The sequence below is a fragment of the Bos grunniens genome, chromosome 18, assembly GCF_055505025.1.
Source record: "Bos grunniens cultivar Pamir isolate PY7600 chromosome 18, Bosgru_T2T1.0, whole genome shotgun sequence".
In the NCBI taxonomy this organism is placed as follows: Eukaryota; Metazoa; Chordata; class Mammalia; order Artiodactyla; family Bovidae; genus Bos; species Bos grunniens.
In genome coordinates, this window is record NC_141182.1 from 54,226,458 (window position 1) to 54,368,495 (window position 142,038).

Here is a 142,038-nt window from a genome sequence, read left to right on the forward strand (position 1 = left end):
GACCTGATGCCATGATCTTAGTTTTTTGAATGTTGAGTTTCAAGCCAGCTTTTTCCACTCTCCTCTTTTTCACTTTCATCAAGAGACTCTTCAGTTCCTCTTCGCTTTCTGCCATAAGGGTGGTATCATCTGAATATCTGAGGTTATTGGTATTTCTCCTGCCAATCCTAATTCCAGCTTGTGCTTCATCCAGCCAGCATTTTGCATGATGTAGTCTGCATATAAGTTAAATAAGCAGGGTGACAATATACAACCTTGACTACTCCTTTCCCAATTTGGAAACAGCCTGTGGGAGGGCCTCTTGGAAGAGGGGACATCTGAACTAGTATCTGAAAGAGGATTAGAGTTAGTTATAAAACAAGGATTGTGTCTTGGCTACCATGCCCTCAATGCCAGCCATCACTCCCTTTGTTCACCATTGGATTAATTCATTTATTCATTAGCAAGTATTTAGTGTGGGTCATCTTTCAGACTGAGGATCTAGCCAGAGTTCCTGGCTTCGAAGGGTTCCCACATAATATGGTGATGCCAGTACAGAACTTTAACCCCTGATGGAGTGCTATGAAAAAGAACAAAGTGTGTGACTATCTGACCCCTGTTGTCTGGGTTTAAATCTCACATTTGCCACTCACTAGCTGTGTAACCTCTCTGTGCCTTAGTTTAGTAGAATAATAACAACCCCAACCTACTTGTAAGGTGTGAGGATTAAGTGAGTTAATATGTTTGAAGTGCTTTGGAATGTTGCCTAGCATAAAGTGCCCATTTTTATAAAGTATGAGGGGTCAGGTCAAATCTGGGAGGCCACCCAGAGGAAGTGACCTCAAACAAGACTTGAATAAGGCAGAGTTGATAGGCTCCAAAAGAAGGGGAGAGGGGCATCTGGATCCAGAGTGAGCCCAGGCTTTTCTCTTCTCTAGGTGCTGCCAGTTCAAAAATTTCCCAATATTCAAAGGACCTAGAACACTGCATTGGAGTTATAAGCACATATTAATTTGAGGTAGGGGAATCCGATGTCCCTTCTCCCCAGGTTTTTCTGGTTTTCTCAAGTGATAGATTTCAAAATCGCTTACAAATTAGGGCTTGCAGTGACATGTAGAGAAAATCTGGCCCAGGCACTGGATTTGTTTCGCCCACAATGCTACAAAACAAACTTCCAATAATCAGAAAATCTTTATTTAGTGGGATGCTTTAAAATTTGAGCGCATCTAGCACAACATTGTAAATTAACTATACTTAAATTTTTAAAAAGCAATAAGACCTCCAAAAAAAAAAAAAAAAAAAACCCACCAAAAAACAAAATTTGAGCGCATGTAATTTTCAATGTTTATAGGGCAAGGCATGATTTTCAGCGCTTTACAAGTATAATTCATTTAATTCTCCCAACAAATCTTACTAAGAGATAAGATTATCATTCCACTTTTAAGATGAAGAGACTGAGCAAAGAAAACGAAAAATGCAATAAGAAACATAGCTTTTCTTCATGCATTCCTTAAATATTGACTGGGTTCCCAGAACACTCATCTTCCACGATCCGTACTTCCGGAGGGCTCCCAGAGGAACCCCTCTTCAGTTCAGAGGAAGGAACTCAGGGGTTACAGCGGTGCCCCTTCCCATCACTACTATTTCCCCTCTGGGCGCCCAAACTGACATTTGATTTGCAGTCATTGGCACAATGCTGACTTGGAGGCCAGGGATGTATGCGGGACCAGGCCCTCTCCCGTCTCCCGAGATTTGGCGATCACGGAACCCAAAGCAATTTGTAATAATGCGCGCGTTGCCTGCAAATTTTCTTCGCTGCCAGGGAATAGAGCACGCGCTTCGCAGCCCCGCCCCTTCTTCCGGAACGACGAATTTCGAGGCTCCTATTGGGCTGGGGCGGGCCACGCCTCCCCGTGTCCCCCAATCAACTCCCCACTGGGTGCACTCCCTCCTCCTCAGCCCCGCCCCACCGCCCCACGTTACGTCGATCCTTCTCTCCTCCTCCGTTATCCCGGGGGCTGCGCTCGCGCGGCAAACCCACCTCCCCTTGCCTCTTATTGGCTGGTCAGGTCCCGCGCGAGCGGGATCGCGCCCTTCGCCCCCGCCCCCAAAGCCCAGCCATGCCTCTCCCCTCCCGCTTTCTCCGAGAGCCGACGCGAGAAAGGTTTTAGTTGCTTCTTGTGCGCGCAAGGGTGCGCGCGCCTCTCGAGGACCACTCCCTCCGCCTCGCGCGAGTAGCCGCAGAGGCTGGCAGCCCTTCCCGCGCACGCGCTCTTGTTCACCCCAGCCCTCTGCCCAGTCGCAGGTCTCCTCGCGCTCTGTCTGGCGCTGCAGCCACCGCAGTAGCGGCATTTTGTGTGTCTGTGTGTGTGTGTTTCTGTGTGTGTGTGTGTGTGTGTGTGTGTGTGTGGTGGGGGGGGGTGGGTGGGGGGAGAGCGCACGCGCACTGCGCCCTCCGCGCCCGTTCCCTGGACGCGGCCGCTGTGGTGGCAGTGAGTCCCTCGGGCGCGCACGCGCTCTCGCTTCTCCCCGCCACGCGCCGGTTATACCCTCGCGGCGCGCGCTTCAGGGGCCGTTATCCCCCTGCAACGGTCCCCGCGCCACGCACGCGCGGTAGCGAGGGTGAGCGCGCGCGGGAGCGGCGGCCGCAGGAAGGAGGCGCCGCCGCCGCCATTGCGAGGGAGGGAGGGAGGGAGCGAGCGAGCGAGAGAGGCTGGTCCGCCCTCCCCCTGGTTCCCGCCCCTCCCCCCTTCCCCTCCCCGCCCCCCCGCCCCGAGGGAGAGCAGCGGAGCGGCGGGAGGAGGAGGTGGAGGAGGCGGAGGAGGGAGCCCGCGAGGGAGGGTCCGCCCGGCCCCCCGCCGCCGGAGCTGCCGCCGCCGCCGCCGCCTCAGCCGCCGCTGGACGAGGAGCAGCAGAACATGGCGCCGGGGCCGCCGTCGCCGCTGCCGGGATCCCGAAGGCCAGGGCCGCGCTGAGGGCGCCCAGCTGGTGAGTGCGCGAGCTCGCGGGCCCGGGCGGCGAGGCCGGGCGCCGCCCCGCTGCGGGGTCCAGGGGGAGGCGGGGACGGCGGGGCCCGGAGCCCGCGAACAATGGAGGAGCCGGAGGGGGAGGGGAGGGAGCGGCCCCCCAGCCCCCCGGGCTCAGCCGGCCCCGCCGCCTCGCGCTGCGGCCCGGCCCGCCGGGGCCCGCCTGCCCTTCGGACTTGCCCCTGCCGGCCGCAGCCCTGCTGTCGCCGCGTCTGCCCCCACCCTCCAGTCCGTTGAGATCTCCGTGTCTGCCTCGGCTCCCCCCACCCCCCGGCTTCAAGCCACTCTGCTCCCAATTCTGCGCCTCCGCCTTCTCTCTTCCGCCCCTCAGTAATGCCCTTCGCCCCACCCCCCACCCCCCACCCCTAGACTCTGCAGTGCTCTTGGGACCCTTCCGCATCCCTGAATTCGGGACCCCCACGTTCAGATTCGTGACCCTTCTGCCTTCTCCGATTCCGCTCTCACCACCCTGGGTCCGTCCCCTTCTTTGACCATGTCCTGTTCCCCTCCGCTGCTGCACCCCCAGGAGCTGTCCGTCTAGGACCTGCGGTTCCACCTCCTCGGTGATTCATTCGAGACCCTGTTCGTCTTGGCACTACTGCCCCCAGGTCTTCTCCTTGGGCTTAATTCCACGTCCCTCTTGGGCCCTACTGCCCACTGACAAAACCTGCCGCCTCCCCCCGGCCCGCTCCCCACGGGATACCCCTGGACTCTGACCCCTGCCGATCTCGATGCAGTCCCCTGCCCCCTCTTGGACTCCGACGCGCCATGCTCGCCTCCTCCCCTCCGATCTTACTCCATTTTTTGCCATTCAGATCCTTGCCTCTCTTCCAGACCTTTTTGCCTCCCCACTCTGCCCCTCGTCCAGTTTCCGATCTTGCGGTGCCCTCCAGCCTGCTTGCTTTCTGACTTGGCCTTGATTGAAGCAGCCTCCACCCCCTTCTCTGACCCTGCAGCTCTCTCGTTCCTGCCGTTCAGTTCTCTGACCTTTCTCCCTAACTCAGCCTCGCCGCAGCCTGACGCCCTGCAGTCCCCGGTTGAGGTTTCTTCTCTCCCCCACCGCCTTATTGGCCCTCTTCTGAGCCGTTGCATTCATTTGTTCCCGCTTCCTTTGCCCTGTCTCCCCTTCATTTCTTCTTTGCTGAAGACTTGCTTCCAGCCTGTTTCTCCAAGGCCGGTCCTTTCCATTTTGGCCCTTACTGGAAGACTGGGAATTTCTCTCTGATCCATCACCCCCCTTCCCTTCCCATTCTGCACCCCAGACCTGCCCCAGATCCTTTTTGCATCTGCTCTTGGCACTTGTTCAATTCCACCCCATCCTCTCTAATGTTTTCCTCCCAGCTCTGCCCCTTTGGGAGCTGTCCACAGTTGTCCACCTATGTTTTGGACCCATTTTAATTTTCCTACTGCTGTCTCCTCTTGGAGTGGTCCTCTTTAACTCTGGTCATCTTATGACTGCCTCGCCTCTCTGTTGCCTCTCAATTCTAAGTTTTCCCCCTGTTCTTCTCCCCCCACCCCATTTTTATTCAACCCTCAATCACAGCTCTCTCCTTTCTTGAATGGGTCCTCCCCCTTTTGCCTTGCTTCTTACCTCCTTTTTTGAGTCTCCTTTCTCTGGGTCTGCTCAGTATAGAGATGTTTCCCCAAGCCTTCCTACATGTCACTCCCCCCAGCCCAGCTTCCTCTTGAAGCTGTCTCAGTTCTTGTCTAGAGTCTCCGTCCCTTTTGTGATCCCTTTCGCAGTTCTGGTCTTCATTGCCTGGTTTTCTCCCTCATCTTTTCTTTCCTGTTGTATCTTGCTAGACTGCTTCTCTTCCCTTGTAGTTCCTATCAGATTTGCTTCTCCCAGCTCCCCTCTTGACCTGCCTATTCCCCACCGGGTTACTTCACCTCTTCAGGTATGCCTTTCTCTAGTCTCCATCTCACAGCTTTGGGGAGGAAGGGACTGGGTTGGGCCTAGGATGCTTATGTTCACATTTAGACTTAAGATTCGCTCAGCACTCTGAGGGTTTTATCTCCAGGGATCCTGTGAGATCTGGGTAAATAGCTGGGGTTGGTTGATTAACTACTGCTCTCTCGAGTCGCGGAGTGTCGCCCCTATTTCCCCCACTTTTACCAAGCGTAGTGATGGTGGAGGTAGTTCTCTTTCCATTGCCCCGCTTTTCTTTCCCACTCCCATTTTGCTTCCCCGCCCCTTTGAGTCCTGAGGCTTTGCAGTTTTGTGTCCTTTGGAAAAGGAGAATGCAGCTGCTCACAGGTCTGTCTTCTCTCTCTCACTTTCCCTCCCTCCTCCTCTCAGCTATCATAAAGAGGCAGTTGTACCCTCTCCCCCTTTCACCTCCAAGCCAGCATCTTTGGGGAGAAATTAGGGGTGTGTTTTTTTGTTTGTTTGTGTTTTCCAGCTGACAAGTCCTATTTTTGTTTCGCCTTTAGCTGGAGAAATGCCAGTTCTCAACTTCTCCCCAGCCCCACAGGGGTTATGGCCACGCTTGGTGTTTACTGTTCTGGGTCTGCAGAAGCTGCCAGTCTTGCTTGGCTTCCTTGATGGCCTTTGGTTTGCTGTGTGACCTTTGGGAAGGGTTGAAGGAAGGTGGGCTTGTTTCTTTTTCACCTCTGCCCCAGGAAGGATTCAGCTTCCTAGTCTTCAAAATGGTGAGGGCCTGGCTTTGGAAAGCTCTTTGCGGTTGTTTGTTGAAACAAAGAGTGCCAAGTGTCACTCAGATTTCTGCCCTCTGGTATTGCAGGCGCTTCCAACTGCAGAAGCTGAATTTCTCTAGGTAGCTCCATGCTTGGGGAGAAGGAGGGAACTCATTGGTGAACCAGGAGTATGTGGGTGGGCCCTGACACTCCCAGGCCTTTTGACTGCCCTGATTTGATAGAGAAATGAGTGCCAGGAACGGGCTGATATGATTGGGTTTTTGGTTTATTACCTGAAAAATGTGCCTTTGCTGCCTTTCCCTGAGCTGTTTTCTCCAGTGATCTTCTGTTGGAGGTGGAATATAGGAAATTCATCCAGAGGAAGAGGTGGTTTCACAGAAAACCGTCCAAGCATTCTCCTTCCTTAACTTGGGAGAGGGAACCTTTTGCATGTTCTAGGTTTATTTATTTTATTCCTTAAGTAGATCAAAAGCCGGATTATTTTTTCCCCCCTGTGGCCTAGGGCAATTGCATATTAAAGCAGCCATCCAGCTGTGAAGGAGCATTTACTGGAAAGACTTTCTTAACTGAGCTATGATCAAACTTTGTTTACTTCACCACTTAAATTTAGAAATAGTTCTGTATGAATACATGTGAAATAAAAACCATTCGTTGTCATCTACAGAATTAGACCACTGACTCATCAAACATTAGGGCATTTGTATATGAGACAGTGAGAGGGAATGAACAGAAGATCCTTATGGCTCCTTTCGCCTAAGTTCTCAGGACTTTAAATTTTGTGACAAGCAGAATCTGGTAAATTATCTTTGACATTTGTTTTCACCATTATTGACTTTAAGGTTTTGGTTCCTTTTTGTTCATTTCTGTTCATTTGATGAAAAGAATTCTGATGAATTCTCTGAATTTATTTGAGTTTTTATGTTGCCTGCTGCTGCCGCTGCTGCTGGTAAGTCGCTTCAGTCGTGTCCGACTGTGTGCGACCCCATAGACAGCAGCCCACCAGGCTCCCCCGTCCCTGGGATTCTCCAGGCAAGAACACTGGAGTGGGTTGCCATTTCCTTCTCCAATGCAGGAAAGTGAAAAGTGAAAGTGAAGTTACTCAGTCGTGTCTGACTCTGTGCGACCCCATAGATGGCAGCCCACCAGGCTTCTCCGTCCATGGGATTTTCCAGGCAAGAGTACTGGAGTGGGGTGCCATCGCCTTCTCTGTTTATGTTGCCTACGTTGGTATAAATAGTTGTTTTGGTTTTTATTCCTAATGTGCAAGTGACAGCTAATTAAGAATAAAAACAACTGTGTATTCAGTACTGCTTAAATTTGTGTTCCAGGTTTTTCACATCACTGGCAGCATAGGAAGTTTCTGCGTGCCCAAAGCCTAAGTTTACATAATAGGAGGAGAGGAGACAGAAGAACAAAGAGCTGTTTTTCTTCTGAGACTGGGAACTGATGTTCCAGAGATTGTCAGATTTCTCTGATGGTGACAGAGGCTCCAACCCCTGTATCAACATTTGTTTTCATGATGGAATTGGGTGCTGCAGAAATCTGAGGTGACAGCCTTGGCCTTCTGGAGCATTTAATGTGCCAGTTGGGGGTGGGGTGTGGAGTAGGGGAAGGCAGTAGATGACTGTTTTCAACCTAGTAATGTGTCTTCAAGGGTTCTTGCCCTGGTTAGAAAATCTTTATTACTGGCCTGATTAGAATTCTGTCTTCATTTTTTATACTAGCCTTTACTTTTGGCTACGTCCGCCCTCCCTTATATGTTGCCCCTTTTTTCTTGCCATGATGAAGGCCAAAGATTTAGGACAATAAAAGGATCAGAAAATAGTCATTCCTGGGATTCCCTGGCAGTCCAGGGGTTGGGATTTGACACTTCCACTGCAGAGGGGTGCAGACCCCTGGTGGGGGTCTAAGATTTCATATGCTGTAAGGCATGTGGCCACATACCAAAAAATAGTCATTTTTCTTGATACTGGACACATGGAAGGAGTTATCCTTGTGCATATCCATGGACCTGAAGGTGACTTTCTGACAAAGGACAGTCTGGGGAGAGTGAGGGTTGTATAGGTGACTGTGACCTACAGCCTCATAGGTGTGGTCAGTCTGTATATAAGGAGGAAATGCATTGGGCCAATACAGTTGGAGATCGAAAAGGTGAGCTTGGTTGTTTCCCTCTAGTCTTGCCTGCTTTCCCCTCCTCCATCTGCTGTGCTGTTCTGAGAGGGGTTGGGCCTCTTGTAGGCCTTTTGGTGGTAATGTGCTCTAACTATTGTCATTCATCCACTGACAGTCTAAACAGTGTGTTAATATACCCAGTCCCTGTGATAGTTCATTGACCATCTAGTTCAGTCACTGAAAATTTCTTTTTCACACTATATGAAATAAACTTGGAGAGTCTCCGTTTGAAGAGGGAAAGTGACCAGCAGAAATCCCTTGGCTTTGAAACAGCAGTTTGAAGATCAGTGCCTAGTCTAGCCTCCTCCGTTATAGTTGGGGGAATGGAAAGCTTGCAAGGGGCATAATGACAAGGCTTCCTGTCGTAGCTGAAAGAGTGTTGGACATACAGGTAGGAGACCTGGTCTAGGCTCTAACCTAATTAGATGGACTCTTGGACAAAATGCTTTACCTCTCTGGGCTTCTCATTCCCAGCCTGAAGTCTTGTGTGCCATCAAGCTCTAATTGTAGATTCTTGTTCTGGATCACAGATGACAGGACACTTGAGATTAGCCACTTGGTACTACTCTTAACCCCCCCCACCACCCACCCCGTCCTCCCCCCATCAAATCCTGTGACCCAGAATGGGCCAGGCAGTGGTGGGACAGGGGCCTCTTTCCCCAGGGGATGCAGTAAAATGAATTGCATTACCTCTGTTGTATGCTTTTTCTTTTCTTTTTTTTAAAATATTTATTTGTTTTTGTTTATTTATTTGGGTGCATTGGGTCTTAGTCACGACATATGGGATCTAGTTCCCTGACCAGGAATTGAACCTCTGGCCCCCTGCATTCAGAGCTTGGAATCTTAGCCACTGGACCACCAGAGAAGTCCCCTGTTGTATGTTTTTTCAAGTATAAAATAAACACTTGCCTCTTTTTCAGCCATTCACATGAAGATAGTTTATAATTTCGGGAGAAAGGAGCATCCAGATTGTATTAACTACATAACTAAAACCATATACCTCCTAAAAAACAGTATGAAATTTTTCAAGCTGAGTCATTGTTGACCTAGGCTCTCAAATAGCAGTGGTTTGAATAGCACTTGAATTGCTGGTATTAAGAAATGCAAACAAATCTTTCATGTTCATCTTCCCCCAAATTTATTTCTATTTAATTTTTGATACAACACTTTATCAGACTTCGTCTATGAAGAGTTCTTGAAAATAGTATTTGGCATCTGTCAGCCTCACCTTCATTGCTTTGCTTTGCTAATGTTAAGAGACACCATTACTTTGATGTACTAGCAGAGAACCAGCCATGAAGCATCCTCACAGGAAAGTAATATTTGTTTTAGTCAAAAGTGGCCAGACTTGCCTGTCTGCTTTATCTTCCTTTGTTGAAATGGACACATTGTCATCTTATGAAATTTGCAGCAGCTGTGATGTTGCATCTGCATCTATAGGTACTTCAGACTGTTTCTGCTTTCTTAGTGTCTGCATTCTTTTTTGGAAACTGTTCTCTTGCTGGTCACTATTGTAATACTTGTGCTTGGTAATCAAACTTGAATAATTGAGAGACAGCTTCCTATGGTAAAGAATGTTGACTTCATCATGAAGAAACTTGGGTCCTAGCCCTGGCTCTGCTGCTTACCAGCTGTGTGATTGTGGCCAAGTCATTTCACTTCTGGGCTGCAGTTTCTTCATGAGAAAAATGAAGGGATTATATCAGTTGGTTTCCATTATTTCCAGTCATACCTAAATACTTTATGTGTAGTAGGCCCTCACTACTGCTAACTGAAACCACGCTGGTGCCAAAGACTTTTTCCTTTTTTGGGGGGCATGTCTGCTGCTTAAGAGTTTCAAGCCTAAAAGTGGCCGTTATGGTTAGTGCACACATCTCCCCGACGTTTTTGACATGCCCTCCTGCTCAGCATTTAATCCCTATACATACACACACAGCCACACACATGCACACATATCATAAATGTCTTGACCAGGGCTACGCAACTAATATATGAGCTAATTTATGGTAAGCTCATGTTACGAATCCATATCTGTCTGACTGTAAAATCTGTCTTTATTTTATTAGACTGCCTTGCCTCTCTGGGCTATAAGAATAAGCTGTAGTTTAATTCCTTAAGGAATTGTAGTCAGTTATAAACAATTAACTATATATGTAATATGGGGTGTGGTGAGGGAAGTAAATGTTGAATAGACTATTCTTACTAATTTCTGCTGTTCCGGAGGCAGTCCCATAGTAAACTGAAAGATTCTCATATTCAGAGACTCAGCACACATCAGGTTCCATATTCCAGTATTTTAAAAGGAATCCACAGCCACGTGTACCAGCTTATCTTTGTAGTCAGTATTGAAGAAGTTGAGCATTTTATTTCTGACCTGGATTCAAACCTGAGGTAGCAAAACTATAAGTAAATTTATCTAACAGAAATAAGGTAGAAATGTTTGGTTATGGAGTGGCCTTAAATCTGTCTTTTCTTTGGCAAGTAGAAAAGTGTCTGAATAGCTCCTAACTGAGAGATTTTATTCTGAGAAAACTCTCTGTGCAGCTAGAAATGTATAAATAAAAATATACTTTGCCCCTTGACTTATTTGTATGGAGCTCCCTATAATATATTTTTTTAAAAATCGCAGTTCAAAAAGTTCTTAAACAATGTTGGGGTGCAAGAATGTTTCCCAGCTACAGCTAGTAGCCTCCTGAAGTGTAAAATACTATTGTTGTGTGGTACTTCTTCCTATCTCCATTTAGAGATAGAAAGGTCAAAACCAAGGCTTCTGTATTTCGGCCTGCTCTACTTGAGAGTAAGATAAAGGAAAATGATTACTGTTAATTGCCACGGGCAATTAAAAAGGATTCTTTGTTCAGTACCAAATTGATTGTGTACAAATGAAAGTCAGCACTGCATTAATACAAGATTATTAGATTCTTGAAATCAACATCTTCAGCCAGAATGGCTTTCACTTCAAGGGAATTGTTTCACTGGGAATAGTGTACCTAAATGCTTGGTGATTAAAAGTATCACTAGGTCTTTAGTTTTCAAAAATGCTTATTAAGTTTGTAGGTGGAAGACTGGTGGGTGCCTCTTTTGTAATACTATTTTAAATGGACTGATAACATTGAATACTTTAATGCTGCTGACATATAGGGAATTTATTCCACTTTGGTCAGCCAGTTGAAGAATGCAGATAAAACCTTTGGTAAATGAGGAAAAGGGCCTCAGCGCTGCGGGAGTGGGCTGCTGGCGTCTGCCTGGTGTCGGTCAGTAGACACAAAGGCTTAAAAATGGCCACTTTAGCTAAAGTAGTTATAGTTTGATGTGTATACAAGGAAGATGTATTTTCTTACATACATGTTATACAGATTCCTTTTTCATACGCTGGGGCATAATTTTCTTTTTCACATATGTTTTTTTCCCCCTATTCAGTTCTTCTTTTTTAATTTTATTTTCTCCCACACAGTTCTTAATAAATTGAAAACTGGTAATAAATTTGAGAGTCTCTATCTATAAGGTACTTCTCAGGATTTCACAAATGTGAATGTGTGGGATCATATTTTTAACTTTTACAAGTTTGTTCAAAGTCACATACCTGATGATGAATGGGTTAATAGTGATCTCATACAAATTACAAGTGTCAGAAGCATCTTATACTTACAGATATTTTCTATTTGTGTTATAATTGCAGATTTTTGGGGTCTCTGTTTACTTGGAATTAAAATAGGTATGGTCACTGCTCTGACTTCATGATGGGACTGTCAGGCAGACTGGGGCAAACTTTCTGGAAAACAGTTTGGCAAGAGATACAGTCCTTGGTCTGGTTATAGGTATCTGTATGGACCAAGAACTGGAGATGAGGACCAGAATTTGATATGAATATGTTAATTATAGTGGTGTGTATTGGGGAAAAAAAGAAACAATCTAAATGTTTTAACTTTATGGGAATGGTCACTTTATGGAAAAGTCTGGAGTCATAAAAAAAGATGATTTTGGAGAATTCTTGACATGGGAAAGTACACACAAAATGAAGTTAAGTATGAGAAAAAAGCAGAATATAGAACTATAAACAGTATGATTCCAGTTATTTTAAAATATATATGGGAAAAAGTGGAAGAAATATGCCTACGTGCTATTAGTATTTGTCTCTGTTGCAGAAATTTGAGTGATTGATTTTTTTCTGAGTTTTCCCAACTTTTCTAAAATGATTTGCTATTTTTGATTCAGAGAAAAAATATTAAAAATATTTTTTTGCAGTGTGGTTGTATTATGTTTGGTTTTTTCTTGAAAACATGAAGGAAAAATTGAGCTGAAAAGCAGGAACTTAGTAATCATGAGATCTGTTGGAGTTTAGTGCCTTTGAAGGTAAAGGCAGTCACACTTCTTAGAGCAGTAGTTGAATTAATGACAGCAGTGTAGCCTTCCTGGGTGGCACTGGTGTTGAAGAACCCACCTGCCAAGGCAAGAGATGCGGGTTTGATCCCCAGGTCAGGAGGATCCCCTGGAGGAGAAAATGGCAACCCACGCCAGTATTCTTGCCTGGGAAATCCTGTGAACAGAGGAGCCTGGCGGACTACGGTCCATAGGGTCACAAAGAGTTGGACATGACTGAAGCAACTCAGCACACATGCATGCATGGCAGTATTACCACGCAATAGCAGCAGTTGCTTCTTGAGTGCCAGGAGATTCCAGTGTGTTCCCTCACATCCTCCTCACCATAATCCTTGCCCTGAGGTGGGTGGTACAGCAGTGCGGGGACTGAGGCTCCCTAAGGGCGCTTAAGGCCACCAGGCTGACAGGTCAGCAGTCTGGTTCAGAGCCTTTGCTTGGAGCCTTTACATTCTAGCACTTTCTCTGGTGTGCCATATACTTTACAGAACTGATTTCACCCCAGAGATGAGAAGAATAAAAGTCTTACTTCCTTACTGATAGCTGTACCCTAGTCACTCAGTCGTGTCCACCTCTTTGCAACCCCATGAACTATAGCCTGCCAGGCTTCTCTGTCCATGGAATTCCCCAGGTAAGAATACTGGAGTGGGTTGCCATTTCCTCCTCCAAGAGATCTTCTTGACCCAAGGAGCTAATCAAGGTCTCCAGCGTTGCAGGCAGACTCTTTACCATCTGAGCCACCAGGGAAGCTCTGTTCTCTTCAGCATGATATCCCCCTGCCCTCAACCGTGCTTATTTTAAAGGAGCCATAGTGTATCGCTTTTTTCTTTCTTGGTCACAATCAGGAATGGACATGGAGCTAGTTATGTCTTCCCTTTTATGGGCCAAAAATCTTTAAGAGTTAAATTATTTCACATTTGATTAACTTTACTATTAAAATAAATTAAGGACTGTACAGCAGAAAAGGAAAAGAAGGGAAACATACTAATTCTTTGTAGCTCCAGAGGATAGAGGTGTAGGGAGAGAAGTGTTTTTCCTTTTTCCTCCACGTTCAGCCAGCGTTCAGGGGAGGATCTATGCCATGTAGAGTACCAGCTGTACAGAACAAGCCTTCTCTCTGAGAGTTGACACACCGTTTATAAAACAAAAGCAGTTTTTCCCTTAGAGGTAACACAAGGAACACCCTGTTTCTGTACCAGAAAGTAAAAAATTTAGAAGACCAGTGGCCTGATTTTTTTTTTTTTGATCTTGCCTTAAGGAATTAAGTGTGACTGAACATTCAAACACAAGAATGTGTTGACCAGGGAGGTAGATGTCATCTTATTATGAGAAAGAAAGTGGTCTGAGTTCATGTTTTGTTTTGAATAAGGAATAATTCGGAAATTTAAGTTTTCACCTTCTTTGTATTGTTGTTACCAACAAGACATTTGCACACATGTGTACCTGTTCTTTTACTCGCCCTTCTTTGTTTCACCGGGGAGAGCGCTGAAGACCTGATGTGCGTTTGTAGTAGGGGGTTGACAGGTATCAGGAAGAAATTGGAAAACGGCTCAGAAGCGCCACAGGACTTTTCGTTTTGTTCTCCCATTTATCCTGTGAACCCATCGCTTTTATCCTAGAACAAACACGTCAATAGGAGCACGGTATTTGTTGAATTAAAGATAGGACTAATGAGAGAAACCAGGAGAAATAAAGCCTCTGAAGCCTTTCAGTGCTTAGACTCTTGGGTTTCCTCTAGTGACGTAAAGAACCCTTTCTTTGCGTTTTGCTTCTTAGCAGCTTTTGACCTTGGACGTCATTTATCTCGAGTTCTTATGTGTAAAATGGGCCTCAGTACTGTTCTGCCTGCTGCAGAGGCTTTTTGTGTCCAGATTTTTTCTTTTTTTTTTTTTGAGTGCTAAATGACAGCAGTGGATGTGGACATTCTGTCACATTGGACAGCCTTTCAGTTTTCTGGGAGGATGAAAAGGAGCAGTGTGATTAATGAAGCTGCTTAGGTAAGCCAGCACGTTAGATGCCTCACGAGAGCCTGGAGACGTTTTTGGATTCGTGGAGCAGCAGTGCTGTTGATTGGGCATCTTGTCGTTAACGACGGCAGCAGCCGGTTTTCGGGTCTTCCCAGGGTCTCACCCATCCCGGTGCTGTAGGTCACAGGCTGCAGAGCAGTGTTAGGACTGAAGCTGCGGTTGCTCCCCCCGTGCTGACCCCAGTCCCGCCCCTGCGCCCCAGTCTTGCACCCTACACCCCAGTCCCGCCCCCTGGCAGCTCTGCCCCCTCACGTTGTTGCCTTCAGGCGCCTTGTCCGTAAGAAGGGGGAGCAGTGTCTGCTCACAGGCTCACTGTGCAAGTGAAACAGCGCCTGGCCACGGTAGATGCTTGTAATGTCATTATTTGTGCCGTGCTCTTAACTTTTACAGGTCAGTTGACAATATGGTGGTGGGGCAGAAAAAGTGTTAATTTACCAATTTTTAGTTTCGCCAAGGAGGATATTTTAAAAACGGGGCAGAGGGGAACTACTCACTATATTCTGTTAAAATAAAAGGGTCCACTATCAGAGTAAAAGATTGCCATTTTCCTTTTTTGTCGGGAGGCGCACTTCTGGCTTGCAGGATCTTAGTTCCCCGACCAGGGATCAAACCCTGGTCTCCCTGCAGTGGAAGCGTGGACCTCTATCCACTGGACCACCAAGAATTCCCAAAAGGTAGCCTTTTTCAAGGAAGTTGGCAGCTTTACGCGGACATACATAAGTGTATGTTTCTAATTCTCATTTTTACATAGACTGGGGAAAACTACCACAGGCCAGCACCAGTTGTATGTAGACAGGCATTGAGTAGATTCCTGTCCTAGTTTGTCCATTTATTGTCACCTTAAATAAGCTCTTTGACTTCTCTGAGCCTTCTTTTTCTTGTGTAAAATAAAGATGCTAATTGCTATCTCACAGGGTTGTGAGAAACCAGGGGAACTTAAGAAGAATGTTTGGCATGTAGTAAGTGTTCAGTTGATAGAGACCATCACTCTCAGATGGTTGGTTAAGTATTAAGCCAGGTAAGCGAAATCCCTTGTGCTTTGTGCCACTGGGAATTCCAAGAAGTAGGGTGTCAGGCTCGATTGCAGAAATGTCCTACGGAGGTGTCCGTCTCTCCATTCTTCCCTCGTTTATTCTCAGCAAGCCGCTGGAGACACTAAGCAGAACCTGACTGTCGCTCCCCCTCTTTAAAACTCGAGTGCTTTTCCGTGGCCTGTAAGGTTAAGTCCAGATCACTGGTGTGGTCTTGTGTATTCCTCTATGGTTTGGCCCATCCTGCCTTCCCAGCCTGGTCACTCCTGGTCTCCAGAACACGCTCTGTTCTTTCTCTGCCTCTGATTTTGGTGAAGCTGGTTCCTCTTGAGAGTTCCTTTACCTTTACTCCGATTGGTGAATTTCCTGCTCACCCTTCCACATCCTCTCAAGTGTCCACTATTCTGAGGCCTTTCTTCCAGGGGTTTTCCTCAGCTCTGTTCCTTTAGCACTTTGCTGGTGACGTTAGACACATCCCTTGCTTCGTGTAGTGATATGTTTGTGCAGTTCTGAGTCAGCAGCCACAGAACACCTCTGTTTCCTTATCCCTGCGCCACCCCCCAGCCCAGCCATACAGTTGTTATCTTTGGAGACATCAGTTTTCTACCAGGGTTTTTTTTTCCTTCCAGAGTTGCTTTTTGCACACATAAACAAGCAAATAGAAATGATATATGCATTCCAACAGAAGCATACTGTAATTACTGTTCTGCGTCTTTCTTTTTTTCACTTAATATTTTGGGAGATGGTCAGTGTTAACACAAAGGAAGCTTCCTTGTTCTTTTTCAACAGCTCATGGTACTCCACCATACAGATACACTGTAATTAGCTAATCTCCTAGTGATGGACATTGGATTTGTTTCCAGTTCTTTGTTTTGCAATCAGTGCCGTAGGGGAAACTTGAAAATAATTTGCACAAGTGAGATTATTCCTGGAGGTGAAATTCCTAGAAGTAGAAAAGTTCTTCTTTTTTGGCTGAATGGCTTGTGGGATCTTAGTTCCCTGACCAGTGATTGAACCCGGGCCACCGCAGTGAAAGCGCTGAGTCTTAAACACTAGACCGCCTGGGAATTCCCGTCTCCTACTTCTTCTTTTTTTAAAAAACATCTATTCTTGGCGGTGTCGGGTCCTCGTTGCTGTTGCTGCGCGGGCTTCTCTAGTCGCGGTGAGTGGGGGCTTCTCATTGCGGTTGCTTCTCTTGTTGTGCAGCACGGTCTCTAGGGTAGTTGCTGGTAAGCCAAGATGGGTTTTTGAAAAACATTTTGATACCCTGAGTCCTGATATCAGGGGTCCGTGGCTAGATCCTAAAGCTTGCTGAAGTTCTGGCAGCAGTCCCCCATGGCTTTGGGTATTTTGATGGCCCATAGGACATGGTTGGAAGATGTCTGTGTAGCTCACTCAGCTTGGGACAGATTGGACTTTTCAAAAGCCCCCACCTGACATGACAGTCAGTACAAAATCCCTTTCCCCTGTGAGCTCACTCCTGGGGAAATCCTTTTACCCTTCACCAAGTGAACTAGGTCCTCAGAGACTCCTGCACTAATAATAGCCGTACTTCCTTAGTCTTCTGTATCCTAAGCACTGTCTTATGCATTTTACATGTGTTAACTCAAGGAATCCACCTAACAACTCTCAGAAATAGGTGCTGGTACTATCCCTGTGCCCATTTTACCGATGAGGGAACTGAGGCATCTTGTGTTTAGGTAATGCAGGTAGATTCAGAGAGAAGAGAGGAAAATGCCTGCCTTTTAGAAAGTGCCCAGTTGCACTTCAGTTTTGCTGGACTGGTTTTGTGTGTGTGCTGTTTCCTCTGTCTCTGCAGTTTCACCTTAATTGTTGACCTTGATTATTGGGAAATGTTTCTCCCACTGAAGGGTATTTGGATGAGCATAGTGCGTTCTTTTGTTTGTCCCCTTGATCCCTAGTTTAGCTTACCTGTTAAAGATTTCCAGAATGATCTAGCAGTTAATTTCATTTCTGTTTCCCACTCCTTTTTAGTGAGGTCCTAATTGGACTTTATAATCCAGTTTTTTCACCAAAGCTTCTCTTAGCAAACTACAGCCAAAGCTTGTTATTACTCAATTCTTTCCGTAATGCCGTCTTGAAACACTTTGCTTTTGGTTTTGGGGGAATAGCCCTGGAGATTCTGATATTGCGCGATGCTCAAGGGCAGGGCCAGTGGCATGTGTTGTGTGTCATCAGCCAGCCTGGAGTGCTCACTTCAGTAGCCACGTCAGATGCCTGTCTCCCCAGAAACCTTCCCCGGTCCTTCTCTGCTTCCAAGGTCTGAATTCGCGTCAGGTTGTCGTTTAGATCAGCCCCGTCTAGTCAGCTCAGTCCTTTACAACAGCTACTAGCCCCATGTGTCTACTTGACGTGTAACCAGGGGGACCAGGAAACTGAATTTTTAATTTCACTTAATTTTGATTAAACTTTAAATAGAAAAGTATCAGGGAGTGCAGATGTAGACAGTAGCCTCCACAAGGGAGAGGGTTTTCTTTTTCTACTTTTAATTCTGACACAGGGCCATCCATGCTTATGTGTTTGACGAACGTTTGATCAATAGCCCTCAGTGGCTGAAATACACAAGGGAAGTTAAAATATTCCTTAAATACTACTTCCTAGGGATAGCCATTTTTACAAATTGTGTTTTAGTTGTATAAAAAATTGCCAGTTTTCATTGACATTTCAGTGATTTTTGCACAGGATTCATCCTTCTATGAATTGACATTAATCAGGGTTGTTGTAGGTTTAGGAATTTTAGGAGATGCAGGCTTAGAATAAATGTAATAGAATGGGTCATAAGTTTAATAGAAGTATGACTAACATTGGTCAGGTAGCTTTATGAAGATTATTGTGACATAATGGAATTCTGTCCTCAGAATTCTGTGATTCAGGTCCTTAGTGAAAGTCATAAGAGGATAAATCATCATTCATCTTTCCACTTCCACTTTCCACATGATTTTGCTGGCATTTTGTTTTAAGGATAAATTGGATGTTTAGGTGTTTTGGCTTGGCTACTTGGGGTGGTTGGGCTCTTTAGAGAAAGAGGTTAAAGGATTCATGACTTGGTAGCAAGACTAAAGAAGCAGAAGTGGATCTGCTAGAATTTCTTTGGTCTTTCATAGTGGAAGCAGCACCGTAGGCCAAGTTCTGTTTGTAAAGGCGAGGATGGGATGTGCTTCTTGCCCATGTAAAGCTGTCACTGATTTAGTTTTCATTACATTTCTTTGAATTCCTAATAGTTTTCTCTAAATCATTTGTTTTTGAGAACTTCTGTTCTGAAACGATGTTGTATTTACATTCTAAGTGGGCTGGTGATGTTCTGGCATAGGGAGGCATAGATAAGAGAGAGTGATGAAAAATGGCAAACTGTGGTGCTCAGAAGGAAAGGAAGGAATTTTACAAAAGTCTTTGAATTAATGGAATATGGCATTGAATCCTGGAACAGAAAAGAGAATTAATGGAAAACTGAAATCCAAATAAAGTCTGCAATTTAATTTTTTTGTACCAAAGATGATTTCTTTGTTTTGACACGTGTACCTTGGTTATATTAACATTAGGGGAAGCTGGGCAAGGGCATATGAGAACTCTGTAATATCTGAAGCTTTTCTGTAAGTCTAAAATTATTCCAGACTAAGTTTTTTTGTTTTTTTTTTTAAGAAGCCTGGAAGAGCATGAGCATTTAGGGCTGTGACTTCATTAAGGGGGTGGGGTCTGTATAAATTTAGATTATATAAGGGCCCTCTGGGAGCTCTGCTTCTCTCCCACTTCCCTCCTTAAACTCAGTGTTGCAGCCATGTCGGATGACTGCAGCTCTCCCAGAGATCCTTGCTTCTGACTCTTTATGTACTGTTTTCTCTTTTATGGTATGTTTTCCTGCTACCCCCAACCCAACCAAAAATAAAATAATAAAAACAACTCCTAAAAACAACCCCCCCCCAAAAACAACCCACATAACTAATTCCTGTTAATTCTTTAGATCTGCCTTAGATTTTACTTTTCTCAGAAAGCTGCCCCTGACCTGCAGTGGTCAGCCTCTTGCTTGAATTTATTCCTAATGTGGTACTTACCATTCTGTATTCTAATTGCCTCTTTTCTTTTCTCTTTATCCAGCTACATTTTAAACACCTTAAAAAGACAGGGGCTGGTATGACCCAGGAATATAGGCATCATTGATGTTCAGGAAATATTTCTTGAATAAATATCTTTACAGCGAGAAGCAAGACACCTGCCCACACCCCCTCAGACCTCTTCAGTGAGGCAGTTTCCCTCGCTCCCTTAGGGAATGGTGGCTATAGTTGGCTGTATGCTGGCATGTATACCATAGATGGCTAGATCCCTGCCAGAAAGAAAAATCAGGACTATGGAGATGAGAAAGTCCTTGTTTAACAAACTTAGTCTTTTATTTCAAGCTCCCAGGAGTCCAATTTAGGAAAATATTTTGTTCTAAAATCTGCTAGTTATGTACCAAGTTATCTTTTCCTGTAGTACATTAATTTATATCTCACTTTACGATAAATAACGTGTAGGTTATTTTAAATCTGTTCTTTAAGTAAACCATTATCTAGATAGTTAAGACTGTCAGATACGGACCCTGCTCTTGAATTTCTTACATTCTATTTGGAGGAGAATAGCGTGCTTATCTCACAGTTTATTGCTGTGGCGTAATAACGTGACTCGGGTAGTGAGATGAGCAGGGCCCTCCGTCGTGATGGGCAGTGAGACAGTGCCAGTGTAAGCTGTTGCCTCTGTCTTCAGTTGCCTTTATGTTGGTATGACATCTAACGAACAAAAGGTTGATGAATTTAGGTTGCCTCTAGCACAACTTCCCTGGTGGCTTCCCTGGTGGCTCAGACAGTGAAGCGTCTGCCTGCAATTCTGGAGACCTTGGTTTGATCCCTGGGTTGGGAAGATCCCCTGGAGGAGGAAATGGCAACCCACTCCAGTACTCTTGCCTGGAAAATCCCTTGGATGGAGGAGTCTGGTAGGCTACAGTCCATGGGGTCACAAAGAGTCAGACACGACTGAGCAACTTCATTTTTCTAGCACAACAGGGATTAGACATGCAGATTCTAAGGAAAAGTTATGAACTCAAGGGTCTGTGGACCCTTAAGTGATTGAAATGGGGGAGTGGCCATGATAATGTCAAGAGTATGTGCTGAATTTGGTTCTGTTTATTTTCTGTGGAGAGAGGATCTGTAGCTTTCATTTAATTCTCAAAGGAATCCATGACCCAAAAAAGATTAAAACCCTCACTAGTTTAGAGTAACACTGAGACCCATGACCTCATTTTGTCTCTCTTTTGTTTGACCATTTTAGTTGGAGCACTGCATTTTGTTTTTCCCTGATAGTTATTTGGAGGAGTCAACTGTTGAACATCTAAGGGAGGTGTGTGTCAATTTTCTTTTTGGAAGCTTGGCTTATGGCTCTTAAGCCTTCATCTGTTCTCTCATTGTTTAGTAAAAATGGCTTTGTATTTGAAATATGAGCACTACTTTCCCGGGTCTGAGTAGCTGAGCAGTGGTCATATAAAGATGAAAATGATTAGGCTCTGACCTTAACTAGGCTTTCAGAGATACACAGTGTAAGAGCTCTGAAATGGGAGCTGAGAGTCTCAAGGGAACAACTATCACGCAGTGTCAAGGCCACAGTCTTGGAAGATGTGCAGGGTAGAATGGGAACATGGGGAAAGGTTATCTTGGCTTTGTTTCATTGAAATTTCACTGTTGATTTATTTCATTACCTCACTGGTATTTTGCAAACCTTTGCATGCGAGGCTGTAACATAGCTGAGGTGCACAGGCTCATTGACAAGCCGAAGAGGCCCAGCTGGAAATAAAACAGTGACTGAGGTCCATGCTGTAACACACGCATTCATGTGGGACTCAAGTCTGTTGACACCATTTCCCCTTCTGTGGACAGGGTTCTCACTGCCCTTAGTCACTCAGCAGGTGTTTATTGGCCAGCCATAGGGTGTGTAGTACTGGACTGGAGCCTTGGGCTGGGCTATTTACTTACGAGGAGAGGGCAGTGTCTTCCGGTTGCTCCCCATAATCAACATGGTGACAAGGCCCTTTTTGCTGGGAAGCAATATAGATGGACTTTGGAAGTCAAAATGCCAGAGTTCTAAGCCCGATTTTGCCATTTTTCAGTTAAGTAGCCTTGAATCGGGTCAGTTGACCCCTCTGCGCTTCTGTTTCCTCATGTGTATACAGAGATAACTATTATATAGGATTTTTTATTATATACTGCATATCAACTGTTATACAGAAGACCTGTCATATATCTGGGCCCAATAAGTGGAAGATATATTGTTGGCTGATGGGCATTGTAAAACTGGAGAAATTCTCTCATTTTATTTAGTCAGTAAGGAAAATTACTATGTCATTCGAAAGAAAGATTCTGCATATGTGAATAGGGAGAATTGGATACTCCTGGTTAGTATTAGAAACAGTGGTGATGTCCTTTTTTTTTTTTTTTTTTTTGGTTGGTCTTGTTTATTCTGTTATTTTTACTAGGGAAAGGTTCTGGATTTGGGTTCCTGAATTTTTTTGTGTTAAGTGCAATTTTCTGAGAAAGGGTCCATATTTTCATCAGATTGTCAAAGAGATCCTTAACTGTCAAATGATTAAGAATTAGTTAATTGACCTAAGTCACAGTTAATACCCTTGATCTGAAATTATCCATTAAAGTAAGAACTGAGAACTTTTCCACATAAAAAGAATGTAATGAGGCTATATAGTGAATATGCAAAAGCTTTTATGTGCTGCTCTTTTTTATTTTTTAGGCTGGGAGGAAGTGGGACAAGTAGGGAGGGAAGAGAGGTGTCAGAGGGAGTAGTGAGGAACCCCCTGAGTAATTAAATGCCAGCTTCTTGCCCGCATATTCCCCAGATTGATTCTAGGTTATCGCTCAGCCTCCTCTCCCTGTACTCTAACTTCCGATCAGACTGGATCACTTGTTTTCTTCTGAACAGGCTTTAAAGTTTTATTATTTTATGCTGGTCCCTCTGTCTAGACTCTCCCTTCTCCTATAATTCGCTGGTCCAGTTCTCTGGGCTTCAGAGCCTCTTTCTGATGCTGCCTTTCTTAATTGTCATCAGCTTATAAATCCCTTAAAAGCACTCACTCACTCATCTTTTGTCCGTCTGAGGCACAGTTCTTTGCCTAGAGTTAGGCACTTAATAAAAGGTTGTGGAACTAAAATGAAGAATGATGCCTAAGATGCAACTAAGTTTGTGACTCCACGGCCTGTAGCCGTGATAGGCTCCTCTGTCCATGGGATTCTCCAGGCAAAAATACTGGAGTGGGTTGCCACTTCCTTCTCCAGGGGATCTTCCCGACACAGGGATCAAACCCGGGTCTCCTGAGATTCTTTACCATCTGAGCCACCAGGGAAGCCCATAGGTTAAAATGATTGAAAACAAACAAACAAAAAATGATCAGATGCCAGTGTGAGTTCTGAGTTCTGGGAGAGAGTTTGGGGAACCTTTTTATAGTTTCAGTGACAGTCTGGCTACCTTGAATTAGGAAGCAGGAGTGTGGGGAACTAGTAGCCAGCATTGTAGCTTGGCCAGGTGGTATTTTTGTACTGGGGTTATCTTCCTGGAAGGTGGGTTGGACTTTTTGAGTATGTAATAGCGATGGTATTGATGAGCATCTGCTGTGTGCCAGGTGCTGTGAGAGTGTCGTAGGGAACAACCAGGCAAGACCCCTGCTTCTATTCCAGTAGGGGATATTGGGTAGGCTATTCCTTCATCAGCCTTTAAATTCTGTGATCTGGAGAATGGGGCACCAGTCCCTGTTTGGGATTGTTGTGAGGATTAAACGAGAAAGTGCTTTGAAGATTATATAAAGTGCTCTTATTTATTTTGAGTACCCTCCACCCCCCCATCTTTGAGTTATAACTTAAACAGATTAAAAATGTTTAAAATGTGTATGAAGGTCACTGGCAGCATTTTTGCATTCGCCAATCCCCAGTGAGGTTTTCATGCCATATTGTAAGCACATTAGCATAGGAAGATTGGTAGAAGCTTCTTGCACCAGTAGGAGTATGAACTAATGATCCCAGGGTTTAAGTAGATTCAGGCACTTAATTCTTTCCGTTATAAGTGAATCCCTTAACAGGATTGGGGCATAGATTTGTAATACCATCTTCCCCCAACTCTGAGGAGTACATTTATTTATGAATGTTTTTGGCTGTCTCTTAAATTCTTAAATGCAGTTTCATGCTGGTGAAGGCTGCATGTTGGGGAAAACCGAACTTCTTTACTGATTTGGGGCTTTTTTTGACCATAAATGGGAGATACAGTTATTCTGCTTCCATTTTGTGATTAGGATGAAAATTTTAAAATACACCTCCCTTGTCCCCAGAACCCTTATAACAAAGAGCAAATGATGCAATTAGGATGCAATCCATTGCCTGTGGATTTCAAGGGAAATTATTTTTCTACATAACTCGGAAGCTCATGGGTAAAGTCACGCTTCCTTTTAGATCTGGTGAGTTTTGTCAAAACTGACCTGATAAGGTGAGATTCCTACCTTGAGGTTAGAGTTTTTGAGTGTTAAGCAGTGCTGTGAAATTCCTAAGGTAGCTTTGATTTATGAATAAAGTGTCACTTCTGATTCCTTCTTTGAATTATTTTTATTCTTTTTTCCTTGAAACTATAAATGGAATTGACTTTGTTCACACTGTATTCTGGTGTTTTTCGTTTTCGGTAAAAGCAAAGACTTCGCTCCCTTCTGCCTGTCTCCTGTGTTAGGTCTACTCTGCTGTTCTGTGAGTTCTTGGGATTGAGATAAAAGATGAATTTTTACCTACCCACTCATTTTTAGTACAGGTATTTTAATTTCTTTAAATTTGAGACTGACTTTCTTTCCATAGAATTTAATTTGATGATTGTCTCTATTTGTGGCCAAACCCCTCAGGATCCATATGAACACTCCTCTCTGATCAGTAAGAGATACTTTTTCCAGAGTCTTGAAGGAGTATTTCTGTAATAGTGGAGTCACAATATTACTTTTTTTGGTGATTTTTCAGGTGTATTTTCTGTATGAGTAGAATTGAATTTTTGCAGTGGGTTGAGGGAAAAAATGAGGTTAAATTTAAGGGCAGAAACTTAAAGCATCTTCTTCCTTCTATTGTTTGAGAACTGGAGAAAGGTAGAAGTTTGTGTTTTTTCACAATTTAATACTCAGTTTACTGAAGTCATAGTAATTCTTAATTGCAAATTACTTAAGTTTTAAAGACAACCATTTTCCATCAAATTTCATTTTGGAAATGGTCTTTGTGGTTAAAACCAAAGGAGACACTCTGTTTCTGCTGTGTCTTGGGTGACATCTATGTGCCCTTTAAGGAGACAGCATATTGAATCCTGACCTACTTCCCCTTCCCAGGTGGGTTTGAAAAGCTTCAAGACAAGATATGTAATAGTACTTTGAGCAGCATAAGGCACACACACATTTTTATGGGGAGTGTATTATTAAAGTTTTGCCTTTAGGCAAATAAGTGACTGCCCCCCTTACAATGGCGAGCTCTGCTGAAAGAGGCCTGGGATTATAGGGCGAGTCGCTTCTGTTTTCTCCAGAAAACCCATGCTGCACCACTGGTTTTGTTCATTCTGTCTTTGCTGAGGGCAGAATTGGGGTTAAGCCATGGGCTTAGGTTTTAGAAGCAGGCAGCTAGGGCCACATGAAGCCTGGGTGATCTAGAATGAGTCACTTGGCCTCTCAGAGCCTGTTTTTTTCCTTATCTATAAAATGAGGATTATAATAATACCTGACTTGGGTTATTGTGAAAAATGAAATGAAATCACATATGCATATTGTTTATTTGGTACCGTGCCTGACTCATGAATATTTGCTATTATTACTTACATAAAAGAGATGACTAAATGGGAAAACAGCTAGTGTAGGCGTGTGTGTGTGTGTGTGTGTGTGTTTAAAGCCAGTTCTAGGGCATCTTCTGTCCGGTCATTTACTTACTGTGCGGTGGGAAGACTTTACGTTGGCATGGAACTCCTGCTCTGATGGTCCTCTCATTTCTCATCTGGCCCCAAGAAGGCCTTCAGTAAATGTTAAATAAGGGATATACTTGAAGCCCTTCATTGAAAAGTGCTGGCTTATTTATCAGAGAAAGGTGTGGTTTTCTATGCTAAGTGCTAGATATATTTTTGTTTATTCCGGTTTGTTGAGAGTTGATTATCTATGAAGCATTCAGCAAACCCCATCTTACCAGACCTTTTCATTTTGCAGTCTCTGAATTTATTGTGCCTGACACTTGGAAATGCTTCTCTTGGGTTGTACAGCATGGTTTCCTGTGGTAGCGTTGTGAGAAGTAGGAATGGACTAGCTAACAGTGTTCAAGCACTTACCTGTGAGGTATGTTGGCAGATGCAGAATGAAAATGACAACAGCTGGATGGCCCAGTTGCATCAGGCAGCCTGGAAATCAGTGAGAATCAAGCTTCTCTGTGCTCTGGTTGGAGGTTATATCTTCTCTAAGGTTTCCATTTCATGGAACATTTTTTTGTTGTTGTTAATGGAAATCTGGGTCCCCAGATGATGTGATGAAGCGCCATAGGTATGGTTTTCGTAATTGTTAACCTCTGGAGTTACTGGGTTTTTCTTTAGCCTTTTAAAAAGTTTATACTCTCCAGCCCTTCTTAGCCTTATTTAGGTTTAAAATAATACCTGAATTTGAATTTAAGAGAAGACTTAGAGATGTTTAAGTGATCTCTGAGCAGGTTGGAAACACACACACTTTCAGGAGCCAGAGATTTGCATCTGTTCTAGATTGATTCAGTTCTTCTTCTTTCAAAGAAAGGTGTTTTCAGGATAGATGTTTAACCAAAAAAAAAAATAGAGACCCTCATCAGAAATATAGGTTCAAGGGTGGCTTCAGCAAGGAAGAGGTGAAAAATCCTGCCTCATCTGCTAGTTGAATTCCTCACCTCCCCTCCTTAGTGGCTACATTTCAGGACTTGAAAGAGCTTTGGAATCCTTTGTTGAGTGCTTCAGATGAGATTTGCATTCAAGTTGCTTCTTAGAACTAGGCTGACTGTTTGCTTGGCCTTCATCCCCAGTCTCTATGAATTCCAACACTACATAACAGACATCAGTTTTAGACACCAGATACCTAATAAGTACCTCCTGTGTGCGAGGTTCTGGGAAAACAGAAGCAAACACACAGAATAATTCTATTCCCTAGAAACTCAATGAGTCAAAGAGAAGCAATACTGACTTCCTTTAAAAAAAAAAAAAGGCACAGCTAAACTACACTATAAATATACACCTGAATAAACTAGCATGTTAATCTTGAGAACTCAAAAATGATGTTGTGTAATACCCCTTAGGACACATTTTCTAGGGTTTCATTTTATGAAATTAAAAAAAAATGGTGGTCTTCATTCTTCTGCTGTTTTATACTTTGATTTTTGTTTAGTTGCTATTACCATTATTATTTCCTCATTATCTGCTGTTGTATCAGCTGTTGTCCAGTCAGGTGCACAGTAATTGGTGGTCCAAGCAGAAATCACTCTAGATACTTCAAGGAGAGAGGGATTTAAATGCAAGAGATTTGTGCAGAAATAGAGACACAGACAAACGTATGGATACCAAGGGGGAAAGGAGGGGTGGAAGGAATTGGAAGATTGGGATTGACATATATACACTATTGATACTGTGTATAAAATAGATAATTAATGAGAGCCTGTTGTATAGCATGGGAAATTCTGTGGTTCTCGGTTCTCTGTGGTGACCTAAATAGGAAGGAGATCCAAAAAAGAGGGGATGTATGTATATGTATGCTGCTGCTACTGCTGCTAAGTCGCTTCAGTCGTGTCCGACTCTGTGTGAGCCCATGGACTGCAGGCCACCAGGCTCCCCCGTCCCTGGGATTCTCTAGGCAAGAACACTGCAGTGGGTCGCCATTTCCTTCTCCAATGCATGAAAGTGGAAAGTGAAAGTGAAGTCGCTCAGTCGTGTCGGACTCTTAGCGACCCCATGGACTGCAGCCTACCAGGCTCCTCCATCCATGGGATTTTCCAGGCAATAGTACCGGAGTGGGTTGCCATTGCCTTCTCCGATGTATATGTATAGCTAATACATATACTTCACTTTGCTGAGCGGTTGAAACTAACACAACATTGTAAAGCAACTGTATGCCAATAAAATTTTTTTAAAAATTAAAAAAATGCAAGGGATATGTTATAGAGGTGGTAGGAGGGCTGAAGGAGCGAAAAGAGGAAAGGAGCTATGTGTGGAGGAGCACAAGGGAGCAGGGGGTTCCTAGCCAGAGATCAGAAAGCTGCCTTGGGGCTGAGTCCAGGCGTCTGCGCTCACAGATGCGCTGGGAGCCATGTTGCCACAGCTCAGCAGGAACCCGGAGGCTGTGCTCCACCAGTGCCGCCAGGGCCTGTGGCGTGTGCAGTTGCCTGCAGTCCTCTGCAGTTGCTGACAGCTGCTGCAGATATGCCAGAAGCAGGAAAAACAATGTTGCATCCCTCTTCCAGCAGTCCAGCCTCGGGCAGAATCTTACCTGGAAGCTAGCTAGCAAAGGAGTGTGGGAAATGTATTTTGCAGGCTTTCAGTTCTGGTGATACAGAGAACAGTATAGGAAGTGCCAGGTGTGGCCAGTGAGTAGGGATGCACTGCTTGGGGATGATGAATGTCATGTGGGCCTGAGCGGAGAAGGCATTATTTTAATTAAACTGATGACATTCAGACAGATGGAGAAGTGGAATGGCATTCCATTTAATGGGTATAGCCTGGGTAGAGGTGTGAAAGCGGGAATGCATACGACATGTTCAGGGAACAGTTTCTCTGGAGCTTGAAATTCTTATTGAAGGACAGTTGGAAACAAGGTTGGAAAGGTCGGTTAGAGTCAAATTGGGGAGGAAGTATTCTGACAGAATTGTCTTAAAATTAACATGGAGCAATGATTTAGCCTCGGAGAGACCACTGAGGAAACGCACGGGATAGTTCCAAGCTTTGTGATGAAAAGGATACAACTAAGGCCACAGTAGTGGTGTTGGAGAGGAAAATGCAGTCCAAGGTAGGTAAACTTTTAACTGGTATATATATCAGGGGATTGGAGTCAGCCATGGGAGTAAAAAATGAATTCTGATTGTCTCTGAGTTTTTCCACATAAATTGACGGTGTTAATTACTTCATGATCATTGAAGGTCTCTGTTCTCTACTTTATATGCTTTTCCCTCTGGGATGATCCTTTAGTGAGTAAGGTTCTCCATAACTTGTATCAGTTCAGTTCAGTTCAGTCGCTTAGTTGTGTCTGACTCTTTGCGACCTCATGAATTGCAGCACGCCAGGCCTCCCTGTCCATCACCAACTCCCGGAGTTCACTCAGACTCACGTCCATTGACTCAGTGATGCCATCCAGCCATCTCATCCTCTGTCATCCCCTTCTCCTCCTGCCCCGAATCCCTCCCAACATCAGAGTCTTTTCCAATGAGTCAACTCTTTGCATGAGGTGGCCAAAGTACTGGAGTTTCAGCTTTAGCATCATTCCTTCCAAAGAAATCCCAGGGCTGATCTCCTTCAGAATGGACTGGTTGGATCTCCTTGCAGTCCAAGGGACTCTCAAGAGTCTTCTCCACCACCACAGTTCAAAAGCATCAATTCTTCAGTGCTCAGCTTTCTTCACAGTCCAACTCTCACATCCATACATGACCACTGGAAAAACCATAGCCTTGACTAGACGGACCTTTGTTGGCAAAGTAATGTCTCTGCTTTTCAGTATGCTATCTAGGTTGGTCTGGATCTCTGTCAAAGTGGCACTTCATTAATCATGATCAAAAACTGTATTAGTAAATCTGCAACCTGTGTAACCTCTGCAGGGGCCTGGATAACTTGAGGTGACACTTTTTGGCCTTTTCTTTAGACAGGAATTCACTTATCCCATTTAGCCAGTAATTATTGAACCCTCTACTATATGCGGTGCTGAAATTGAATGAGGAGTGGGATGGATAGGACGCTGGTCCCCCTCTTCTTGGAGTTAACAATTTTAACACACACTTTAAAGGGAAAATATTGCTCAGCCTTAGAGGCTTTGCGTTTCCTGTTCACTCTGCCTGGAGCCCTCTCCTCTCAGCCTCCCACCTTATTAACTCCCTCACTTTTTTGTTCTGTGATCTTTTTTCCCTTAGTTAGAATATGAACTCCATGAGGGCAAGGATCTTCGGCTCTTTTGTTCATTGCTATATCCCTAGTGCCTAGTGTAGTGCCTGGCACAATAGTAGGTAATTGACAAAGGCTCAGTATTTTTTTTTTAATTTATTTATTTTAATTGGAGGCTAATTACTTTACAATATTGTGGTGGTTTTTGCCATACATTCACATGAATCAGCCATGGGTGTACATGTGTTCCCCATCCTGAACCCCCCTCCCACCTCCTTTCCCATCCCATCCCTCAGGGTCATCCCAGTACACCAGCCCTGAGTGCCCTGTCTCATGCATCAAATCTGGACAAGGCTCAGTATTTTTTGTTGAGTGGTTGAAGAAGTAAATAGGGGCATCTCGGGAACTAAATAAAGGCCACAGTAGAGTCTAGTGAGAAAGAACTAGAATGGTGGGGATGAGATCCCACAGGGATGGGTAAGACTGGGGTTTTATTAGAAGGGGGGAGGGACGTTCTGAGGGGTTGTAAGCAGGAGGTCAGCAGGGACAGATCTGTACTCTTAAAAAGGTAATCTGCCCCTCTACAGAGTACTGGGTTGCAGAGAGCAGAGTGGGAAGGGCACTTGAGGCTGTGGGGATCTAGCTTCCCTGCCCGCGGGTATGTTTTCTTTCTCAGCTGTTGAATTCGAGTGTCTGTTCCAAGGGTAGGAATTGATTGTTATCAGTCTGATTATAATTGCATGCACTCAGGTTATCATTTGCCCCAAGAGACCTACCTGTCTCCTTGAAGAACATCACTGTCCAGTGAGCCTGCTGACAGACAAAAGCTGTCAAGATAGCTTGGTTGTGAGATGCCATTTAACTAGTTTGTATCTGCGTGCGCCTCCCCTCCCTTCTGTGAGATTTAATGACCTAGTTGGGGAGAAAGTCCAGGCCTCTTGGCTACTCTCCAAGTGTTCTACCACTAAAATGTTGATATTACCTTTCTCAGATTTCTTCTGAATCATTTGTAGGCATGGTAAGTGGTTTTCTAAACTGATTTTGCCACTTTAAAGACTGTGTGTACTAGTACTTCTCAGTGTAGGAATTTGAGTTTCTTTGGTTACTGGAAGAAGGCCTTTTCACTTGCCTCTGCTGTTTAGAATGGAGTTGAGTAGCCCGTGATAGGTAGGAATGTTTCTGCCTCCTGACATGGTAGTTGGCAAAGTAGGAGAGGCAGCTCTTTATAAAGGTCACTTTGGAAGAGTATTATTTAGGTACTTAGCATTCCTGGCATTCTTGTGGAATGATATAGGTTTATGGCCTTTTTATTAAGTTCTTAAAATTGAATGATCTTTAATTAGAAGCAAGCACATATAAAACTTTGTGACTCCAGACAACACTGGCCTTACTGTATTAGCTTATAGAGTGAGGTTTGCGCCTGTAGAAATACAGGCTTTGGAGGAGGAATCAGAAGGGGTGTGAGAAGGCTGTATTGAACACATCCTAGCCCTGTCCAGGCCATCAGCTCACTACAGCCTTGACTGTGTGGAATGTGGAACATACGCCTTTATAGCTCAATTGCCTTTTGATTGCTTCTGACTAGACTGTTAGTGCTCATGATTCAGCTGGTTGAGTTGAGCTTTTGTTAATACTATGGAAAATGGCATTCAGTAGCTTAAAAAATTTTTCTTTTAAACTCGTTACTATAAGACTTAACAAACCATGATACATAGATTTGAATCATCATCTTTGAAATGGTCTGCTCTTATGTTTTAAATAAGACATTGGAGGAATATATAAATTCAAGGACTAAGTTATTACAACCCCCTTCCCACTGCCAGCGCCCCCCTCCCCCCGCCCCCCCAAAAAAGGGAGACAACAGCAAGAGAAGTCCCACCATACTCTTGTATACGATTCTTCACTGGACAAAAGGGACTCAGAAAAGTGTGTATCATCGCTTCATCTGAGTGTAACTCAGGATGGTCCTTACTGAGGAAAACTGACCGGTCAGTGTATTTGGCAGAGCATTTTGGTATAAACAAGCTGTATATAAGTTTACCTACTGATTCCTGTGTTCTTTAGGGGAGTTGGTAGTCAGAGGGATCATCCTGTTGTGGACAACAAAATTAAGCCTTTGATAGGCTCTTTTAATGGTGGGTTTTCTGAGCAGAAAGTCGTAATAACAGTTGGATTGCAGGAGCAAGTGAGTGGTCTTGAGGATTTGGGAAGAAAGCCCCCTGAATGCTGAAAGCGAAGGAGCTGAGCTGAGTCACATCTATTCACCACCACACCCTCTCTTCTTTCTACCGATTGTAGTAGTCACATAGCCATGTCATAAACGTTTTCATTTAAACATAGCTGGTGCTGTAGATAGTTAAAGTCAGTCTACTGATAGGATTGTAAAATGTTGCTATATTTTTCTATTTGTTTTTTTCAAGTGTGAGTTAAAAATCAGTAACTATTTGTTGTACATCGATTTTAAGACTTTTCCAAAGAAAGTAGCTGTGCTGTGTTCCCAGGGCCACGTGTAACCTGGGGAGTGGGAGGTGAAGTCAGGGAGAGGGGCACTCAGCAGGTTTACATTGGGATGGAGCAATGTGAGCTTTCTGTGCACAGGCAACTGAGAAGGGTATAGTGTCACCTAATGTGAGTATAGTTTTGATAATTTGAACTCAGAGACATGGTTTTCTGAGTAGCAGGTGATTTCCTCTTGTAGGTAAGACAGCCGTCATGGAAGAGTAGGCAGGACCTGTTTTCCTTCTGAAGTCCGAAGGCTGCAGCGCTGGTTAGAGATGACTCATTGGCTCTCATGAAAGTTACTGGCCAAAGGCTTTCAAGGAATGGTGGTTGATAAGGAGGAACTAGGTACTCTTCTGGTGTGTTATCTAAGGGGAACTCACGAAGCTAGCATTTTATAGAAAATGCCGTTTATTAAACTCCTCACATGACCACAGTGTTTTCTTAGTTATTTTTGAACTCCCCACAGGACATGTTACTTTGAGAGTTTGACGTTTATCTTGAAGTAATAGGTGCCATGTGGAACGTCCAGCAGAAGCTCATGAAAATAGAGCTACGGTGAGGGACAAAGGTTGTAGCTGTGATAAGCGGTGCTGACTAGAGGACGCTCCTTTTTGTCCCCTTCCTGATCATCTTGATTCTAGGATTTGATTAACCCGCCCCTGGCAGACAGCAGAGTGTAGAAACAGCCCTGGGCTGGGGGTGAGGTCCGGGAGGCCTCGCCTGGAGCTGGGCTGACCGCAGCCTCTGCGGCTTCTCTTTTCTTCTTCAGCTTCTGCGTCTTACCTGAAGGAGTCAGCTGCCAGCTGTCCGCAGCTCTGCGCAGATCAGTTCATCTAGACGAACTCTTAGTTGTTAATCCCAAGAAGAATCTTAGGAATTTTTTTTGGCCAGTTTTCTTCAGATTTTGCTTCTTATTTATCTGCCCTTTCCCCTTGGCCAGCTTCCTTGACAGTGAGACACAGGGTCATCGGCTTAAGTATGGGAAGGAAATTATGGCCTTGAGCACAGTCAGAAAGAATCTGGCTCTCAGGCACTTCCTGTGAGCCACCACTAAATTACAAAGACTGGGCCCTGACAAGGTTTTTCAAAGGGGCGTCTTACACCGCCACTGTGTCAGCAATTCCATCGTGAGCAGTTGTTTTTCATGGTGCTTATTACGACCAGGTTTGAAGTGGCCTTTACACGGAAAGCATTTACCCAGTAGGGTGAGTGACGGTAAAATAGCAGAGGGAGATATGGAGGGAGGCGGAGAGTACAAAGATTGCTTTCAGAATTCCCTCTTTCAACCTGCACTGACTGTGCCATTCTTGCTCAGAATCCTGGGGCTTCCTCAGAGGATGAAGTCCAGACTCTCCTTATTGTGACAGGGCCTACCACACAGGTTTGCCCCCCACCTCTCCCACCATCCATGCCTTATGCTCTCCGTTCCAGTTCTTCGGCCAGGACAGTGTGGTGGAGTGGGGAGACAGGCCTGGGCGTAGGGATTTAGGGGTGGGGGAGGTGGCAGACCTGGGCCTGTCAGATGAGGCTGCATCCCTTACTAGCCACGTTATTTCCTTTCTCTGTGTGTCGGTAGTCGTTCCTCTGCCTAAGTTTCCTGAATGAGTTTCACAAAAGGAGCCTTTGGGGACAGGCAAGAGACTCTTTTTGACCCTTGTTCCTTTGGTAGAATCTTGGGAATTAGACCACCAAATGTCTGATCATTAGATTGGTTTTTGAACCATGAAGTTTTTTGAGCTTTAAAAATGTTTTTTGAACTTTTTTTTTTTTTTTAATAACTATGGAAGTTGAAATTTTTTTTTCTTTTTATGTGGAATCTTAGCATATAAAGTAGATCAAATTGAGCTGCTCTGCTTAAATGCTGGGAGGTCTGATGTTCCACCTGTTCAGCCTTCTCCATGGCCCTGAAGAACTGCCAGTTGCATCTGGGGCCCTCCAGGGCACTGCTCCTCAACCCTTCTTCTCACTGATGCGTGAGGATTAGAGTCACCTGTTTGACAGGACCCCAGGAGAGGCCTAGTATAGATGGGGGAGGATGCATCCTGGTGGTGGAGAGAAGGCCGGGTTCACGTTCCAGCTCTACTTGCTAGCTCTGTGAACCTGTGTTTCTTCATTTCTCCAAACTATATCCTTTTGTAAAAAAAACTGTGAAGAAAACTATATAAAGCACGTGCACTTTGAACAGTTATGAAGTGAATGCCCTACCCATGCAACCAACCCAGGTCAGGAAATAGAGGCTCCATTCGTGTCCTTTTTCTCTCACACCTCCTTTCCTAGCCTCAAATAGTTAGGTGAAAAATATTCAGATAAGAAATAATGTTTTTCATAATGCCTGTTTGTTAATAGTGCCTACATGTAACATTTTTTCATTCAAAAAATCATTTTGTGTTATATTAATTCGTAAGTCCATCACCTCTAGAAGATTGGGATAAACACCTCAATTTAGAAGATTTTCAAAAATGATGAATTTAAGCCTAAGGCATGATTTTTGTGCTAATTCCAGGCTCCTTCCCATGTTCTGTCTTGTAACTATTCATTTTCCATTTCTCTCAGACCTCTTCTTTTAACTGTGTTTTGAAACAAGGCAAGTATAGAAGTAACTGAAGCTTCTAGAAAATTGGAAGGAGAAATATAAGTACTGGTTTTGTTAGTGTGAGTCCTAAATAAGTTTTTTTAAGCTGTGAATTCTGATTGTTCTCTACTAAAATTTAGTGGATTTAGAAGTTCTTTTCTGTTTCTGTATGACCATTGTTCTTCAGTACAGAAGATAAATAACAATAATAAAACCAACTGTTCTTATTTAAAAAGTTTATACACGTGCATAACTTATTACTAGCAGTGGTCTGTTTTAGGACTGGCAGTTTATAGAAGCATGCAAATAAGTAGCGAGGAATAATTAGGAATAATGGGCTGAAATCCTCCTGTCATCTTAAACTGCCACCAGGGGTATTGAATAGTGAGGCTTACTGTTGGGCTTGGATAATTCGACCTATTTTCCCCAAATGAAGAAATGCCTGTTTCTCCCTCAGCAAGACACATTTGGCTGGACGGTGCCCCAACTCTTGTATATTCAGATAAGTTTTTATGGAGAATGTTCCTTCAAAAAACTTTTCTTTTTTCCTGCTGAGTTTTTTTTTTTTTTTTAACTGAATAGATCAGAAGCAACTGCTGAGATAAATTTATAGCTTTACCGTTTCAAAATCTAAATGTAAAATTGACCTGAATGCCAGGGGATTCAAAGGTAAGACATGGCTGTGTTTTTGTGTCTTGGTTTGGTAAGAATCTCAGCTCACTCTATTATGGTAGATAGGCTGTCATACCAAGGCAGATTTGAGTGACCTCAGTTTCCATTTGGTCTCGGTGTTACATTTCCTTCGGCATGGAGTATATTTGCAGGTTATTAGAAGTTGTATGTTGTTGTTTGTGTAGGTAACTGGGAGAAACTGTGCTGCATCAGAGAGAAGGGTTTCTCAGCCTTTGGTTTTGTCTTTGTTTATAGTGGCTTTGATCAGAGCCTGATCAGAACTCCAGAATTACCTGAGAAAAAGCTGCTGAGGATAAAGTTTAAGGAAGTGCTTTTGCTGAAAGCAACTCCCTTCATTCATCAGGGGAATTTGATTTCATCCTGTGAATAACTTGGCTTAGAAATTTTGTTTCTTTGGGGACCGGCTTGTAGAGTTCTGCATGAGAACTGTGTCATGGTGGAAAATGGGCTATTTGCTTTATTCTATGTGGGCCGGCTCTGATGGTAAGATAGCATACCCTAGAACGTGGAGGTATCTTTACCAGGGTTTGTGGGGGGAAATGAGTCAAGAGGAGCATTAAGGCACATTGGTAAAAAATTATGTATGTAACATCAGAGAATCTTTCATAGCTGTTCTTTTAAAAAATTAACTTTGGGCCAGATTATTTTCAAAACAGACATCTGAATCATCAGTCCTTGAAAACTGTTTTTGATCCCTTTGTTTTCTGCATTGTGCTCTCTGGAGGGTGCTGTCCGTTGCGTTTGCGGGGGGCATAGTAAGAGCTAAGCCCCTGTGCATACCCAGTTTCCAAGAATAGCCCATCTTTTGTATGAGATTACATGTTTCAAGACCAGATTGTTGAGACACTTAGTCTTTCCAAAGACGCAGATGACCCATTTCAGAGATTGCCTGTACCCGGAGCCCTGGGGTAGGTGGGTTGTGGTGGCCGTGAGGAAACCCCTCACTGACCAGGTGCAGCGCCTGTCGCCAGTGCGGCCCGAGGCCTGTGGAGCACTGTAGGGTGGGAGCACCACTGAGCTGTTCTGGGCTAATGTGTGCTCTCTGCTTCCTTTGTAAATCTGGCTTTCTGCGCCTTCCCCATCATACTATTTTAATTTGCATTGGCCTGAACGGTAGAAATATAATGCTGAATTCAAATGGTGTTTTCTTTCATGTATTGATAAGATGATCAGTTCCTTAGACTGTGTTGATTTGTTGGGTGAGGAGTCGAGGTAACAGTGTTACCAACAATAAATCACACTGGTGGAATAAAAGATTATTTTCACGTGAGAGGCTCACAGGTGAAAATACAGTCTGTCGTTGTCTGAGCCCTGCTGCCCTCTTCTACTTTCCGTGCTTGGAGACCTCTTTGCCAAACGGTATGTCCATTTTGGTCACCATCATTCATGCCTTTCACGTCTGTAGAACACCTGGGCCGTCTCTCCAAGCCCGGCCAGTCTTTTCTCTACCAGTTCAGATTTTACTTCTGCTCTGACACCATTCCCAGTCTACCCCAGATCTGAATGATTTCTTCTTTTTCTGGAGCCGCAGAAGTGCTCTATGCCATTTATTGTCTGTGGTCTAGTTATTTAAGTTTAAAATATTGTGTCTCTAATAAATTATTAGATTCCCACCAGCAAGTGCAGTGCCCTCTTACTACTTTGTTCCATCACATTTCTTAGATGCAAGTATGTATTTGATTTGGTTGGTAGACAGTTAGGTTCTCAATTCTAAGAACTAGAGACTAGCGTAATAAAAAAAAATGGTGACGGTCTCTGAATATTATGAAGGAAGGAGAGAATTCAGCGCTCTGTAATGGGCCGTCAAGTGGCCTACCTTTCTCTTGCATTCAGCCTTAAAGACTGTGTTGTGCTTATTGAGTTTGATGAAGTCATTTCAAAAGACACTTCTGCAGTAAAGAAAAGGGCATTACTTCAGGTGTTGACAGAAATCACACAGAGGAAGTGAAGATTCACTCTGGTGGTCTGCATTTTGTTGTCAGGTTCATAGGATGATAATTCCTATTTATAGTTAAATACTCTGATACATTATTTGTGCACTTCACTAGCTTTAAGGTTCTGTAAATTTATCTGGATTTCACAGATGAATATTCATTCACTCTTTTAGTTTCTTTTTGTAAAGAAAAACCCAACTAAAACATTAAGAAATTTTACTTTAACATTTAATAATATGAAAATAGAAACACTGGGTTTTTAAAGACTACTTTGTTTCAATTCAGTGGCTCAGTGAACCAGAGAGTAGTGTTTTCTTGTTACTGGAGCTTTTATAGCACATCCTTTCTGGCCTGATTGGAAAGTAAATTCCTCTGAAAAATTCTCCTTGAGGAATTTCTCTTACAGGGAAAATGCTTCCTGGTTAGATCCCCTCTTTTTGTTCTCCGTCTCCCCTCTGTCCATGTATCTCCTTAATACAGACATTTTAACCAGCTGCTGATGGTAATTCATAGCTTTGAAAATCCATTCAGAAATTTAATGTGGTGAGAAGTATGCGGTATTGAGGACATTTAGAAAATGCTCTGCTTTCTGTTAGATTACAGTGTGTATTTCCAATCCTTTCTCCTGTTGGAACTAAGAAGACTTATGGTAACAAGCCACTTTGCTAGTGGCTCACTATGAAATTATTTCCTTATATTATCGTATAACGTATAATTATTATACAGTGTTGTATTATTAGTTTTGGTGGTGTTCAATATATGGTTGTTTGAAACGAAATGCCTTTATTCTTTTCATAAGTAGAGAGAGTAGTTTGGGTTGTGAATAGTGGTGGTAGATCTGTGTTTTACAGGGCATTCCAGATTAGAGCAAGAAGCATTTCTTCTTGGGTGGGGGGTAGGGAGTGTGAGGTCGGGGATGGGAGGGTGAAGCGCACGCCGACGGAGCTGTTGACAGTGTGAACTGGAGCAGTCACGGTAATGCTGGATCACTGGCATTTCTGTGTCCTGTGAAATATGTGGTATCTTGGGAATGTTACCACTTCTTGCCCTGGGTGTTTTGTAGAGATGTTAAAAACGAGAACACCTCCTCTTACCTTCCAGTTGAGGTGCTCTTTGGGGAGCTAGTGTCTTGGTTAAACAAATCGCATAAACAGCGCCGGAAGCTTGGTGATGGGCTCTAAGAGTTCTTAGGAGTTGGCATTCTGTTTTAGTTCAGCATATATTCGTGACAGAGAATTGGAAATACTTTGGAGTGTTTTCCTTTCTGAAGTAGTTGACCTATGTGAAGCTAAATGTCAGGTTCTGTGTTTTTATCTTTCCAATACAAGTAGCTCAGTAAAGCTTAAAGATAAAAGGAGTTACTATTTAAAGGAATATTTTTTTCTTCCTCTGCCATTAACTCTTCAGTTTTGAAAGGATTAGTATTGGCAAATTATTACAAGGGGTGTTCAGATTGTGCTGTTTGAGTAGCTTAGTTGCCCACAAAGAACACTGGTTCCCAGATTTAAACTCTGAAGACATTGTGAAGTCTTGAGCATACCCTGTCTTCTACTTTCTCTTTCTTTGTGGCCTTCAGATCATTAAATTTAGTGACTCAGCTAATTCTTTTTACCCACCTCTTAGAAAAGTTGAACGTGTTTGTGACCAGGCACTTAAGGTTATTTCCTTTAAACCAAGTGTTGAGACGTTTTTAGATTTATAACAGTCTTTGTTTACCGTGTAATTCAGTCCAATTGAGGAACTAGTAAAACTGTATTATTCAGACATCAAAGACAGACGTGTAAGAAGAGTATACTTGGACCAGGGAAACTATTAGGTTTCTAACAAGTGGAAAGTTACCAGATGTCCAAAAATTAACCACTCCTGTGCCAGCTAATTCTCACTTCTTACAGCTTTTTTAGTTTAGCCAGCAGTATTCTGGGTTTAAAATAGCAGTTGCTACATTCTTGAGAGTTGAGAGTGTTTTCTTTAGCATCATTCAGATAACTGAGACTTTGACTTGAATGGGCTAAATAGAAATCCTGCCATTAAAAAATGGTTAAGTGACAGGGCGTTGAATGGACTATAGTTTTTAATTTAGTTCAGGACTGAGCCACTGTCTTTATTTCTTGAGGTTTACAAGCAGGTTGTGGTTTGTTTTCCTGTGATTATTCAGCCCACTTTCCAGAGCGTAAGTGGGATGACTGGCCAGCTGCATGTAGCATTTGCTTGAAGTAGGACCCGTGTCGCCAAGTTGAATTTCAAGACTGGTCAAGTGGGTGACCTTGAGTCCTGCCAGACCCTGAGATGAGGGATTATAGAGAAAGGCTCTGGTAGGGGAGCACCCTTGACTTCTTTAAACTTCCGTCAGCATTCCTACCTGAGGCTCTATTGAACCTGAGTCTCCTCATTATGTGTGCTACTGAGTGATGTGCAAAAAGCAGTTTGATTTTGTACAAATCTTTCCTTTTCAGGTATTTCAGAGATGTATGTAAACATGCGTTAGATATTCATAAGCATCTTATAATTTTACTTATGTAAACAATCACCTAGGGAAGTGGAGGGTGGGGAGCCTGGGTTTTTCTCTTTCCCAAAGATACTATGCTTGTTCCTGCTGAAGTCTGGAGCTTAGCTCTTATAGGAGCAGGCCATTAGGTTATCTGGAGGCTGTTGCTTGCAGGCTCTGAGATTTCCCTTTTGAAAATGGTCAGTTTTTACATGCCATCTAGCAACATTTTGTCTCCAATAGAGGGCTTGACTTTCTGGTTTATCAAAGGAAGACATAGGTGTTTGGGAAAGGTCTTTGACCTTTCAAAGTTATCATCACAGGGGTGCTGTCCCATTTGTTACCCGCTTGTATCAGTCAGAGTAACATGGGGTGGTCTGACTTCCTGTGGCATTTCTTGTGAGACAGGTTCACAGAAGTATATTAAGGTTCTAGAAATGCTGGGTTCCTACCAAGCATAAATGAGATTCAAAAGAAAATTGCTCTGTTTATTTTAAGATATTCTCTTTGGGAATGTCTCAGGAGCCTGTTTCTTTGGCTGCAGGTTCGGCAGTTACAAGGTCATATTTACCTGTGTAAGTAGACTGCGGTGCAGTGTAAACTGTAGCAGCCAGAAGACCATTTATGTAGAGGCGGCCAGAGATTACGCGGTTTCCTTATTTGAGCTGGAAGGTTGCTGAAGACTTCGTAAGACATTATCATAACTTTTCATGACTTCAACTCTTCAGACTTCAGGTCCTTTAAGGTGGCACTTCTCAGCCAAGCTCTGTGGCTCCCTGTAGCCTTTGGGGAGGAATCGGAGCTCTTTGAAAGTGGCTTCATCTGGTCCCTGCTCTTACCTGCTAATGCATCTCACCTGTCTCCCCCCACATGCTCTGTTTCAGTTGATCCTCCCATGGCCTGCGCCCTTTCCTGGGGAGAGAGGAGTCTTTGCACATCTCATCCCCTCTACATCTCATCTGAGGTGGAACTTCCTACAGCAAGACTTTCCTAAATCTAAAAGGCTGAGTTTGGGGACTCTTTAATATGCTCTAAGAGTCATTTATTAATTCATTCCTTCAGTAAATATTTGTGTCAAACGTGGCATCATAGCCTGAAGACACAGAAGTGAGCAGGTGGGGTGACGGGCTCCGTCCTCACAGAGTTTATGTTCTTGTCAGGGAGACAAGCCCCATATTCACACTACCCCCCCCCCATTTGTTTTTTTAAAAAGCTTTTTACTTGGAAGTAATTACAAACTTTAAAAAATGAAAACAATACAAAGGAATATCCTGTGCATTTTACCCAGGTTCACCTATTGTTAATATTTTACTTCATTTGCATTATTCTTTCTCAATATATAGATGTAATTTTTTTTTGAACCAGTCATGTCCATTATGGTCTTTTCTCTCTTAATACTTAAGTGTGCATTTCCTAAGAAAAGGGCTCTTCTCTCACGTGATAGTTATAAACTTCATAAATTGACACTGATAAAATACTTTTAATCATATCCAGTCATAGTATAGTGTCACCAATTGATCTAATGATGTGCCATGTAGCCTTCCTCCTCCAGCCCCTCCACCCCCACCCCATATAGAATTCAGTCTAGGATCTGATAATCGCACCTACTTATAATGTCTCTGTAGCCTCCTGTTGTCTGGAATATTTCTTTACAAAGCCATTCTTTGTCTAGTATGACACTGAATTTTTTTTTTTTTTTTTTTAAACAGGACTCCCCCCTGACCCCACCACCATCACCTTAATGGAATCTTGCTCATTTTGTGTTTGGCGTTTCCTGTGGTTAGGCTGAGGTGTAAGGCATTCCAGGCCACCACACTGCGCGGGGATGTTGTGTTCTCCAGGGGCGTCGCATCTGGAGGCCCCTGGTGTCCTTCTGGCCTCTTTGATGGTGGTCGTTTTTCATTACTCAGAGTGTTGTCCAGTATCTCCAGTGTATAATTAGCATTTGTTTTTCATCTTCCCTTTGCGTCTATTAAATAGTCTGTCAGGAGAAACCTCACTTCTGTACAAAATCCTGCTCCTAATCAAAATTCCCCCCCTAGATTAGCGTTAAGTGATAATTGTCTGATGCAGTAGTATGAACCCAGGTTCCTGTTTTTTGCAGTGGATTGTAATTCATTTTTGTACTTAATCATTTTGGTGTCCAGAGTGTCCCATATTTGACCAGTCGGTACCCCTTGAAACCAGTTCCTGCGTCCTCATGAGGTGCCCTGTCATCCTTTCAAGGCATCCTTCCCTTCTGTTACAACACGTTGTTCCAGGCTCATGCTGTGCCACTCCTGCCCTAGCCCCAGAGTCAGCTGTCCCTCCGCGGAGCATGCAGGCCCTTGTTTTACTCCTCAGCACGCTGCTTCCTGAGGCGTCTTCCTCCAGTAGATGATACTGTACCTCTCGAAGGCACACAGATGTCAGTCTTTACTTGCTCTTATGGCTTTACCTAGCTTAAGGCCTGGTATACTTGATGTTTACTGTAATTATTTGTTTGTTGAAGAACGAAATTGGATTTTGCTCGTTTGGTGATTAAAATTGGGTTCAAAATTATGACACTGATTGGTTTTCTTTTTTTCTCTCCCCCCATCTAGGAGGAAATGTTGGCTATTCGGCGATGAGAGGTGGCAAAAACTGACCTCGTACTGGTATACAAACACTATGAGATCTGACACTTTTGCTTCGTGGGCAGCCAGCCCCCACTGATAATGTGGGGAAGCCTTTGGGTCCACGGGAAAACACTAATCTGATCTTGGAAGTGGCAGATTGTGGCAGGATGTGTCGACGATGATGATGGCAAGAAAGCAAGATGTCCGCATTCCCACCTACAACATCAGCGTGGTGGGATTGTCTGGGACGGAGAAGGAGAAGGGCCAGTGCGGCATTGGGAAGTCCTGTTTGTGCAACCGCTTCGTGCGCCCGAGCGCAGATGAGTTTCATTTGGACCATACCTCTGTCCTTAGCACCAGTGACTTTGGTGGGCGAGTGGTCAATAATGACCACTTTCTCTACTGGGGAGAAGTCGGCCGTTCCCTGGAGGATTGTGTGGAATGTAAAATGCACGTTGTGGAGCAGACTGAATTCATTGATGATCAGACTTTTCAGCCTCATCGGAGCACGACCCTGCAGCCGTATATCAAGAGAGCCGCTGCAACCAAGCTTGCATCAGCTGAAAAACTCATGTACTTTTGCACTGACCAGCTGGGGCTGGAGCAGGACTTTGAGCAGAAGCAAATGCCAGATGGAAAGCTGCTGATTGATGGTTTTCTTCTTGGTATTGATGTTAGCAGGGGCATGAATAGGAACTTTGATGACCAGCTCAAGTTCGTCTCTAATCTCTACAATCAGCTCGCAAAAACAAAAAAGCCCATAGTGGTTGTCCTGACAAAGTGTGATGAGGGTGTTGAGCGGTACATTAGAGATGCGCATACTTTTGCCTTAAGCAAAAAGAACCTCCAGGTTGTGGAAACCTCAGCAAGATCCAATGTAAATGTGGACTTAGCTTTCAGCACCTTAGTGCAACTCATTGACAAGAGTCGGGGAAAGACAAAAATCATTCCGTACTTTGAAGCTCTCAAGCAGCAGAGCCAACAGATAGCTACAGCAAAAGACAAATATGAGTGGCTGGTGAGTCGCATCGTGAAAAACCACAACGAGAACTGGTTGAGCGTCAGCCGAAAGATGCAGGCCTCTCCTGAGTACCAGGACTATGTCTACCTGGAAGGGACTCAGAAAGCCAAGAAGCTGTTTCTCCAGCACATCCATCGCCTCAAGCATGAGCACATTGAGCGCAGGAGGAAGCTGTACCTGGCAGCCCTGCCCTTAGCTTTTGAAGCTCTTATCCCCAACCTAGATGAAATAGACCACCTAAGCTGCATAAAAGCCAAAAAGCTGCTGGAGACCAAGCCAGAATTCTTGAAGTGGTTTGTTGTGCTTGAGGAGACGCCGTGGGATGCCACCAGCCACATTGACAACATGGAGAATGAGCGGATTCCCTTTGACTTAATGGACACCGTCCCCGCAGAGCAGCTGTACGAGGCCCACTTAGAGAAGCTACGGAACGAGAGGAAACGAGCTGAGATGAGAAGGGCGTTTAAAGAAAACCTGGAGACCTCTCCTTTCATCACTCCTGGCAAGCCTTGGGAAGAGGCCCGCAGTTTTATTATGAACGAAGATTTCTACCAGTGGCTAGAGGAATCTGTATACATGGATATTTATGGCAAACACCAAAAGCAGATTATAGACAAAGCGAAGGAAGAGTTTCAGGAGCTGCTGCTGGAATATTCAGAGTTGTTTTATGAGCTGGAGCTGGATGCTAAGCCCAGCAAGGAGAAGATGGGTGTCATCCAGGATGTGCTTGGGGAGGAACAGCGGTTTAAAGCGTTGCAGAAGCTCCAAGCGGAGCGGGATGCCCTCATTCTGAAGCACATTCATTTCGTGTACCACCCAACCAAGGAGACGTGTCCTAGCTGCCCCTCCTGCGTGGACGCTAAGATTGAGCACTTGGTTAGTTCTCGGTTTATCCGACCGTCTGACCGGAATCAGAAGAATTCACTCTCTGACCCCAACATTGATAGAATCAACTTGGTGATCTTGGGCAAGGACGGCCTTGCCCGAGAGCTGGCCAATGAGATTCGAGCTCTTTGTACAAATGATGACAAGTATGTAATAGACGGGAAAATGTATGAGCTCTCCCTGAGGCCAATAGAAGGGAACGTCAGGCTTCCTGTGAACTCTTTCCAAACACCAACGTTTCAGCCCCATGGTTGTCTCTGCCTTTACAATTCAAAGGAGTCTCTGTCGTATGTGGTAGAAAGTATAGAGAAGAGCAGAGAGTCCACGCTTGGCCGGCGAGATAATCATTTAGCCCATCTTCCCCTGACTTTAATTTTGGTTAACAAAAGAGGAGACACCAGTGGAGAGACCCTGCACAGCTTAATACAGCAGGGTCAGCAGATTGCTAGCAAACTTCAGTGTGTCTTTCTTGACCCTGCTTCCGCCGGCATCGGTTACGGGCGCAACATCAACGAGAAGCAGATCAGTCAGGTTTTGAAAGGTCTCCTGGACTCCAAGCGCAACTTAAACCTGGTCAGTTCTACCGCTAGCATCAAAGACCTGGCTGACGTCGACCTGCGGATCGTCATGTGTCTGATGTGTGGGGATCCTTTTAGTGCAGACGACATACTCTTTCCTGTCCTTCAGTCCCAAACCTGTAAATCTTCCCACTGTGGAAGCAACAACTCTGTTTTACTTGAACTCCCAATCGGACTACACAAGAAGCGCATCGAACTGTCTATTCTTTCATACCATTCCTCATTTAGCGTCCGAAAAAGCCGATTGGTCCATGGGTACATTGTTTTTTACTCAGCCAAACGTAAGGCCTCCTTGGCTATGTTACGTGCCTTTCTCTGTGAAGTGCAGGATATTATCCCTGTTCAGCTGGTTGCACTCACTGACGGCGCTATAGATGTCCTGGATAATGACTTAAGTCGGGAGCAGCTGACCGAAGGGGAGGAGATCGCTCAAGAAATTGATGGGAGGTTCACGAGTATCCCCTGTAGCCAACCCCAGCATAAACTGGAGATCTTCCACCCCTTTTTTAAAGATGTGGTGGACAAAAAGAACATCATTGAGGCTACGCATATGTACGACAATGCTGCCGAGGCCTGCAGCACCACCGAAGAGGTGTTTAACTCCCCCCGGGCAGGCTCCCCCCTCTGCAACTCCAACCTGCAGGACTCAGAGGAGGACATCGAGACCCCATCGTACAGCATGTTTCGAGAAGACACACCATTGCCCTCTCTGTCCAAAGACCATTCCAAGCTCTCTATGGAACTGGAGGGAAATGATGGGCTGTCCTTCATCATGAGCAACTTTGAGAGTAAACTGAACAACAAGGTGCCTCCGCCAGTCAGACCAAAGCCTCCTGTGCATTTTGAGATCACCAAGGGGGACCTGTCTTACCTGGACCAGGGCCACAGAGATGCACAGAGGAAGTCCGTCTCGTCGAGCACCTGGCTACCTCCAGACGGGTTCGATCCTTCTGATTATGCTGAACCCATGGACGCTGTGGTCAAGCCAAGGAATGAAGAAGAAAACATATACTCGGTGCCCCACGACAGCACACAGGGCAAGATCATCACCATTCGGAACATCAACAAAGCCCAGTCCAACGGCAGCGGGAACGGTTCCGACAGCGAAATGGACACCAGCTCCTTGGAGCGGGGCCGCAAGGTATCCATGGTGAGCAAGCCAGTGCTGTACAGGACGAGATGCAGCCGGCTGGGGAGGTTTGCTAGTTACCGAACCAGCTTCAGCGTGGGGAGCGATGACGAGCTTGGGCCCATCCGAAAGAAAGAGGAGGATCAGGCATCCCAGGGTTATAAAGGAGACAACGCTGTCATTCCATATGAGACCGATGAAGACCCGAGGAGGAGGAATATTCTTCGCAGTCTAAGAAGAAACACTAAGGTAAGACACGACTTTAGAGCTCTTGGAGTGACTTGTACAGCATCTTGGGGAGAGTTCATTGATGATGACAGAGATTTTCAAGGACAGCTTACCCTGGCTAAAAACCGCTGTGTGTGTGTTTCCTCCTTGACTTGCCTTAAAAAGTAAGCAGTGTTGAAATGATACAAATGAACTTACAAAACAGAAAGAGACAGACTTAGGGAAGGAACTTACGGTTGGAGGATAGAAGGGATATTTAGGGAGTTTGGGATCTACACCTGCACACGGCTGTATTTAACACGGATCACCAATAAGGACTCCGGTGCAGCTCATGGAACTCCGCTCAAGGTCGTGTGGCAGCCTGGATGGAAGGGGAGTTTGGGGGAGAATGGATGCATGTGTATGTGCCTGAGTTTCTTCCTTGTTCACCTGAAACTGTCACAACGTTGCTAATTGGCTATACCCTAATACAAAATAAAAAGTTGGAAAAAAGTAAACAGCGTCTCAGAAAGCTACTACTGGTAGCTCTCAAGTGGTAAGGACTTTTGGAGGGATAACCTGAGAAGTCTTTGTCCAAAACAGTAGTTAGGTAATTACTGAAATGAGCAGATCACGTAGAACTTGTCAGTATCCGGACAAGCAGCGAGCTGGTGACGACATGCTTGGCCTTTCTTCACTGAAACACCAGAATCCAGCATCATGGTCCTTAGTCTTTGACTGAGAAAGGAACGTTTCATCCATACATCTCTTAAATACTCCTTTTTCCCCTTGATGATCTGTAAAGGTTGCTGCGTTTTAGGTAGGGAAAAATTGGATGATTATTTTACTTGAACACGTAAATCATTGAAGGGTCTTCAGTTACATAAATGAAAAATAATCTTGCCTCTGCAGGTTATAAACCTGTCCCATGTTTGTAAAATGGAAGTGCCCTCCAGCTCTTTTAAGTGAGTTGCTACTGCTTGCAGATTTGATTCAGGGACCACAGGTGGGGTGGGAAGGGGGAAAGGCCGACTGTGTGTAGGAATGCCAGGCCTGCTGCCAGACGCAGGGGACACAGCCCAGCGCAGCGGCAGGCGGAGTGCCGTGTAAAGGGCAGTGCGCTCTGTCCTTGTGGACTTAGACCTTGAGATCTAAAAGACGTTTCCCAACTTTATTTCCCCTAGTTAGAGTAGGGGAAACACCCTTTATTTCTCAGAGGAGGTGTCAGTGAGACACCACGACAGAACGCTTAGACACAGGCCGTCCCCCAGCATTGTGTATGCAGGGGGCCCCAGGGTCCAGGCTGCCAGCTGGTACCTCCTGTCAGATCTGCGGCGACATTAGATTAGAAACAAAGTGCACCCTGACTGTACTGAGCGTGAATCATCTGGAAACCACCCCACCTCCTTCCCAGTATCGCTCCCTGGTGCCAAAAAGGTTGGGGACCGCTGGTGTACAGGATGGTTTCTCTTCATTGAAAGTTTTTGCTCCTTTCCCTGCTGTGAAATGGCAGAGAACAAAGTCATGTATCTCAAAGTGTTTCAGGGAACTTTGGAAGAAAGGTTGTCCCAAGCTTTCATCATTGCAAGATATACCAAACCAGAGGGCTCTTGAGTCCAGGCTGTTTTGAGAGCTGACAATTCTGATGTAGAATGCTATCTGGAGGCCAGTTCTATGGCTCATATTGGCTGAGAGGGCCCTTGGAGATGGAGGACCTTGTGCCGTGGCCCTCACAGGGAAAGCCTGTTCACACCCTGCCTGTCCCCGGACGGCATACAGCCTGCCCCTCTGCCGCCATGGCCAGAGCGTCCAGAGCTCTGACCTATGGCGTGTCAGAAGGGGCAGGGCAGTATCACTGTGTATTCTGTTCCCCTCCCATTCTGAGCTCAAGGTTGATAAACAGCGTGGACAGTCTTCTGTTTGCTCTCCCCATGTTTGGTTTTACTTTTGTCAACCTTCATCTGCCATCAGTATTTTGTTCTCTAAAAGCTAGTGGTGGGCAGGCCAGTGGAAAGCAGTTCTTATGTCAGAAGCCAGAAAGTAGCCTGACTAGCCTGCCAGTGTTTCCCCGGAGCTCTCCTGTTTGATGATCCTGGAATCCAAACATTTTGAACACTGTGACTTTCCTCTCCTCCTCCAAGTGAAGACTGTTGCAGGCACAGCTTATCGAAATGCTGACAGTCTTCTAATTGTGGGGGTGTTTGCACACCTGGGAATTAGGGAGGTGGCATAATACCACACTGTGAATTAGAACTGTTTTTCTGACTTCTAGCTACATTTATAATACTGTTGAAAATAATGCTTGTAAAACGCATCCCCAAACAAGCTGTGCTCTAAAGAGTAGGCTCTGCAGAGAACCGCTGGCTACAGGGACCTCTGAGATAGCCGCCTCCATGCTGGTCACGTGCATCTCCTCACCTAGAATTGCCTCATATGGGTCAGCGTGCAAGGAGTGACCGGCTTCCCGTCCCTCCTGGTTATCTGGGCCCCACCTCTTCAAGTCAAACAGAAACGATTACCTCTGGCCCCAGAGCAATAGCGTGCCAGAAGTCATTTAGGAGTATCCTTTGGAAAGAGTGAGTAAAAGGTGAAAATGTCTTTTCCTGCCTTGGAAAATGGTGCCTTAAAAGGAGCCTCGCTGCTTTGTCATCCTAATGCAGAGAGAAGCGGAGTCTTGATTCTGTTCCTGATGGACACAAACCTTCTATTAAAATCTGTTGTTGTTAAGGAATCAGACTGACACTTGTTCTACTGGAAAAGCAAGATCCCATGGGGCAGAGAGTGCCAAATCCCCCTACACAGGGGCATCTGGTCTCTGACTTTTATTGGCATGACAGAGCAGTACAGTATTTATTTGAAGTGAGGGGAGAGCCAGGTGGTAGTGGGAAACAACACGCTTAGTCCCTCCCACTCGCCAGACACCACTGGGGAAATGGCACAGGTCGCTCTCACCCACGCCGCAGCACCCAGGGGAGGCAGCGAGACGCGCACAGCTTCTGAAAATAGGTGGTCTGCCTCGAAGGGCAAGGGCGCAGGCATCCTGTGCTGGGGCTGGTTAAGGTCATGCAGTGTGCGGTGGTGGGGAGCCGGGCTCTGGGAGCCGGGGGCCTCCATCAGATGCCAGTTCCTCCAGTTCCTCCTCGTCCTTGCTGGGGCTTTGGGGACGAGATTCACCTCCCATGTCCCTTCAGCAAGAGGAGCCAACGCAGTAGCACTTCTCTCATAGGGTGCGAGAAATGGAATGAGACTGTGCATGAAAACACAGTGAACTGCGGGCTGGATGAGCATTCATCGTTATTTAACTTGACCTTGAAGAATGAGTAGAATTGAAGAAGTGCTGTGAGGAAAGGAAAGACTTAACGGTGAAAATGCGCATGTTGAATTCAAGGACAGGAGAACGCTGGTCTGGTCTAGCTGAGAGCTTTAGGGACCCAACACTGTCCCTCCCTTTTCTCTAAGTTTTAACCCTATATGTCACTTAGCTGCTTTCTCAGCCCTTACCTTATCAACAAGCCTAACAACAGCCAAAAAAGCTATGCTCCGAGTAGCTGTGTCATGTGGAGAAAGAAAAATTGCTCAGTGCCCTTGGCTGATATTCTGGATTAGCTCTTTACTGTAAAACTGGAGTTGGAGTTCAGGGAATGGCTTTCGTTTCTAATAATGAAGTGCAGACTCTGAAGCTCACTCTCATTCCGGGTCCTTTTCCCAGCTGAACCATTTAGCAACCCACCCTCATAGTGGGAGCCTTCCGCACTCAGCTGAATGAAATTGAAAATCTACGATTGCACTTCAGTGGGGTCCATGAATAGATGCTTTGTCCGTAGAGAGTTGTCGTTGCACATGGTCTCTGTCTCCCAGCACCGTGCGTTTGCAAAGATGAGATCAGGAGCAGCAGGGTCTTATTTTAAAGCCAAAGAACAGGCTGGAGCGCCTTGGTCCACAAAATGTACTGTTTGGGCAGGCTCACATTGCTGAATTCAGTGTGCTTGACCACGGATTTAAAGAGAAGACGCTATTGGCTGTTTACCCTTCTATCTGGTGTGCTCTTATTTTGTGTTTTAAAAAAATAGACAAAACAGAATCATAAAGAAAATCTTTGAGTCACTCTAGCTACCACATGACAAGACAACCTATTGAAAAGCAAACCAATTCAATCACGCATTGTTTGGTCTATAAGGCACCAAGTAACCAGTTTGACAGTTTGTGTCCCCCCCGGTGAATTGGCTTATTTCATCGGATTCAGTGAATTGGCTGGTTGTTGTGGCTTTGTGTGGACACAGCTCTCATTTTGTGAGGCCTAGAACGGAGTTAAAGTTTCTAGTGTGAATAAAAACCAGCTGGGGAGTTGGACTGCTCCCTCACCGGGAGGGATGCTGCATTTTGACAGGCTGAATGGTGTGAAACATGAGCTCTTTGTAACCTACCCGGGAAGGACTCCCAGTGTGCGCTCCAGAAGAGGCTGGCCCTATCTGAGCTCTCTAAGGCCAGATGAATACCTTGATCTTAAAAATGGTGTTGGGATGCCGACTGGACCTTGGATTTTCTGATTCCTGAAAGAATTTTTTCTTTGAAAAGAAATGCTCTTGCTCCAAGGGCCTCCCACATGCCGCTAGTGGTAAAAAAAACCCCGCCTGCCAATGCATGAGATATAAGCGATGCAGATTTGATTCCTGGGTCAGGAAGATCCCCTGGAGAAGGGCATAGCAACCCACTCCAGTATTCTTGCCTAGAGAATTCCATGGACAGAGGGGCCTGATGGGCTGTAGTCCACAGGGTTGCAAAGAGTTGGACACGACTGAAGCGACTTAGCACTCTTGCACGCTTGCTCCAAAGCACATGTCCATTCACTCTTTCAGGAAAGAAACGTTCAGCTCCATGCACGGGCGTTCCCTGAGCACTTGTATGCCTGGCCTTGTGCTGAGTGTCACACAGGTGGTAGTTGTGCTTGTGTTCATCTAGTTTACCATAACAGAGAAAGACAGATTTTTATCCATGTGTTTACATACATTTTGAATGTGGCCAGAGTGACGGTACAGGGTGCTAAGGGATTGTATAGCAAGGAGTTTTACCCTCAACTAGGGTAAGCTATCCAGGAAAGCTCCCTGAGGAAACGATACATAAAGCTGAGACTTTTTTTTGGTAATCATTTATTTTTGGCTGTACTGGGTCTTGCTTGGCGCATGCAGGGCTTTTTCTAGTTGCAGCAGGAGGGGGCTCCTCTTCATTGTGGTGTGTGGGCTTCTCGTGGTGGTGGCTTCTCTTGTTGCAGACCACGGGCTCCAGGTGCGTGGGCTCAGTAGCTGTGTTGCACAGGCTTGGTGGCTCCCAGGCATGTGGAATCTTCGTGGACCGGGGATCAAACCTATGTCCCCTGCACTGGCTGACAGATTCTTAACCACTGGACCACCAGGGGAGTCCTAAAACTGAGATTTAAGGGGTAAAGCAGGCAAAAGTCAGTGAACATGGAGGCTTCTTGGGGTAAAGTTTTGAGAAAAAGGTGTGGGACTTGGAGCTGAGAAAATGTGGCATGTGCAGAGAGTGAGGGAGAAGCAGGCAGAAAATCAGAGACTGTGGATCCCTGTGATAGGCTCTGCAGACACTTCCCTATACTTGCTGGACACTGCCTGTATGCCAGGCCCAGTGCCAGGCATTCTCACACCATTTTTTTTGTTTGTTTAATTTTATTTTATTTTTTAACTTTACAATATTGTATTGGTTTTGCCATATATCAAAATGAATCTGCCACAGGTATACATGTGTTCCCCATCCTGAACCCTCCTCCCCCATACCATCCCTCTGGGTCGTCCCAGTGCACCAGCCCCAAGCATCCAGTATCATGCATCGAACCTGGACTGGCGACTCGTTTCATATATGATATTATACATGTTTCAATGCCATTCTCCCAAATCATCCCACCCTCTCCCTCTCCCACAGAGTCCAAAAGACTGTTCTATACATCAGTGTCTCTTTTGCTGTCTCGTATACACAGTTATTGTTACCATCTTTCTAAATTCCATATATATGCGTTAGTATACTGTATTGGTGTTTTTCTTTCTGGCTTACTTCACTCTGTATAATAGGCTCCAGTTTCATCCACCTCATTAGAACTGATTCAAATGTATTCTTTTTAATGGCTGAGTAATACTCCATTGTGTATATGTACCACAGCTTTCTTATCCATTCATCTGCTGATGGATATCTAGGTTGCTTCCATGTCCTGGCTATTATAAACAGTGCTGTGATGAATATTGGGGTACATCTTCATCATCTGTTTCTCTTGCCAGTCTTAAGGGAGTGATTTTTTAAAATCCAGGTGTTAGAGATGAGGACACTGAGGCTCATTTGGTGCCCCCAGGTTAGTATGGTTACTAAGTGGAGGAGTTGAGATTTGGGAACCCCAGTCTTCTGACTTCTGTTTTCTGTGGGTTTTTAGAGTCCAGCCTCCGAGAAAGATGGTAATATTCAGTAGCCAGGCACACATTTGGAGCACTCAGTCAGCCCAGTCAACTTGTTCATTTCAGACAAAGGACTCTGGTTATTATCTAGAAACATCTATTTCCCCACACTGCCCCCTAAGAACAGCGTGATGGTTTGTTTCTAGCTTCAGTGTCTGCTTGAATAGAGGACAAAAAAGGCATGGAGACGCTGAAATAGCAACTGGAACTTTGAGAAATTGTTTTGAACTGGTGTCACTGGGTTCTCAGTTTATTTTAAGCCCAAAGAACTGCTGTAGTTTGTTTTTGGTGACAAAAATAGGCTATCTTTAACTATCTGCTTTAGCTTAGCACACCTGTTCTTTAAAAAAAAAATGACAATAGGCAACCTCAATCTATTTTTCAAAGAACAGAAGATTGCTCTGACTTTCACTGAGCCAACTTGTTCTCCTCTACTGCCTGGTGATACTGATACATCATTGTAGAAATTCATGTTATTTCAGCTCGAGTCAGGGAATCACCTCTACTTCCATAGAGAAAGGCCTTCTAAATACTTTTTATCCAGTATTTGAGAGGAGGCTAGCAGGTAAAAACTGAGCCCCACAACTCTGAGAAGTCTAGATTCAGTGAGTGGTGAAGTGGGCAGGAATGTTTATGAACATTTCCGGAAACTAGTGGGCCCTCCTCTCTGCTTAGCCTCCTGTTGCATTGGCTGTTCAGCAGGGATTGACCCAGATTCATGCCCATGTGGCGCAAAAAGCTATGGTCTATAAGTTTGTCTGGGGCCTTTGAGGGGATGGCGTGCCTTTCTTTCCTTCCCCTTCTTGCAAGAGGGAGGGCTGGGGCTGCTGGGAGACTTCATGCTGCTCTGTGGTTCATCCCTAAGTGAAGGTGCTCCAAGTTTGAAGGAGATAAGGCTAAGCATTTGGGCTTTCATAATAGGGTTTGCCAGTAAGAACAATTCCATCCTTGGGTTTTCTGTTAAACTTGGGCTTAGATTTTTTTCAGAGCCAGAAGCGGGAGCAGCAGAGCCAAAAATACATTTGGGGCATGAACGAATAACTTAATTGAAAAAATCCTTTGGAAGCTGTGTTGGAAATATGCAAGAATCATCACCAGTCAGAAAGCTGTAATGTTGGATGTGGAATGCAAGAGAACACTTGGGAAAACCTGGAGTAACGTAATTTACAGCATCTCTAGGTTTTCCTAAGATTTCGCCCACTTCACAGTCAGTTCAGGGTGGGCCATTGTACAGCTTGGCAAACCATATGGGTGATCCTCTCGGGCTTTGCTTATTGTATCACTTTCACTCTCAAGGGGGAGAATTGCTCCATTCAGAGGACACTGTCCCTGTTCCAGACTATGTTCTGTATATGACATTCCTCCTCAAAAATAAAAAACACAGGCTGGATTCTGTTTTTTATTTACTTTCGTAGGTAGGTTACCAAGCATTTAGAAGGCTGTGTTAGGTGTTACAACTCCAGTGACCATATTTTCTGACCTTAAAATCTGGATAAGTAATTTGACATGGATAAGGATATTTATTGGAGAAGAAAATGGCAGCCCACTCCAGTATTCTTGCCTGGAGAATCCCAGGGGTGGGGGAGCCTGTTGGGCTGCCGTCTCTGGGGTCGCACAGAGTCGGACACGATTGAAACGACTTAGCAGCAGCAGCAGCAAGGGTATTTATGGAGACCAGGAGAGAATATTTGAAGTTGACAGTTTCGGATCACTATATAGCTGTTCCTGCACCTCTGCTTGCTCTGGATACATATCTTCTCTGATACCAATTAGATTATAAATTCATCGAGGGTGAGAGAGGACTTTGGTCTTAGTGTTAGCTCTGCTGCTAGTGACGTTGGGTATAATTCATTTAGAAGGAAAGACAGGGGCTTCCCTGGTGGTGCAGTGGATAAGAATCTGCCTGCCAGTGCAGGAGACATGGGCTTGATCCCTCGTCTGGGAAGATTCCACGTGCCGCGGAGGAATTAAACCATGCACTGCAGCTGCTGAGCCTGAGCTCTAGAGCCCGTGCTCTGCAGCACAAGAGGCCGCTACAGTGAGAGGAGCTCGTGCACCGCAACGAAGGGCAACCCCTGCGCCCGCAGCCAGAGAGCCCCAGTGCAGCAGTGAAGGCCCAGCACAGCTGAAGAGAAATTAAATAAGTTTCTTTGAGAAAAGGAGAATCACGTGGATTCCTGTGTACTAGGAACTTAGCCTGTTAGGAAGCCAGCCCTGTGTGCATATGGATGCCTGTTCCTTGTCCAGTGCCCATAGGGTGACACAGGGAATTGATTCCCTCATGTGTTTCTTGAAAGGGAGTCTGTGATGCAGTACTGTCAGTATGAACAAGACTCTCTGAACCTCAGTTCCTCACATCCTAGGAAGAGCAGCACGATGTCAGAAGAAGAAAAATACTCTGCCCACGGAGAGGGTCCTCATCTCAACTAAACTGAAAAGCTATGAAGAAACACTGGCCTTGCACTTCATTGGACACGGTTTTTATTCAAGTGTCAGCTGCGCACGTGGCTCTAGAACCCAGCATCTTACAGACAGATAGAGGGCTCCTCTCTTGGCTTTTCCTTGCTGTGTGGCGGGCATTCTAATCTTCTTGCCCTGTGAACTTGGAGGAGCTGTGGGCTGGGCTTAGTGTCCCATAAGCAGGAGTTTCCCCTTTATGCACTTGTTTCGGAAAGGCCAGAAGCCGGGGGCAGATTCCAACCACTGTTTCTCCCCAGTGCGACACTGGCAGAAACTGTTGGTTTATTTCTTTCTTTGCTACTTGGTTAGTATCAGGCCTAAGAATCAGGCATTAAGGAAACTTAAGGAAAAAAGTTTTTTCCTTAAAAAAAAAAAAACTTCACAGGTTTTTTTAAGGAAACTGTGAAATGAAGAACAATGGACTGTGTTATTTATTCAAAAAGTGCTTGTCCATAGGACAAAGTGAAGAGGTTTTGAGCTGACCCAGTCCCTTGTTTATGTCTGTGGCGTTTCATCATGGAGCTAGGTCACAAAGGAGACAGGACAGGAGGCTTTGACGTTCGCAGGTCACTGGCCTCTGAACCCTGGCTGTCTCAGTGCTGCTGCTCTCTGAGCCTCTGATTTCACATCTGTAGAAAGGGGCTAATAACCCTTACCTTGAAGGGTGGTTGTGAGCTTTCACATAAGTGCAGAGCACCTAATACAGAGTGTCTAACACACGGCCACTCCTGATAAATTCCTCTTATTTTTCCATTTTGCACCCAGTCAGACTCTAAACTTAGACACGCAGATGTGTAGCTTATTCTCAGGGCTTGGTTTCCTCTAGCTGGCTGCTTTTTTCAGTCCAGCCCACTAATGAACAAGCCCAGAGGAAGATAGCTGTTGGGATGGCGTTATTTTCTTCTCTCCAAGGACCTGCTGCTGAGAGCACTCTGCCGACGCCCTAATGAGTGACACATGTCTGACCTGGGACTGAGACATCTGGCAGGCCACTCAGAAGAATGGCATTTCCATCTCGACATGTGCCCAGTAACCCTTCAGATGCCTGCGGTGTTGCCTGCCATAGCAACGGTCCTGCCCGACTCTTGGCCTGGACCGCAGTCTTGATTTCCTTCCTCAGAAGGTTTGGAATTAGTTGCGCAAGAATCCCTGCCTGGTTTTGTGACACTCTAGAGAGCCTTCAGTTATTTCAAGGGACTATTTTGGCGTTCTGTAAAGTTTGTAAAGTTTGGAGTTTGTTTAAGTCTTAGAATGAGAGTGAACATCCGGGTCACTCAACAAGGGGAGCTGACACTGTGGCCAGAGCTCAAGCTCCATTTGTAAGCTGAGCACTGAGCTTGATTAGATCTCATTAGACTCTGAGGTGAGAGGGTATGAGCAGCGCTCTAGCCTTCCATCTGACGGCAGGGTCTCCTCGACAGTGAGTGTTGCCCGTTGGTTGCAGCCTCTGCTTTGAACATTGACAGAGCAGTCCTGTCCTTTTTAAACAGCTGGGGCGGGGGGGTTGTTTGTTTTTTAAATTCCTCTGGCCAAAATTGCCTCTTTGTCTTTGTCTAATCTCTCCCAACATGACTGTACAAAGATAATCTGCTCTCTTTCCATGAAATAGTCCTGGTAACTGTTTGAATAGCTGTCATCATGCCCCATTCTTTCTTTGAGCAGCTTAAACATCCCTGGTATATTTTATGTGAGACTTTATTACCTTTAGAAGTTCAGATTGTCAGTGTACCCTCAGTCATTTATTTAATCATCTGTTTGTTCTCCATATCCCAAGAACTTTCCGGGGAAGGTAATGAACCATAGTGGTTAAGAGGGCAGGTTTTGTAGTCAGAACTGACTGGGGCAAATAACTGAATTGTTCTGGGATTCAGCTTCTTCATCTGTGAAATGGAGTTTTAAACACCCATACCCACAGATCTATTGTGAATCTGGAATGAAATATACATATAAAGAATTTAAGCCAGAATTTGGTACTTAGAAGTGTTCAGGTGATGGAAGTTAAATTTTCTAGCTAACTTAAACTGTTAGAACACACTTCATCAGCTCGAGCATTGAGAGGGTGGAGGAAGTGTGACATTAACATTTACTGTCTGTTTACTAGAACTGTGGTCAGAGGCGTTACAGTGATTAGAAATAGCTTCCTGGCAGCTCTCTTAGAGTTTTTTTTTTTTCCATTCCATAACAACAGTTTATTTGGAAGCCTCAAGGTTTTACTGAAGAACAATGGTATTGTTACGGTAGTTTTGACTGGCAGGTTCTGCCTGATTGGGGTTGGCCGAAAGAACGCCACTTAAATCCAGGTGGTCTTCCTTGTGTGTCAGATTCTGCAGCTTATAGTTTAAATGCTGCGGCCTTAAGAGAGAGCCTCAGTTGACTCCTTGTTGTCCGGTTGCTGCTGTGTGTAATGATGGAAAACGCTCAGTCCTTCTCTTTGAGTAACAGCTCACGCTCTTGGGCGACTGTGTCCTCTGGGCACCGAGCCACTTCCAGTGCATCATATCACGTCACCCTCAGGACCACCTTGTGAGGAGGGTACTGTCCCCCGGGTGCTAAGCAACTTGACCACATAGAACCTGTCACTTGGGATTCAAACCCAAATTCTGTTAGATTTGGAAGCTTAAATCCTTTATGTTATGTTGTACTTCATGTAAGTAGAAGATGCTGGAGAGAGGCTAGGTTGGTTAAATTATTTCACGTGAAGATAAATTGTAAGTCACTTTCTTTTCCATACTTCTTTGATAAAAAGTGTGAAGTCAGGGCCTGTTTGCCTCAGGCAGTCTCTACGGGGAGATAGCAGCAGCCACTTAATAACAGGCCAAAATTTCAGGTAGCTTTAGAAAACTGAGCATTGGTCTAGAGCATTTTTTTTTCCCTCATGTGATCTTCAAAATAAAAGGTTTGAATAATTTTGGAGCAAAATATCTCAGTAATGTTTGTGAGCACAGACTTTGCAGACAGAGCCTCCTGAGTTTGAACCCTCGCACTGTCGGTTCCGCGCTGTGTCTGTGAGACATTTTCCTTGGTGAGATGGAGTGCCGTAAGGTTGAAGAGCAACGGTATCCGGAACTTCCTTGGTACATAGTAAGCTCTCCAGTAGCTGTCGCTGCTTCTGCTACTCTTCCTACATGAGGGAGGTGACTTCTAGGAAGGAACGAAGAGTTACCTTATTTGTCATGTCTCATTAGTTGGTTTTACCCTCTCCCAGTGCAGAAGCCATTGGGAGGTAACCCCAGACGGATGCATCAGAGCGGGTTCTTCCTGGGAACTTGCAGTAGAATGTGTGCGCTCTTGTCTGGAAGAAGGAAATTACTAGTTTTCAATTCCACTTTTTAATCTTTTAAAAAGATTTTAGCCATCTTTTGAGTGTATAGTATCTATTATCTGTGTGGAATGTTTGGAATATTTCCTGTTTACTCCATTGCACGCCTGATAAAGGATGTTGGCCAGTCCTTTCATTGTTATTAAATAAACACGGCCTGCTTCTTATAAACACCTTTGTTCTGATAATGCAGTTTCGTACTCAAGGTGTGACTACCTGGCAGCTTGCCAGCGTCTTGTGTGATACTTGGAGGAATGAGATGAGTAGGTGAGTCTCTTTATCCCGCTTGAAGTCTTTCTTCTAACCGTTTCCGTACCACTGTGAGTTCCCCTCTGGAACTTACTGATGTTTGGGTTGTGTGTTGAGGCTCACTTTGTTTTTGTGTGGTTTTTCCCTCTTCCCTGGACAGAAACCAAAGCCCAAACCCCGGCCATCGATCACAAAGGCAACCTGGGAGAGTACCTATTTTGGGGTGCCCTTGACAACCGTGGTGACTCCGGAGAAGCCGATTCCTGTGTTTATCGAGCGATGTATCGAGTACATTGAAGCCACAGGTAAGTGTCGCCTCAGAGAAGCTACAGTTTTCACTGTCTGCAGGCTGCTTTCTAGAGGGTAAGCCATCTGGAGATTCTGGAATCATGTCTCGTTTCCGTGAGACGCTTTCTGAGAAGGTGCTGAGTAATCCCGACAGCTGTCGGACTTATGGCTCCTGCGTCTTGGTGTAGCTGTGAGGCCTTTGGGTGCATGGGAGGAGAGTGGCCGTGGCGTCAGGACCGCCGTTGAAGCTGATTAGAATACCCTCTCGGTGCCCCCAGCCCCCTGTCATGGCGTGCGGCCTGTCTGTCCCTCTAGGTCTCTCAGCAGGGAAAGGGGCTCATTTATCAGTGACCTTGACGCTGTTCTGGACACAAATAGTAACACATTTTGGTTGAACAAAAGGAATGTGTAGTTGGCCATCAGTCAGGTGCCTGAAATTCATATATTGATAGAGTTTTTTTCCTGCAGTAAAAAAATGAATCCTTATATACCATCTTATCAAGCAGCTGCATTTCCAATTCCTTTGACACCTTGGTGTTATCACAAATGCTGACTGTCTTAAGATTTTCTGTGTTGCTCTTGAAGTGATAAAATTTTACCTGTGTTAAAAACATTTATTTTGTTCATTTAGAGCTCCTCTAACATAACGTGTCTCCTTGGTGTTTCTCCCTTCCTCCCCCCACACGCTTTTTTTTTCTTTTCTTTTTGGCCATGTCGCATGACTTATGAGATCTTAGTTCCCTGACCAGGGATTGAACTCGGTCCCCAGCAGTGAAAGCACAGAGCCCTAACCATTGGACCTCCAGGGAGCTCCCATCCTTGGCATTTCTTTTGTAACCCCTGGAGCTTCCTTGTTTCCCTTGATTTTCTCCTGGATACTGTGAAAGCTGATGAGCTTTTGAGGAGAAGTATAGTGGGTACATGGTTATGTGGATTCTTGAGCTTTAGGAGTTGAGCTCAAGAATATTATAGGCTTATACTAATTTGAAACCAAGGTAGGGATTATAATCTCCCTATGTGTTCTTTCTAATTTCGATATTACCTGTAATGATATTAAGTATTGTGTGGTATGGACAGCCTACTGATAATTTCAGTAGCATATTAAGCTGAACGATGGTGTTAATATTTACTCAGGTTGTGCCAAATCAGGGGAATTGGATTTCAAATTAAGTGCTCTGTAGACTTTGAGTTGTTACCAGGGTTTCCTTAGTCACCCCAGGATTGACCTTGCATAATTATGACAGATCTGCAGTTTCGTCCTTCTGTACCCAGAGCCTTTTGTCAGGGTCTCTCTTCTTGACCTTGGTTTTACATCAGCTTCTTCCTGCACCTCTGCCTTGGGCAGGAGGAAGTGTGCAGGAAGCAGGTTTGGGTAATTCAAGCCTTTCCTTGTTGACCCAACACTTGAGAGAGATAGTTTGTATCATTTAGAGGGGTTGTTCCCTGACTTTATTTTGAAGTAATTTCAGATCTATAAGAAAGTTACCAAAATTTAAGCTGTAAGAAGTTTAAAAGTTACAATTCCAGGTTCCTTAAATGTTAACATTTTACCACACTGCCTGTATCATAGGTCCCTGCCCTGCATGACTGTGTATCTTTTTCCTAAAATGGTTGAAAGCTACAGACATGATACACCTTTACACTAAACACTTCAGTGGGTGTTTCCTAAAAGCATTCTCTTTATGTACTGCAGTTATCAAAATTATGACATTAATACCCAGTACTAACCTATCTAACCTATAAATGTTTCATTTCATTAGTTGCCACATTAACATCCTTTAATAGCAAAAGATAAAACCTTTTTTGGTCCAAAAGCTAATCTCAGATCACATAGTACATTTAATTATGGAGTCTCTTTAGTCTCCTTTAATCTAGAACAGTTCAGTTGATCTGTTTTTCATGGTCTTACTGCTACTACTAAGTCACTTCAGTCGTGTCCGACTGTGTGCGACCCCATAGACGGCAGCCCACCAGCCTCCCCCGTCCCTGGGATTCTCCAGGCAAGAACACTGGAGTGGGTTGCCATTTCCTTCTCCAATGCGTGAAAGTGAAAAGTGAAACTGAAGTCGCTCAGTCCTGTCCGACCCTCAGCGACCCCATGGACTGCAGCCCACCAGGCTTCTCCATCCATGGGATTTTCCAGGCAAGAGTACTGGAGTGGGGTGCCATTGCCTTCTCTGTTTCATGGTGTTGATGATTTTTTTTTTTTGATGATTTTAAAAAACACAGATTGGTCATTTGGAGGAGCTTCCTCAACTTGGATTTTTTTTTTTTGGATGTTTCCTTATGATTAGGTTCATGCTTACCCTTTTGGAAGAAACATCAGGGAAGCGAGGCTGTGTCCTTCTTGGGGCCTCGTACCAAGTGGCCTGTGCTGTCAGTGTGTCCCGTCACTGGAGATCTTCTCTTGGATCCCTTGGTTAAGGTGGTGCTGTCTGCTGAGCTTCTCCACTGTAACGCTACTCTTTCTCCCGTTACCTGAATAAGTACTTTGTAGGGAGATGCTTTGAGACTGTGTTTTCTCCTCTTGTTTTCACCTTTCTTGGTGGCTCAGATGGTAAAGAATCCACCTGTCATTGCAGGAAACCCGGGTTCAGTCCCTGAGTCGGGAAGATCCCCTGGAGGAGGCCATGGCAACGCACTCCAATATTCTCGCTTGGAGAATCCCGTGGACAGAGGAGCCTGGGGTCCTCTGCAGTCCGTGGGGTCGCAAAGAGTCAGACACGACTGAGCGACTAACACATGCACATAGTTTTAGCATCCATTGATGCTTCTTCCCTGAGACAACGATCGCTCTAATTCCTTCTTCACTTATTGGTTAGGATTCTCCTGTCAGCTTCCCTTTTCAGGGGAGCCTCTTAGGACTGGGCTCCTTGACTGGCTTGCCTGTGGTAGCAACAAATGCTTGAAGTCGTCCGCTAGGGTAGCACCCCCTAGCTCAGCACCTCAGTGGGCTTGATTTGTCATTCCCATCTTGCTTCTCCCGACTCTTAGACTGGGCTTAGCTTTTCTTCCATCCACCGCTTCTCAGTACTCTTTCTTACCCGAGAGTCCTTTCAGGTGTGACCTCTTCCGCCCTGTCCCCAGGTCACCAGCAGCCCCCACTGAGCCTCTGCTTCTCTTAAAGCTCCATTAGATGCCCCATTGCTCACTCTGACACCCTAGAGCTTGGAACTTCAGCGTCCTCTCGGACTCATTGCATCAGTTCCCAAGTATGTCGCTCCCCTTCCGTCACCTCTTGGCTCTGTCTCCTCCACTTCATTTCTCCTGCCCCACCATCACCCTCCTCGGTCCATCCCAATTCTGTGACAGTCCCTCTCCTGTAAACCTCTTCTTGCTTCCTCATTGCCTCCCAGATGCTGACTCCTCCCTCCTGCACACAGTCCTGCCGTGGTTGTCTGCCTGCCTTCTTCCCTCAGTCCTTTCCTCTTTCCCTCCCTCCCTCCCCCTTCTTTGTTTTATACCACTGCAGGCATTGATTTTAAAATTGTTTCACAAGAATACACAGTGTATTAGAAGGGTATGGCCAGAGCAGAATTTCTTTGCATTTCTCTGCCCTGCATATGTCCTTTGTGTGGTTTGAAATGTGTCCCACATTCCTCCTTGCCTCTGGAACTTGTCCTCATTCCTCAAGACTCTTCCACCCCCAGTAGCCCTTGGAGTGTAACCTCCCTGGTAGCTTTTCTCAGCATGTTTCAGTCCTGAGAACAGGATTCTCTGTTCCTCCGGACTCCGAGAGCCCGGCACACAATGTCCATTAGTTGTTGATGGAGTGATTGGTTTTTGGCCTAGAATACCGTAATTCCATTGTTTTCTTCTTTCTTACCTTCTCCCCTTAAATTCTAGTCACATGCTTCCCTTCATTAGCATTAATTTCTATTTTTATAGAATTTCAAGAAAAAATTTAGATGTGGTATCTGTGAGCTTAATGTGTGTTGGAAGCAGATGTCTTTTGAGTACTCAGTTTCCTAAAAGAACTTGTTTTTGACTCTCTAAAATTTAAGCGTGTTTGTTGTAAAAATTCAACAGAAGGCAGAAACTGTGAAAAAGAATTTGAAGATTCATTGATTTTCCATTTAATGAAAACCACTGCAGGTGTTTTGTTGTATTGCCTTATAGTCTTGTTTCTCTGCATGGGTGTGTGTGCTTAGTCGCTCAGGCGTCTCTGACCCTTTGTGACCCGTGGACTGTAGCTCTCCAGACTCCTCTGTCCATGGCGATTCTCCAGATAAGAATGTTGGAGTGGGTTGCCATGCCCCTGTCCAGGAGATCGTCTCAACCCAGGGATCAAACCCAAGTCTCCCACATCGCAAGCAGATTCTTTACCGTCTCAGCTACCAGAGAAGCCCAAGAATACTGGAGTGGGTAGCCTATCCCTTCTCCAGGAGATCTTCCCGACCCAGGAATCGAACCAGGGTCTCCCGCATTGCAGGCAGATTCTTTACCAGCTGAGCTAGCAGGGAATCATGTGGCGTGTGTATAGGTGTTTGATTTTACATAATTCAGGTTATGTGGTATTATAGTTCCCAAAAACTGTGTAGCGTAACTCAGATGACGCTGAAGAGCCCTGAGTTTACCAGCCTACCTACTCCTGTTTTCCTGCAGAAAAAAGGACTCAGTAACTAAGAGTTATATCACAGGACCATTTTTTGAGATGCATTGTTTTTTAAACCAGACATTGTTTTGTGAGCATGTTCCCCTGTCATTAAACACCCTGTGAAAATACGACTTTTAATTGCTGTACAGTGTTCCATTAAATGGCTGTATCACTGATAATTCAGCCATTCCTCTGTTGTCCGGCCCCTGTAGCATTTTCCCCTGATGTACTTAAAACAGATTGGCTAGGAGAGGCATTTGGGAAGAGTGATACATCGCTTCAGATCTGCAGTTAGATAGAATTTAGATCTCCGCTCTGCCGCCCACTCATCTGTAACCTGAAGGCGATGGCGGGACCGGCCCCCTGGCTGCCGGGGCTCAGGGGGTCTTGTGCATCGGGCAGCGCGTGTGGCACCGGCCCACGGAGTGCTCGGTGCAGGCTGCTCGCCATGCTCAGCTTCACCTGGAGTGTTTGGTCTTCCTGTTGCTGGTCAGCTGTACCAAGTTATGACTTCTCTTTTCTCCCTAACTTTTACATTTGAACATGGTAAAACCCATGGAAAGAATAGTAATCTCCCAGTATTCACCAGTGGGTACCATTTTGCCACTTTTTCCCTTTCTCCCCACAATTGTATGTTGTTAAGTCATTTGAAAGTGAGCTGCAGACACCATGTCACTTGGCTCCCAGAAAATCTCAGGATATATCCCTAAGCTTAAGAACTTTTTCCCCCATAACTGGAATAATATTATCAATTTTAAGAATTGTTCAGTCAGTCGTGTCTGACTGTGACCCCATGGACTGCAGCACCCTAGGCTTCCCTGTCCGTCACCAACTCCCAGAGCTTGCTCAAACTCATGTCCATCAAGTCGGTGATGCCATCCAACCATCTCGTCCTCTGTTGTCCCCTTCTCTTCCTGCCTTCAGTCTTTCCCAGCATCGGTCTTTTCCAATGAATGAGCTCTTCGCATCAGGTGGCCAAAGTATTGGAGCTTCAGCTTCATCATTAGTCCTTCCAATGAGTATTCAGGATTGATTTTCTTTAGGATTGACTGGTTTGATCTCCTTGCAATCCAGGGGACTCAAGACTCTTCTCCGATACCACAGTTCAAAAGCATCACTTCTTTGGCGCTAGGACTTCTCTAAGAATATTAGCATTAATTCAGGAGCATTTCTTACACTGTCTGTGTTGACTCAGATGTACTCAGTTGACTTAAAACTGCCTCTTAGAGCTGAAATTTTTGTGCTAGAATCCTATCAGTATTCACAGTGCATTTATCGATTGCCTCCTTAGTCCCTTCTAGTTGAGAACAGTTCTCACTGCCTTCCTTTTTTAATGCTGAGTCTTTCTGAAGAGTCTAGACAGTTGCCATGTGGACTGCCCCCTTCTGTGGTGTGCTGTCTGTGGTTCTCCGGTGTCCTCGGCCCCCTTCTGACACCACGGGCCACCGCCTCATCGTCACGTGGCTCCTGCGTGAGCCGAGGGCCAGACCACAGACAGGGTGGCGGGCAGCAGCACTGCCCCCTCCCTCCCTGGACAGAGCGCAGCTGTAAAGTGGGCGCAGGGACTCGCTTACATTTTGGTGAATGAATAAACTATGGATCAGGTTTTTCCCCCAGCTTGGACTGATTTATACTGAACTTATACTTTTTCTTTTAACTTTTTGTTTTATATTAGAGTATAGCTAATTACCTATGTTGTGATAGTTTCAGCCAGACAGCAAAGGGACTCAGCTGTATCCATTCTCCCACAAACTCCCCTCCCATCCAGGCTGCCATATAACATCGAGCAGAGTTCCCTGTGCTGTACAGTAGGTCCTTGTTGGTTATCCATTTTAAATACAGCACTGTGTAAATGTCCATCCCAAACTCCCTAACTATCCTTCCCCCATCCTTCCCCTGGCAGCCATGTCTGTAAGTCTTGAACTTGCACTTCCTTAGGGGAGGTCTGTGCTGCCACCTGACCACGCCCCACCCCGCCTTACTCATGGTAGATATTACTACCATACGACCCCATTTCCACATGGGATACCAGGCAGTCACTTGCAGCCGATTCAGATGATATTCCAGATGAAGCTTGTTTGTCAGGCTGGCCCGTGCGGTTCAGAGTCAGACGTCATTGTGTCCCGTTTCTGTGTCCATCTCCTGCGTCTCGACACTGTGCTCATCCAGGCAAATAAAATACCGCATTGTGATTTTCAGGGGCAGTGCCTGGGAGCTGGTGTTCCACCAGCCACAGGGAGGCCTTCCGTACCCCAGAGTCTCTGTTGCTACTCACTTGCCGCGTCACAGCCAGCGTCACAGTGGGAACCCAGGCAGAGCCTTGCACTGGAGGAACTGGTGTGACCGTTATGAGTTGGGACCACTTCACCTTAACAGTATTTTTTTTGGGTCTTCCCTGGCGGTTCAATGGTTAAGATTCTACACTTCCAAGGCAGGGGGCTTGGGTTCATTCCCTGGTCAGGGAACTAAGATCCTGCAAGCTGTGTAGCACAGCCAAAATTAAAAAAAAAAAAGTATTATGAGAGCAATACACTTGCTCACTATAAAAAAATTATTATAAACATAGATACTGTGTAGGTATGTAACAGAAAGTCCCTTATAATCCCAGCTCTCCAGAAGTAATCTGCATTAATAGTTGGATTATATTTTCTGCTAATACTGTCCCCCAAATGTTTAAAAGCATGAGGTCACATTGCTGTTCCACAGCTTGTTTTTTGGTTTAACACTGTGTTTCTTGTGCATCATCTTTTAAGATTTCATCTCCAAGCTGACTGTGTTTTAACCTTTGACTGGAGAAAGGGTGGCAAGAGTTGGGCCCACGCGGGTCCCTGGGAATATGGGGGGAGGAGCTTTGCAGCCAGTTTCATCTTCCTGGGACTGCTGGGCCGAGATCCCGCACTGTGTGAGAAAATTGGCTGCTCTTGCTAGATGCGAACCAGGAAGAAAGGGCTGCTGCCTTCTCGCCTCCAGGTGCGCTGCCCCTGCGTTCCCAGGGTTCTGTTGGAGCGCCTCCTCCGTATCCTTAGGTCAGCTTGTAATGTGGGTGGAGATTGGTCCTGGTTTGCACCTGTTTTTTTCCCTGAGCTTTCTGACCAGTTCATTTATCTTTGTTCCATATTTTCTAAAATTGGAACGTGTTCAAGAAAGGGCCAGGGGGTAGAAGAGTGTTCAGATGACCTGCAGGTGCCTTTAGCCCAGCCCAGCCCAGGGCCAGCCCCTGTCCGTGCTTGTGGGATGTTAGGCTCTGTCTCCCGGCTCTGGTCGCATCGAGGGCTGGGAAAGGTGCCTTCTCCTGCAGCCTTTCTGGGGTCCGCCTGGCAGTGGGCAGAGGTGCTGGCTGCGGGTCGGACTGACTTTATGTTTCTGGCTTTTTTTTTTGTAGGGAACTTTTTCTTCCAGTTTTCACCCATGTGAGAAATTGGTCGGGGCTGTGGGGTCCCCGCTTCCCTTCCATAGCAGTGTGACTTCTCGGTGCAGGGGCGCGTCGGCCCAGCTGACCTCAGGTCTCTGTGCCGGGCAGGGAGTGGGAATATTCACTTCTGGACAGTTTATCTCCCTGGAGTTGGGGTGAGAACTCACTTGGAGAGCCTGCTCACCATCCTGAGACTAGTTTCTGCGGATAAGAATGCTGTCTTTATATCTCACGGTGGTCACAAAACTGAGGTTTTAAATCCTGAGTCTCTGGGCCAGTTTTGAGTCAAGGCTCCCTTCCCCAAGTTGGGAGAAACAGCCCCGTCGCACAGCACAGATGCTCCCCAAGGGAGCTTCCAGGGGTCACCCCTCCCCGTCCCGGAAGGGCTAGTGCACTGCAGACTGAGAGCCGCGTGCCTGCTCATCCGTGCTCTGCAGCACGGACTCCCCAGGCCCTCAGCCTCATGTGTCGGCCGTTTCACTAAAAATAGCATTCTCTAGGAATGAGTTCTTTGAATAATGTGTAAGATCACATCTTCTTGCCCTGTCTGTGACTTTTAATCTTTTTCTTTTGGCAGTGGGAGAAGGGGCAGGGTGACAGTGGCAAAAGTTTCTTGGCATCCAGCAGTCCTTTTCTTCATCGCTTTCTTACTGAGAGGTGAGCACTCCAGCACCTGTAGCAAGTTCCACAGGCAGCTGAGAAGAATCGTTCTGAGGGAGAAGCGGTTTCATTTGGACAGAAGGCCCCTCCCTTTTTTGCATCTTGAATTATAATGTATTCAGACTGAACCATGTAAATAATTGGTAGGCCCTGGTATGGTTAATGCATCTTAATTTCTCTTGATCTGTATGGAGGGAAACTCCATATAGTCAAGGAAGCCTGCAGCTGTGTAAAATAATAATGCCAAAGATGGTCTGCCATCGTGTTAACTCTCCCCGTCTTCTGTTCCTGACGCATTTATTCATTGAGTGCTTGCTGTGATCCAGGTGCTGTACTGGGCACTTGGCATCCGTGATCTCATCTCACTCGAGATTGTTTTCTTGCTGTAAGAACCCAGATGAGGGAAGGTGACTCTTGGGAAGTACAGTCAGGGGCCAGCACGGTCTTTTATCATTGCAGAGAGGACCTCAGGATCAATAAAGTGCAGGGTTAGCTTGGCTGGAGAGAAGGCGGCAGCATTTATATTCTCTTCCCCTGCTCTCTGGGAGGAGTCCTACCCCAAATCTGGTAAGAGCACCGGGACACTGCCTTTCAAGGCAGCACCTGCCTGGGCACAACATTGCCCCTGAAATTCACATTTATTTTTAAAAGCTCTTTGTGGGAAGTTCTGGCATTGAGCCACACTACCCTGCGTTGGGGTTTCAGTTCCTGCACGTAGCAGGCTGTGTAATGCAAAAGGCTTTTTTCCTGTCTGACTTCCAGGGGCACTCCTTGATAGTCAAGCTTGACATTTCTGATGGAGTGGAAAAATCCAGATACAGTCCCAAGTGGTTGTAGAAAGACAGAAATGTCCTGATAATTCATTAATAGGTTTAAAAGTGTTTAGCTTACCATCTTGTGGTGGTGGTGGTGGTGGTGGAGGATGGCAGATTCCCTTCAGTCAGCAGATGTTTATTGGATTAATCCATTACTATATTAATTAATGCTAGGCACTGTGTTGAACTAAAGTTGCTGTCATGATATCCAGGGGTGGAGGAGATAGGCATAATTACACGACTGAATAATTAATTCAGGCAAGGAACATGATTGGGTTTTAAAGTCACTGGAGACTAACACACTGACAGGACCAAGTGACGACAGGGAGCAGCTAGAACCCTCACCGCTGCCGTTCAGGTGGATGAACAAACCGGTTCATCCACCCCCTGGAATACTACTCGGAGGCCAAAAGGGATGAATTACTGCCACACCCGGCTACACTGTCAGGCCTCAGGATCATTATATGCTGAGAGGGATGGAAGCCAGACCAAAGATGACAGATTATAGTTCCATTTCTATACGGCTCTGGAAAATGCACGCTAATCTATAGTGACAGGGGGCGGATCCGGGTTGCCTGGGAGCTGGGGGTGACAAGAACAACTGATTGCCAAGGGCCATGGGAAACCTTCTGGGGGTGACGGAACCGTTGCATATCTGGATTGTGGTGCTGATTTTACTCACGTATGTGAATTTCAGAATTAGCAAACTGTATGCTTTGGGCTGCATCGGGTCCTGGTTGTGGCGCTTCATTGCAGCACGCGGGCTCTCTAGCTGTGGTGTGGGTCTAGTTGCCCTACCACACGTGGAATCTTAGTTCCCCAACCAGGGATCGAACCCGTGTCCCCTGCATCAGAAGGCAGATTCTTAGCCACTGTACCACCAGGGAAGTCCCTTAAGCTGTACACTTTTAATGTATACAGTTTATTATATATAAATTATGCCTCAATGGTTAATCACTGAGAAAAAGTACAGAGGGAACTTGATGTTTGCATGGTCTCAAAATACCACCCAATGCATTACTAATTGTGAAGGGAAAATGTACCTTTATAATGGAGAGATGTGGGGGGTTACCACTTAATCAAAAGGTGGTCAGGGCTGGCACCCCCAGTAGCAGTTCATCCTAACATCGTATGCCTCCTTGCCAGAAACACTTAGTCTGAATCTTAACATGAGGAAATAATCAGACAAAATCTGAGTGTGATACATTTTACAAGACAGTTGGCCTGGACTCAATAAAAAGGTTAGTGTCATGAAAAAGAAAAATGGGGGCATAGTGCAGTTTCTGTGTTTATAATGTGAACCCCTTTCCCATTCATGTAGCCAAGTGTTAAGTCCGTGAGCTTTTGAGTCACCTCTGGTGTCCTGACTTTCCCAAGCAGTAGCTGACCTTAAGCTGTCTAAGCCTCATTCCAGTTCCTTCAAATTGGGAGTAAAAATAATAGCTCTTTGAAAGGGAATTTTTTAGAATGAAATGAACTTCTGATTGTGATGTTCTTAGCATAGTGCCTGGTACGCGGTTCTCAGTCCATGCTGGCCATCATTTTGTGGCTCCTGTTACTGAGCTCCTGTGGTTGTGGAAAGCCCAACAGTACACTTCCCCAAACAGTAATGGATGAGGTTAGACAGTGGCTATATGCAGTTGTGGTTTTTTTCTTTTTTGTTTTTAATTTGTAATTTTTTTAATGGGAAAGGAGGAGGTGGCAGAATCAAGTGTTTTTATTTAGTTGTTTGTTTATTTACTAGCCACATAGACTTGTGGGATCTTAGTTCCCAAACCAGGGATTGAACCCTTGCCCTCTGCAGTAGCAGCATGGAGTCCTAATCACCGAACCACCAGGGAATTCCCCATAAGCAGTTTTTAAAAAACTTTTCGTTAAAGTATATATCACTGACTCAATGGACATGAGCTTGAGCAAACTCCAGGAGATAGTGAAGGACAGGGAAGCCTGGCATGCAGCAGTCCATGGGGTTGCAAAGAGTTGGATACAACTTAGCAACTGAACAGCAACAAACAGCACAGTATAGTATCCATTAAGAAAAGGGCACTCCTGTTAAGTACAGCTCAATGAATAACCACTAACTGCATACACCTGTATAACCAGTACCCGGTACTGAAGATGACCAACTCCCTCCAAAACTTAGCAGGGTCACCACTACCCTGGCTTCTGACGGTTACAGAGTCATTCTGCCTGCTTTTATACTTTACTGATGGCCTCATCCCAGATGCATCGCTGTGGCCTAGCTTCTTTGACTCAGCATTATGTCTGCAATTTATCTGTGGGTGGATCTCTAAACTCACCCATGACTGCGTGACTCACTCATTCTCATTGCTGTATACTGTTCCATCATGTGACTCATCCACTACTGACTTATTCATTCTGTTCTTCATGGATATCTGGGCACTTGCCAGTTGGGGCTGTTATGAATAGTGCTGCCGTGAAAATTCTTGTCTGTGAAATTTGGTGCATGTATGTACACTCATGTACTGCAATTGTATCCCCAGGGGTGAGGCATTTTTAATCGTTACTTTTAGCACGTTGAACACGTTGGTTTAAAATCTGTCTTGACGCACATATCAGTTCTTGAAGAGGCAATAAGTCAATGAGGCTGAGAGCTACAGCCGTAAGGGGATCTCTGCTACCCATTTATGGCTTTGTGTTTCCCATCTTCTAAGGGGTAGGGGGTAGTTCTGGCAGGGGTGGGTGTGGGTACACAAAGCTGTGTCATACATTGCTTTAGCAGCTAGATCACTCCTATTGCAGAGTGTGCCTGGCTGGAAGAATCTTGAATTCTTCCAGTGCCTTGTGGTGTAGCTCCTTGCTGGGGCTCTCCTTGTGGTTCTGAGTTGAGACTGTGGTTAGCGCAGATCCTGATAACCCCGTGGGTTTTACTTGACAGGCCATCACAGGGCATTGCTCAGATTCAGTTTTAGCCATTTGTGGCACAGATAAGTAGGTGTTCTTGTTGACACCTTCCAGTGAATCTCTGAGATGAAAGGTTGAACCCCGAGGGCAGTTTGTGAGGGGGGGAAGGGTGAAGCAGAGTCTGAAAGTGAGGCTCTTCCCCCAGGGTCTCTGGGGGTGAGCGTGGAGCCCTGCAGCCAGGGCTGAAGATCAGCTTGTCTGCTTTGTTTGCAGGTCAGAGGTGGTCCATGGCTCCTCTGTGCAAATGGAAGTCCTCTGTAAAATGCTCTTTGACAAATACTTAGAGCTGTGACCTTCCTCCTTATTGAGCTCGTTTGCCTGGATAAATGAGCAGAGTGCTGTCTGCATGGCAGATTTAAATTTCACCACTAATTGAGGGGAGCATCTTTGGGGAGAAACGCTTGCCATTAGATCAGAGGCCTTTGGGAAACAGCCTGGCAACAAGCGCATCAGGGCAGATGAAGGCAGGGGGTGGAGCTGGGGAGAGGACAGATTGCAACTGTTACTAGTAACTGGGGGCGGGCCATGGAGAAGCCGGGAGAACTTGCCATGTGCCTGTGGGGACTGTGCGCATGTGCACGTGCATGGTGCGTGTGCTTTGATGGCCTTCTCCCCCTTTGTTCTTTCTGCTGACTAATCTGTACAGTAAGAACCTGGAGCCGGGCTGCCTGGGTCCAAATCTCTGTTTTGCTGCTTGTGAACTAGTGTTTAACCTCTCTGTGACTCAGTTTCCTTGACTGTAAGATGAGGATAATGATATTACTTTGAATCACTGAGGCCATTCAGTACGTTAAAAAACCTTACAACAGTCCCTGGCAGGCTGTACGTGGTCAGATAGCTTTTGTCGCTGCTGCTCTTAGTTCTGACGCTGCAGTGTGTCCTCGCTCCCACTGGGCCTCTCAGCTTGCCAAACCCTCTCCTTCACCGGGCTTTGTTCCCCTCCCCTCTGCAGAGGTACCTCACTTCCGGGTCCAGCCCAGGCCTCTCCCTCCAGGAAGAGCAGCCCCTTGACTCACTCCCCTTTCTGAGTTTCAAAGGGCTTACGAGCCAAGCGGTCAAGCAGGGACTTTGGAACTGGTCACACCTGGTTCGCAAGCCCAGCTCAGCTGCATTTCTTAGTTAAACCGCTTCACATCTCTGAGCTCTGTGCTCCCTCCGTCAAATGCAGCTAATGCACCTTATTAGGGTTATAAGGACTGAATGAGATCATGTGTGTAAGGCACTTGGCCTGGCACAACCTAAACACTCAGAAAAGGGGAGACCTCGTCATTTTGTGGAGAAATTTTCAGTAGTGACTTCTTGCTTGGCCTTCAGTCGTTTCTGGGTGGGTTTTTAATCCCTCTGTAGGTGTTCACCCCTTACAGTCAGGACGTCTGTTACGTGTACTTGGGGATCTTTTTTTCTGCAGAGCTGTCTTCAGCTCTGTATTACCTCACTTGTTAGATAACTGTGCATTTATTACTCTGCCTGGTTCCAGAGAGCCAGAGGACTGGAGTGCGTGAGGATCCTGTCCTTTCTCGTTCGTTCAGCACATTGATACCGAGCACCGTCTGTACTGTGTGCCGTGTGCTGTTGAAGATGCTGATGATACAGTATTGGGCAAAAGAGATAGGAGATCCTTGCCCTCGTGCAACATGCAGTGCATTCTGGTGGGGGAGACAGTGACTGACAAAATATAAAGAATCTTCGTGACTAGTGCTTGAGAGGAAAAAAATGAAGCAGGAGAGTGGTATGTGAAATGTCCGGGTTGAGTGTTAAAATTTTAGATAGGGGGGCTGGGTGAGAGTGCCTTTTCATGAGAGCCTGAAGTCAGTGAGGAAAGGAGACATGCAGTTACCCAGGGAAGAACCTTCCAGACAGAACATCAAGTATAAAATTCCCGAGACTGAAGCATTCCTGGTTAAGGACCTTGGCTTTTATTCTGAGTGAGGTAAGAAGCCATTGGAGGGTTTTAAGTGAAGGGACAGTAATTGGCCTTTGTTTAATAAAACAATCTTGGGTACTGTGTGGAGACCAGTTCTGACCCTTGAAGACTTAAAAGCACTTGATCTTAAAAAGTTGCAGTTGATCTAGCTGCCTTTCTGCAAATCTTCCTCCATTCTGGGCTTCCTTTCTCTGCATATGTGCCCAGTCTCTCATAATGCTGATGGGTTCCTCTAAACCTTTAGACCTGAAAGGGTGGAGGTGTGTATGTAATTCGCATGTAGGGGGGCCTGGGGCAGGGAGGTTGGATTAAGGCCAGAACTGGAAGAATGCCAGAAATGGCGTGCAGATGGGTCACTTGCTGGTCCCAGCAGGCCATTCCAACCTCATCTCTCTTTCTGCTGTGCAATTCCATGCCTCCAGGCCTCCCCTCATCACTGTTCCTGCTGCGTCATATGTTGTCTCCCCTCCCACATGACAGATCCCCGGTCTTTCTTAAGCTTCCCTCTCTAGACATGCCTCTGCTACGGCTGGTTTTCCCTGTATTGAGGTTAATTGAAGTCATTGGGTGGGGCCCTGGTCTAAGAGGATTCGTGTCCTTACAAGAGGAGGCTTGAGAGATCTCTCACCAGAAACCAGGTTGGCCAGCACCTTGGTCGTGCACTGTCTAGGCTGAGACGTTTTGTCGTGGTAGCCTAAGCAGAAGACCAGAGGTGGCAGGGTGATTGATGCAGACGTCACGGCCCCTGAGGTCCTTAAGGGCTGGCTTTCTTCATTTATGCCTCCCCTTGGGGCCTAGCTCTCCAGAGACCACGGGCAGGGATCTTTGTGTTCACTTGACCAAAGCAGAGCAGTTGGGTCAGTAGGAGTGGGAACTGAGGCCACAGAAAGTCAGGAGGACTGAAGCTGGTGGAAGAAGACATGGAAGAGCATCACTTGAGAATCCTGGTCTAAAAAGATCAGTTCACTCTTTTGTATTGAATCAGGTGCTCAGGTGGTTTGTTTGTTTGAAATGTAAGATTACTTGGGTATCAGACAATTGAATCCACTTTTTCAAACAGAGATGGTACAAGGCCTTGTGATTTCACCCCAGTTTGCATTCTTTCCCTCTTGGCTGGACTCCTTTGTCTATTTAAATTCGGTGGCCTCCCAGCAGTGTAAAAACAAACTCATACAATTTATCTTTTCAGGTGAGCTGCAGTTTGTTTGAAACGAGACATTTCTAGTGTGTAGCTTCTGATAACTGCACCTACAGTGTTTCTGTTTTGTGTTTCAAAAACCACAACAAAAAACTCTTTCTTCTTTTGTGGTTGTCAGGAGCCGGCATTTGGGTTGTGGCAGCCAGAGAGTGTTTTTGTGGAAACTTAATCTGTAATGAGGTATTTCACTTCCTATCCTGGGCTTTCTGTGAAAAGCGTGTGTTCCTTCATCACCCATGAAGGGGGTGAAGGACCCCCAAATCTGAGTAAATTCAGAATTCCTCTGAGCTTTGAAAAATGTAGGCCATGTAGTTGTTGTGGTTGTTTTAATGTCTGAGACTCGGGGAAGAAAAACAAGGTGAAAACAGCCAATCTGAATTGAATTGAATATAAGGATTTGGGTTCTAAGAAGCCCCTCAGTTCTAAGCTGCCCCCATCTGTGTGGTAACAGCTAGTGGGGGAAGGATTGTGGGGCAGTACAGAAAGTGTGGGTGTTAGTGGTCAGGTGGCCTCGTGTGGCAGACGTGAAAATGGGCCGAGGGAGGGAATGTGGTAGTGGCTATTGTAACAGCAGTTGTGATGAGGGTAGTTAACATTGAGGGGGCCCAGTCCTAGGCTCTTCATCAGCATCATTTCCCTCCATCCTCATTGTGAAGAGTTGTCCTTTCCCTGCACACAGCTAGCCTTTAACAGCCTTCTTGGCGGCAGTTATGTAAGGCTGACGGTATCTTCCTAATCTGAACATCACTATTTCATATTTCCTGTGTTTGGGGTAAGGAAGCCCTATCTTTAGCGTGATCTTTGAAGAGAAGGACTGACACAGCATTTAAATAATATAAGCAAGATTATCGGGGAACCCCTTAAACCATTTAGGGAAAAAGCAGTTGTCCTTTTTACAAAATGGAAATTGCTTTATTACTGTCATAATTTTATCCTCGAAGGATCTAAAGAAGAAAGTATAAATGAGCCTTAGTGCTGCCACCCACTTATAATCCTCGTTTAACAGGAGAGAGAACACAGCAGAGTGGTTAAGAACAACCCCCTGGAGTCTGCCCGCTTGGGTGCCAGGCTTGGTCCTGCCACCTCGCTGGATCTGTGATCTGGGGCGGGTTACTTCCCCAGGCCCAGCCCTAGTTGCCTCATCTGTTAAATGCAGGCGCTGATGAAAACACTTATTTTGATATATTCAAAATTTTCTTAGATTTAACCAACTATATCTGAGCATTTGAGAAGTACTTTCTTATAGCTCTCAACATACTAATCACAGATGACTTTTGGTTATTCTGGAAACAGGCCTTCTAATACTGCTGTTCAGATGGTACCATCCTTCATCTTTCCCCCCACCCCGCCCCAAAGTCTGACTTAAACTATTAAATTTGTAGCTTAGGTGTTTTATTCATCCAAGTAGGCTTTCTCAATTACTTCAGATTTCTGAAGTCGGGCATGGTGGCCATTTTTGTATGATGACAAGGTGACAGATGGCAGGCATCAGAACATCTGACTCAAGTTCTGGATCTGCTGCTCACTCATTCAGGCCATGAGGGTGTTTGGTGAGCATCTTCAGGAATCCAGAAGACAATGAACAGAACATGAGTTAGGAAATGAGGGGTACGCCCACGTTCAAGACCACGAGCCCGCAGAGCCAGGCTGGAGTCCTCTCTCCTCTCTCTCCCTTCATTTCTCCGGTGCAGAATGGAGGTAGTATCTGCCTTGCCTGTGCTGCATGGTGCGATGGAAGATCAAAGAAGAGACACACAGAAGTGTTTTTAAATGATGAAACTTTGCAACTATCCTTGCCTTGAGGCATGTTGGTCTCAATTTGAAAGGTAGCAGTAAGACCTTCTGTTCCTCTTGAAGAGGCATGTGCTGGGTGCCGTATCTCATCTCATCTTTACAGCAGCCATGTGAGGTGGACCGTCTGATAATGCCATAAAAGTTAGAGATAATTGGCAGCTGTGCCTTCCCAAAGGTAGGGAGCAGACTCACCACAACTTCGGTCTGACAGCTTTTCCAGTCCAGCCGCTCGGTCGTGTCTGCTAAGAGGTGGTCGGTTTAGTCGCGGCTGCTCCTGCAGCAGCGCCCAGACTCTGATTCGGTGGACTAGTGCTCTCGCCCGCAGCGTGCTGGGGGGACAGAGCGTGCCAGCCAGCTTTGGCTTCAGTCCACTGTAGCTTTTCCCTGCTGTTTATGGTTTTATCTGAAATGTGTTTTGTGGAGGATGCAGCGTTATTTATTGCATCTTCTGTCTTCTACTGATTTGAAAGCCACTTGTATATATTACATACACACTACTAGAATGTACTGGAGTATCTTTTTGAACCCTCTCATCTCACTGATCTAGCTAGCTAGACATGCATTTTGTCCCAGAGCTATACTGTTTTAGTGTCTGAGTTTTCTAGGTAGCCACTTTGGAATTATCTTGGCTTTTTTTTGCTTGTTTAATTTTCTGTATGAACTTCAGAATCTGTTTAATTTTTAAAATAACCCTTTTGTAATCCTGCTGGGATCATATTAAATCATACATTAACTGTTGACATGTTTATGATGTTATTTTTATGATGGGTTTTTTTTTGTCTCTCAGTAGTATTTTAAACTTCATGTAGCTCTTGACTTTTCTTTCGGGGGAGCACACGTATAAAAAGGGACTAATATATGTGTTTATATAGATAAAGACTTTTGATTTCTGCATATTAACTTTGTATTCAGACTCCTTACTGAATATTTTATTGCTCTTAATGGTGTTTCAAATGATTCGTTCGGGTTTATTGAGATATGATTTACATATAATAAAACTCACCAATTTTAAGTTTACACCCAATGAATTTTGATGAATGTGTATAGTTTTGTAATGCTCACCACAGTCAAGACATAGAACTTCCTGGGGTTTTTTTAGGTAAATAAGTAATAGCACTTGTAAATAATTATCATTTGACTTCTTTTCCTCATGTTTATTCCTCTGATTTTACCCTCCTTTGAACTAATTATATTGGCCAATAGTACCTCCAGGACTATATCACATAATGCCAGTTAGTAATAGTGGATATTCTTGCCTTCTTCCTTGTTGCCTTTGGGATGAAATAATCTTTTTTTTTTTTTTCCTAAAAACTTACCATCCATCCTTTTTCACTAAGAGTTTTTGTTTATTTTTAGGTTTTATAAAGATGCAGTCATAATTTTTCACTTTTGATCTATTTGGGATACATTAATAATTTTCTACTGTTGACCCACTCCAGCAGTCCTAGAATGAATCATACTTGGTGTGATATACTGGGAAATAGATTATTTGGTCTTTGTTCTCAGGTTCTGACTCACAGGATCTCTGGACAGGTGAGTGTCTTTTATCGGCTAATGAAATGACTGGTGACTTAGGGTCCCTAGAGAGCTTCAGGATGGGACTGGTCACCGGAAAGACCAAGGCATGATTAGAAGGTTGGACGTTTTAGCCCCACCACCCCCGCCAACCTCTGGGGAGAGGCAAGTGGCTGGAGACTGAGTTCATTCACCAGTGGCCAGTGCTTTAAGCCGTCATACCTATGTAATGAAGCCTCTATAAAAACCCCTAAATGATGGAGTTCAAAGAGCTTTCTGGTTGAGGTGTTGGAAGGGTGCTCGGAGAGGGCATAGAGGCTCCGTGCCTCTTTCCCCACACCTTGCCTTGCGCATCTTCCCACTTGCCTGTTGCTGAGTTGTTTCCTTCATGTCCTTACATGCTGTCACTTCAGTGGTGTCCAACTCTTTGCCACCCGAACTGTAGCCCACCAGGTTCCTCTGACCATGGGATTCTCTAAGCAAGAATACTGGAGTGGGTTGCTGTGTCCTACTCCAGGGACCTTCCTGACCCAGGGATCAAACTGACATCTCTTCCGTCTCCCGCATTGGCAGGCGAGTTCTTTACCATTGGTGCCACCTGGGACTCCTTGTATCCTTCTATATATATATATTATATATATAATATAGCTAATAAACCAGCTATATTATTAAACAAAAATGTGTTCTTGAATTTGCCAGCTGTTTTGGCAAGTTATCAAACCTGAAAAGGGGATCATGGAACTCCTGACTTGCAGTCTGTCGGCCAGAAGTACAGGACGCCCGGGACTTGTGACTGGTGCCCAAAGTGGGGGCTGGTCCTATGGGACCGAACCCTTAACCTGGGGATCTGCCCTGACTCCAGACATAGTTAGTGTCAGAACTCAGTTGTTTTGGACATCCAGCTGGTCTCCGGAGAGCTGGAGAATTAGTCGGTGTGAAAAAACCCACACACGTTTGGTGTCAGAAGTGAGAGTAAAAACAGATGCCTTGATTATAGAGTATTATTTTTAAATGTGCTGCTGATTGCTAGTTTTTACATTAGTGTGCATAAATGCGGTTATTCTGTAGAGATTTGTTTTTCCTCTTGAACATTGAGAGATGTTTATTGTCTTTATATTTAAATGGCAGACTTGCTGTGTATAAAATGGGGTTAGCCTTTCTTTCCTCGAGGCCTTTCTAGGCGTGCTTTGCTATCTTCTAGTGTGGGCTCTGTGGCGGAGCAGTCTGAAGCCAGCCTGTGTTTCGCCTCAGTGCCTTGAAGATTGCCTTTCTTCACTGTCTCTTTTTAAAGTTTAATAACTTTACCAGGACATACCTTGTTAATTGAATTAAGTCAGTTTTTCCTGGAGCAGAGTGAGCCACTTTAATCTGTAGATTGAAGCTGTCCTGACTTCTGTGCATCCCTTCCAGCTTTTTCAGCAGTGTCCTTCCTTTTCCGTGTGATTTTGGTTTCTATAATGGAAAAAGATTTATTTTTCTCTCCTACTTCCCTAGCTCTGTGCTTAAATGTTTTATCTACTTTTTGTTGTCTCATATCTTTTCTAAGTATATCTCTGCTTTACACATTGTTTCACAGAGGAGATTGCATTGTTTCTTTGTCTTTTATTTCATGGGAATATGTTTTTATTTACTAGTGGCAGCATTTTTGGATGAATGTTCTTTGCAATTGGTTTTTCTTGCGGGTTTTCTTGTTTTGTTTGATTTTTGCTAGTAGTCTTGTGCTGGTTCCTTGTTTAAAATTGTGATTAAAATATGCATAACAAAGTTTACCATCAACCATTTTTGAAATGGTTCAGTATGTGCTAGATCCTTTTATAAAATTGTCCTCCATCCTTGAATGGGGTGATTCCTTCCAGTCTAGCAATCTGTAGAAAATTCCTTTGGGAAGGGGCTAGCCTAGCAGGGGGTTTTCTTGAATACCCTCCCAGCCTTCCTTGCCCCCAGACGTCTGGAAATGGCAGCTGTGATGCCCCAGGCAGTCTCGCTCTTGTCACCCTGCCCCCGACAGACTGCTTCCTGGAGGTTTGACTTGTGTGTGTGATTCTTCGGGCTGGACTGGGCCTGAGGAAGCCTCAGTCACCAATCCCTGAGCCAGTTCCCACTGTTAGAAACAATGGCTTGCTGGTCTTGCCCGCCTTAGAAAGAAGCGTTTACTTTTTAGAAAAGGACTTGCCCGCTTTGTCCGACATCTGTAACAACAAGCGTCCTCTCTCATCGCTTTCCCACACCCTTATTTGACCTTCACAGCATTTGATGGTTCTTACTCGTGTATTGGGGTTTGGGGTCACAGAGTCTCTAGTTTTGTCAAAGACGTGCTATTTCTGTTTCTCATTCTTCTGGTTGCTTTTGTGTGGTTCTTTAGTGGAGAAAGGGGTCAAGTCTCTATTCTGCCATTTGAAAACCAAGTACAGTCTTCTAACTTTAGTAAATTTAGCATTCTGAAAAACTCACTTTTTTACAGTCTTTAGTTTTGCTTACTGATGAGAACTTCCACTAGCATTGGTAGGGACTTGGCTGCTTCTGTCACTTAAAGATAACCTGATCTTGTTCAGGGAGCCGCTTGAGGGTTTAGAGAGAAGGATGTGTTTAGACCCTTTCCTGCCTTCCCTCCATTGCCCATTTCTGTCTCCCTCTGATTTTATTAGCATTTCAGTTAGGTCTCTGTCCACAGTTATCCGTGTGTGTGTGTGTGTTTATCACTCTGCCAGGAAACTTAAGAAGGATATGTCTCCCGTATGATCCAACAGTGTGTGGGGCAGGAGTAAATGCAGACCAGTCGATCACCGAAACAGGAAGCTTTTTGTGAGTCTGTGGATAAGAGCTGCACAGACCCCCGTGGCTTCCTTAGGTCAATGGAGAATTTCACAGGTTTTCATTCTTTAATTTACATAAAGAAAGATCCTTTCTAGAGAACAGATTTTATTTTTCACCCCAACCTTAATTATTACTGTAATTTCTTTAGCTAAATTTTTCTTTTCTGCTGGCCATAATGTATCATTCAGATGTGGCCAGATTAAAATTTCAATGCCTTAAAAGAGCAAAGATTCCCGCCCCCCCATTCATAATGTTTTTTCTGGCTCCTGTGCTTTGCCTTGTCATCACTCAAGGACCCAGCCGATGGAGCAGGCACCCTCTTGAATGATGCTAGGTGCAAAGGGAAAGAAACTTCTGGAGAGATTGATTCTAGCAATTAAATGTTTCAGCCTCACCTCACTTGTACTCAGAAGTCATTGGTCAGAACTGGTCACGTGGCCTTACCCAACCACAGTAGAGCAAAGGAGCTTATTCTTCCTTGTTCCCAGGAAAGGAGAGTGGGGCACGGGAGAAGCACTGAGGACGCCCATGCTGCCTGTCAGTTGTCAGCAGAGTTGGCAAGTATTCCGTTTAGAATTCCTGGTGTTTGTGCATTTTTCTTTTAGCATCCCAGTGGATCAGAATGTCTGTGCCCAGCTCTGCAGAGAACTTCCTGAGTGGTTTTACAGAGGAAGAAGGTTCTGAGCTCTTTTCTCTTCTGCATGGTCTTACTTAATCCCCACGCAGTCTTATGAGGCAGAGGCTATTAGTTTCCTGTTGCAATGATGCGCTAGTATTGAGAAAAATTAAGTCATTTGCCTAAAAGTAGCTTAAACTTAAAAGTAGCAGATTCAGCTCAAATGTAGATCTATCTAATTCCAGAACTCAAGCTCTTAATCTTCATTATTTATATCTTAAGACCCGAGTATCCCCAGCTTTTAAATGGAAGGCTTGTTAGACCAGCCTGTGTATGACGATGGCCTTGCTGACTTAAAAATCTGCCTACCTTCCTATAACTAGCATAACAGCCCTGGTTGTCTGTGCTTTGAAATGCTAGCCCTTAACAACATTTGGCATTTCCTAGCAGCAGGGAGCCAAAACCCAAATCATTTTAAAAGGAAGTCTTGACAGGGCAGAGAAACACAATTCATGGCAACACAAACAGTACTTCTTTTGTCTGATTGTCGCATGGACCTCGGCAGCCAGCAAGTGTGGTGGCCTGATGGCTTCTGATCATAATGTCCAGGGCCAGCGTTCTTTGTGGGTGGGGATATATGCGTAGTAGTAAGTTAGGTGCTTTCTTTGGCCTTCTAAGTAAATCTGGCAGGTGGGAGACCAGCTTTTAAAACAGGTTACACTTAAGACTTATTTTTTTTTGCTAGATCCTAAACCTAAAGGTTTCTATTCCTTTTTATTATGGCACTTGTTGTTGTTGTTGTAAGATAGGTACTCCTTGTTAAAAATATAATCAAAGGAAGAATGTTTAGAATTTGGTGTACTTGTGTGCTGTTGGTGGGAATATAAATAGTCATAACCTTTTAAAAAGATAATTTGGCACCATCTGTTAAAATTTTAGAACTGTTACTTTCTTTACCCCAGTCATGGGCCCTTCTGGGAATTTGTCCTGTGGAACTGGTTGCATGTGTCCTCAAAGATATGTACAAGGATGTCTGTTAATAGAATAACGCATCTGTACAGGGGAGCTCTAGGCAGATGTTAAAAAGATGAGGTTTATCTAACCAGTATGGGATTGTGTGTCCAAGATTGATTGTAAGGTGGGAAAAGCAAGTTGCAAAATAGAGTGTGTAGTATGATCTCATGATCAGGTAGAGTGAACCTATGTGTATATGCTTGTGACTTGATGTGAAACTGTTTGAAAATAGCAGCGGTTTCAGGAGTTCCTCCCAGACAGCTCTGGGTGAGGAGAGAGATTTTCAATAGGGGTAGTGCTGAAAAATTAGGCTTTTTATCTATTTACTTCGGTATGTAATTGCTATATTGTATGAAAAGAAGTTAAACAACACATGTGCTGCTGCTAAGTCGCTTCAGTCGTGTCCGACTCTGTGCGACCCCATAGACGGCAGCCCACCAGGCTCCCCCGTCCCTGGGATTCTCCAGGCAAGAACACTGGAGTGGGGTGCCATTGCCTTCTCCAGTGCATGAAAGGGAAAAGTGAAAGTGAAGTCACTCAGTCGTGTCTGACCCTCAGCGACCCCATGGACTGCAGCCCACCAGGCTCCTCCATCCATGGGATTCTCCAGGCAAGAGCACTGGAGTGGGGTGCCATTGCCTTCTCCAAACAACACATGTATATTACTTTAAAAAACTAAATTATATAGAAACTGTTTGAAATGGAAAAGTTAAAGTTGCCTCTCACTCCTCATAGTTACCTGCTATTAGGAGTTTGAGAGGTCGTCTTGCAGAGAGTTATTTTGTGCACACACACACACACACACACTTAACAAACACCCCGTGCACAATGTGTTTATACAGAGTTGCAGCAGCACAAAACGTGCTGCTCTGTAACTTACTTTTTCCACCTGAAGAGTATGTTGGGCACACCCCATACTGGTGAGCACCAATTGCTGCTGCGACTGGCTTTCCTCTTCCACTTGTGCTCCCCCTCATCCTCCCTTTCACTGCACAGGGTCTCTCGGCCTGGGTGTATCATAATTTATTTGCTGTTGAGGGACATTTCAACAGCACTTCAGTGGATATCTGTCTATAGGCAGGTGTATTCAGACACATACAGGTGTACAGATACATCTGAAGGAGAAATACACTTAGTAAAACGTCCGCTAAGTGGACGTTTTATGTTTCGATGGGTATTGCCAAAATACTGTTCAGTGTGTAAGGGCAGCACAGTGTGTTTAAAATGGTAATACATTAGAACTGCAAGATGCCTTAAAAATCATCTTATTCAGCTCTCCTCAATATTGGTGAATTTCATGAACATATAAGATGCCAGAGACAAAAGAATACATACTCTATGATTCTGTTTATACAAAGAAAAAAACAGGAGAAACTTACCTATGCTCTTGTAAGGCAGCACAGTGGTTATCCTTGGTGAGGAATAGAGACGATGAGGGGGCTTCTGGAAGACTGGAAATGCTCTGTGTCTTGGTCTGGATGCTGTTCCACACGTTCATGAACTTCACCAACATTGTAGGCAGTTGAACAAGATGATTTTTTTTGAATCATTTTATCATTTACGTTTATCATTGTACATTTCTCTATAAATTTTCAAATGTGTATTATGAGAGTTTTAATGTATAAAAGAGAGTTTTTTGGTTTTTTAGGCATCTGGCCCAACTCTTTGGTTCTATAAACCAAAGAGACCCCAAGAGTTGAAGAGTTTCCTTCCTCTCCTGCCAGATGCAGCCAAGGCTTCTGAGAGCTTCTCCCTGGAAGCCGGAGCCCTAGCCTGTCTTGCCAAGATTGGACTAGCGATGCTGTTAGCACTCAGGAAGGCTGTGAGCGTGTGACAGCGTCTCTCACCTCCAGGCCCTTGAAGAATAATGGTGTGTCTGAGAGCCAACGGAGGTGTCAAATGGGAGTTTCTGATCTTACAGCTTACATCGCTTTGTTTGGGAAAACCCTAGCGCAGGCCTCACACACCCAGTCGATAAGCTCAAAAGGTCTGTAGTTCTCTGTCCTCCCGCCGGCCCCTCATTTCTTTTCCTTGAGGCCTCTCACTGCATCCTAATCTGTTCCTTGAGGCCTCTCACTGCATCCTACTCTGCCCTTTCCACTGCTTATTTTTGGTTGTTTTCGGGCCAGTCCCTATTTCAGATAGTTGTATCTTTTTCAGTAAAATTGTTTGTTCAGAGTAAAAAGGAAACAGATTTCTGTATTATCCTTCCTGGCCTGCTTTAGGAGAGTGGTGGATTCCAAGGAATTGTTTGCATGCTGTGTGACTCCCAAGATGGGTGATTTTCAGCATCCAGGAGTCCTTTATTTTGCTGTGGAGATTGTATCTGGAAACCTTCTGTGAGTCAAAGCATAGCTGGTTATTCAAGCATTTCCTGTGGTCAGAAATTTTCCTTGTGGTCGAGACATTGATCGGAGATTAAGATGCATTCTGGCATGAACACACCTACTGACTTTGCTAGTGCTAGCAGTACATCTGTGTCGGATGTCCCATTCGATCATGAGTTAGAAATAGTGGCTAAATTACACAGCCCTCTTAATATAAGACAGCCTTATCATGGTCTAGGCCATGTCCTGACAATACCAAGAGATTTGTGCAAACTTTAGCGAAGTCCAGACTGGCCACCTCTTAAATCTTAAACATCCGTGACACGTGGAGGAAGTGTTAAAGACAGTTCCTGATCTATTCTAAAGAGGCACTGGTAAATACAGAGCTGCGGGAAGACATTCTGGGTATGAAACTGAAGAGACGCCAAATTGAAAAGCCCTGATTTTGAACCAGAGGGGGCCTTCTGTAAGTGGGCACTCTGAGTAGAAAATTCCCACGTGGGACCTCACTCCAGGCCCCTAGCCCACCTTGTTGCTTTCAGCCCTTTTGTTTGCCTTCACCCTCTGCCCTCCTCCACTCTGGCCTCAGCAAGTCAGTCTGTTACCAGAGATGAAGTTTGCATCACGCCTTCTCACTGACTGGTCCTCCTGACTCCTGCTGGCCTCCCTCTCTCTCTTCTGGGCTTCTCTGCCGATGTTGTCTGTGTGCTCTGCCTCGCAGGCACTGTGTTGCACCTTATTTGTTGTTACTCACTCGCCCAATCGTGTCTGACTCTTTGCGACCCCATGGACTGCAGCACGCCAGGCTTCCCTGTCCTTCATCATCTCCCAGAGTTTGCTCAAACTCATGTCCATTCAGTTGGTGGTGCCATCCAACCATCTCACCCTCTGCCATCCCCTTTCCCTCCTGCCTTCAATCTTTCCTGGCGTCAGGGTCTTTTCCGGTGAGTTGGCTCTTCGCATCAGGTGCCCAAAGGATTGGAACTTCAGTGTCAGTCCTTCCAATGAATATTTAGGATTGGTTTCCTTTAGGGTTGACTGGTTTACTCTCCTTGCAGTCCAAGGGACTCTCGAGAGTCTTCTCCAACACCACAGTTCAAAAGCATCGATTCTTTGGCGTTCAGCCTTCTTTGTGGTCCAGCTCACATCCATACATGACTACTGAAAAAACCATAGCTTTGACTGTGTGGACCTTTGGCAGCAAAGTAATGTCTCTGCTTTTTAATACGCTGTCTAGGTTCGTCATAGCTTTTCTTCCAAGGAGCAGGCGTCTTTTCATTTCATGGCTGCAGTCACTGTCCTCAGATCTGCCTTATAGCTTATCTTGTAGTGTCTTTAATTTGATTACACTTTTCACATCTTTACCTTGTCTTCCTGGATTGTTACTTTCTGAAAGGATATGACGGTGTTGGTGATTTTCCTGTCCCCACTGTACATGGAATTTAGTGTGCTGTCACCCAGGTGGTGTGATTTCAAATAGTGATTTGTTGCTCTGATACCCTGGTGCCCAGATACTGCCGCGTGTCATATCATCAGAGATGAGATTACTATAAATAGAAGATTCAATTGCTAATTTATTTTGCGAACTTGCACGGGTGGCATCTTTCTTTGTCTTCCTTTGCACCATCGGTCAATCTCTATTGAAGAAGTGTGCCAGAATTATTTTCAAGTTCTGTCTGACTTAACTGATCCTCTGGATTTAGGGTAATATATGACTGTCAGGGCAGTTTCCATTCAGCACAAGAGTTGACATGGCTTGTTGGAATTTAGTGGAAGAAGATTTTACCCATATTTATTCAATATGTGAATTCTTTGAAAGGAATGAATAGGCAGGCATAAGCAACATGAGCCCAAGGTGAGACTTTAAAAGACTCACAGACTTTTTGCAGAAATGCGTAGTCCTGGTAAGTCTTTGGTAGCCTGTTCGAATCTGAAGCATTGAGCTAAATTTTTATTCAGTTATCGTAGTACTACCTTTTAATCCTTCCCCTGTACCTTGTGACAATTACTTTATCAACTGTGAAATCCTAAAAATTGGTTCTTTTCTAAGTTTTTGTTTGTTTTTTACAGATTTCACTTTCTTGTTTTTATACCAGAATCATATGTCCTAAATTCTTATTTTATCATGTGTTCTAATAACTGGTAGAATTCATCATTTTCAGCTCTTTACCAGAATATTCTGTAGCCTCACACTGTCCTAAAAATTAAAAAACTTTTTATGTGCCAGTTCCCCCTTAGGTGCTGCAGGTTCAGAGATCATAAGACAGTCGATGTTGCCCCACGGGGGTCTCAGTGAGGAAAGTCCTCGGCGGCAAAGCTTCCACTTTTCTCCAGCCCCAGTGCCCGGCTCCGTCTGCATGCCTGACAACCGCCAGGGTCTACAGGGCAACCTTCCAACCAGCCTCTATGTGGTGTTTTTCTATTGGATCTTTTAAAGTTAGTTTTGCTATTAGTTTTTTCTTTTGGCAAAGTGTCTTAAGTGATTTTTTGAATTATTTTTCTTTAGTGTATTTAGCCATTCCATTGAGATTTTAATTTGGTTTATGTTTGATATGTAGTTGAACATCTTTGAGCATCTAGTAAATGCTCTTTGAATCCAAGATCATGACATCTCTATTTTTTCTCTTCATTTTACTCATAGTCTTTGTATTTGTTTGTCTTCACTTTCTAAGGTTGATGAGGTGGTTTGAGTATAATAAATTAGTTTGTCAGCCTGTATCTGGGCCTAATGAGTAATTTCAGTGCTGAGGAGATCCTGAGCCTGAGGCCAAGTCCCATCGAAAACAGCTACATGGAAAAGGAAATCAATAGTTTAAGGCGTGAACGTGAAGTCTCTAAGTCGTGTCTGACTCTTTGCGACCCCATGGACTGTAGCCTACCGGGCTCCTCAGTCCATGGAATTTTCCAGGCAAGAGTACTGCAGTGGGGTGCCGTTTGCTTTTCCAGGGGATCTTCCCAACCCAGGAATTGAACTCATGTTCAAGGTATGAGTTTGCCTCAAGTCTGTGATGCTTAAGCTTTAGGTGGAGTCTGGGTTGAAAGAAAATCCCTTGAGATGGCTTGTTAGTGTCAAGGCTGGGGGCTTGGCCTGAGAGAAAGTTGGATTCTGTAACAAAGAAAGGATGGGAAAGAACCTTCTGGGTAGGGACGGTGGCCTGAAGGAGATTCAGGTGTAGAGGGGAAAGGTGCCGTTGGCCGCATAGCTGTGTTGCCTAGAAGCTTTGAACATCAGGCTCAGCGTTCAGGCTTGGCCCGGGGTTTTCAGACGCGCTGTCCTGGTTCCCTGGGATTCTAAGGATGTGCTTCTGTGTGGAAACCAGAGGGCAGGCCATTAGGACTTCTGGGTCCTTCACCCATAAGGTGCAGTTTAAAATTTTATTGGGAAAAAAATATTTTGATGCCCCTGAGAAGGTTTATTAGACCTTGTTCTCATCAGTGGGAAGGCAGGGTTCAGAGGTTTTCATCTGAAGAATTTGCGGGAACTCTGAGAGGTCGTTCCCTTGTAACCTCCCACATCACTCAGCCTAAGTAGTCGACCCTGTTGTTGTCCCCACTTAAGTGGTCTTGAATCCGGCCTCTGCTGCTGCTGCTATTAGTCTCATTCTCTTCCTGGTTTATGATCATAGCCTCTTGGTAATTGGGCTTTCTCCTGGTCTCAGGTCTGCTCAGCCCTTTATCCACACTGCTGCGAATATCTTCCTAAAATGAATGGGATCACGCCACCTCCCTTGTCTCAAGTTCTTCGGTGGCTCTCCATTACCTTCAGGGTAAAATGGAATACCATTGCCAGCAGAATCTGGTATCTAGCCTCACCTCTTGCCATTTTCATCCCCAGTGATAAACTTCAGCCGCACAGGTGGGAACAGCCCTCAGCTGGTGTGCTGTTTCTCACCCGCAGTGCCTTTACTTGCTGGTGCCTTCCAAGAGTCCCCTCTGGAGTCCTTCTCTGGCCTGTCCTCTGAGCCAGTGCCCAGCACCCCGTGCCCTGCAGTGGTCTGTGAGCACGTCCACACTGGACCCTGACTGTCCTCCTTCCTCAATAGAGCCTAAGTTCCTTGAGGCAGTGGACTGGGTCTTCATCATTGTATCCTCCAAACCAAGGACACAGGGCTCTCATAAATGATTCTGAATGCCTGGATAGTGTCGAGACATTCAGAAGACCTCTTTCCTCAAAAGTGCCATTCAGTGGAAACATGGGATTGTGTCTAAAGAAAGGGAGAAATAAAAAGATGCATAAAATAGTAGGGTCTTGAGCACAGTGGCAGCCTCTCGGTGGGAACTAGTTTCCCTGCGTCCTTAGTGTGAAAGGTAGAGGTGTATTGCTAACAGTCCGGGTTTCCCTGCGTCCTTAGTGTGAAGGGTAGAGGTGTATTGCTAACAGTCCGGGAACCTGTGAAACTTCTCAGGTGGGGTGTTTAAACAGAGGGGCTCCGAAGGAAGGGAGGTGTGCGCCAGCAGAGCAGGGGAGGGAGAGCCAGCAGCCGGGGCTGGTGGGAGACATGGTGTCCCGAGGGTGCAGCTCGCCATGAAGGTTCAGGGGCACCTTTCCTGAGTTGGGGGACGTGTGTGTAAATGACTAGAATTTAGAGTTCAAAAGTAAGGGACTAGCCTAGAAGTCCAGCAGTTAAGACTCCATGCTCCCAATGCAGGAGACATGGGTTCAGTCTGTGGTCTGGGAACTGGAATCCCGCCTGCTGCACAAGTGTGGCCAGAATAGTAATAACAGCAGCAGTAATAACCATAATAACGTGGAGACACAGCTTTATTCATTATAGGCAAAGAGAGTGGTGACGGCCCAAATGCCCAGCAGGTGAGTGGGTAAACAAACTGTGGTCTGTCCGTACAGTAGAATGTTATTCCACCATAAAAAAGAATGATGTACGTATGCGTATTACAACAGGGATGACCTTTGAAAACAGTATACTGCGTGAAAGAAGCCAGTCACGAAAGACCAAATATTTTAGGATCCCATTTATATGAAATGTCCAGGGTAGACAGATGTACAGAGACAGAAAGTAGATTAGTGGTTGCCAGGGGCTTACAGGTGGGAGAATCTGAAGTTTCTTTTGGGGTTGATGAAAATGTTCTAAAAGTGATTGTGGATAATGGTTACACAGTTCTGTAAAATTTACAAACAATCATTGAATTGTATACTTTCAGTGGGCGACATGTGGTGTGTGAATTATATTTCAGTAAAGCTTGTTGTAGGAACTCCCTGGCAGCCCAGTGCTCAGGGCTCAGTGCTTTCACTGCCGTGACCAGGTCCCTGGCCAGGAAACTTAAGATTCTGCGAGCCATGTGGCATGTCCCCCCCCCCACCCCCGCCCAAAAAAAGCTGTTATAATAATAATGCTGATGATAATAAATGGAGGCTAGGCAGATAGATGTTTTATCCCCGGCGATTTGGTGCTTAAAATTTTTCAGTCCCCTGCAGTCTATCTGAATTCAGAGGTTCTTAGAGAAGAGACCTGCTCTGACAAAGACTCCTCATTCCCTGGTGATGTCTCTTCTCCCGGATGCACTCTGGGAGGTGGTGTCCAACCACCTGGAGCAAGGGCGGAGACAGCCTTGGAGGCTCCATGACTAAGTGAACATTTACATCCAGGCTAATCTGAGCAGCAACAGGCAGATGGTTAGGGAAGACTCCCTTCAAGGGTGTAAAGAAAGACAGGACAGAGAGCTTGACCATCCTGTCCTAACTAACAGCTGAATGAATTGTCTGTGGGGTGTTGTCAGCCTCAAAAAAAGCAATCCATTTTCTCTCCTTGCCCTCTGAAAAAGATGTGCTCACGCCATTGTTAGATCTCTTTGCTACAAGTCCTCTTGGGTTGGGTTGGGTTGGGTTAGGCTTCTGAGGTTACCTCCATTGTCAGGAATCCTCCCCTGAATGCCCACCCTCGCAGCTGCCCCAGGGGAGGGAGGTGTGGCTGCTGTCACCACGCTGCGTCGTCCTTGTCACCGTCTTTCCTGCAATGCTGAGATCAGAGGGTGGGGAAGTAGACCTGTTAGGACTTAAAGGGTGAGCAGCACTGAAGTGATCAAGACTAGCTCACGTCGTTTTCACAGCTCTCCACTGAGGACCTCAAGAGCAGAGACTGTCTCTTCTTTGCCATCACCTGGCACAGCACCTGACGTACTGTGGCACCTGGTGTCTGTTGAAGGAATAAGTGACATCTTTTGCCCTGTGATAGATTAGGGGAGATAACGAAATAATCAGTAGATACAAGATGAATTCTTGAGGCTTGATCCTTAAAGATTTCTCACTGGTGAGTCTGTCTACACTGCTGCTTTTTTCACTGCTCTTTTTCTTTGCCCATGTGAAACAAAACGCAGAAGGTTTTGCTGCTGCCACAGGAGCCATCTTTGGAGTTTGCTTAAGCATTTGTTGTCTGAGGGACAGTTGGAGCAGGGAGCTTGGGGGAGAGCAGATTCTCAAACCCCTGAACAACTGTGCAGGCTTATTTTTACTTAGAGGTGCATAACCTGGAGACTATGGGTAGGCTTCTTGGAGGTCTGTGAACCCCTGAAATTCAGTGTAGAGATTGCACGTGTGTGCGTGCATGTGTAGTGGGGCTGGACCACAAGCTACAGTCTTCATCAAGTGATCAAAGTGAGAGGCGTTTCCTCCTCCCAAAAGGTTAAAGGCTGTGCAGCCCAGTGGAATACCTCTGTAGCAGCCATAGTATATTCAGTTCAGTTCAGTTGCTCAGTCGTGTCCCACTCTTTGCGACCCTTTTGACTGCAGTGCACCGGGCCTCTCTGTCCATCACCAGCTCCCAGAGCTTGCTCAAACTCATGTCCATTTAGTCGGTGTTGTCATCCAACCATATCATCCTCTGTCTTCCCCTTCTCCCACCTTCAATCTTTCCCTGCATCAATCAGGGTCTTTTCAAATGAGTCAGTTGTTCGCATCAGGTGGCCAAAGTATTGGAGTTTCAGCTTTAGCATCAGTCCTTCCAATGAATATTCAGGACTGATTTCCTTTAGGATGGACTGGTTGGATCTCCTCAATCTCCAAGGGACTCTCTCAAGAGTCTTCTCCAACACCACAGTTCAAAAGCACCAATTCTTCTGCACTCAGCTTTCTCTATAGTCCAACTCTCACATCCATACATGACCACTAGAACAACCATAGCTTTCACTAGACGGACCTTTGTTGGCAAAGTAATGTCACTGCTTTTTAATATGCTGTCTAGGTTGGTCATAACTTTTCTTCCAAGGAGTAAGCGTCTTTTAATTTCATGGTTGCAGTCACCATCTGCAGTGATTTTGGAGCCCCAAAAAATAGTCAGCCACTGTTTCCACTGTTTCCCCATCTATTTGCCATGAAGTGATGGGACCAGATGTCATGATCTTTGTTTTCTGCATGTTGAGTTTTAAGCCAACTTTCTCACTGTCCTCTTTCACTTTCATCAAGAGGCTCTTTAGTTCTTCTTCACTTTCTGCCATAAGGGTGGTGTCATCTGTATATCTGAGGTTATTGATATTTCTCCCGGCAATCTTGATCCCAGCTTGTGCTTCATCCAGCCCAGTGTTTCTCATGATGTACTCTGCATGTAAGTTAAACAGCAGGGTGACAGAATACAGCCTCAACATCCTCTTTTCATGATTCCGAACTAGTCTGTTGTTCCATGTCCAGTTCTAACTGTTGCTTCTTGACCTGCATACAGATTTCTCAAGAGGCAGGTCAGGTGGTCTGGTATTCCCATCTGTTTAAGAATTTTCCACAGTTTGTTGTGATCCACACAGTCAAAGGCTTTGGCGTAGTCAGTAAAGCAGAAGTACATGCTTTTCTGGAACACTCTTGCTTTTTTGATGATCCAACGGATGTTGGCAATTTGATCTTTGGTTCCCCTGCCTTTTCTAAATCCAAGTTGAACATCTGGAAGTTCACAGTTCATGTACTGTTGAAGCCTGGCTTGGAGAATTTTAAGCATCCCTTTGCTAGTGTGTGAGATGAGTGCAGTTGTGAGGTAGCTTGAGCATTCTTTGGCATTGCTTTTCCTTGGGATTGGAGTGAACACTGACCTTTTCCAGTCCTGTGGCCACTGCTGAGTTTTCCAAGTTGGCTGGCATATTGAGTGCAGCACTTTCACAGCATCATCTTTTAGAATTTGAAATGGCTCAGTTGGAATTCCATCACCTCCTCTAGTTTGTTCGTAGTGATGCTTCCTGAGGCCCACTTGACCTCACATTCCAGGATGTCTGGCTCTAGGTGAGTGATCACGTTTTCAGCGTCTCACCTCCATATTATGGATTGAAAATAGACAACCCTCCTGGGTACTGGAGTTTAATAACTCCCCCGGATTTGCCTGTCCCCTCAGGGAGATGGCGTAGCACTCATCTGTCCCCCCTGTGCCCGCTAGGCCCAGACACCTGTGTCAGGGTGCACTTGCCTGGGTGGAGCACAGTCCCTCAGAAGACACCACCCGGGCTTTCCTGGAGCTGCCTCCAAAACCCCACCAAACAGTAAACAGAAAATGGCTGCTAAGTGTTCGAGATAAGTCCTGGGCATATATTTTCAGCTTTATAGCTAACTCAGAGCAGCTTACAGTGCTGCCCTGACAGGAGACAGCAGGACAAAAGGCCAAACTCTTACTGGAGCTGATTTCCTACAGCTGCTGGGGAACTCCCAGGTTGCTTAATCTAATTGGGAAATGGTCTTTATTTAGCCCTGGCCTTTGGCACAGAGCCTTGCACAGAGAGGGGCCAAAGCGGCACCTGTGGGCCGCGGGGCAGGTGTGGCCCTGAGCGCCTCCCTTCACTTCTCAGAGTCCCCGTTTCCGCGGCGGTGAGATGGAGATGCAGATTGCTTCCTTGCAGAGTTGTTGTGCGTGGGCATGCCACCCCCCCAGCACCTCGGTGTGTTCACCAGCCTGGAAGCTCTCCAAACCCTGCTTAGGGTTTATGTAGAGGTTCCGTTACAGAGGCATGATTGATTCCTTATTGACCTTTGGTGATTGAGTTCAATCTCCAGCCCCAGTACCCTGCTGGGGGTGGGGGGTGGGGCTGAAAGTTCTAACTCTTATAATCAAGGTTTGGTCTTTCTGGTGACTAGCCCCCATCCTGAAGCCATATAGGTTCCCCCCCTCAAAAGTCACCTCATTATGATAAACTCAGGTTTCAGGTAACAAGGGGCTTGTTATGGATAGCAGAAAACACTCAGGAAATTCCAAGGGTTTTAGGAGCTCTGTATCAGGAACCGGGGACAGAGACCAAATAGGTGCTTCTTGTGGGGTTTCTCGGGCTGCACTGGGTCTTTGTTGCTTTTTGCTCCACTTTCTCTGGCTGCAGCGAGCAGGGGCTGCTCTTTGTTACAATGCTCAGTTGCAGAGCACAGGCTCTAGGCACTCGGGCTTAGTTGCTCCGCAGCATGTGGGATCTTCCAAGACCAGGAATTGAACTGTGTTCTCTGCACTGGCAGACAGATTCTTACCCACTGTACCACCTGGGAAGTTGCATTTCGTTTTATACCACACTGCCGCTGCTCTCGCCTCCCCACAGGGTTCCTGCGTTTAAGACCTTGCCGGTGGATTTCCTCTGCACTCTGTGGACGCTGAGGGCTAGCCTGGCCAGTGACCTCAGGCTGGGAAGGAGCAGGAGGAGGGGCCAGCCCCGGGCCAGTGCCTCTCGTCTGGGTGGGGAGCACTCTGCTCTTTGTCTCCCTAGGGCACCTTACTCTCTCAGCTTTTCTCCCGTGACTTAGAGGACAGTGTTTGTCTCACAGAAGAGAGGAAACAGAAACCCTGGAGGCCTCTGGGCAGAGGCCACCCAGAGCCATCATTGGAAAGGACCCACGTTCCAGCCCTTCCGTCTGTGCTCAGGCAGGTAAAGCTGTGAGCTTTATAGCATCAGACTGAACAGATTCACATTTTACCAAGTTCCTTCCCACTTGGGAAACAGCTGCCCTAAAAAAGCCTCCATATTTCCCTCCATATTTATCACAGACACTTTCTCCAGCTCTCGTGGAAGAGAATTGGCGAGTCTAGAGCTGTTAAATCTAGTTGTTTCCCTAAAGTCAGCCTGGATCTCTGTAATTCTGTCTTGGAGAAAAGGCGGCTAATCTCAGTAGAGAGCCTCCCATCTATCGCTGTAACAGTTTGATAGGTGCAGTTACAGCTTGAACACACCAGCAGGCTTTATGTGAGTAATTGCCATATTTATGCTGCTTTGAATTGATGAGAAAGTGCTAAAATATGAGGTATGTGGTTTCATATGCTGTGATTTTATGGGGGTTCTGTATTACTTAATCCCTTCCCTCCCCCGATAATTCTGGGTTTGTTAGCTAGCTGCTTTCTCATTATCCAGATAGTTTTAAAACAAAGCTTTCTCCACCTTTTTTGACTATTTCCCATGTGCCCGTGTCTCACCACCCTCCTGTTTTCTCCTTGCTTATAAGTTAAACACAAGTCATTTGCATTCCAAAAATGCCTCCTTGCCATAAAGGCAGGCAGTCAGCTCCACTTTGGGCTCTTCCAGATAAGCAGAGTTCACGTGGCTGTGACTCGGCAGTGCTTGCGGATTTCCTCGGGACCCAGTGCCCTGATCGGAACAGCATGCCCTGGCAAGCTGCCTGGGGAGCCAAGCAGCCAAAGAGAAGCAAAGCCTGTTTCACAGAGTAGTTCTGCCCTTCCATCCAAGACAGAATTGATCTGGGTGGAAGCCCAGCTCCCCGAGACAGTTCCAGCAGGCCTGCCTTGCCTGGCTGTTCCCACCACCCTTTCCCTCCATTCAGCTGTGCGCCTCGGTGGACAGGCCCCTCTGCCCTTCACTGAGAGACGACGGGACGAGTCGAGGCCTTGTGTGCCAGCAGATCGTGCGGAGGGCCGCCCTGGGAGCAGCACCTGCTCTCTCGCTCCCCCTTCTCCCCCTAGTGGTGCGCGTGTGTGCATGGCGGGGGGCCGGGGGTTCTGTCTAGCTTCCAGGAAGAGGTGCAGCCCTCTTGTGGGGGTCCCAGCCAAAGCCATGCCACTGACCTGATCTGTAAAAGTGAGCGGCCAGGTGGGGAAACCACACCCAGAACAGCCGACGGCTTACACTGGAGAGCGCGGGAATCACTCAGCTCCTCGGCTTCTCTAGGCAGTGGTAGAGGCAGAAGGGCCCGTCCACAAAGGCAGGCAGGAGCTGGGTACCCTGGTTTATGACGCACCTTCTCCGTGCTGGCCAGGCCTCAGACTTTCTCTTTCCTGTATTCCATGAGCAAGGAGGGCCTGCCCGGATGCCTTGAAGCTCGAGGCTGGTCGAGAACAAACAACTTCAGTCCACTTCCTCCCTCTGTTCAGCCAGAGAAACTGCTCTTTTATTATCAGGCATGTATCCCTCCTTCCCTCCTTTCTTTGGATAGTTACTGAATGCCTTCTCCAGGCACGAGTTCCTGTGCCGAGTCCAGGTACATAGAAGGGTAACTGAAAAACATGCCCCTTCTCCCCTCAGGGGGCTGACACTCAGCACTGTGTACATTGTATGTACACAGCTGGCCAGTGACTTTCAGGTTGTACCCAGTGCTATGTAGAGAAAGTATGCGGGTAGTGGGTGCAGTGGTTAGACCCGGGCTCTGAGCCCCTATGGGAGTAGTCGTAATAGGAGGATACAGCCCACAGGGCCACCGTGAGGGTTGCAGAGATCATGTGTATGAAATGCTAATCACTGGGCCTGGCCCAGTATGTGTGTTGCATAAATATAAGCAGTTTTATTCTCCTAACTGACTTAATCTGGGGGTCAGGGGAGGCTTCTGAGGGAACAGGGTTTAGCCAGTCAAAAAAGTGGAGGCAGAAGTGAGGAAGTCTCCAAGGCAGTTGGGGGGGATCACACTAGGAGGCCTTGAATGGCCAGCATGATTGGAGTTGGGGGGCGGGCAGCAGAGTCAGGTGTGGTGCGGGCCCCCCAGGCCACGTGTGGACAGCCTTGTATCGTATCCTGGACACAGAGTGCAGGGATTGTAGGAGGGCAGGGACCGCGATCAGATTTTCTGCCAGTGTTATAGGCTTCTAACCTAAGGAGGGCCGCTGGGCTGTGATGGGTGCCATCTTTGAACCTTTCATGACTTGGTGAGAATCAGGAACCCGAAAGAAGTTCACCTGTGCCCTCGTTGGTGCTTGCGAGGAGTCTGCCAGGGCCCTGCTGTGGCGTGGACGCTGGCACTGTTTGCATGGAGGGGGTGGTGGTGGTGGTGTGTTGTGTGTGCCTGTATGTTAGTGCAACTGTTTCTTTGCTGGTAGCTCAGTGTTCAGTCGGTGAGGACCCCCACTTCACCCTCAGCCCAGCTCTGCACTGTGGTGGCACTAGTTTGCCTCCGAGTCACACTGCCGTCCCGCATGCCACTGGGCTTGAGTGTGCTGGCAGAGCCACACTTGGAGCCTGAAGGAGGCTCACGTTCTTAGTTGGGGCTCCCAGCTGCTCCTGGCTTTGAATATCGGTGGCTGCCTTGCCGAGTCCACTCTGCTCCCCTCAATTCTAGGTCACACTCCTCTCCCCCTCCATCCTAGGCTGCCCAGAACCAGCAGTATCCACTCTGGGCTGGCCTAAGGCTGACCCCGTCACGGTGGTTTTCTGAAACACATCTATTGGGGTATAGGGACCAAGCCCCTTGGCGGGCTCGGAGCAGGGCCCAGAGGCCCTCCTTCACAGTGACTGGCAGTAAGTGCCCGGGCAGCTTACAAAGGATCAGCCAGATGCTAGAGCCATATGATGCCCCAGACCTGGTGTGATATTTTCATCTTTTCCCCTCCAGGTCTCTTCTCTCCCGTCTTCCTCAGCCTCGAGATTAATGACACGGCTGTGTGTACATACGACGGCGTTGGAAATTCATAACGCCACAGTGCCCGGTTGTGGGGCTGACACCCGGTCAGACTGTCATAACAGAGTGCTAGTGACATTCTGTCGGGGAAAAAGGAGGGGAAAAAGGAGGGGTGGCGTTGCCAGAAACAGATCTTGATTGACGAGGGAATTACCCAGGGAAGGCAGCTAACAAAGGGGCACTGGAGGGGCCAGAGTGACCTTAGTGTTCAAGGAATAGAAGAGCCAGAGAATCATTCCAGGCACATCTAAAACAGGAAGGCAGCAGGGGACCTCGTGGGGCTGCTCTACTGTGATCAATAGTAGAACTTCATCGTAGGGAGAAAGCGCGGACACTGTCCATTGGCTGCTGTCGGTCAGAGAGGAGGCAGCTCTTCTCTGGCTCTCTCTGCTTCTCCAGCTGACAGATGAGAGCACTGAGTGGGTGTGAGTGAGGAGATGAATGCGCGTGAGTAAACAAGGGAGGAACAGAAAAACCTTCTAGCACTTACAGGATAAAGCCAACATGTGATATTTAAAGAATAAGGGAATAGGGAGTTAACATGGGAGGGAGGAGCCCAGTATTTAAATGCACAGTCAGCCAAGACTGAGTGAGCCAGTGCAGAGCTGACACCCTCCACACACCCAGCTCTCTGGCCTTGGACTTGGCCTCTCTGAGCTGCTATCTGCTCTCTGTAAAATGGGGATAAAAATAATACTATTTACCTCAAAGAATTACTGGGTGGATTCACCGTGATGATTCTAGTGAAGAGCTAAAGAAAGTGCCTGGCACATAGTAAGCCCTCAGCAAAAATATTGTTTTATTATCATCATCATTATTTCAGTATGCCAGCCATTTGTATTACTTGCTCTTCATACGTGTGATCTGAGTATGCACAACATCTCAATTCAGTTCAGTTCAGTTCAGTCGCTCAGTCGTATCCAACTCTTTGCGACCCCATGAATAGCAGCACGCCAGGCCTCCCTGTCCATCACCAACTCCCAGAGTTCACCCAGACTCAAGTCCATCGAGTCTGTGATGCCATCCAGCCATCTCATCCTCTGTCATCCCTGTCTCCTCCTGCCCCCAATCCCTCCCAGCATCAGGGTCTTTTCCAGTGAGTCAACTCTTCGCAAGAGGTGGCCAAAGTACTGGCGTTTCAGCTTCAGCATCAGTCCTTCCAAAGAAATCCCAGGGCTGATCTCCTTCAGAATGGACTGGTTGGATCTCCTTGCAGTCCAAGGGACTCTCAAGAGTCTTCTCCAACACCACAGTTCAAAAGCATCAATTCTTCGGCACTCAGCTTTCTTCACAGTCCAACTTTCACATCCATACATGACCACTGGAAAAACCACAGCCTTGACTAGACGGACCTTTGTTGACAAAGTAATGTCTCTGCTTTTGAATATGCTGTCTAGGTTGGTCATAACTTTGCTTCCAAGGAATAAGCGTCTTTTAATTTCATGGCTGCAGTCACCATCTGCAGTGATTTTGGAGCCCAAAAAAATGAAATGTGACACCGTTTCCACTGGTTCCCCATCTGTTTGCCATGAAGCATAGTCATTCGTAAACAGCCCCATTTTTGATGAGGAACCCGAGGCTTAGAGAGGTCGAATGGTTTTTCCCAGTCGCCCAGCAGCTATGAGAGAGCCAGGATCAAAACGGAGATCACATGCATAGAGACTGTTACGCAGAATGAAGTAAACCAGGAAGACAAAAACAAATGTCGCATATTAATGCATATATTGAATCTAGAAAAATGGTACGGATGAACCTATTTGCACAGTAGAAACAGAGACACAGATGTAAAGAACAAATGTATGGATACCAAGGGGGAGGAGAGACTGAGATGAACTGGGAGATCGGGACTGACATGCATACAACTACTGTGTATAAAATAGATGATTAATAAAAAATACTAGACATTGAAACTTCAGCTAAAAATCTTAATTTCTCTATTAAAAAAAATTGTAACATATAGTGAAACTACGTGTAACTTTGTGCTATTAAAAAAATTCTATTTAAGTATTTAAAGGAAAAATATTTGAAGTAAAAAAGAAGCCAACGCGTGTTTTTATTATTTGTCTGCCAGCTGCGTCCTTAGAGCAGGCCATGCCTACAGACGGGTGCTGCTGTTGCAGCTTGTTAAAACGTAAAGGAAAAAAAAAGCAAGCATTATACAGTGGGCTTTAAATAAGTTATCTTATTTATTCCTTGCAGTAGTCTCCGAAGGTGAGGTTAATCTGTCATAGAGGAGCAGAAGTTAAGAGTCGGCATCCGGGATCTCCCCGATGGCGCAACTCAGGTGTCCTCCACTTGCCAGCTTGCTTTTCCACTTAGATCGTTAGGACCATAGCTCCTCCCTTAGCCCTGTGCCAAGACTTCATTACACTCAGCTGTACGGTGCAGAGAAGGCGATGGAAGCATAGTCACCCAGGGGCTCACCGCTAGTAAGTGGCTCCCAACCGAGATGCTCAGCCTCCCCGCAGCCCTTTCATCCTCCACCGTGGTGGGGGTGCTGCAGTGGGGCCTCAAAAGGAGACAGGCTGTGTAGGGGTGCTGTTGGCTTTTGACCCAGAGTGGGGGCTTCTTACTCTTGTTAGAGAGGTCAGCCCTCTTCAAGGCAGTTTGGACTTGATGCTCGAGGGGGGTTCCTTTCTCTCCCTGAGTTCTCAGCAGCCCTCTGGTCTTGAAATGTAGCCTGCCCGAGGCTCACCTCTTGGACACGTGGAAGAAAAGGAGAATGGTCTATTAGCCGCATTTCCTTAAAAGTCGACTTGTCCTCTAGTAGTTAAAGCCTGTCTGCTGTGGGATATTTTAGAGCATTGGCAACACCGATTAATTTTTTTTTTTTTTTTTTTAAGGACTAAAGTGCTGAGTTTTATATCTAAATATAGAAAGTGAAAAATAAACAACTCAAGAGTTTGTCTTGGAGGAAGTATTGATTTGTTGCTAGAAAGGAAACTCAGGAGGAACTGAGTCCTGGGGTGTGTGAGCAGGGCTGAAAGCCTGGCCCGGGGGAGTATGGTAAGACTTGAGGCCCAGAGCGCCGGTGCTGAGCAGAAGTACTTGGGATCCAGGAACGAAGAGTTGTTTGCCCATTTCAGAAAATGGGACACATACCAGAGCAGAAGGTGGAGTCTCCCCGCCGTCTCCAAGCTCTTGCAAGTCCCTTGTCCGCTTTCCTGGTGCCTCTAGCGTGCCACAGGCACCTCAGCCGCTGGGATGGGGAGGTCAGGAGTGAAAGAGGCCAGTTTTTAGCCCGTGGGGAACGCCTCATGGGTGGGTCCTCTGGAAGGTTGTGTAGCATCACCGACTCCGACATGAGTTTGTGTAGGATCCAGGAGTTGGTGATGGACAGGGAAGCCTGGTGTGCAGCAGTCCACGGGGTCACAAAGAGTTGGACACGACTGAGCGACTGAACTGAACTAGCCTTTTGTCAGTGAAATACTTTTGAGGAGGACCACGGCTTGCAGCTCTGTAAAGGAGCTCATCTGCCAGATTGGGTGCTCAGTAAATATTGAAAGAAAAAAATAAGGCCTCTTTGCTTTTTTTTCCTTTACTTTTTTAATACTCTTTTGAAAAATCACACGTGGCCATGGTTTAAATAATGTGTAAAAACCTTGCTTACGAATAAAAGGCGCTAATTTTAATACTTTTTGGAAATGCTTCATTCCTAAAGTCTCTGGTATTTATTTTTCCTTGTGTATCCCCCCCCCAAATATTCTTGAATCATAGATTTTTTTTAAGAGTCGGGGGTACTTGGAGACCTGTCCCATCTTCTAGAGCGACAGGGGTCCTTAGAGCACGATTCCCTGACCAGCAGCAGCAGCATCACCTGGGAACATGTCAGCAGTGCAGATTCTTGGGTCCTGCCCCCAACCAACAGAATCTGAAACCCCAGAGGTGCAGCAGCCTTGTAATCTAGATTATAACGAGCCCTGATTCTGCTGCACGCTCAAGTTTGAAAGTGCGTGATTTAAAACACCGCAGTAAAAGAACTCAGGCTCCAGAAGCAGGTGGGCTTCAGATTGCAATTCACTAGCTCTCTAACCTTGCGAGTATGACTTTACCTCTTAGCCTCTGTATTGCCATCTGTAAAATGAGATTAGTAATAGTCTCTCTGAAGGGGATGTTGTGAGAACCCATGTAGAAGTGCACGGTAAGGACTCGGCATTATGTGCCTCACATATAGTAAGCACTGAGTAAATGGTTGGTCATTATTGACTGTCTTCTTAGACCAGGTATTAATCTTTCTAAAAAAAAAGCAGCATCCCAAACAGATGGCTGTCCAATGAGGGAGTTCAAAAGCTCTGGCCCTTCATAATGAATGGCAGCTGTAGCTAAGATTATGTGTTGAGAGACGGTTTGCCTTCCTGTCATTCCCATTCTAGTCGTAGCTCTCTTCTCTAGAGTGATTAGAACAAGACTGTTCTTCATAGAAATTGTTAGATTTTTGAAGACAGCAACCTCTGTGGTTCTGAACTTTCTCTTGTTTTATTCACACAAGATTAAAAGATTCCCTAAGAAACCAGTGGAGCTCAGTTAAAAAAGAAGAAGGAAGCAGGGCATGTTCCCGAGACACTGGGTATTTGGAGATGCCTGGTATGTAGAGATGCCTCAGAGCTTACAGCTGAAGCTTTCTGAGTTGGACCTCTGGCCGCGGACCAGACCTGTGGCGAGGAGGCACTACTCTCTGCCGGCAGGTGTGAGCCGGAGCCAGCCCCGGAGCGTCTCTGGGTGGGTCTCTGGGTCCTGGGTGCACCTGCTCAGGATCCAGCATCTCTGTAGGGGTCTGCTCCAGGCCCTAGGCCTCCTCCTGCTCTGGCCTTGGGTCCCCCGCGAGCTGCCTCACTCTACCCAGCCTCCAGGCTCTCACCCGTGTCGCTTGCCCTGTTTCACTGGCAGTTGGCCGTCTGCTCTAAGGTTTCTGTTTTTATTTTATTGATGTCTAATGAATAGCTGCGAACAATTGTTCTGGCCAAGCAAATGATACCTTTCCTCAATTATGCCATGTTGTTGTATAGGTCAGTGGCAGAATTGCTGTTTTAAAGGGGGTTTCGTAACAGAAGCACGTGTCCAGATGACAGGAGATGCTAAGGTGTTGACTAGCTGGTGCTGAGGAGCTGGCCTCGTGCTTCGGGTGCTCCCGTCTTTCTGATCACCCATCCAGTGGCCTTGCAGCGGGCCTGCACCTCAGATGGTCTCCAGTGGCTAATTTGCAGTGTTTCCAGCCCTGTGATACCAGGCAGCTGGCCGTTAGGAGACAGCGCTGAGGATTCCTGTGTGCAGGTTGCCAGAGATTGCAAGTGGACTGAGGCTATCAGGATCTTATCTCTGCCGTTCAGAGAGCCCCTCTCCACGCTGGGGCGCAGGCGCTGTGGACATGTCCGTCAGGACTTTTGAGGCTCCCGCTTTTGTACCGTTGTTTTCTTTGTATTCAAGAGGGCTGATATTCAGATAAAGGGAAAAGTATAGTGATTTCTTGTCAACCTAGAAGGTGAAGATTTGAATCTGTTGACACATACCCAGGGCTTGTCAAAATGTGGATGATTTCATGTTGAAGCATGTGACGTGGGTTACCTGAGATGTGCAATAGGTAGAAAGTTTAAGTATCTGAGAATAGTGTAGAAAAGTCCCCGAGGAAAGAGAATTACTGTAGAATTACTAACTGTGGATGCTGGGCAGGGGCCATGCTGACCTCTGACCTCTGAAGGGCATGGACCATCTCAAAAGCTGCCCAGAATACTGAGGGCCTGTGGGCTTCACGGAGATGTGGTGTTTCTCCGGGGGTGGGGGCAGAGGGGGCTGTGGTCTGGACGCCAGCCTGATGGGGGTTAAACGGGAAGCCCCTTCTGAATAGTGTGGGGGCCCTGGACTGAGACCATACTGCCACCTCTTACCAGCTGTGCAGTTTAGGGCAAGGACTTCCCCTTTCCGAACCCCACTTCCCTCATCTGTGTTCTCTCTTCATCCAGTAGCTCCCACAATAAAGGGTTGAGGATTCGATGGCATCATCATTAAATGAGTGGTAGATTCGGGGAGCGTGTAGCCCAGTGCACAGCATGGCGACCACACCAGAAATGTTAACTCCCAGAGGGAGGCGTGCAGTGATGGGGCTTCTTGGTAGCAAGTCGTTGCACCGTAGGGTGTCCTTGAGGCTGGTCCGTTAATGCCCTTGTCTCTGGGGTGAAAGGGCCCATGTGCAGTTAACAGCTTTTAGGCCAAGGAATGATGACTTTTGTTTCAATGATCTTCAGAGTTCACCTGCCACCAATCTAGGGCCCCAGAAACTGACTGACTGCTTTCATCTCGCCCAGCGGGTGCCTCTCCAGTGGCGTCAGTCACAGCGATAACTGACTTCGAGGCCTGGTCCGCTCTGCACTGCCCGCTGGCGTGCCGCCCTGGCTCTAGGATGCTTCCACAGCGCCCCGCCAGCTCGTCAGGGTCGCTCAAAGCCATGAGCTCCAGAAAGGACCCCAGGCTGGTTTGACCATTGCCCTTTAGACCACGGTCTCAGGGGTGCAGAGTGGACTTTCCTCCCTGGAGAGAGAGAGCCCGGTTGACCGACAGCCTGGAGTCCGCTGCAAGCTGCACAGCGCTTCCTGTGCGGAGGGTGGAGAGGGCCGATCTCCCTTGGAGCTGTATCTCCTCTTACATTGTTATTTAGTTGAAGTTTACTGATCCTTTTTTTTTTCTCTTACCTAACACTGTGCACCAAGTAAGTTCCAGAAGGAACAGGAAAACCCACTCTAACCATAAAAACAAATGAAGACATCATAAAGAAGCAGATTGGTCTTGAAAACCTAACATTTTTGAATTATGTACGTCAAAGAAAATTCAATACACAAAATTAGAAGACAGATAATGAAAGGGAAACAATATAAAGCTATATAACATTAACATAGTTAATTTTATTAATATTAAGTACAAAATGAGGAGAACCACTCCGTTTGAAAGTGAACAAAAACATGAATAGAAAATTCACAAAGTAAGAAAATTATGTTATAAAAGAATATTTAATGGTTAGGTTCACAATATAGTTTGTAAGTGAAAAGGGTGGGTTAAAACGTAGTATTATCTCTGTTTTATTAAAATTAAAATTCCAAGGTATATATCAAAATGTGGGCAGATGTTACCTTTGTCTGATGTGTTTCTGTATTATTTTAGTTTTTACAAAAAACAAGTATTTGTAAACTTCAAAGTGAGAAAGAAAAAGGGCAGGAGTGGGCTGAGGCACCGAGGCAAGACAAGTGCCCTCGCGCCAGGGGGGCCTCATGGACCCCTGCTTCTCCCCTCAAGCCCATCCCCCTCCTGCTCTGCTCTCCACTTGCTGCTCCTAAGGCTCCTGCCTGTTTCTCCCCAGGGCTGAGCACTGAAGGTATCTACCGGGTCAGCGGGAACAAGTCAGAGATGGAGAGTCTGCAGAGACAGTTTGATCAAGGTAAGGCCACAGCCATTCAAGGCAGACGACACTGCCATTGGAGCCCCCTGGGGTGCTCCTGCCACACAGCCCCAAAGCCAAGGGTGCTGGCTAGGTGGCTGAGGAGGAGAGAGTGTTTGGCCCCTGTCAGCAAACAGAAGCATCCACCCCGCAAACCTGCTTCAGCCAGGCTGCTCCCCTCTCCACCATCTACAGGCACTGTCGCAGCCCCCGGCATGGGCCTCATTCACTGAGACCCAGGCCTTGCTTCCCTAGGGCTGGGCCATGCAGAGGTCATGGCGGGCGCGTGACTCAAGGTTGGGTTGAGATGACAGTCCTGTGTTGGCAGGGCCTCTCAACCGTAACTGCGCTTCTCACAGAGTCCTGCAGGAGAGAAATAAAGCAAGGGGGGGCATCTTGTGATGCACTGAGCCTTGGGCCCGGGGCTCCCCAAGCTGAACGCTCTGCCTGCTAAGCTAGGTCAGATCTGAGAGGCTGAGGGCCACATGGCCACATCCGTTCCACCCTAACCCAGTTCAGTTAGGGCTGCACACACTGGGATGAGAGGTCACACCCACCAGTGTCAGACGCAAAGGAGCCAAAGAGTAAAACTTGACAGATGCCACTGGCCAAAAAGGAAGGTAAGCAGAAGATCAAAGTGGGGTCCGACTTAGCATGTGACTGGGCCTCGAGAGATCCAGCCCGGCGGCCTGTGCAAGCCTGCAGGCCCAAGCCACTGCCCAGTGCGTGGTGGGAGCAGACACCGCCCCCACCCCCAGCACCCAGCACCCAGCTCCACAGTCTCCACTAGCTGCCAGCGGGAAGGGAAACGTGTGAGTCTTGAAGGATTGGAAGCACAAGGTCAGGATGAGGGCAGACCCACACTAGGTTAGACACTTGTGTATATGCCAGGATCTGCAGCCCAGGGTATACTCCCAAGCGGAAACAGTCAAGATCTATTGGTAGATGATTTGCTACAAATCAGAAATGCAGTCAAGTATGGAAAGAAAAATTAGAGACAGGAGTTGGTGGTATCATAAGCTGGACAGGACCAGCAGGAGGAAAGTGAGTCTGGTTGCCTGACCACCACAAGGAGCAGAGTGGAGACAGCAGTCAGGGTTGCTGGTACCATTTCTGTAACCTTCCAGGAAAAGTGACATGGCCTTAGGGGGACGCCTCCTCCCGTCTCCCCAAGTGGGGATGTGGGGAAAGGCAGCAGCATGTCCAGGGCAGACGAAGGGGCTTCGGCCGCAAAATGGAGGCGCAGCTCCTCTGCTCAGAGGCTGATCTGGGCAGGTTGGGTGTCAGCGTGTCTGTGAGTCTCAGAACTTTTTTTTTTTTTTTTAGCAGTACCAGGGGTGCTACCTTCTGTCCAGTCTGTGATGCCCCGGAGTCCCTGCCCAGGCTCCAGGCCAGCCCCCGGCAGCACCCCTGCTTCTCCAGGTTTCTCTTGCTTGTTCCCACTGCCAAGTGTTCCTTGCTTTGGCACAGCCTCGATTGGCCTGGCCTCACTCTCCCAACTTCCTTTCAGATCACAACCTGGATTTGGCAGAGAAGGACTTCACGGTGAACACCGTGGCGGGGGCCATGAAGAGCTTTTTCTCAGAACTGCCAGACCCCCTGGTCCCGTACAACATGCAGATTGACCTGGTGGAGGCCCACAGTGAGTACCAGCAGCCTGCCTGGCTCGTGGGCCCTTGGCGGTGCCCCAGGCTGACTCTGTTGGGCAAATGGCGGGGGCGTGGGGTGGCGGTGCAGCAACTCGAGAACGGGTCCTGCCCTCAGGGAGCTGACGCTCTGGCTCTTGGAACTGAGACTGAAGGATATAGGAAAGAGAACTAGCAAGATGACACCCGAGGGGCTCACAAATTAGACCCCGGCCTTGTCGACCAGAGGTGCTTCGTTCTGTCAGGGAAATTGCAGACTGCCCCAAAGCGCCATGGTTGAGAGCCTGGTTTTTATGCCGGACTTGGGGCAGAGCCTCGCTCCTTTGCCTGTTCACACTGGACCTGCCTGGCCCTGAGTGTCCTAGGTTGCCATCCCTGCCTGCATGTATGAAGTGAGACTCGGAGAGGCCTGGAGGCACGGCTGAGTCACGGACCTGTTCGGTGGAAGGCTGCACTGGCCTCTCCCTCCTGACTCTGTCTCCTCCCAGCTCTCCTGAAAAGAAGTGCACACGTGGTCTGGGCCAGAGAGCCTCTGGAGGGACGGGGACAGCTGCAGTGGACGCTCGGGGCTGCAGAGGAGCGCCTCTGCTTTCAGTGGTCCTGCCCGCTCCAGGGACTCTCTCTGCCCTGGCCTGCCCCTCTCTGGGGGCCTCTCCCACTGTGGGAACCCTGCCCTTGGCCGTCCTTCCCTGGACTTCATGTGGTGCTGCAGGGGGCCTGACCTCTCAGTTTTTCACGGACTGACAATTCTAGACTTTTTTAGCCAGAGGCAGCTGCTGCTATGCAGCCGCGGGAGGGAGCTGTGTCCCTCAGACCCGAGGGCCTTAGTCTTACCCTGCTGCTGCCCAACTCCAAAGACGGAGCTCTAAGCACACACGGTCTACTCACAAAGCTGATGGGGTGGACAAAAACTGAGGGGAGGCCACAGACGTGCAGGACTTCAAGTCAGGGTCGTAGACTCTTGGCGGCTTGGGAAACACAGGTGCTGGTAGAAGCCCAGCCCTGAATGGTGGGAGGGTCCCCGTCAGACTCTGGCTGCTGCAGGGCTGAGGGCCCCAGAGTCGCTGTGCTGTGATCTGCCTTCCCCGTGATGTTTGTTTCCGCAGTCTCTTCGTAGTTTATGCACACCATTCTTAGCTGCTTGAGATGCTTCACAGCCACCATCTTACCCAGGCCCACAGGCAGAAGCCCTGGCAGAACAGTCATGGTGTCCCCTGGCCTGCTCGCCCATCTGCCCGCTCAGGACAGGGGCTGGGTCTCCCAGATGAGTTAGGGCGTGGGGACAGGTGCCAGCTTCTGCCCTGGTTTTGCCTTCCAGAGATGGAGGTCCTCCCAGCACTCACTTCTCTAGCAGGCTCCGGGCTGGCTCAGATGTGAGGCGCATGGGAGGCCTCTGTCCAGAGCCAGCTTTCTTTGCCCCTCAGCCAAGCCTCCCTGGACCGCAGGTAGGAAGAGAAGGTGTAGGCTGGCACCCAGCTTGCGGGGCGCCTGGAGGTTGCCAGCAGCGTTTGTCTTGACTTGGCGCCATCTAGAGGCTCGTGGCATCCTAGCACCCTGCAGAAAGAATTCCATTGTTTGTGCGGGAATTGCTGACATGGCATCTTTTTGTTTTTGGAGGGTCGCAGGGGGCAGGAGAGGAAGGTGTCACTGATGGGGAATCAGCTGCCTTCCTCCAGCAGCTTCCGCCGGCATCCACTCTGAGGAAGGGCGCTGCTTGCTGCTCCTGCAGCCTGGAAGAGGGTGGAGATTTTCCGCTTCCTCTTCCCATTGTGTGTTTCCTGTGCCCCACGCTAGTCAGCTGGAGCTCGGTTATCTTGAACCTGGTGGAGAGGAGCGTCTCTCACTGACATGGCACCTCACAGCCAGAGTTGAGTGAGCAGTGGGGCTGTGTGTATCAGAGCTTAACACCAACCGGGCAGTGCTAGAGTTCATGGTGAGGGACATGCGGGAACAAAGATTCTCAGCCCCTAGAGTAGCTCGGCTCAGCCTGGCTGGGTATCCATGGCAACATCAACTTGACCAGCTCTTTCCACTTCCTGCCTCAGCGCTGTCGTGTCCGTGTGCGTTCAGGGCTTGGAGATGGTTTCAGATCCTGTCATAGCAAATACCAAGGTCACTATCACATTGTTGTGTACACTCCAGGATTTCCCAGCAGTGTGAGTAGCGCTGGAATTGTGGCTACAAATACGAGACTTTTGTAATTATTCACCAGTTATCTTCCTGCCACATACAAGATGCCATGTGGGAGATTGAGAAGTGACTAGCAGCCACAGCCCGCACTGCCAGGGAGTGGCAAGCCGGGTGTGACCTTCTGTGCCAAGACATTTTTCCTGCCTCCCCAGTGCTCATTTAAGTTCTCTGCCAGACGGCGAGAAGCAAGCCAAGTTGGAAGGGCAGAAAGCGCAGAGAGGAGGGAGGAAGGAATTGGGTCATAGTGGAAGAGATGGCCGCTGAGCTTGGCTTCAGAGAGGACCAAGATTTTAGGAGGCAGCGAGAGGGGCCTTGAATTCTCCGTTCTATCTCGTCCTCACAGTTCAGCCCAGCCTTCAAGAACCAGTATCACTTATTCCTGCCCCACAGTCTCTCCTTTTTGTCTCACGACCACCCCCACACCCCTGTCCTCTGTCTTCTTGTGCTGGCAGAGACCCTCATCCTGACTCTGTCTCAGGCCAAGAGGCTCTGAGCTTAAGGATCCTTGCCCTCCGGGCCTCATTATCCCACATAACTTGTGAGTTCTGTGTGCACATTATAGTCTACGGAGACCAGTATTCTTCATCAATCGTCCAAGGGACGAGGGCTCTCTAGCGGTCCAGTGGTTAGGACTCCACGCCTTCTCTGCCAAGGGCCCGGGTATGATCCCTGCTCAGGGAAATAAGAGTCCACCAAGGGAAAAGAAAAAGAGATGGTCAAAATATACGACCCCAGAGGGTTCCGGGTGCCGGCGTGCCGTCTCACTCTTTCCAGCTGCAGACGGACAGCTGAGGGCTGGAGATGCATAAACGCCGGCCTTGCGCAGTCGCTGGGCGGGCCAGCCTGGCTGCTCATCAGGCCGGTGTTCACGCGCTGCCTCGTGGTCGTGCTGACGCCGGGGTCCTGCTTCCGCTTGTCTGTGCAGATAGCGGCTTAAGAGCCTGGGCGCTCTCACCCCAGTGTGTGCCGGGCCCTGTGTGAGGCAGGGACAGGCGGCAGCAGGCAGACACGGGTGCCCTGCCCTCATCTGATGGGTCAGAGACCACTGGACAGGTTATTGGACAGGCAGGGTCAACCTCCAGGAGAAGGGCACCCTGACGCTTCCATTCTGGGCCCAGCAGAGAGTTCGGCCCGAGTGGTTTGGTGCCGGGGGTGCCAGCTTGTGTCACAGAGGGGGACCCAAGCCAGTGGTTTGCCTTCTTGATGGTGTGGATGTGCCAGGTGGTCAGAATCCATCGGGGGTTTTCCTCGAGGACTGAGCTGAGATTCCAGCCAGGAGCCTGGCTGACAGCCAGAGGTGGCGGTGGGGTGACACAGCCAGGGCGCCAACGGTGTCTGGGATTGGGCCCCTGCCACCAGTTCGTGCGACCTTGGACCTACTGTTCTTATTTCTTGGAGCCTGGGTTTATCTGTACACCGTGAAGGGGGTGGCCCCTGGCTCTGCCCTCCTCTTCCTCCTGAGTTATTGGGGCCTGAGTTCCGCATTGCCTGGTCTCTGTCCAGACTTTGTCTTGATTCAACTGACCTCAGAACGCCTCTCCTGATGCCGTCTCAGTTGACAGACACCTAATTTCAGAACTATGATGTGTTAGCTGAGGAGGCCTGAGCCCTGCAGAGCCCCTCACCCCTCTCGAAGAGGATTGCTGAGGTTGGCGAGGGCTCCCAGCCTGGGGGCAGGCAGCTGATCAGAGCAGGGGTGCTGAACTTGGAGATGGAACTGGGTGCCCCCTCCCCCCCACCAGCCCCGTGGCCTGGCTGTCACCTCTTGAGCGGGCTTTCTCAGGCAGTGTGTCGGGCACACCAGCGCCACCTGCCCTCGGGTGGGAGCTGCCCAGAGAGCACCCGTAGAACGTTGCCCCGCCGACATTGCAGCCTCGGGCGACACGCCGCTGGCGCTGTGGAAAGACCGCCAGGTGGCGCCCCCGGCGGGCCCCCAGCACTGCTGGGCTTCGCTTGCACGCGGGAAGCAAGTCAGGACAGGCCAGAAGGCCGTCCTCGGGGGCCGTGTTCCGCGGGGCAGACACAGGGCCCGGCCCTGCGCTGGGAGGCCCCCCCGTGGCTCCCCTTGCCGTCCTCCCCACCTCCTGCCAGGGTCTCAGTGCTCCCCAGCTCTCAGAGCACCTGCCCCGAGCGGCCAGCGGGGAGAGCAAGACGGTCCGTCTCCCTCCACGCTCCCAGGGTGCGCGGCCATCTGGGTCCTGCATAGGCACCTTGCTGAGGCACTGCGCCAGGAGGCGAAGGGAGGCTGGTATGCCTGAGGGTGGTCCTTGAATTTCCATCTGATCAGGCGCTGTAATATCCACTTCCCCCACCCCTGCGAGGAAGAGAAAGAAGGGGCGGCCGTCCTGTTGCCCAGTGGATAGGAAGGAGAGGGGACATCCTGGGCAGGCAGTGACATTATCGGCCCCGTTTCCTGCTTCCAGCCGGAAGGACGGATGAGGCCGGGCTCTTACATGAAGGTGCTGCTGCTCAAGTGCTTGATTAAAACAAACACAGCTGTGTGTTTGTCGTGCAGGCACCTAGGAGTGGCCTGTGCCAAGCTCGCATATGGAAGAGGGCACAGTCGGTTTATTAAGTGAGCCTCCGCGCCATCCGCACACTTCTCATGTTCTCGGGACAGTTGTTCATCCTCCCAGCCCCGCTCCCACCCTGAGCAGTTTACTTCTTTCCTTTTTATTGAAACTTAATAGTGAAGGATTTTGGAACTCAAGGCCAGACAAAAAACGTGTGCCCTTGACGTTGAGCTTTTAAAATAAATCTTGGGTTCAGAGAAATGAAGCTGATAATGGCAGCACATAATTAGTTCCTGTGGGTTTTAGATTACCAAAACACTGTTTTTATCAAGCCACACTCAAGTCTAAACATTTGCCTGTTTCCTGCTCTCAGTGGCTGTCCTGGCTGTCTTTACAGCCCCTCTCCCACTGGCTCCCCGAGTCTCAGCCTTGCTCCCAGGTTCTGAGTGTGTGTCTGGCTGTGAGCGCTGCATTGCAGGGTGTGGTGTCGCCAAGTGAAGGAGGCGCTGTCCTGAGCCTCTTAGAGACAAGGAGACGGCCACTCAGAGTCATGTCCCCGAGTCTCACAGCTGGCTGGTGTCACAGACAGGACCCAGACGGCATGACCCTTCCTCCAGCTGCTCCCGCCACCGTTGACGTTCCATCTGTCCTTCCTAGTCTAGCTTGAGGCTCCTCATACCTGCTTGCCTAGGCAGTGACCCTCTGGGGCATGTCACTTTCTACCGGAGTCCTTCACAGGCTTCCTGAAGAGCAAATGGGTTTGGAGAGTCTGGGAAGCTCCAGGGATGTAGGCAGCCCTGTACACGGTGTATCTGTGGAAGAGGATCCGGAGCGTTCATCCACCCACAGGAGCCTGTGCCCCAAAGCAGTTAGGTGCCACTGTATTTGTTAATGAACGCCTTGTCCCCCCACCCACCTGCACCATCTCTTCACAGGGTCCTCCTGTGATCTTCACGAGCCCTGGGGTCCTAGAGATGAGCCTCAGCTCTGACAAGTGGCCGCACTCAGATCTTGACCCGGTCGGCCCCGGACCATTCTCGTCTTGCTAGCCCAGGCTGACTCTCGCCTCCAGGGCAGGCCAGGTCCACTCAGGAAGGGGGCGCCAGGACCCCGGGAAGCACGGTGGTCCCCACCCAGACTCTGCAGCCATTTGGGCAGGGTCTGATTCCTAGACCGAAAGGCTGATTGCTGCCACCTCCCTGAGCCTCAGATTCCTTATCCTGGAAGCGAGGTGATAAGAGCCCCAGCCTCCTAGGATCGTGAGGACTTGCTGAAGCACCTGGCTTGAATGAAGCGTTTCATTTGGGCTAGCTTTTCCCTGTCTCAGGACACTAGGGGACATGTAGTCCTTTTGATGAACTCTAAGAATTCCCCACCGTTGCCACCAGCTCTTCCAAAGGGCAGATGCGCGGAGGGTCCCTGACTCTAGGGAAAGGACAGAGCCCTGGTCTCGTGACTCCCCCCTTCCCGAGACTGTTGGTGCGGGTAGGCGGCGGCGCCCACCCGTCTGCTCAGGAGGCAGCAGGCGCTCTGCATCGGGATGCCCGTCTCCAGGGGCAACCAGATGAGCAAAGAATGGTGCCCTTCATGGAAGAGTCTCTGGATGGTGGGGGCCAGGAAGCTCTGGGCGTACAGTGTCCCCCTTCAGGAGCAGGGGCCTGGGGCGTGGAGGTGGGCTGGCCCTGGCCCCATGCCACTGCCAGGTGTGCCCGCCCGGGGCACGGCTTGTGGGGCGAGGATGGGGTTGGGCTGCCTTCAGAGCAGGCAGCACGGCCCTTCCCCCACTGCCCAGGACCAGCAGCTAGTCTGAGCCCCAGGCCCACCAGCCTTGGTCTTGGTTTTCTCTTTCCTCAGAAATCAATGACCGGGAGCAGAAGTTACACGCCCTTAAGGAGGTACTCAAGAAGTTTCCAAAAGAGAACCATGAAGTCTTCAAATATGTCATCTCTCACCTGAACAAGTACGTTGCAGGGCTTGCTGTTTGTCTTCCCCTCCTTGGAAACCCTCCAGTCAGGGCCAGTCGGCTGCGAGAAGAAGCTGAGCGGGGCTCTGTCCTCAGCTTGTTGGGTGCTGGCTCCTCCTCCTCAGGCTCTGTCCTGCTTCCGTCTGAGAGAGGCCTGTACGGCCCCCAGCCCACCCGAAGCTCGCTCTCCAGGATCCATGCTCCCTGACCGGTGTGACCACGTGCTGGGCCCAGACAGGTGTCCTGTGGGAAAGAATGAACGGGAGCCAGGGAAGCACGTGGCTGTGGTCCGTTCCCACCTTTACTCCCACAGAGTAGGGTTGTTTTCAGCCAGACCTGTTCCTCTCCTGACAGGGTGTTGTTACGTGAACCCTGCTGTGGGACAGACACGCTGCCTTTCCGCACAGCCAGAGCAGTGTCCCCCACTTCGGGGGCCTCAGAGGACGGGGCCAGGGGAGCTCGGGCCTCAAGTCCCAGACCTAGGGCCTCTTCGGTTCTCAGCTTGCAGGGCGGGGGTGGAGGCAGGAGAACAGCCGGGGAGGCGGAGCCCGAGAGCACAGGTGGCGGGAGCCTCGGCCAGGCCCGCGCTGGAGCTCTGACCCCCAGTCTGGTGTCGCCCGCAGAGTCAGCCACAACAACAAGGTGAACCTCATGACCAGTGAGAACCTGTCCATCTGCTTCTGGCCCACCCTGATGCGGCCGGACTTCAGCACCATGGACGCCCTCACGGCCACACGCACCTACCAGACAATCATCGAGCTCTTCATCCAGCAGTGCCCCTTCTTCTTCCACAACCGGCCAATCAGCGAGCCCCCTGGTGCCACGCCCAGCTCCCCCTCTGCCCTGGCCTCCACCGTGCCCTTCCTCACCTCCACGCCCATCACAAGTCAGCCATCGCCGCCCCAGTCGCCTCCGCCCACCCCCCAGTCCCCAATGCAGCCGCTGCTCCCCTCCCAACTTCAAGCTGAACACACGCTGTGAGCCCCCGAGGCCTCGGGCTGAAGGAGACGAGGTCTTCTCTCTTGACGGGGTGGCACTGGGCCTTGAACAGAACCAGGCCTGCGGGGCGGGGCAGGGCGGGGCGGGGAGGGTCCCCTCTCCTCTCGCCTTCTCCAGCCCGCAGCACTAGCAGCCGCCAACAGAAGGCGCAGGCTGGGCCGGCCAGTGCCCTGAGCCCAGCACTGCAGACCTGGGGTTGGCCGCAGGCCGTGGCGGGAGCCCTACCCTGTGGCATGAACCCTTTTGTGGACTGAACGAGGCAGGCAGGGGCCCTCCACACCCTCACTACTCCCTGGACCCTCCCCACCATCTGTGCACACCAGCCTCAAGGCCACCGCCCGCTGGGCAGAGCCTGGCACTGGCCGGGAGGAGAAGATCCTGAGGTCCGGCTGCCCCAGGGCAGGGCCAGCAGCCCCTCACGAGGACACGTCCCTCTGCTGCACCCAGCGCTCCCCACCCTTGGGGGGAGCGGCCTGCCCGGCAGCCTCCTTGGGAACATGTAGGCCGGCTCTGCCACCCTAAGGTACAGTCCCGTCTGGGGGCGTTGGCCCGGCAGGTCAGGACAGGGAGGGCAGCTTCGCCTGGACCAGGGAGCGTGGGCAGCGTCCGCCCCCATGCAGCCTGCCCCACTTCACGGGCTTTGGGGACCCATTCCCTTTAAAACAAAGGAACACTGGAAGAAAAATGGGAGGACGTCCCTCCCCCAATAGTTTTTAAAAAGGAAGAAAACTACAGACCTCAAGATGAAGCTCTCTCCCCACCTCTGCCAAGAGGCACACACGTGGAGGGCAACCTGTCTGACAGCAAGACCGGGGTGCCCAGGGGTGGCAGCCTGAGAGCCCGTTGGGGTCCCACTTACGTCCCGTCACCAGACCCCCCTCCCCCGCCCCAGGTGTACGGCTCGAGCCCCTTGGCAGAAAGAGCTGGGGGCCCGCCTGGCACCTGTCTGCCTTGGAGCACTGCGGTGCTGCGGGGACACTGCCCCGCCTGCACGGGGCGGGGGTGGGGTGGCGGGAGGTGCCTGCAGGCACGTGGGGGTTGGTTCCATGTGTTCGGTGTTGAAGTAGAATCATTTTCCTCCTGGGCCAATAGGGCTGTCCGTGGGAAGTGAGCCATGTCAGGGGACTCCGAGGGTGTGACGGCTGCCAGTGCGGGCAGGGCCGGCCTTCCTGCTCCCCAGCCATCAGCGCCCAGAGGAGCTGCCAGTACAGAGGCGGTCAGTCAGGACAAGGCAGCGTGCCTGCCTGTCACCATCCTCCATGGCCTCCCCCGCCCTTCCTGGCCTTTCCACTGGCCCCTGGGAGAAGCTTCCTCATCGTGCCCCCCTTTGCCCCAACCCACCCCCAAACAGCGACCCTGCTAAGGCTGCTACAGATACGGCTGCCCCCATCCCGTGGCTGGGCCATGCCTCCGCAGTGAAGAAGCCTGACTAAGGTACCCTGGGCATGGGGCGTGGGGTGGAGGCCCGCCCGCCGCACAGTCCTCCGGGGGTCTCTTTGCACTTTAAGAAGCAGCACCTGTGGTATGTTTGAGGGCGCCTGACAAAGTAAGAGATGCCTCAGAACAGTCTTGGCCACCCCTGGCCCCAGACGCTTCCCACTGGCTGTTGGAGGGCGGGCCAGGCCCTGTGCTCACCGACTCTTCCTCTGGATAAGCTGGATGTCGCACTGTCTCTAGTTCTTGTACGGCAAAATAAGGTGCTTGGAAAAACTACATGTCCCCTGCGCGTCTTACCACCTCCTTAAGGACACAAGTCAGAAAACCTAAGGTACATGAACGTCTTACGTAAATGTCGGATGCCAGACCTTCTCTTTTGGCAGATCTGTGTCTGATGCTTTCTCGCTCGGGGCTTGGCTGGAGGGGGACGTTGCTTAGTTTTGACTTGAGGTCAGCAGACTCCTGCTTCTCTAGCCCTGCAGCTGCCCCAGTGCTGAGTCCCAGGCAGGTGTCCATGTTACTCCATTGATTAACCTCAGGCTTTTCCTAGGTCATGCTCGCTTATTCCCAGGCAGCCCGTCAAGGTATTGGGTGGGGGTAGAAGGGAAGCCTTGAGAGTGGCCTGGGACCACTGTCCCGTGTGTCAGCTAAAGCAGAAGAGGCTGCTTCCCTCCCACTGCCCAGCCTACGCGGCCACCTCTGTGTGGGCACCCTGCACCACCCCGCCGCCTGCAACCTTGGCTCTGCACCAGGAACTCCACAAGCCCCAGCTGCCCTGCCTTCCCACCACCCCCCCGAGACTGCAGTTCTCTAAGTGGTAGTGACTTCTGGAAGAAGAAAGGGCACCGTAACGGTGGACACCTGTGCTTTGCACCCTTAACCCTTGTGGGAGTAGTGGAGACCAGGCTTCCGCAGCTCCACGGGGTCGCCTCCGGTCCCACAGCGCCCCCTGCTCCAGCCCGGGCGGCTGCAGGGGCCCCTCGGGCCTGCACCCGGAATCCTGCCAGGGCTTTAAGCGCAGGTGGGGACTGGTGGCTCGTTCCCCAGAGAGCCACAATTGAACAGGAAGTTCCAGGGGTTCCTCTCTGTTTCCTTTGCTAACTTCTCATTTTCTGCTTCTCAGGCTGGCTTGGGCCTGGAGGACATTTCTCGATCGTTGCGAGTTGGCATTCCCACCAGCGCAGTGCTAGTTGGGGGGGCAGGGAGTGGTTGGTATTCAGACCAAATGGGCACTCGGAAGGGGACCCATGAAGGAGAGTGGGTGTGTGCGGGGGCAGGCCGACCTTAACTGGAACTCTGCCCACCCCACCCATTTATCTAGTGTGCTAAGCTCTAGAAAGTTCTCTCACAGGTCATTCTCATGTGAGTGGCACCACAACGCTAGGAATTGAGGGAGGGGCGGATGTTAATTAGCCTTGGCCAAAATGGGAAAGCCTGTTGGTGGAGTTACGGGACTTGTTCGCTGCCTCGCAGGAAATAGTGGGGCGCCTGGAAGCTCTTCCCCATCCAGTGTTCTTTAGACCCCAAAGGTGCAGACTCGAGGCCAGAAGTAAACAGCCCTGACTGAGTGTTCGGCTGGCTCTGGAGGGCGGCTTCACGGAAGGACGTGGCCCAGGGTTGGGCCGCGGCCTGTGAGTTTGCCGTCAGTTCTTGGCTGTGTTGCATGTGGTTATCACAGTGCATTTGTTCCTGCATTCTGTGAGTTCTTCCCAACACTTGACCTTTCGAGGATGAATGCTAAAATGCTGATTCCCAGGTTTTCCTCCAGGCTGAACGCATGCTGCAGGTGAGGTTCTTCTGGTAGGCTGTATCTTGGCCAGGGTAGGCAGAGGGTGACCTCCTCGGACCAGCACGCTGGCCAGAAGGGGCTGGAGAGCACGCCTCCGCTCGTCCCTACGCCTCAGTTGCCTGTGGAGGGGGCGGCCCTGGCGGGCTGCCTGTCCCCAGGCTGGGAGGTCAAGCCAGGTCGCCGCAGCACTTGTGATGCGAGCTCCTCTCCACCCACGCCCTCCCCCGTCCCCTCCTGCAGGGAGATCCACACTGCCTGGGGGCTGTCTCAGGTGTCGGCTCTGTTCTGCTCGGCCAGTGGTTGCGTTCCCAGGAGGAGGAGGAGGCTCCAGGGACTTGGGCTGGCCGCTGGGGACAGCCACGGCACTCACCCCCAGGGCCTCCAGGTCCCGCAGACGCTGGACGCAGGTCTTGCCCTCCTGTTGCTTGGCAGGTTCAAGCCACGCGTTCATGCTTAGGTGAAAGGACGACTCGTGTGTGCTGGAAACCTAGGTCACGTCTGCTGGTGGTCCCATGGCAGAAGGCCTGGGGCGGGGAGGGGCCTACACCACGTCCTGTCATCTCCTCCCGGAGCCGTCTTTCCACCGGCTGCTGGCTGCGGACTCCTCGAGGCTCCGAGGTGACTGTCCGCGCCTCCTGCCCAAGAGCCTGCCTCGGCCAGCTCCAACAGCAGTGATGTTACCCCTCAGTGTAGTCGAGACAGGGCGTAAATTATTGTTTGCATTAAGAAGAATCATGTTCCCTGTGTACATTAAAAAAAAGTCTGAATTGTATGGGAATAAACTTGTTTGAAAATTTGGAGCAGTGCTGCCGCCAGCTCATTTTTCTGGTACTTGTGTTTCACGTTAAACAACCTTTATATGTGTTGGATTAACATATTTTGAGTTTCTTGAGGGTGGGGAGGGGGAACATTAATGGTATTGAAATGTGTTAGTAGTCTGGCTGTATGCCCAAAATTCTGTTTCGCAGCAAAAGTGGAGAACTGTATGTAAAGAAAGTATAACAATTATTTCTCTGTATTTTAGGGGCTTTAACCAGGACATCCTCTAGTTGGCGTTAGGAATGTTTGCTTAATTTCCAGACTTTTTTTTTTTAAACACATCGTGGGTTTTTTGAGGCTCCAACCTGATTAGTGCATGGTCAGCCATCAACAGAGGCTGAGCATCTCCGACTGAGGTGTTCTCCGTCTGGCTTTGTTTTTTAAAATCATGTATTTGCTACAAAGTATTGTACTTGTCTCAATGGGAATGGTGTACAAAACTGAAAAGGCCTTACGTGATCTGTATCATAGTTAATAAATCAATCTTGTAAAAAACCAAACCTGAGAGAGATGAAGGCGGCCCCTTCCCCGGCCCCTGGGCGCACGTCCACCAGGCAGGCCCCGTGGGGACACTGGCTGCAGCCTCAGCCCATCAGGAGGAGCGCGGGGGCCTCGGGACCACGGGGCACGAGGGTTCCCCCAGCGCCCCGGGGAGAAGGCATCTCTAGCAGAGCCAAGGCCCGTGTGAGCTTCAGGCACCTTCCCCCTCCACCCCCAGGACCGCTGCCAGGAGCCCCCGCCAGCTCTGGCCTCCTTGCCTTGCCTTTCCAGCAGAGTGGTCCAGGCTTCCCTCATGGCACAGCGGTAAAGAGCTCGCCTTCCCTGAGTCGTGAAGATTCCGTGGAGGAGGGAATGGCAGCCTACTCTAGTATTCTTGCCTGGAGAATCCATGGACAGAAGAGCCTGGTGGGCCCCAATCCGTGGGATCATAAAGAGCTGGATACAACTTGAGCACAAGCTCAGGGATCTGCTTTCCCCAGGTCTTCTTGCCCCTGGTTGCTCCCGCAGTTTATTCTAGGTCATCAGGCCAAGCACCACCCACAGAGTCCTGCGGCCACGGGGTCGCCCAGCAGGCCAGGCACCAGCGTCTGCAGCAGATGCCTTTCCCTGTCGTCTGAGCCAAGGCCACGCCAGTGGCTCTGGGATGGGATCCAGGGTTTACTCCCAGGTGACCCAGGGAAGTTAACCTCTCAGGACAGTGCCTCAGAGATGCCTCAGCCACTCAGGCTCGCTCTGCCCCATGCTGTCCCCTCCTCGCCCCGTCCTCCACGGCCCCCTCGGTCACCTCCCAGATGCCACCACTTCAGCTACCACGTCTGTTCTGGCCCAGGTCCTAATTCTGGCTCCCCTGGCCTCTGACGGACACTCTCACACCTTAATGGCCTCCCAGCCCTCAGTCTTTAAACCAAGAAGTTATCCCAGAACACCTGGCTCTGCTTTACCTATGGCAGTAGTGGGGACTAGGCACCCTGAGAGATGCCTCTCCCCTCCCCTGCCTGAGGCAGGCACGGTCCTGGATCACAACTCCTGCCCCGGCGCTCCGGCCCCACGCTGCCAGTCAGCAGGAGCCAGCAGGCACCTGAGCACAGGCCAGCCAGGGGCCCCGCCCTCTGGCCCCAGCCCACCTCCTCTCCCTGTCCTCCAGACTCCAGCCTCTGAGTCATTCCCGTTCTCCCGATGCACTTGATTGCTTCTGACTTCCAAGGCTTTGTTTGCACTGTTTCCTCTGCCTGAAATGCCTTCTGTACCTCACGCCCCCAAATCTCAGTGCTGCCCATCACATCCTCACCTGTCCTTCAAAGCCAGTCTTCCTCTAGAAGTTCTTCCCAGGCCCTTTTTTACCCATTGATGGACCCAACAACTACTGACCTGCTATGGCGATTTATGTGATTCCCAGAAAGTCTTCAACATTTGATCTTTATTTTTTTGGCCACACCAGACAGCAGGCGAGATTTTAGCTCCCCCACTGGGGATCGAACCTGTGTCCCCTGCAGGGGAAGCATGGTCCCCAGCATTTGCTTTAAAAAAAAAAGTTTCTACAGTATACCGTTAGCACTCAATATGTGCACTGATGTCATAAGCCCGTCTTTGTCTCTAGTTTTTGATGTTCAAGTGCCATGTACTCGAATATTTAACACCTCGCAGCCACTATCCACCCAAAGTGGAGAGCTTTGGGGGGCAGGGCCTGTGGCTTCCCAATATGCCTCTCAGCATCGAGCGTGACAGGACTTCCGTCTGCAGAATTCAATGGTCGGTTTCAACCTTGCCTTTGCTTATGCTTGTGCGCACTCAGTCGTGTCCGACTCTGTGACCCGATGGACTGTATGTAGCCTGCCAGTCTCTGTGGGATTTTTCAGGCAAGAATACCGGAGTGGGTTGCTATTTCCTCCTCCACAGTATGTTCCAAACCGAGGGACAGAACCCATGTCTCCTGCATTGGCAGGCAGATTCTTTACCACTGGTGCCACCTGGGAAGCCTTGCCCTTGGTCTCTCTAAGCCAGCCTCTCCTACGTGGTGGTGGTGTTCAGTCGTGTCCAAGTCTGTGACCCCATGGACTGCAACACACCGGGCCTCCCTGTCCTTCACCATCTCCTGGAGCTTGCTCAAATTTATGTCCATCGAGTCAGTGATGCCATCCAACCATCTCATCCTTCTTCTTCAATCTTCTGCCTTCGTCATCCCCTTCTGCCTTCAATCGTTCCCAACATCAGGGTCTTTTCCTATGAGTTGGCTCTTCGCATCAGGTAGCCAAAGTCCTTGCAGTCCAAGGGACTCTCAAGAGTCTTCTCCAACACCACAGTTCAAAAGCATCAATTCTTTGGTGCTCAGCCAACTGCAGTGCAAACCTCTGCTCTGAGAACCACATTCCTGCCCACTTGCCTGTGACACTCTGCTTGCTGACTCTGCTGTGCATAACCACAGCCAGACTCCCAATCCCTTTCTCCAAATCTATCCATCCCCGCCCCCGCTCCCCCTACAAGCCAGAGACCCTGGAGACCTCCACAGGGTATTACTGTCTCCCATCAAGCCGCCCCAAGTTCTGTTTCACCTTCCACGTGGCTCTCACCCCTACCACTTGCCTCCTCGTTTCCTGCCACCATCCTGATTGAATCTCACTAGCCCCCTCCTTGACCTTCTCCCTGGTCTCCCAGCCTCCAGTTTCACCCCCTCCCTTCCATCTCTCTGTGGCAGCCAGAGTGAGCTTTTCAAAACATATCTGTCCCTGCCACCCTTCTCTTGACACCTGGGGCTCCCCAGCACCGTCAGAAGCCAACTCTCCAGCAGGTCCTGGGAGGGCCCTCGCCGGACGCTCAGGGAGGCTCCCCCTGCAGGCTGCAGTCCAGCCTTCTGACTCCTCAGGGGCCTGCCTACCACAGGTGCTATTTCCTCTAGACACTCTGTGCACCCTTCCTTGCTAACTCCCTCCGTAACCTTTAGATTTCAGTTCCCTGGACTCTTCCTTGGGAAAGTCACCCCTCCCCCACCCAGACCAAGATGAACTCCTTTGCTTTCAAAGAAAAAAGCGTTCTCCTCTTCAGCAGCGTTTTCCCGTCTTACTCCTTTACGTTGTATTTGCCCATTTAACACACGTTTCCTGAGTGTTTATTTACTCCGTGCCAGTCCCCCAAGGACAAAGCTGGGATCCGACCCCTAGTGGAACAGACACAGAAAACAGTCCAAGAAATGAATGTATGCCTTAATGTCAGGCACGGATAAGATATTAAGGAGGATGTGAATTTGGGGGAGCAGAGCTGTTACTTGGGATGGTCGGGAAGACCTCCCTGGGGACGTGACATCAAGAAACCAGGATGAGGTGAGTCAGGCATTTGCCTCAGATACAAAACCTAAAGGGACAAGAAATCAGAGATCAAGATAAAAAATTATTTCAATTCATGTTTTAAAAATCAAAGTCAGCCTCCCAAAATCCATGATGACCAAAATTTTAAGTAAAAAAAAGGACTTTCCTGGTAGTCCAGGGGTTAAGATTCTGCCTTTCTAATGCAGGAGGCATAGGTTCAATCCCTCGTTGGGAAAGTTCCGCAGGCAGTGCGGCCAAAAATAAAACCCTTAAGGCAAAAAGAAACAGATTCAGTAACAGTGCTGTGAAGCCTGAGTCAAAAGGAGAAATCGGTAAGACAGCCTGGAGTGGGGACGAAAGTGATGGTGGATGAGACAGTGAAAGTGGAAACAAGAGATCCGAATATCTTAAAAGTCAGGGTGACTAGATGGCACAGTCTGCTCAAGATTGCCCCTGGAGATGAGAGGACTCCAGGGCTGACACAAAGTCTAATCAGCATCTGTTCCAGAAGCTGCAGCCAGCACGGAGCATGTACTAGGCGCTCGCTAGCTCCAAGCCAACCGCCCGGAAGTGGGAAGGCGGAGTGTTACTCCTTGCGGCCACCAGGGGTTAGCAGAGCGCCGCCCTGCCCAGCTGTGGTCTGGCCTGGGAAGTGTTGCAAGCCCAGAGGGTGACGTTATTCAAAGGAGGGTGAGACACGACCGACTGAACTGAACTGAGAACGGGGCTGGAGGTGTCTCGGGAGCAGGCTGAGATTCAGGGGTGAGCTACTCTTCCTGGCATTTCACCCAACCTTCCCTCCATTTATTCACTCAGGGGGCCAGGCCACACAGTCTCATGGGGTGAGGTGATAAGCTCCAAGTTTGTCCTGAGGTCAGTGGGGGAGCCACTGGGTCCTATTTGCAGGAGCTGAGGAAGAGGGAGAAGTAACTGGGGATTCCAGAGATACCGCTCACAGGAACTCTGCCTCCAAGGTGGGGATTAAAGAGCACGCAGTTGCCATAAATGTCAGCAAGACCAAGCAATTAATAAACGCTTACAGGGACTTCCCTGATGGTGCAGTGATTAGGACTCCTTGCTTTCACTTCAGGGGACCAGGGTTCAATCCCTGACCGGGGAACTAAGATCCTGCAAGCCCTGCAGTGTAGAAAAAAAAAAAGCTAACCATTTTTGGATACTTACAAAGTATCATGCCCTTTTAAAATAATCTTTCATGTACCAACTCAATTTTCACATGAAAATTCTATGAAGCAGGTATTCTATGAAGCAGGTATTATCATCATCCCCACATTCCAGATGAGGAGACTGAGGCATGAAAGGGATGTCCAACAGCACAAGCTAGTAAGTGGGAGCCAGGGTTTGAACCCCAAAGCCCATGGCGCTTTTTCTGGCTGCTGTAACAAATGGCCGCAGACGGGCTGGCAACAGAAATTTATTCTTTCACGGTTCCACTGGCCAGAAGCCCCAGATCAGGGTGTCAGCAGGGCCCTGCTCCTCTGAAGTCTCTAGAGAAGAGCTGTTCCTCTCGTTTTCCAGCGTTTAGATGTTCCTTGGCATCCCTCCAGTCTCGGCCTCTGTCTTCACAGGGCCTCCTCTTCTTTCTCCCTGTGTACTTGTATTTTTCCTGTGCATCACCTCTTCTGTCACTTTTTGTTGTTGTTTTTTTTTTGGCTGCATGGTGGCTTTCAGGATCTTAGTTCCTGAACCAGGAATCAAACCCAAGCCAGCCTTCAGCAAAGAAAAGCAAGGGAGTCCAAACCACTGGACCACCAGGGAATTCCCTCCTCTTCTGTCTCTTATAAAGACACTTGTCAGTGGAGTTAGGACCTCTCCAGATAATCCAGGATGATCTCATCTCAGAGCCCTTAATTACACCTGCAAAGACTCTTTCACCAAGTAAGGTCACATTCACAAGTCCCAGGGTTAGGACACGGACATATATCTCTTGGGGCCGTAGAAGGGGCAACATTCAACCCCCTACAGCTCTTCCCCATGATCCTATTATCATTGTGGTCATTGGTATTATGGTATGAACTTGAAGGGCAGCTTGGGGCTGGAATAAAGTTAGCCAAGTGGGCGATGGGAAAGTCAGGCACAGCAAGGAGCGAGCATGTTGAATAATTGGAGGGACTTACCTGGCAGTTCAGTGGTTAAGACTCCATGTTTCTCCTGCAGGGAGTGGGGCAGGGGTTCGATCCCTAGTCGGAGAACTAAGGTCCCACATGTTGCCTGGTGCAGCCAAAAATGATTGCAGCGCTGTCCTGTCACTGCCCCGCCTTCACCTGCTGCCTCCACAGCCAATGCTCGGCTTCTTGCTGAGTCCCCCTCTGCAGGGTCAGTCGTGGGGAGGAGTCCCTTCGTCTCTGGCAGGAGCAGCCCTTGGACAGGAAGAGCAGTCAGCCCACCTCCGTGAGCGTCCCCACACCTCCCTCCCTGGTGGGCAGGACCACAGGTTCACCAGCCCCGGCTCTGGCCACCCCCCTCAGGGGGCACACCGGCCAGTTTGCTGCTTGCCACTCATTTAGTTCGGTAGCCTCCACCTGGGACCATGGTCTCACCCGGTGTCACTTGGGGGAGCAGGGGACCAGCCCAGCGATGCTGACCCTCCCACTGTGAGCTGCGCTGTAACGAGCATCTCTCCCTGTTCCCGGAGGCTTGCTGTCTTCTTTCGCCACCTATAGACAGGTGACAGTCAGGCCTGGATGTCCTCTGTGAGGCTAGAGTCTTTCCCTGACATCTTGGGTGCCCTGAAGGGGACAAGATGGGGCTGGAAGATGGGAGGCAACCAGGAGAACACCCAAGTGTCAGGCCGGGTGACATTTAATGTGGGGTCATTTATCCTGTTGGTGGGTGGTGTTTTCATTCCCCACTTTAAAAAGAAAATTTTTTAAAATTTATTTGATGACAGCGGGTCTTAGCTGTGGTGCTCGGGACCTTCAGTCTTTGTTGTGGCATGTGGGACCTTTCACTGTGGCATGTGGGATCTAGTTCCCTGACCAGGGATCAAACCCCGGCCCCCTGCATTGGAAGCCCAGAGTCTTAGCCAGTGGACCACCAGGAAATCCTCCCCACTTCCTTTATGCTTCCCATAATTGTCAGTAGTCTACTAGGCTACCTGGGGCTTCCCTGGTAGCTCAGAGGGTAAAGAATCGGACTGCAGTGCAGGAGAACCAGGTTCGATCCTTGGGACAGGAAGATCCCCTCCAGAAGGGAATGGCTACCCACTTCAGTATTCTTGCCTGGAGAATTCTATGGACAGAGGAACCTGGCAGGCTACAGACCATGAAATCGAAAAGAATCAGACACGACTGAGTAGCTAACACACACTGCTGCTGCTAAGTCGCTTCAGTTGTGTCCGACTCTGTGTGACCCCATAGACGGCAACCCCCCAGGCTCCCCCGTCCCTGGGATTCTCCAGGCAAGAACACTGGAGTGGGTTGCCATTTCCTTCTGTAGCACATACCTTTGCTTTATTTCTCTCTGGCATTTAGCTCCATCTGATGTGTATATTTTCTTGTTTTATCTATTGTGACATCCCACCTGGATGTGAGCTCCAGTGACAAGAATCTCTGCCTGTTTCTTCCCTGCTAGATCCTTGGAGCTTCTGGCACCCAGGAGGTGCTCAAAATATGTGTGCTGGCTAGCTGGCTCAAAATCAAAAACAGGACAACTCTGGGGACAGGTTGGGCTGCCCAAGTCTCAAATGACCCTTCATCGTTCACTGCATGTGCTTTGAATGAAGAGTTTTACTCTCAGAACTCAGTACAAAACTGTCTGTTCAAGGAATACATTACATTCTTTGGGGGTGCGGTGCCCCACTAGCACCCCCTGGTGGTCAGAGGAATCAGCTCCTTGAGAACCTGAATATTGGAGCCCTGGCCTTGAACAGGGCCTGGTCCAGGGACTCCTACAGTAAGTTTGTGAAGTGCAGAAGTGAAAGCAGAAAAGATGAAGATTAGACATGTCGAAGGACTCAGGAAGTGAACGCCTGGGGTATGTTAGCGACTCCACGAGTCACAGGTCTGTCCCAGGAGGTCTCAAGGACAGGGTTTCACCCACCTCCTGGACAAATGCCAACCCCCCGGGAGTTTAGACCCAGCACCTGCTCCCCCAGCCATTTCTGCCTCATCTGGTTCAAGGGCAGCTCCATCCTCCAGGCCCTGGAGCCAAAACCTCTGCATTTTCAGACTCCTCCTCCCTTTCTGTCACCGTCACATCTGGTCGCCAGCCAATTCCTCAGCCCGGCCTTTGAAATATCTCCAGAATCCCACCACTTCCCCCCACCCTCTGTGCCTCCTGGTTGGACCACCATCACCTCATCTCTAACTTTTTCAGTCGCCTCCTCAGCTGGGCTCCAGGCTTCTGCTTTCACACCTCACAATTCCTTCTCCATCCAGCAGTCCAAATTTCAGAAATAGGAATTAGAGGGACTTCCCCGGTGGCTCAGATGGTAAAGAATATCTCTGCAATGCAGGAGACCTGGGTTTGATCCCTGGGTCGGGAAGATCTCCTGGAGACAGAAATGGCAACCCACTCCAGTATCCTTGTCTGGAGAATCCCATGGACAGAGGAGCCTGGTGGGCTACAGTCCGTGGGCTCACAAAGAGTCAGACACGACTAACACTTTCACTTTCAACACTTTCCTTGGTGGTCCAGTGGTTGAGACTCCCCAGCGCTTCCACTGCAGGGAGCGTGGTGTCGATTCCTGGTGGGGCTACATGCCCTGTGGTGCCACCAAAAACAAAAAGTCAGATCAGGCCCCTCCCCGACCTAACACCCTCTGAGCCCCTTGGAAGCCAAACTCCTCCCCGCAAGGCCCCGCCCACTGCAGCTGGCTCCGCCCACTCCCTGCCAGACACAGGCTCTTCTTTCCTCCCTAGTTCCTCCATCCCACGGCAGGGCCTTCGCACTTGCCATTCCTCCTGCCTGGAGCAGTCTTCCCGTAGATTCATCTCATACCTCAGCAAATGTCACTTCCCCTGAGAGGGCTTCCTGCCACCATAACCACTCTCCGGTAGTTTTATTTCTCTTGCCTCACTCTTTTCTTTCTCTCACAGCTCTCAGTATGAGCAGAAATCGTCTTTTTTCTGTGCTGGTTTACTTGCTTGCCCCCCACATACACACATAAGGACCTTGTTTGTTTTGTTCACTGATGTCTCCCAGCCCCTGGCACACAGTGGGTATTCATAAAATTTTTAGGATCGAAGAACTGCATCATGTTCACTTATATAATATTCTCATTGAATGCAAACATGGTTTAAAATTAAATAATTCTTAAATCTATAAGATGCAAACTAAATCTCGCTTTACCAAGTTGCCGTTTTTTTATAAAAGGACCCATTTCCTCACATTTTCACTAAATCTGGAGACCTACAGTGGTTTTATTTATTTTTATTTAATTTTTTACTTTTTAATATTCTGGCTGTGTGGTACCGGGCATGTGAGATCATAGTACCCTTACCAGGGATTGAACCTGGGGCCCCTACATTTGAAGGGCTGAGTCCTAACTATTGGATGATCAGGGAAGTCCCACCACCACTATTTTGGTTTTTCAAGTCTGTCTACAGGCAAAGGACAGCTTGTTGCGTTTTTTACTTCAATTTCTTGATTATCATCACAGTTGAGCACTTTCCCATATGTTTATGTGTCACACACATTTCTTTTGTGGTTTGCCTGTGTGCATCTTGACCATTTTCCCCATTGAGTTCTCTGTATTGGGTCATCTGCCTTTTTTCTTATTGATTGGTAGGAGCTCTTTATTTATGATGTATGTCAATCCATTGTCTCTTAATTTTTTGTCCATCCTGGTACTCATCTTTTAACATTGTTTACAGTATCTTTACTGCTGCAGAGTCATTTGCTTTGTGCGGGGGTGGGGAGCACAGTTCAACCCACACCACCTCCCTTCCGCATTTCCTATCATTTTATATTATGAACTAGATCGTACAAACAAAAGACTACACAAAGCAACCTGCCAAGTTCATACAATAACAGTAATTAAGTGGTCACCTGGGTACCCACCAGGCACAATAAGACTTCTGCTGCTGCCCCTCGACCCCCGCCTCTCCAGCCCACAGCATCTTCCTCCTCCACCCCCAGACTCAGCCTCTCTCCTCAATCTCAGGTTAACCATTCTCTTGATTTGTTATCTATTATTCATCATTCTTGCATCACCCAGGCTCACATCCTTAAGTAATAGATTGTGTATTGTGCCTGTGTTCAGACTTTTAAAAAATAGGTTCTTTCTGTGTTCCCTCTAGTACTTATTTCTTTCACAAAGGTGAAATGGGGGACGCCTGTGGATGTGGGGGAGCAGTTCATTTATTTGGGGAGTATTGTTATACTCTCCCCATCTTACCGATGAGGGGAGTGAGACACAGAGAGGTGAAGGAAACTGCTCAAGGTCACACAAGTCGCATCAGAATTACAATGAGCCCATTGAGTCCCCTTCCTAAAACTCTGCTCTCTACTTTAGTAGAGAAGAGTGAGATTAAGGAGAAGTCACTGGAACCCTCCAAACACACAAACACGCACACACCCATGCTCTTACGGCCTACCAAAATCCTTGAGCCTCTTTTTTTTTTAAGATTTACTTATTTATTATTAGTTTTTTGGCTGCACTGGGGCTTCGTTGCTACATGTGAGCTTTCTCTAACTGTGGTGAGCGGGGGCTACTCTTCATCGTGGTGTGTGGGCTTCTCATCATGACAGCGTCTCTTGTAGAGGAGCACAGGCTCTAGGCGTGCGGGCTTCAGTAGTTGCGGCACATGGGCCCTCACCCCTCTCCTTGATTTCCCCTGATTACTGGGACCTCACCACCTCTCAAGGACACATACTATTCTTTCCCATCTCTTCCACCCCAGAATAGGTCTCCATGTTTTGGTGAGAAATATCTCCTAAGCTGAGGAAGGCCAAGGAGAGCTGAATGTGGCTGAGAGACAGAGAAGCTAGGGCAGGATGTGTCAGGGATGAGACCAAGAGGGTCTCAACTGCCACTGTCTCTAGATTCTCTAACAGGCCCCAGGTGGTAATGGCTCATTGCTTTGCCTGCTCTGGGGGTGGCACAGCTGTCCTAGATTTTCCCCAAACCTCTGTCAAGAGTCCTTTCAGGGACTTTCTTGGTGGTACAGTGGTTAAGAATTCACCTTGCAATGCAGGGGACACGGATTTGGTCCCTGGTCAGGGAACTAAGATCCCACATGCCTGCACTCCACGCCCACACATGGCCATGAAGATCCTGCTTGCAGTAACTAGGACTGCATTCAGTCAAATAAATAAATATAAATATTTTTAAATGAAATAAAATAAACCCTGAGAGATTCACAGAAAAGCCTCTGACCCCTGACTGCTTCAAAAAAAGTCTTTTATGAAAGCTGTCTCGGTTCCCAGTTAGAGGGTCCCAGCTCTCTCCCCCAGGGTCCCACCTGATGCATACTCTGTCCAGAAGCGATCCTGTTTCTTCCCAGCTCTATGACCAGAGCTGCCGAAGGGCATGGACATCACAAAACAGCCCACCCATTTCACAGATGGGAAAACTGAGACCCCAAATGGTGTTTGTGTTTATCAGTCACTCTGAGTGGAGTCAAGGGCACATGAGGGTGAATGTGTCTTTGGATGGGCATGTCATATCTTGCAGATTTAATGCCTGGCTCTATTCTCGGTTTGTGGGCTTTCCAGGTGACTCCAGTGGTAAAGAACCAGCCTGCCAATACAGGAGACATTAGAGATGCGGGTTCAATCCTTGGGTTGGGGAGATCCTTTGGAGGAGGAGAGCATGGCAACCCACTCCAGTATTCTTGCCTGGAGGATCCCATGGACAGAGGAACCTGGTGGGCTATAGTCCATGGGTTGCAAAGAGTCAGAAAGGACTGAAGCAGCTCAGTAACACATTCTCAGCTTTAAGTGGCTTAACTCAGCAGTTTTCAGACTTTTTGGTCTCTTTACATTCTTGGAGAAGGAAATGGCAACCCACTCCAGTACTCTTGCCTGGAAAATCCTATGGACTAAGAAGCCTAGTAGGCTACAGTCCATGGGGTTGCAAAGAGTCGGACACCACTGAGCGACTTCACTTCACTTCACTTACATTTTTAGGGAAGACCAAAGAGCTTTTATTTCCGTTTCATAAGTCATATCAGAATAAAACTGGAAATTCTTGAAAAGGATTCAAAAGGCATTTTTAAATAGCAATAATAAATGCATTACAGGCTAACATAAATAACCTATTTTAAGAAAAATTTTAGTGAAAGGAGTGTCATTATTTTACACTTTTGCAAAGCTCCTTGAAGTCCAGCCAGCTGGACACTCCTGTTGCCTATGCCTGGGGTCTGCTGTGATATCACAGACCAGGGAGCCTCTGGAAACCTCCCCCACCACCGGACACGCATGGGAGAAGGAAGTGGAAAGGCAGAAAATGTCTCGGTATGAAAATTTGACCTCATAGACCCGCTGAAATGGTCTCAGGAACGAGTGCCCATGTCACACATAAAAGATTAGCTCTCAAATTGTTCAGTGTGGTTATCCTGATTGAACATCCAGACCTCCCAAGGACTGGGATACAGGTATCCAAGCAACTTCAGTGACCAGGATCCTGGCATCTTAGCTCCACCACTGCTCCAATGGGAACCCCGACATCAGAGTTTCCCATTAGCCCATAAATGAGCGCTAAGGGATTATAGTGCCTCCCACATATCTTGGAGCAACTAATCCTGTGCCCCACAACTACCGAGCCTGTGCTCTAGAGCCCGCACTCCACAGCAAGGGAAGCCACCCACCGCAAGAAGTACACACACTGCAACTAGAGAGAGAGAAGCCCCTGCTCAGCACAACTAGAGAAAGCCTGCGTGCAGCAATGAAGACCCGGCACAGACAAAAGTAAATAAATACATTTTGTATTGTTGTTCAGTTGTTGTCCAGGCACTCAGTTGTGTCTGACTCTTTGCAACCCTAAGGACTGCACCATGCCAGGCTTCCCCGTCTTTCACCATCTCTCGGAGTTTGCCCAGATTCATGTCCCTTGAGCTGATGATGCCATCCAACCATCTCATTCTCTGTCGTCCCCTTCTCCTCCTGCCTTCAATCTTTCCCAGCATCAGGGTCTTTTCCAATGAGTTGGCTCTTTGCATCAGGTGGCCAAAGTATTGGAGCTTCAGCATCAGTTCTTGCAATGAATATTCAAGATTGATCAACCTTATTCAAGGTTGATCTCCTTTAGGATTGACTGGTTTGATCCCCTTGCAGTCCAAAGGACTCTCAAGAGTCTTCTCTAGCACCACAGTTTGAAAGCATTAACTCTTTGGTGCTCAGCCTTCTTTAAAGGAATATTAAAAATAATTTTTTAAAAACAGAGTGTCCCTATCAGCCTGTGCACATGAGGGTGCAGAGGTGTATGCCTTGGTTCCTCCGTCCAACCTGAGGAACACCCTAGCTCTCTGCCAGCCCTGCCCACTCGCCTCTCCTGAGACTCCCGGCCCAGCTTCGTTAGTTGCACTGTGGTCTCCTAGGAGCGCTTCATGTTCAGTTGTGTCCACTCTTTTTGACCGCATGGACTATAGCCAGCCAGGCTCCTCTGTCCATGGGATCCTCCAGGCAAGAATACTGGAGTGGGTTGCCATACTCTCCTCCAGAGGATCTTCCCAACCCCGGGATTGAACCCGAGTCTCTCATGTCTCCTGCATTGGCAGGCGGGTTCTTTACCACTGAGTCACCTGGGAAGCCCCCTAGGAGCACTTAAGCGCCTGGAAACCCCCACGGCAGGCTGCTGAAGGGGCTTGGGAGGGAGAGGTTTTGTATTTTCTACCAGAGTGGAAAAGAACTGGCTCGGTCACCTGGGTCTCCAGACCTCTACAGGAGGTACTATAATCCCTTAGTTCCCATTTATGGTCTAATGGGAAGCTCCAATATTAGGGTTCCCGTGGGAGCAGTGGTGGAACTAAGACCCCAGGATCCTGATCTCTGAAGTTCCTCGGACACCTGTGTCCCAGTCCCTGGGAGGTCTAGATGTCAAATCCTGGTCTTATAAGGTGGGGGTAGGGGGGGTGGGGGGGGGACAGTTGTTGAGACCAAGGTCCCCTTCTTGTCCAGATGGCCTCGCTGACATTCTTAAGTTCTCTCCTGGAAAAGGGTCTCTAACACCTGGATTTGTGTCCCTAGAGGGGACGTTGACGTCTGGGTCTCCACCCCTACTGGAGACGGGTGCAGGGTGCCCTCCTTGTCCTGAGGAGCTGCTGGATGCTGAGTACTTTTAGGGAAAATGGGGTGATAGTTTCTTCCAGTGGGGTATATAGAGATAGAGCCTGGACTCCGGTGTTCCCCTCTTGAGGTGGGGAAGCCAACTTCGAGGTTCCCGTTCTCGTGGGCTAAGGGGGCTCAGACATCTGAGCAGCCCAGGACTCCCTTGCTTGGAACCCTCTACCTGAATATTCATTGGAAGGACTGAGACTGAGGCTGAAGCTCCAATACTTTGGCCACCTGATGCGAAGAGCCGACTCATTGGAAAAGACCCTGATGCTGGGAAAGATTGAAGGCAGAAGAGGAAGACAGAAGACCAGATGGTTGGATGGCCTCATCGACTCAATGGACATGAGTTTGAGCAAACTCCGGGAGATGGTGAGGAACAGGGAGGCCTGGCGTGCTGCGGTCCATGGGGTCGCAAACAGTCGGACACGACGAAGCCACTGAACAACAACCGTGGAAAAGAGCAGAGTGGCTGACGCTGGGCAGGACCGAAGGGCGGAGACTCCGTGGGCGGGGCTCCAGCAGGCCCCACCCCCGCCCGCCGGCGCTGTCTCCACGCATCCAAGTCTGCGAGGCCTCGGCGGGCGCGGAGAGCCTAGCGCCACAGCCCGCGCGCCCCGCCGAGCCCGGCCCGCCCCGGGGTCTATGGGGCCGCTCCTCTGCGCCGCCCGGCCGGCCCCACGCCGCGCCCGGAGCCTGCCCTCGCGGTCAGGTAACGAGGCGGTGGGTCTTGCAGGTAGGGGATGCCAGGGGGCAGGTATGAGAGGACAGGAACTCCTGAGTCCTGGAGGTGAAGGGGACCCGGACTCCAGTGTCCTGGGGGCTAGGGCATCGGAATGCCTGTCTCGGGCGCACGGAGATTGGGTCCTGGAGAAATAGGGGGCTGGGGGATTTGAACGCCAAGATCTAGGGCATTGGGGGACCTGGCTGGGGAGGCTTGGGGGTGGCGTGGATGTGGGGAGCGGGGCTGGACCCTGAATGCCTAGCCCTGGAGGAATGAAGACCTAATTAAACATGTTTCCGGTTCTGGGGAATCTGAATACCAGGACACCTGGGCTCAGAATTCTGGATCCATCCTGAGGGCTACCTGGGGCTGAGGAGCTGGCCGCTGCATCAGGGGTCTTCAGGGAGGAAGTTGTGGTTGCGGAGATTTGGCGGCCTAGACACGTGGCATCACCCCCAGGGGTTGAGGGGTGGTCCCTGGGGAGAGCATCGGGTGGGGTCCCTAGTTTCTGTCCCCCCCGCCCCTATCTCTTTAACCGAGCCTGGGAAATAGGCGTACCGCAGATGCGAAAACCAGACTCCCGGGATGGGCTTGTGGTGGGAGCAGGTCCCCGGGGTAGAGGGCTCTGGGGGCTGGAGCCGGTCTCGCCTGGGCCCCGGCGAGGCGCCCGCCCCCCGCCCGGCTTGGGCATGCTTGGCACGCAGCGCGCGGGCCGGTCGGATCCGTATGCGCGCCGCGTGCACCTATTGGTATGCGGGAGCCGGCCCGGCGCGGGCGTGAGGCGGGCGCGCTGGCGGGCGGCGCGGGGGAGGCGGCGGCGGGGCACGTCCTCACCCTGAGTGAGCTTCGCCCGGAGCCCAGCACGGTGAGAGCTGCGGGCTGTGTAGCCTGGCCTCCGGGTAGGAGAAACTGAGGCCGCCTCCCGCGCAGCTCCTCGCCGGGACCCTGCACCCCACCCCGCGGACCTTGGTTTGCCTACCAGGTGTCCCACGCGCCCCCTCGGCGCTGAGCATTGCCTCCCGCTCCTTCCCGCTGCAGGAGACGCGGCTCTCGAGTCCCGCAGGCCGCTCTGAGCCCGCCTGAGCGGGTCCCCGCGGAGATGGCGGCTCCTTACCCCAGCGGTGGCGGGGGAGGTCGCGGCGGCAGCGTCCCTTGGGACTTTCTGCCGGGGTTCGTGGTCAAGGCCCCGCCGGGACCCTGGTGAGCAAAGCCCTGCCCCTCGGGCCGTGGCCCCGCCCCAAGGCGGGATCCGACAAGGATTCACATTCACCTTCGCCCCGCCCCTCGGGCCGTGGCCCCGCCCCAAGGCGGGATCCGAAGAGAATTCACACTCACCTTCCGCCCCGCCCCCTCGGGCTAGACTTTCTCACCCGGAGTTGTTCTACCAAGGTTCTGCAACTCACCGTACACTGGGCGTTCGGTTCCTAGCCCCCTTTTTCGGGACTCCTACCCAACATTCTTACCGCTCCCCTCTCCTTCCTCCTCCCCGCCAGCATTTACACCCCCAAGTCCTGCCCAACGGCTGGGCAGAGAAGTCACTCTCAGGCTCTGTCCCGACCTCCAGAGTGTTGAACCCACTTCCAACGTCCCGTTCCCCTCGTTCTCGAGGCCCCCGCCCCCGATCCCGGAGTCCCCGGGCCCCGCTGACGGTCCCTCCGCGCCGCCCGCCCAGCCTGCAGGCGCAGCGCAAGGAGAAGTCCCGTAACGCTGCGCGCTCGCGGCGCGGAAAGGAGAACCTGGAGTTCTTCGAGCTGGCCAAGCTACTCCCTCTGCCCGGAGCCATCTCCAGCCAGCTGGACAAGGCGTCCATCGTGCGCCTCAGCGTCACCTACCTCCGCCTGCGCCGCTTTGCCGCGCTCGGGGCGCCGCCCTGGGGGCTGCGGTCTTCGGGGCCGCCGGCGGGCCTAGGTGAGTGCGCATGCGCGGGGGCGGGGTCCTGGCGCGCTCCCCCGGGGCAGGGGACTCGGGGTCTGAGCTGCGTGCTAGCTGTGGCCAGGTTCCTCCACCCTAAAGGAAAGGAGTACAGAATTTGGAGTCAGACCTTTTGTGTGTTGCTATCAGACGGCTTCTGCTGTCCAGGCCTCAGTTTATTCATCTGTAAAATGGGCTCACCAGGTAGGGACGGTTTCATGAATTCTGCCCTGGCCATACCAGGGGTCATGCCACTAGTAAGGGCTATTATTTTTATTAGAGGAAATGATTCATGATTCTCACAAAGGAGACCCGCAGCTGCATGAGTGGGACAGAGAGGACCCAGCCCGGGCCTCCCATCAGCTAATGAGCAAGAAACACCCCACACTCATACCGGAGGGACCCCAGAGGGAACACAAGGACTCTGGCGTCTGAATTCCCAGCCTGGGTTGCGGGAGGGGGACAGAATAACACGGCAGGTAAGATGGCGAGCTTCAGTAAGACAGAGGTCCCTGTCCCCGCTTGGCCATTTCCCAGCATTGTGACACCCGGGCAGGTCGCCTCACCTCTCTGTGCCTCATTTGTGAAATGGAAATCATGATGAAGCTCCTTCCCTCCCCAGGGCTGAGAAGAGAAAAAGGTCTACCAGGTAATAAAGACCGTAAACACACCTGGTTCAGAGTAAACAGCCAGTGTGTAGCACTTACTGTTATCAGTGGCTGGTGTTTAGTCACTCAGTCGCGTCTGACTCTTTGAGACCCCATGGACTGTAGCCCACCAGGCTCCCTCTGTCCATAGAATTCTCCAGGCAAGAATACTGGAGTCGGTTGCCATTTCCTTCTCCAGGGGATATTCCCGACCCAGACAGAGATCGAACTGCGTCTCCTACATTGGCAGGCGGATTTTTTTTTTTTTTTTTTTTTTTACCGCTGAGCCACCAGGGAAACCTTTATCAATGGGCACCTGCAGGTTTATTGAGCATCTGCTGTGTGCCTGCTACTGTTCTGAGCTCTCTGGACCCAGCCGGAAACAAACTGGATAAAAAGTCCCTGCCCTGGACAGGCTGACATCCTACTCCCCTAGACATGATAAGGAAATGCAATCTATAATATGTTAAAATATAGAACATGTAAAACACAGATATATATAGATAGATATCTACTTTCATTATTATTCAGACTTCATTACACAGAGTGTTACGTTATTGTTATTACTTCTATTTTATGTTTTATTGCTTTACTCTTACTACTAGAAGTGTGCGAATCGTGTTCTTCAGAGGTCTCAGGTAACAGGGACAGGGCACCCTAGGCAACTGCGCCCCCCACCCCACCCCAAGATGGATTGTCCTTAGGGTGGGGTTGGAGGGGCCCCAATTCCCCTCCTGCCCTGGTCTGGGGGGAGGGTGGGGGAGAGAAAATAGCATTGATTAAGTTCGCAATAAATCACCATTTAAATTTAAATAATCCGGCTTCCCAGGCGGTAATTAGGCGAATTGACTGGCGCGGAGAGAATGCGGCATTAGCGCCGCTGATTACTGTCATTACCGCGAACAACATGTGCGCCGGCGGGGGATAAACATCTTGTCTATTGTCCCCAAGCCCCGGGGAGAGAAAGGGAGGGGGAGACGCTGAGAGCCCCGCCGGCGTCCGGACTCCCCCTTCCCCGCTTGCCGGGATGGGTCATTCGAGGGGGCAGACCACCGACCTTAGCAACCCCCTTGCCTGTAGGTGGGAAGGTGGGGCAGGACAGTGTGCCGGGGAGGAGCTGCGTGGACTCCCCCCAAAATTAAGAAATGGGGGCATCTGTTCTCCCGGGGTCTTCAGCAAGAGGCCAAGAACCTGCTTCAACAGTTCAGATGGGGAAACCGAGGCCAGTGACTTAGTTGCCAGAGAAAAGCACAATGTAGGCTCTCTAAAGGAGGGGGGACTCCCACGTTCTCCTCAAAAATACTAGTAATAATATACGCCGCAGACACTGGGTTGAGCACTGAATCCAAATTCACTTGCTTAATTCTCTTAGAAATCTTCAGAGGGAAGCAGTGTTTCGATCCCTATTTTATAGAACTGGAAAACTGAGACCCAGAGAGGTGATGCTGTTTGCCCAAGGTCACACAGTCAACAAGGGACCCAGATGAGATTCAAACTCAAGTAGCCTGGCTCTGACACCCACCTTCTCTATCACCATACTAGGCATATGTGTGGGTCTCCAGGGATGGGTTCTGGGTTGCTGGGCTTGGCCTCTCTCTGGGCCTCACACTACCATCTGTAAAATGGGATTACGAATGTTGAAGTCTAGCCTAGGGGCTCTGAGTCTGAAGAGAAGACATCTTTGATCTCCTATCAGTCATTCACTGTCATTGATTCAACTGTGCCAGGCAGTGTTCTAGGGGCTGGGGACATCGCAGAGAACAGGACAAAGTTCCTGCCCCGGGAGGTGAGCTACAAACCTGGTCCCCTGCCCTCTACCTCCCTAATGTCACCTTTCTACCTCTCTAATGACTTCAAGCCCTTGCCCCACGTTGGCCGCCTTGCTGTTCAGAGAAGCCTGCTCCCACCCCAGGGCCTTTGCACCTGCTATGCTTCCACCAGGAACCCGCATTCCCTTAGAATGTGGGCTTTTCAGTCAGGCTTTCCCCAACCACACTATTAAAAATAAAAGGGACTTCCTTAGTGGTCCAGTGGCTAAGAGTCTGCACTCCCATTGCAGGGGGCCTGGGTTCAATCCCTGGTCAGGGAACCAGATCCCACATGCTGCAACAAAAGCCCACGTGCCACAACTAAGACCCGGTGAAGCCAAATAAACAAAAAATTACAACCCCCTGCTCCCAGCACTTCCTGTCTCCCTTTCTCCCTTTTCTGTCTTTTTTCTTTACATAATACTTATTGTTACCTGCTATTACATATTTCTTATTTCTCTTGTTTAATTTTTAAAAATATTTGTTAATTTATTTGGCTGTGCCAGTTTTTAGCTGCAGCATGTGGGATCTAGTTCCTTGACCAGGGATAGAACCCAGGCCCCCTGCACTGGGAGCTCGGGGTCTTAGTTACTGGCCCACCAGGGAGTCCCTTCTCTTGTTTGTTGTGTTTCTCCCCTACAACACCGTGTTTGCTGAGCCTAGAATAGACCCTGCACGCAGTGAGGGACCACTAAATATTTGCTGGGCAGCTATGGAGCTGGGTGGGGGCTTCCCGTGTGGTGCAGCGGTGAAAAATCTACCTGCTAATACAGGAGACACAAGAGACACGAGTTCGATCCCTGGATTGGGAAGATCCCTTGAAGAAGCAAATGGCAACACACTCCAGTATTCTTTCTGGGAAAATCCCATGGACAGAGGAGCCTGGCAGACTACAGTCCATGAGGTCAAGAGTGGGACACGACTGAGTGAGCAGCAGCAGCAGCTGGCTGTGCCGTGTGCATGCATGAGCCCGCCCAGCTCCAGCCCTAGACCCATTTCACAGATGCAGCCAAGGAAAGTACAGGCAGGAATGCACCTGCTCCAGCCCCTCAGGCTTGCTTCCAGGAGCAAGGCACTCTGATGAAGGCAGCGGGGCTCCTTCTCCCAGACTGCTACAAGTTCCTGAAGTCCCAGCCCTTTATCCCCCCTAGTCTAGGACAGCAAAGCCCTCAGGGCAGTTGAGGATGGGCGGTGGGGGCGGGACCCCCGGGTGAGGCCTTAGCTTCTCCCCTCGGCCCCTCAGCGCCCCCTCTGGTTTGGAGGGAAGATGACAACTGGGGCAGTTTTATTCCAGGGGAGGCTGACTTGATAGGAAACGCAGCAAATGTTTGTTGAAAGAGTGAATGATGGCTGGGGTTTGGACGAGAACGAGAAGCAGATCTGGGAGGGACAGGGGTTGAGGTATTTCTGGGAGAGACGGGGGAGGGGGGGGGGGAGAAGGAGGAAGCGGGGAGTCGGTGGACTTGGGGCGGGATGGGGCTAGGAGCCATAAGACCCCTCAAAGACCCCTCAGTCAGGGATGGGGAGAGACCCAGGGGACAGGATAGGGGAAGAGCGAGTGGCTGAGCCCTCCCCACTACACGCACCCCCATCCCGACGTGCCCATTAACGCTGTTAATTGCAGCCGTTCAGTCTGACCTGGGCTGATCCTGTGAGAGGGAAAATGAAGGAATTAGCAAAAATGACAGGGGAAAATTGCGACAATTAGCAGCCAGCATTGTTCCCGCCTGTCACCCGGCTGGTTCCTGCTGCATCTCGGGGGAGGGGTCCCCATCATCACCACCACCCCTCAGTTATTGTCCCTGGAACTCCAGGCGGGGGGCGGGGGGGTGGGAAAAGGGTGTGAACAGCCGTGAGGGTGTCGGGGGTCGCTCCTTGAGGGAGGAGGCGTGGCCAAGCTGGGGTGGAGCTTGGGGGCTGCGTCCTGACTGGGGGGGAGGGGGGTGGCGTTCCGCCGCCTGGTGTTTTGATGGTCTGGAAATCACAATAGTAATCAGGCTATTAATACTGATCCCAGGTTGTTTCGGGAGCACCTGCTGCGTGCCCGCCCCTGGTAGGCCCTCTCTGTTCCCTAGGCGAAATGAATGCTCAACATCCCCTAACGGATCAGCCAGTCCTCTTAGCAAACCCATTTGACAGAGGAAGAAACTGAGGCCCAGAGAAGTGAAGGCACTGGTCCCTGGGCACACAGACAGGGGGCAACAGTGACTGACCCCAGACCTGGATCCTCAGGCCAGCAGGAGCCGGGTGCTTGGGGACCCTTGAGGCCACTGACTCCCTGATCTGGGCACAGGCCCCTTGGGGAGTCGTTCTCTGCAAGGTCCAGCCTGGATGTCTGGAGCCCTCTGCTCTTCACTCTTGGGGGGATGGACGGCCTGTGTCTCTGCCTCCGTCTCCTTCACCACCTGTATCTTCCTGCCACTTTCCCCGTATGTCTCTCTGTGCATTTCTTTCCCTCCGTCTCTCCGTCTCTTTATTTTTATTTTTAAAATGTTCTGTACTGATGGTGGCCTGCGGGATCCTAGCTCCCCAACCAAGGATCGAACCCATGCTGCCTGCATTGGACATGGGAAGTCTTATCCGCCAGACCTCGGGGGAAGTCCCTGTCCTTCCATCTCATCACATCTCTCTGTCTTTGTCTATCTTTATCTCAATTTCTGTGTCTATATATCGCTCTCTCTCTCTCTTTTAAAAATTTTATTGGGGTAAAATGTATGTAACATGACATTCACCGTTGTACAGCATGCAGCCAGCGCGTCTATCTGGTTCATGCTCATCACTCTCCTAAAGCCCTGTGCGGTTCACAGTCTCTCCCAGCTTCTCCCGCCCCTCCCTCCAGCCCCTGGTGGCCACTAATCAGCTTCTTGTCCCTGGATATGCCTGTGCTGGGTGTTTCATATAAATGGAATCCTACACTATGTAGCCTCATGTGTTCGGTTGCTTTCACTCAGCATAATGGTTCTCAAAGTTGCTTTCTGTTACAGCGTGGATCGGGACTCCATTTGTTTTTATGGCGGAATGACATTCCACTGTATGAATTTAGCACGTTTTACTTATTCATTCAGCAGTTAGTAGACATTTGCACTGTTTCCACCTTTTGGCTATTAGGAATAATGCTGCTATGAACATTCATGTCCAAGTATTTGTTTGAGCACCTGTTTTCCGTTCTTTGGGATATGTACCTAGGAGTGCAATCTCTGGGTTATACGGTCATTCTTTGGGGAAGAAAAGGGCAACCCACTCCAATATTCTTGCCTGGGGAATCCCATGGACAGAGGAGCCTGGAGGGCTACAGTCCGGGGTCGCAAAAGACTGAAACGACTGAGCAACTAAACAACAAATAGTAATTCTATATTTAACTTATTGAGGAATCGCCAAACTATTTTTCCAGACTGGCAGTATCATTTCCCATCCCCACCAGCAACACACAGGGCTTCCGATTTCCCCACATCCTCGCCAACACTTCTTTTCTTTTTCTTTTTTTAAATTCTAGCCATCCTAGTGGGTGTGAAATGGTCTCTCATTGTGGTTTTCATTTGCATTTTGCTAATGACTAATGTGTTGAACATCTTTTCATGTGCTTATCGGCCGTTTGTGTATCATCTTTGGATTACCGTCTATTCAAATCCTTTGCCCGATTTTGATTTTGGCTGTGCTGTGCAGCTTGCGAGATCTTAGTTCCCTGACCAGGCATCAAACCCACACCCTCAGCAGTGAAAGCGCTGAGTCCAAACCACTGGACTACCAGGGAATTCCTCTTTGGCCCATTTTTTAAATTTTATTTTTATTATTAAAGGATAATTGCTTTACAGAATTTTGTTGTTTTCTGTCAAACCTCAACATGAATCAGCCATAGGTGTAGATATATCCCCTCCCTTTTGAACCTCCCTCCCATCTCCCTTCCCATCCCACCCCTCTAGGTTGATACAGAGCCCCTGTTTGCGTTTCCTGACTTGGCCCATTTTTTAACTGGACTCCTCATCCTTTTGTTGTTGAGTTGTAACGTCCTTATCTCTTTCTCTATTCCTTTGTATCTCTGTCCGTCTATTTGTATCTTTGTCTCTCAGTGTCTCTCTATGTCCCTATCTCTCTGTCTCTTTTTCTCTGGTTCCTTTCTGCTGCATTCTCATCCTTCAGGTCTGAGCTCAAAGGCCCCTCCTTCAACAGGCCCTACCCCATTTTTCTTTATTTCATGCCACCTATTCAATTCTCCCTAGCACTGGTCACAAATGATAGTTCTGTATTTGTTAGTTTCCTGCTCATTGATATCTGCCCTGACTGGGTACCCTGTGAGGGCAGGGATGGGTGTCCTGGTCACCACCCACTCTGTCTCTAGCACTGCCCAGTGAAGGGCAGATGCTCAGGGCATTTGCTGGAGGACTGAATGGATGAATGAATGAATCCCTTTCTGTATCTCCTGGTGTCTCTCTGTCTCTGTGTGTCTCAGTCTGTCCCTTCTCACACCCTGGGTCTCTCCCTGACAAGGCCCCCCAGTGCCTCATGACTGGGGACGAGAGAGGGAGATATGCAGCCTGCTTCCCTGGGGGTCTTCCCAGAGGTCAGGGGTCAAACCAGTAGGCTCTAGCCTTACCCCTCACTCTCCCCCCAGCCCCAGGCCGCAGGGGTCCCGTGGCGCTGGTCTCCGAAGTCTTTGAGCAGCACCTGGGCGGACACATCCTGCAGGTGAGGCCCCTCCCCCGCCTGCTGCTCCTTGCTGCCACCGGGTGGCAGACTTGGGAGAAAGGCACTCTTCTCTCCAGCCTCAGCCTGGGGGGAGCCCCAGAACTGGGAGGCAGGCTGCTGGGGCTCCCCTTTCTTCCTCCTCCTCCCTAGGGCCACTGAAACTCTTTACCCCGGATTAACCCATCGCAAGCAGAGATCCAGATTTCAGAACCTCTTATAGATGCCGTGTCCTCCTCTACCCACAAAACCCCCCCTCTCTCTCCCCACTC

General features: G+C 48.1%; 2 protein-coding genes across 4 annotated transcripts in view; both read left to right on the top strand.

Annotated features, from left to right (window-relative positions):
• The first annotated feature begins 2,827 nt into the window (after nt 1-2,827).
• ARHGAP35 (Rho GTPase activating protein 35) lies at nt 2,828-117,944 on the top strand. 2 transcript variants are annotated; one of them, XM_086353285.1, is made up of 7 exons: nt 2,828-2,967; nt 42,172-46,048; nt 58,650-58,794; nt 104,530-104,607; nt 106,118-106,249; nt 112,811-112,916; nt 113,543-117,944. In XM_086353285.1, the coding sequence occupies exons 2-7, from the start codon at nt 42,365-42,367 to the stop codon at nt 113,898-113,900; spliced, it is 4,503 nt and encodes a 1,500-aa protein (XP_086209411.1). In that variant the 5' UTR covers nt 2,828-2,967; nt 42,172-42,364; the 3' UTR covers nt 113,901-117,944. The 2 variants fall into 2 exon arrangements, with proteins under 2 accessions (XP_086209411.1, XP_086209412.1); XM_086353286.1 differs by lacking the exon at nt 2,828-2,967 and adding an exon at nt 28,217-28,321.
• A 12,959-nt stretch (nt 117,945-130,903) lies between these two features.
• Nucleotides 130,904-142,038, top strand: part of NPAS1 (neuronal PAS domain protein 1) — a 19,315-nt gene continuing 8,180 nt past the window's right edge. The window contains exons 1-3 of one of the 2 annotated variants that reach the window (XR_015146222.1): nt 130,904-133,920; nt 134,393-134,628; nt 141,696-141,769. Coding sequence is in view for 1 of the 2 variants with exons in the window: in XM_086353287.1 (XP_086209413.1) it covers nt 133,820-133,920; nt 134,393-134,628; nt 141,696-141,769 (411 nt within the window). In the remaining variant the exon portion in view is untranslated. The remainder of the gene's footprint in view (nt 133,921-134,392; nt 134,629-141,695; nt 141,770-142,038) is intronic. The other variant, XM_086353287.1, reaches the window with a different exon arrangement.

Bases quoted from the DNA above. Each gene is read 5' to 3' on its own strand.
- ARHGAP35 (XM_086353285.1), top strand. From the start codon at position 42,365: ATGATGATGGCAAGAAAGCAAGATGTCCGCATTCCCACCTACAACATC. The intron at 46,049-58,649 runs GTAAGACACGAC...TTCCCTGGACAG, and splicing joins GTCTAAGAAGAAACACTAAG to AAACCAAAGCCCAAACCCCG. The intron at 106,250-112,810 runs GTGAGTACCAGC...CTCTTTCCTCAG, and splicing joins TGACCTGGTGGAGGCCCACA to AAATCAATGACCGGGAGCAG.